At 43.4% G+C, this 144,179-nt stretch overlaps 1 protein-coding gene and 1 long non-coding RNA gene across 6 annotated transcripts; one reads left to right on the top strand and one right to left on the bottom strand.

Moving 5' to 3' along the window:
* Positions 1-18,557: 18,557 nt before the first annotated feature.
* On the top strand, positions 18,558-113,659 carry ANKEF1 (ankyrin repeat and EF-hand domain containing 1). Of its 5 annotated transcripts, none has more exons than XM_030195054.1 (11): positions 18,645-18,669; positions 31,176-31,283; positions 43,915-44,303; positions 52,227-52,426; positions 65,351-65,500; positions 69,217-69,340; positions 70,539-71,361; positions 94,443-94,669; positions 103,100-103,266; positions 107,558-107,686; positions 113,033-113,659. In XM_030195054.1, the coding sequence occupies exons 3-11, from the start codon at positions 43,952-43,954 to the stop codon at positions 113,186-113,188; spliced, it is 2,328 nt and encodes a 775-aa protein (XP_030050914.1). In that variant the 5' UTR covers positions 18,645-18,669; positions 31,176-31,283; positions 43,915-43,951; the 3' UTR covers positions 113,189-113,659. The 5 variants fall into 5 exon arrangements, with proteins under 5 accessions (XP_030050915.1, XP_030050918.1, XP_030050914.1 ...); XM_030195056.1 differs by having other exon boundaries at positions 107,561-107,686; XM_030195055.1 differs by lacking the exon at positions 31,176-31,283 and having other exon boundaries at positions 18,558-18,669.
* Positions 29,829-44,857, bottom strand: LOC115464697. Its single transcript, XR_003941270.1, has 3 exons — positions 44,846-44,857; positions 34,170-34,174; positions 29,829-29,927 (listed from the first exon to the last, which is right to left on the bottom strand). It is a non-coding gene; the product is annotated as an uncharacterized LOC115464697 (long non-coding RNA).
* Positions 113,660-144,179: the final 30,520 nt, after the last annotated feature.

The raw sequence follows: 144,179 nt of genomic DNA on the forward strand, positions 1-144,179 counted from the left end.
ACTAGGCTGGCGGTATGTCCCAAAGATGGGGTTGAGAACCCCTGGGTTAAAGGGAGAGGAAACAAAAGGAATTGTGGAAAACAGGAAAGTGGGGAAAGAAGGAAAAGATACAGGAGAATTAGGGGAGAAAGAGGGGATCCTGGATTGAGAACTAGGATCACGAGAGGAAGGAATGATCCCCCTTAAATCTCAGAGTTCCTCTGATCTCCTGTCTGCCACCTCTGACCCTCTCTCCCACTTCTCATCTCAGATCCCATTACTCACTCTCTCCCCTCCTCCCAAACCTCTGGATCTTTTCACTTTCTCCCCACATTTCACCTCTTAAGTTTCTCTCACTTGCACCCTGTAGCCCCTTACTCACTCTCCTTCCTCCTCCACAGAGAGCTCCCTCCAAGTTCCTTACTTATCCCCCACATACCCTCAATCCATCCTTCCCATCCCTGTCCCCTTCCTTCTCCTTTCGAACCCCCTTACATAATCCCTCTAAGAACATTTAATTGGTGACACATTTAAAATCCCTTCCCCTACATAGTTCAAAGCAATCAGGCCAGAGGTGGCAGAGAGGAAAGACATCTACTATAATAAAACTCACCCTCAACATTCTGAAGACAACGTTCTGAAGTCACTCAGTCACTCCCTGAAGGGTTCATGGATTCATAGTGGTGAAGCCACAACACTGACCATGTCTCTCTGCCCCGCCCTCGCATGACGGACCAATCAGAAAAAACACCCTCAACATTCTGAAACACAAAGGACCATCACAACACCGTTCCCAGGCAACACTAGGAAACGTAAGACGGACCAATCAGAGGAAACTACGTGACAATAAGGGAGGAGCATTCCCCAGCAGAATGGCTCATTATCTGTGCAGCACGGAGAGCACAGAACCACCGCTGGAACGAGAGAAGAATATTCCTGCTGTGGGTATGTGCAAAAATAGACCGGGGGGGGGGGGGGGGGGAGGAAATTTTTAAATGCATAATGCCAGCACTTAAGAATGCCAGAGGGCCTATAGCAAAGACTATATTTGGGATCGCTTGACATGGAGTCAGAGGAGCCAGAAAACAACGTGCCCGTCACCATCTGGGACATGGGCAAACAGGACAAGCTGCGGCCCAGCTGGAAGGATTACCCACGACCCAGCCAGCAGCAAACAGCGACCAAGGACAGCACAGCACATCCTCCAACCCCCAAGCAAAAAACAAAACAAAAAAAAACACACATCAACAACCTGCACACACACCGCACCCTCACACACACACTCACACACACACACATACACAAAATAACTCTGTGACACATACACACACAAAAAAAAAGCCACATGCTAGCGCCCGTTTCATTGGTTTCAGAAACGGGCCTTTTTTACTAGTTGTTCAATAAAGCACAGTTCTCCTTTCCCTCCTGTCACTGATTAGCATGAGGGATTTCAAAGATGCTGGGAGCCCCTGCCTGCTTTGCTCATCAGATACCACTGGGCAATTCCCGGGGCAGGTATAGAATTAGAGGGGACCAGGGGGGAGGGGTGATAACGATCCCATCCTTTTTTCTGCAGTCAATCTGTATGTGCTTTTTGAAATCATCTAGAGAAAGAAAGAATAATGAAATTTGTTAATGCATGAATTAGTACTTCTAGTCACATATGTAAGGTGTGTGAATAAAAATATCAAGGGGATTATATTTCATGAATTATAAATATATGTATTGTAGGCAACATTTATAAATCACAAATAATTGATTTAGATATAAAGAAGGAGTCAAAAATACCATAAAATACTGAATGATAATGATTATTGTATGTACAAAGGTTATAAACAGCATTGCAGATGAGACTTAATGATAAAAAAACATGCACATAATTTCCCTGATGAGACTGCTTTTTAAGGGATGCCTAATTAGTTTCCTACTTTCAGGAGGCAATCATCAAGATGGTTTGTTCACCAATATTTGGTGATTTCTCTTTCTTTTATTTGATGAATTATGCTGTGAACATAAAATCAGTTCACATGTGCTTAAATACAGTTTCATATTAGAGGTGTGTGCAGGGATGGGGACAATGAGAAACCTACAGAAATCTGCAAGAATCCACTGGGATGGGGACAAGAGTCATTACTACTGAGGGAATGGATTGGAAATGCATGGGAATGGAGACCAGATTACATCCTTGTGGAGTGGAGGAGTAGCCTAGTGGTTAGTACAGCAGACCTTGCTCCTGGGTAACTGGGATCAATTCCCACTGCAGCTCCCTCTGACTCTGGGTAGGTCACTTTAATTGGTGACACTGGGTTCAAACCACTTTGACAGTAGTTGTAAAAACCACAGAAAGGCAGCATATCAAGTCATTTTCCCTTGTGCACACCTTGACTCAGAAACTTGATACCAACACCTCAGCTGAAAAAAAATATCAAAAGAGGAGCTCACCTTGATGAAAACTGGTGCATGTATTCAGCAATGTTGGCAATGAAGAAGACTACCGATAAACAAACAGGTGAGAATATTTGTCAATTTGTTCAGAGCATTTTGGCAGAGTATAATCTCTATCAAAAAATATGAAGGAAGTGAGGTACTTAATAATTATGCAAACAAACACACTATTATCCTGACTTATTTATAGCAAGTATCTACCAACATCTATCCAAAACATTACATAGAGGAAAAAGCCTCAGCAAACCCAGACCATATTTTTATTAGGTCTATCAAGGATTTAGTTGCAATCACAGGTATAAAAAATCTCCAGTGAATTTACTTTATTTCATTTTTAATCCATGTTTATCTTTTGAAATTATAAATAAAAAAGGCACTTAGCTTTTACAAACAATGCCCATCTTCACAGCAGTGGCATAGCTACATGGGGCCACGGGGGCCTGAGCTCCCCCAAATTTCCTCTGGGCCCCTGCTTTTGCTGGTGGGGGTCCCCAACTCCTACCAGCTGAAACCTTGTCCAGCACCGGTCTCCGGCGCTGCCTAGTTGCCTGCCCTGCTCTCCCCCCCACCCCCATGTCCTGCATGCTCAGTTTCACTAAAAGGGTGGGAGGGGGAAGAGAGAGCAGGGCAGGCAACACTGCAGTGCCAGAGACCGGCAGTGCAGAAGGCTTCAGCTGGCGGGGGTTGAGGACCCCCACCAGCCAAGGTATTTGCTGCAGCTTGCAGTTAGCAATTGGGGGAGCGGCAGGGTGGTGGTGGTGGGGTGGCAGACCAAAATGTGCCCCCCCCACCTTGAGCTCTGGCCCCCTCCCACTGCAAAGTCTGGCTATGCCCCTGCTTCATAGCAGCATAATACATGCAGAATCCGCCACCAACAATGACCAAAGTTTTGCTAAACTGTCGGAATTAGCGAGATCAGCTGCAGAGCACTTTTTAAAACTTGCTCAGGCTAGGCTCACCTAGGGGGAGGAGTAGCCTAATGGTTAGTACAGTGGGCTAAGAATCTGGGGAACTGGTTCAATTCCCATTGCAGCTCATTTGGGCATCCAAATGGCAACTACAATGAAATGCAAGGTTCCACATTAGGAGTCACTGCCCAGGAAAGAATCTAGGTATCATCATTGATGATATGTTGAAACCTTTTGCTCATTGTGCCGCGGCAGCTAGGAAAGCAAATAAAATGTTAGGAATTGTTAGGAAAGGAATAGAAAACAAAAATGAGAATGTTATAATGCCTTCGTATCACTCCATAGTGTGATTGCACCTTGAATACTGTGTGTAATTCTGGTCACCGTATCTCAAAAAAACATATAATGGAATTAGAAAAGGTACAAAGAAGGGCAACAAAAATGATAAAGGGGATGGGACGAATTCTCTATGTGGAAAGGCTAAAATGGCTGGGGCTCTTCAGCTTGTTGAAGAGATGGCTGATGGGAGATATGACAGAGGTTTATAAAATACTGAGTGGAGTGTTACAAGTGGAGGTGAATTCCTTGTTTACTCTTTCCAAAAATACTAGGACTGGGGGGCATACAATGAAGCTACTAAGTAGTAAATTTAAAACAAATTAGAGAAAATATTTCTTCACTCCACGTGTAATTAAACTCTGGAATGCCAGAGAATGTAGTAAAAGCAGTTAGCTTAGCAGGGTTTAAAAAAAGGTTTGGCTAGTTTCCTAAAAGAAAAATCTATAAGCCATTATTAAGATGGACTTGGGAAAATCCACTGCTTATTTCTAGGATAGGCAGCATAAAATCTGTTTTATTATTCTGGGATCTTGCCAGGTACTTGTGACCTGGATTGGCTACTGGTGGAAACAGGATACTGGGCTTGATGTTCTTATGTGACTGAAAATGCAGCTAATATGAAAGCAGGATTTCAAGATGCAGCCTGGATAGGTTGCATAGGTTATAATCTCAATCTCGTGTTCTTTCATGGACTTCAGTCATCAAAACTGAAGTTGATCTGAATGACCTCCCCAGTGATGTAAGTGAGCATATAACAGTGTGCATGGTTGTGGTTACACTCACTAAAAAACAAAAGTCAACTGTTCACAGAAGAAAATGTTCAAGCACTGCTTGTCAACTAGTGGAACAATGTTCTACTGACATTGACATCTGTGACAAAGAATATGGAGTAGCTGTGTGCAGTGGCGTAGGAAAGGGGGGCGGTCCGCCCTGGGTGCACGCGCTCGGGGGGTGCCGGCCCTGCAGGTTCCCTGCTCTCTCTGTCCCGGAACAGGTTACTTCCTGTTCTGGGACAGAGAGAGCAGGGAACCAGTGGGGCCGACGCAGCTCCGAGTGACGTGCACTCGGGGCAGATCGGCCCTCCCGCAGGTAAGAATGCCGTCCGGGGGGGGGGGGGGGGGTTGCGCTCTGGGGGGGTCACGCCGTGCTGCACCCGGGGGGGGGGGGTGCGCAGCGGCGACCCGCCCTGGGTGCCATTAGCCCTTGCTACGGCACTGGCTGTGTGCAATTGCTACTGAACCAGATGCAAACAAGAAGTTCCTGACCAAATTGTGCGCATTTGATGACTCCTTGCTGGCAGACATTGTTATGGTTATTGGAACCATTTGACGGGCTACAAAAGAACTGTGAAAAGATACTAAATTGTCGCTACATCTGGTGGTCCCAACAAAATATCAGTTGAAACTGCATTTGATAATTGCAAGCTCAGACTGCCATTAAAGAATCGTCCTGGATCACTTGGCAGCAACGATTTAGATCTGATGACAGTCAAAACATAGAAAGATGAAGGCAGATAAAGACCATATGACCTATCCAGTCTGCCTGTCCTTGTAATCTACAATTCCTTCCTCTCCCTTAGAGATCATATGTACTCTTCCCAAGCTTTCTTGAATTCAGATACAATTTTTGTCTCCACCACCTCTACTGGGAGGTCATTCCATGAATTTACCATCCTTTCCATGAAGAAGTATTTCCTCAGGTTACTTCTGAGTCTATCCCCTTTCACTTTCATCCTATGCCCCCTCATTCCAGAGTTTCCTTTCAATTGATAGACTTGCTTCCTGTGAATCTATGCCACATAAGTGTTTGAATGTCTATATCATATTTCCCCTCACCCACCTTTCTTCCAAAGTATATATTGAGATCTTTAAATCTGTCCCCATACACTTTATGATGATGACTACTGACCATTTTAGTAGCTGCCCTCTGGACCAACTCTGTTCTGTTTATATCTTTTTGAAGGCGCAGTCTCCAGAATCCTATATAATAATTTGCACCTCCGTCTGGATGCATGAGTTTGTAACACACTTCCCATTGGTCCACCCTTGTGATGACATCAGAGGGTGGACCAATGGGGAGAGGGCTGAAGAGCTAAAAAAAAAAAAGGCAGTGTCAAGGCCTCTCCCCTCCCCCGCCTTCGCGAACAAACATCAGCCAAGCGCTGTCCCCACCGATCCCTTCATTCCCATTTCCTCCCCCACAGCCAACTCCGTCCACCACAAAATGCCAAACTTTCCCTTAAGAAGCGCCATGTCGGCAGATTTCAGGGGACAGAAAAAAAAGTTCCCAGCTACCCCCTCCCTCCCTCCCTCCTGGAACTACTTCACCGGGCTAAGAAGTTTGCTGAAAGAGCTGGGGGAAAGGTGAAAAGAAGCTCGACACGCCATGACTCTTCGGGAACACTGAAAGCAAGAGATGAGACACACTTTACCTTTCCGGAGGATGCTCAGGTTATCATGTAATGGTGATGATGTTTTTAAGGGAACCGTTAGGAGAAATGTTCTGTCATGATAAGTAATAATTAGGAAGGGTGTATAATGAGTAATATGCTCCAGGGGTATGAGATACGGATTGTTTTATCTATATTGTTTTTTGTTTTAATCTTTCTTTTTTGGTGATTTTTATTTATAGTATTTTTTAAAGATAAAGAGTACGCAGACTCCATCCATGTCCAGCATTTCTCATCTCTTCCCTCCCCTCAATCCATGTCCAGCATTTCTCCTCTCTTCCCTCCCCTCCATCCATGTGCATCTCCTTCCTGACTTCCCTCCCCTCCATCCATCCATGTCCAGCAACTCTCCATTCTCCCCTGCCCTCTCCTCCATCCACCCATATCCAGCAAATTTCCTCTCTCCCCTGCCATCCCCTCCCCTCCATCCATGTCCAAGAACTCTCCATTCTCCCCTGCCCTCCCCTCCATCCATCCATGTCCAGCAACTATCCATTCTCCCCTGCCCTCTCCTCCATCCATCCATATCCAGCAAATTTGCTCTCTCCCCTGCCCCCTCCATCCATCCATGTCCAGCAATTCTCCTCTCTCCCCTGCCCTCCCCTCCTGTCCTGTCCAGCGATCTCTTCTCTCCCTGCCCTCCTCTCCAATTCCAGCCATCTCTTCTCTCCCCCTGCCCTCCCATCCATGTCCAGTGATTCTCCCTGCCCTCCCTCAGCTCCCTGACAGCCCTCCTCTCCATTCTTCCCCCCCTTGCGCGTTTAACCCTTTTACTTTCAGGCGCAGTGACGGCACTGAAGAGGGCAACACAGCTTCTCCCTTCCCTCACACAGTGTCCCGCCCTCACGGAAACAGGAAATGCATCATCGCAGAAGGCGGGACACTGTGTGAGGGAAGGGAGAAGCTGGAGGCGAGCCCGCTGTGTTGTCCTCTTCACTGCCATTGCTGTGCCTGAAAATAAAAGTGTTAAACATGCGCAAGGGGGGAGGAACAGAGAGGAGGGCTGTTGATCGGGGAGCTGAGGGCAGGAAGGAGCAGAGGGACCGTCCGAGAGTGGCCTGGCTGCAGTGCTGCTGCACCAGGCAGCCCTGCATTTGGGGGGGGGGGGGCAGCAGCCAGGGGAAGGTCATGGTTGGCCTGGGCGCCTATGACTGTCCTCCCATCCCATCCATGTCCATCAATTCTCCTCTGCCCTGCCCTCCCCTCAATGTCCCACGATTCTCTTCTCCTGACATCATCTCGCCTCCAGCGTTCCCTTCCCCCTCATTCTTCCGCCCTCTGACGTCATTATGTTTTGACACGAGGGCGGGGCAATGAATGGGAATGGATGTTACGAACCCAGGCATCCAGACGTAGAATGTTGGAGGTGCAAATTATTATATAGGATAATATCTTACCAGAGTCTTACACAGGGGAATTATCACCTCTTTTTTCCTACTGACCATTCCTCTCTCTATGCACTCAAGCTTCCTTTTAGCTTTCACCATTGCCTTTTCTACTTGTTTGGCCACCTTAAGATCATCACATACGATCACATCCAAGTCCCACTCCTCTTTTGCACACAAATGTTCTTCACCCCCTAAAAAGTGTACTATGCCCTCAGGTTTTTGCAGCCCAAATGCTGCATTTTTTAGCATTAAATCTTAGCTACCAAATTGTGGACATTTTTCAAGTTTCACTAGGTCCTTCCTCACGTTCTTCACACCATCAGGGGTGTCTACCCTATTGCAGATTTTGCTGGGAAGAGGGAAACCTTAAGACACCAAATGACACAGACAGCAACTGCTGGCAATACTTAGTGGGTTCTTTTCAGTTTTCTTATGATGTATGAATAAACCACAAAAACATACACAGAGAACGACACCCAAAATTAGAAGCAATATACCAGATCAGTGCACCAAAAATCATCTCAGTGTACCGACCTACAGGAAAATAATTCATGCGCATACTAGTTACTCCATATTCTCGGTAAAGGGTCCTGAACTTTGGAATGCCCTACCACGACACTTGTGACAGCATTCATCTGTAGCTCAATTTAAGGCAGTCATTTAAACTTTCTTGTTTCAAGATGCTTACTCCTAAACTTTACTCTTTACTCCATGCTTTGGGGACTGGGCAGAGTTGGTTGCAGAGCTCTGGAATACACAAATATTGTTTTTATGCTCCCTCCTCCCTGCCGTCCTATCAAAGATTGTAATTCCACTCTCTTTCCCTATCAGGTGCAGGTACTCTGCAGATCTCAGAAACGGTACAACGGCAAGTTACAGCTCACACAGGAACATTTGCGGAAGCTAGGGCAGCAAGACTCCAGGTGAGATGGACGCTGGAGGGACACACATAGGGAGTTGTAGAACCCTCTCTATCCCGTTGGTAGATGTGTTAGGTATGGGTGTTTTTGTTAGAGACAATTATACCTTTTGCGTATGTACAGGGCATTGGCCAGAGTAGCCAATCCAGAGTTGGTACACATACAAAGAAACATTATCTATTACTAGGCTGAGAAAAAGGTAAAGTCCTTGAAGGGGAAGAAAAAAAAAACCAAGTATTCCTAATATCTGAGGTTGATTGAAGCCTATGATAGAGAGATTCAGTACCAAAGCAGTGTAAACATGGGCATGTAAATAGTTTTAAATAAGAGAAAAACAGACAAACTCTGTCAGGCCAAAGGTAGAAAAAGACTGAATGAAGGCCTTGGATACCTAGAGAGCCTCCTAGACCTCTGGAAAGCCTGATCTCCAGCACAGCCTTGTGAGCCAATTTCTGTTAACAGAAGCAGGTTGATTTCCTTCTGCATTACCTTAGCAGACAGCCCTTCAGCAATGTTGTTTGCAAAAATGTTAAAAAGAAGGATGGAACAGTGCCATAAACAGATTGCGAACACTGACAGCAGATCAAGCTGTAGTCGAGCTGCAGCCAATTGCCGAACCGCCAACAAAATGTCCAAAACAAGAAGAATCAGAGGCACATATATTTTTGGAGATGTATTCAAGAGCCAGGAAACAGCTTCAGTGATTGACAAAGTGGATACACACATCGAGCTTGGAGAAGAAATTCTGCTCGTCTCTGATTACCTACTGACAACAGAGGTCCCACATGTGGCCGACACTGACATGTGTTGCCTGCTCCCTGCTTGGACCTCCTGCCACCAGCACATGATCAGAATATTCTTTTCAGTTGAAGAACAAACAGTTAAGGAACATAGAACAGAACTGAGGTCTGGCTTTGTAGATGGTTTATTATTTTTACATAGTTTGAAATTATTGTTTTCTCACAGTCCATGTTAATACATTTTTTTTCTTGCATATTTAACAAAGTTATGCCTATTGTTTTGTGTTAAATTTTAACAGGTTATAGGATGCATTTTATGTTTTGTTTGAATTTATAAGATCTTTTAAACGTGGGTTGGGTATGGGAAAGAAAACTGTAGGATGATGAGGGGACAGTACCAATATAGTGGGGATCAGGGGCGTAACTACCATTGAACGAGTCTGGCTAAATGCCCAGGGCTATCCAATAAATCTAAACACTTCCCAATAAATACTCTGGACTGAATCAACTGCACATCTAAAATACCAGAGAATACTAATAAGGAGACCATAAAGTGAGAGAATTAACCTAATACAGTTCTGGGTGATAAAGTAAAGATAATAACTTTCGTATTAGATTAGAGAAGTTCTCAGAGTCTCCAATTCACCCAAAACGAGGCTCACGTTAAAACGTGACACCTCTGAGGGTGGACAAATTTCTCAATCATAGAACTTCTCATAGGTGTCAGTATCTATATCTTAGAAAATCTTTGTTTATATAAATACACCCATATACCAATCAAAATAATCAGATATGCTGCTTGCTAATCACAAATCTCAGAACTGTATACATTGATCCTATCACTTGCTCCTCTAAACCTCATGTACATCCTAAAATCAAGATGTACCCTAATTTTTCTATACTACACTCAATGAGCCAATTTCTCTCAAAAATCTATACTATCTTAAATATAATTTATCAAAAAATAAGACAAAAAGGCACTGCCAATCCACCGTCAACCCGCCATCGCCGTCTGCTACCTTTGCTGGTGGGGGACCCCAACCCCCACCAGCTGAAGTCTTCTTCCTTCGTTTTGTTTCTGAGTCTGACGTCCTGCACGTACAACGTGCAGGACGTCAGACTCACAGAAACAGAACGAAGCCCTGCAGATCGCAAGGGTTCGTTCTGTTTCTGTGAGTCTGATGTCCTGCACATTGTACGTGCAGGATGTCAGACTCAGAAACAGAACGAAGAAGAGGACCTCGGCTGGCGGGGGTTGGGGTCCCCCGCCAGCAAAGGTAGGTGACGGGCACGGCGGGCGGGTGGGTGGATCGAGAGGGTCAAATTGTTGGTGGTGGTGTTGGCGGCGGCGGGGTGTGTGTGTTGGCAATGGTGGTGGTGGGGGGGGGGGGGCTAAAATGTGCCCCCTTACCTTGGGCTCTGGACCCCCCTCCCGCTGAAGTCTGGCTATGCCCCTGCTGTGCAAAATACTTTTGTGCGACTGATTTCCCATGTCTTTCATACGATCATGTATCCCCATTGCTGGCACACCACCACTGGTTCTCCAATATCTACTGTATTTAACACAAGATCCTTATGCATTGTTGGTCCAAAAGTTCTTAACTCAGGGGTCCTGTTGTATCTATCCTTGCTAATTACCTCATATAGGCCTCCACATGCACTACACTTTTTCTTGAGGCGTTGCCTAACTACCCCCTATGTATGTTCTAAGCTGTAATCAACATGTCATTCTGCCCTTTTCTGCATTGCACCTTCCTTCTGGAACTTGTTACCTTTGGACATCTGTTCAGAACAATCCTATCCTTGATTTAGAGTTGGCATAAAAACTCATTTTTTTGCCCTGGTGTTTCAATGATGGCTCCTAGATTTTTTGGTCGATGGTCAGAGATGGTCAATATTGTGCTCCCTCCTCTCTACACTAAACCTATCCTTTTCTTTGCTTTTCTCCTGCTGTCCTGCTGTAGTTCCTTTCTCCTTCCTTGTTTTTAGTCTGTACACTGCTTTGATTTTTGATTGAAAGGTGGTGTATCAAGTATGCAATAAACAAAAACAAAACACATACAAACAAATACATGAGAGCAATTTCCAAAAGCTGTTTAAAAAATGCCTAAACTCCTGTGGGTAAAGTGCACCCTAATGTTTCTTTGACTTTGTGTGGCTGTCAGGGTCTTTGTTTTGTTTTGACCTTAGCTGCTCTTCACATTTACCCCTCTCCTCCTTTTCCCAAAGCTGCCACTCTAGGCGATTGCCTAGTCTGCAATGTAGATAAGTTGGCCCAGTACGGCTTAGCAACAACAGTTCTGGCCCGTTGGGATCAAAAGAAACAAAATAAAGTTGAATTTATAAAAGTTTTAGTCTGTTCCAAGTGAATGAAATGTAGCTTGTCCCTTAAGACTGAGGGAAGAATACGGAAAAGATGATAGGGAGGGTAGTTTTCAAAGCCACTGGTTATCAGTAGAAATTGAGTTTTTAAAATTACCCACCCTGTGTGTAGATATAGTTAGTCATGTACAGTCGGCATGTACACATCTTTTCCTGCTGTTTGAGGAGGTATTTATAGGGGTGGAGAAAGATTGTGTCTGAGGGTTTTACTACTACTACTACTACTATTAGGGGGGAGGGGGTCATCACTCATGCATACTTAAACATTTTCAATGCAGCGGCATAGCCAGACCTTGATATTAGAGGGGGCCTTAGCCCAAAATGTGGGGAGGGGTACATTTTACTCTGCTGCTTTCCACATCCCCACATACCTGGGCTGGTAGGGGTCCCCAAACCCCACCAGCAGAAGCCTTCCTGTGATGATAATCGGTGTCGTGCTGCCTGCCCTACTTTCCCACCCCAGCATGCATGCTCAGTTTTAGTAAAATTGAGCATGTGCAAAACTCACACATGCTTGATTTCATTAACACCAAGCATGCAGGTGAGAGAGAGGGAAGCAGGGCAGGCAGTGCAGTGGCAAATATAGCCACAGGGAAGCTTCTGCTTCAGGGGCTTGGGGACCCCGCCACCCAAACCAGCAGTCTTTGGGGGCCTGAACCCAAATTGGGGGGGGGGGGGGGTCCAGGCCCTCCGTGGCTATGCCACTGTTTCAATGTATGCACACATTTTGCATTAGAAAATTTATGTGCATCAAATGGCATAGTTTGTTCTGCAGTAAATTTCAAAGCAAAAATATACTTATGATAGTATTCTGCCTCTGTTAGTTCCACTACATTCTCTGCCAGTTCAGGTGCACATTTGCATTTAAAATGTCTTGTATGTTTTTTAAAATTCTGTCAGGTGTTGCCCTTGAATATACTTCTTATTTGATTTCTCTTCTGGTATCTAGGAGATCATCTTGTCTCATGGCTGTCCAGTCATTGTGCTTTCCCTCTGTAAAGGTAGTTGTTATAAGAGAGTTTTAAAAAGTTCATTTAGCATTCAAGCAACTAGAATTTGTAATAGTATTTCACCTTTTATTAGATTACAGACTTCTTATTCCTGTTTCTGTCAACATTTAAAAACATGTTTATTTCATAATGATTTGAAATATTAAGATATGAATTATATTTTAATTTCTTTTGGGATAGTTTGTTTACAATATTTTATAATTATGCTATTTGCATCATTCCCAGCACTTGATCTGACGTCTTTATTGTGAGATGCCTTGGACCTCAATTTGGAGAAGGTGGAATGCACGCACATAGATTAGATTAGACTTGAAAATTTGACAGAGTCTGCATAGCAAAAAGCATGTGTGCACTTTTCTCTAATGAGGGAAGTTATAAAATTACCCCCTAACTGATTATGATGGAAGTCCAACATCATCCAAGGTAGGGACTTGGGATGTGTGCAAACCATCACACTTCATTGTGATATAAATGAATGTAAAATAAATATGTCAGTCTGGCCTTGAGCTCACTGATTCTGTGTGCTGAAGTGAGTCACGAAACTTGACAAGGTTCATTGTGCTGGCAGGAACAAACCGTCCTTGGCAGCTGGCACGGTTGTCGGTGGGTGCCATACTTACACTGTGAAATCCATGTCCAAGCGTTATTTTTATTTTCTCCTCTCTTAAATGTACAAGATTTTTTTTTTTAACTCAGACTTTGGATTCAGGTTATGTGTACATTTCGTAGCAATCCTGAAAACTGGATAACTGAACCATCTAAGTTTCTGCTGCTATGGTCCAAAATTCTGTACTCTTAAAAGCAGATTCTGTATTTTGTATTGTAACATACCAAATGGCACTGTTTTTATTGCTTTGTATTCTAAAATATGTTTTATCCATAATAATAATATTTTAATATTTGGTTACTGAATATCACAACCGGTGTGCATTTAAATCAGTTCATTACTAGCAGAGATGCATTAAAAACATATGATACATAATATACATCAGATCTGAACTCTGGCATAACGCAAAAAATACTTTATGCTTGTTAGGAATTGCATGGTTAGGAATTGCCTATTACCCTTGATCTATAGTGCAATGAACTCTAACAATAACCAGTAAATACTGACCTATGAAGTGAACATTTACTGATGTGCTACTGGGCACTTGTACACCGAGTATTCAATGACATTTTTTTTGTGTGCCATTGCTCTTCCAGTTACTGTATTGTGTAATTTGCTGGAAACATTGCTCCACTTGCTGCCTGCAATATGATAAGGCTAATATTTCATTGACTTGTTAATTGATGAATGATAGATGAGCAATTCTTACAGTATCAATGTTTACCATTACACTAAGCATGTTAAATTTCCAGTAACTAGAATTCACTGTTCCATGCTCTGTATCAAGAAAGGTGGTGTCTCTGGTGCTCAAAAACCATAAGCCTGTAAGATCAATTTGCAGCCTAGAATATGACAGCTGATAAGGCCCCTCTAGTCTGTACAATTTAATTGATGTTGCATTGTCTTAGGCTCCAGTGTTTCCCAATCACTTCTTAACTAATCATCTTCTGTGTTTATCTCAAGACTTTTTGAATTTTATTAATGTTTCTGATTTCATTATGCCCACTTGGAGGCTATTCTGTGGATCCATGACCTTTCTATGATGAAAAACTTCCTGTGTTGTTCTTGAGTCTATTCCCTTTGGACCTATTGGGGCCGATAGCTGGCCTGCCTCCTGCAAGTTGAATAAGTCCTGTGATCGGTGCTGAGCCAGGATATTCAATGCCAGGCCGTTTCCGGTGACTGACATTGAATATCTGTGAGGGTTTTTTTGGCTGCTATATACTTAACTGGCTAAGTTAATATTCAGCATTGGCTGGTTAAGTTTATAGCAGCCAAAGACAGGCTGCTTAACTGGGCTGGTGAACCACTGAATATTTGTAGATAGCCGGTTATATTGTGTGATATAACTGGTTAGCCACTAACCCCCAGATTCTGTATAGCGCGCCTAAAGATCCATGCCAAAATCCAAGTGGATTCTATAATGCTAAAAAATCATCCCGTACATTCCTTAATCTTCACTTCCCAAATTGTAAAGGTCTTAAATACAAACTAATGCATGCATTAACCTTTTCCTACCTGAGCACACAATTCTGGAATGCGTTGCCGCGAAACCTAAAAATGACCTATGAACAAGTTAACTTCTGAAGTCTACTGAAGACCCACCTCTTCAACAAGGCATACAACAATGATCAACAAACATGAACTCTATACATATATCCAGAAATGCCCCAATCATATTTGCTTGTCAAACTACTATCATTTTTTTTCTCAGTATCATGTCACCCCCCCAAAAAAATCTTTTGTTATTACTAAATGTACATTCTCCTTAATTCTTATACTTCTCCTATTTATCTCTTATTATGGTTGTTTGTTAAGATACTACCATGTTATATCATTATCATGTACCAAAACACTTCTGCCATTACTAAATGTACACTTCCTCATGTATTCCTACTATTCATGATGTATTGTAAGCCACATTGAGCCTGCAAAGAGGTGGGATAATGTGGGATACAAATGCAACAAATAAATAAATTAATTAATTCTGTGCGTAAATTAATTGGCTTAACAAACTAATCAGCACGTAACAAGCAATAATTGACACTAATCAGAATTTACACACACAACTTGATTAGCATATTCTGTAACGCAGTGTGTCTAATTTCTAATGCATGCTGGCATAAGGGGCGTGGTTTTGGGCGGGGAAATAGGCATTTTGTGGGCGTTCCCAAATTTACATGCATAGTTATAGAATATGGACCAGTGGGTGTAAATCTACATGCCAGAATTTATGCCAAATTTCAGTTAGTGTAAATGGATGCGTTTAGAGTTAGATACTGAAATATCAACTAAGCGTAGTCTATATACCATGCTTGAACCTAGGTGCCGTATATAGACTACGCTTAGTTGGCACTGATTTCAGTAATCAAGTAGGACATTTATACACATGTGGTGGACTTGTCCCTATAGTCAACATTTTCGGAAACAAGTACTCTTTCACAGATTACTAATAAACTTATAACTAATTCTGCATTAGGAATGCTCTTGGGAGAAGATCCTGAGTGGGTAATACTGTAAAAGTATAAAAGACTGATTTCTGGTATGTTATTGGCAGTAAGAAATGTAATTGTGAGATACTGGAAAAGGCCAACTCCTCTTTCTGTAACAGAATGGCTTCGTAAAGTATGGGCAGTTGTATATATAAAGCAAATTACATATGAACTTCAGGATTGTAGGCATGTTTTTGATGCAGACTAAGTCTTTCTTCCACTATATGGAAAATTCTACATTTTAATAAGTTTTGAGTTGATAGTAGTATTTCTGTTGTAACAATTTTACACTTCTTATAATTTTGTGGAGAGTCTGTGAACATTTAGAGGTATTAAAAATTAAGAGAGGGTTGGTGGGGGTAAGGGGAAGGAGTTGTTATTTCAGTTTAAATGGATGTGAACAAGTTTATACTCCATTATGGCAACTGCAATATTTATAGAGGAAAAGACTTCAGACTCCCGGTCACAGCTGTTCGCACTTAAGACTAAACTAGCTGACCGCTCTGCTCTGCGTGTCTGACATTCAGTCCACGCTGGCGAGAATCCTCATCAGTCATAAAAACCTCTTACACATCGATCTATCAATTCCGTATATTTACTCGATGTGTGACTGAAACTACTCAGATAATACTTAGCTGTGGTTTGTGCTAGGGCAAATCCAACTAGTCCGTACCCGACGGCGAGCTCCCGCTTCGCTCGTTGCTTCTTAAGGAGCCGGACAAACTAGCCCTTTTCAGCACCTTCACGAACCACCAGCTTTCATGAAAGCTGATGGTCCGTGAAGGTGCTGAAAAGGGCTAGTTTGTCCGGCTCCTTAAGAAGCAACGAGCGAAGCGGGAGCTCGCCGTCGGGTACGGACTAGTTGGATTTGCCCTAGCACAAACCACAGCTAAGTATTATCTGAGTAGTTTCAGTCACACATCGAGTAAATATATGGAATTGATAGATCGATGTGTAAGAGGTTTTTATGACTGATGAGGATTCTCGCCAGTGTGGACTGAATGTCAGACACGCAGAGCAGAGCGGTCAGCTAGTTTAGTCTTAAGTGCGAACAGCTGTGACCGGGAGTCTGAAGTCTTTTCCTCTATAAATATTGCAGTTGCCATAATGGAGTATAAACTTGTTCTCATTTAAATTTATGTAGTAGTGCATTGTATGAACAAGTACCAAAGAGTTTAAATGGATGACAATGCTGCTGTTAGGAATTTTTTTTTATTGTAGGGAATTGGGGGTTTGTTTGTCTTATGGATCTTTCCATATTATTATTATATATGTTTATAGTCGCATCTATAATGTTCTGTTTTAAGATTATGTTACTGTTCTCAGTACTATTATGTTCCTATTTATTTATTTATTCATTCATTCATTCTTGTATCACACGATTATCCAAAAACAAGTTTCGGTTCAATGTGGCTTACAATTAACAGTTATGAGAGATTACAATGATGTATTACAGAAATATAGATTAGTGTAGACTAACATTGTCTCATTTTTACAGCAATTATTCTGGGGTCCTTTTACTAAGGTGTACTGAGAAATGGCCTGCGCTAGTGTAGACGCGTGTTTTGGGCGCACACAGAATTTTCAGCGCACCTGCAAAAAATGCCTTTTTTCCCCCAAAATGGACATGTGGCAAAATCAAAATTGCTGTGCGTCCATTTTGGGTCTGAGACCTTACCACCAGCCATTGACCTAGTGGTAAAGAATCCAGGCGTTAATGACCTATGCGTGCCAAATGCCACTTGGTGAGCGCCCAAAAATAAAAAATATTTTTCAGACACGTGTATCGGATGTGCGCCGAAAATGAAATTACTACAAGAGCCATGCGGTAGTCGGGCAGTAACTCCATTTTGGCATGTGTTGGGTGTGCGTAAATGCTTACACGGCTTATTAAAAGCGCCCCTCTGCTAACATTGTCTTTTTGAATCCGTATTTGCCAATTTTAAAATAATAGTGTTTAAATTGAAAAAAATTAGTTAACTGACGTCCCAGCAAGTAGCTACAGCCGCATAACAAGGACGGTGCTTTAAATTTAAACTCTGGTGTTCATAAACAGAGCAGTAATGATTTCTTTACATCATCAGTCACTGTGAAAGCAGCTGACCACAGATCATGGGCTGCATCACTGTGGTCAAATTGAGAGTAGTATTTTGATATTTATGCATTTTGATCCCAAAGTGTTGTACAACAAATGCCATACAAGTACAATAAGCCCCTTATCATAAGTAAAAATAAATGATTTATAGTAGTAGTAGTAAATACCTGGCTGAGGCAATAATTACTTGTCTAGGACCAAAGCCTAAACAGGAAAGTCAGGCGTTGAATGTGGTTATCTGGTTCTTAATGTATTAGTTTAAGGCATTTAACCCCTTCCCCCTTTCTTTTTTTTAAATCTTTGAGTAATAAAACACATTTCTATCTACATGTGGTTAAATTAAGCCAACGAAATAAAATGTAGTGCAGCTTGGATCAAAATACAGTCAAACCACTGTGATACTGCGATTGCATCAAGGCACTAACGCATAAACTATGGCAAGATGTCTGTTTGGCTCAGCTGCTGGATTTGATACTGATCGTCTGCTCAGGCAAAATGCGTGAGAAGAAGAAGCAAGAGGTTGGACAACACGAGATTCTTCAAGGGCATTAAAGGTAGGAGGTTTGCGCAACAATTCCATCAGCACCTCCTCTACGAGACCATCCCAGTCCCACATCCCTGGAACAAAGCTAGCGCATGCGCTATCGGTACCTATACACTTTCCTTCCCCTGCCTGAACACAAGGGGTGAGACAGAAGGGATAACAGTCTTGTGACACGCCCACTTTTTGGGATTCCATCCTCGGCGGTGGTAAGCGGGGTTGCACCGGTTCTGTTGAGATGTGTGGCGGTGGTTAATGATTGGCCGCCCACCTTATAGAAAAATGCCCTCTGTCCTCGCTGCCCGTAGGTGCTCTGTACTGTACGCAACACCGCCTAGTGGCAGCAAAGCCCGTGGGCATCAGGCGTTCCATTGGTAAGAGAGCGGCAGCGTCGGACTTTGGGTTGGGACTGGAGTGGGAGTCCCGTTTATGTTTGGGAAGGGATCGGATTTGGAGCTGGACAGGGGCCATTTTGCTTGGAATGAGAGAGGAAGTGGGTGAGGTGGAGACATCGGTAGTAGTAGTAGTAGTAGTAGCAAGAACTACATAGCGATGAGTGGCCAGGGTGGTGGACTTTGGTCTTGGGGAATTGAGGAACTGAGTTCGATTCCCTGCACAGGCAGCTAGCTCCTTGTGACTCTGGGCAAGTCCTCCATTGCTTGCCGCATTGAGCCTGCCATGAGTGGGAAAGGTACAAATGTAATAAAACATTTGAGGCTACAGAGGACATGGGATCCGATTTGGTATTTTATACCCAGGGTGGAGGAGGGAATGGAAAGGGTTGGAGAGGCTCTAGGCCATTGGTTCCCAAACCCAGGCCTGGAGTAACCTGGACCAGTCAAGTTTTCAATATATCCACAATGAATATTCATGAGATAGATTTGCATGCAGTGGAGGTGCTGCATACAAATCTGTCTTGTGAATATTGTGGGTATTCTGAAAACTTGGACTGGCTGGGATTCCTGTAGGACCAGGTTTGAGAACCACAGCTCTAAACCCTCCCTTTCATTGTAGTTACTTGCTGACATGCCAGCCTTGCATTTTTAGCAAGTTGGGCCCCATTCCTTCCATTAAATTATGCATAGTGGGGGAAGTTCAGTACAGGTCACCTAAAGTTAAGCATTGGGATGCTGTGTGCTAAGTTTGAATTTTATGTTGGCAATTACTCATGTAATTCCCATTATAAAATGAATGCTAGCATAAGTCAGTATTATGTGCCAACATTTAGGCCCGGCTGCATCATATCAGTGGTTGGTGTAACTTCCTGTGTCTATTTGTTACAGTTGTGCTCATAATTGTCAGTATTCCATAACTTTAGCACATTAAGTATTGGGCATGCAGGGAATTATTAGGAAACGGATGGTGAATAAGACCAAAAGTACTATGCTTTGTGTCGCTCCATGGTGTGCCCGCACCTTGAGTGTTGCGTTCAGTTCTGGTTGCCTTATCTCAAGAAAGATGTAGTAGAATTGAAAAAGGTTCAAAGAAAAGCAACTAAAATGATAAAGGGGATGGAACTCCTCTCGTATGAGGAAAGGCTAAACGGTTTGGGGCTGTTCAGCTTGGAAGGGAGACAAATGAAAGGGAAATGGGACTTGATATACCACCTTTCTTTGGTTTTTGCAACTACATTCAAAGCAGTTTACATATGTTCAGGTACTTATTTTGAACCAGGGGCAATGGAGGGTTAAGTGACTTGCCCAGAGTCACAAGGGGCTACAGTGGGAATTGAACTCAGTTCCCCAGGATCAAAGTCCACTGCACTAACCAATAGGCTACTCCTCCACTGAAGGGAGAGATGATTGGGGTCTGCAGGGTCCTGAGTGGTGTAGAGCGAGTGGAGGTGAATCGATTTTTTACTCGTTCCAAGAGTACAAAGACTGGGGGACACTCAAGGAAGTTACGTGGAAATGTTTTTAAAACAAATAGGAGGAAATATTTTTTCACTCAATGAATAGTTATGCTCTGGAACTCTTTGCTGGAGGAGGTGGTAACAGCGGTTAGTGTATCTGGGTTTAAAGGGGGGTTGGACAAATTCCTGGAGGAAAAGTTCATGGTCTGCTATTGAGACAGACATGGGAGGTGGCTGCTTGCCCTAAGATTTGTGTGGTGTGACCACAATTTTGGTTTCTGCCAGGTACTTGTGTCCTGGCTTGGCCACTGTTTGGAGGACAGGATGCTGGGCTAGATGAACAAAAGAGTAGAACATGAACATAAGAAAACTTATGTTCTCCTGACCCACCCATGTCCCTTCCACATTCATACCCGCCTTTTGTTGCACACTGAAGTTATAGAATGCCAACTGCAGTTATGTGTGTAGCTGCAAATTAGTGCCAGTTGGTACCAGTTAGCACTGCCAATTGTGTTTTTATTCATTTAGGTTTTTTTTAAACAATTAGTAGCTAATTTGTCAATTAACTTATGCATGTACGGGAAGATGGAATGGAATGGGACTTGATTTACCACTTTTCTGTGGTTACAATCAAAGTGGTTTACGTATGATATACAGGTACTTATGTTGTAGTTGGGGCTATGGAGGGTTAAGTGACTTGCCCAGAGTCACAAGGAACTGCAGTGGGAATTGAACCCCCATTCTCCAGGATCAAAGTCTGCTGCACTAACCACTAGGCTGCTCCTCCTCTCAAGCATGATTATAGAGTGGGGGCATTGGAGCCGACTCTGTGGGTGCTTGAGCACCCCCAATATTGAGAAAATTCCTTGTATGTGTCCAGGGAGGGGTTATTTCCATTGGGCGTAGCACCCCCAATCATTTTGAAAAGTTGGCTCCTATGAGTGGGGGGATGGGAGTATGCTTGGACTTTAATTTATGATAGCATGGACCTTCCTTATAACACAATAATGGATCATAAATTGGCAATGTGCTATTTAACTATTTACTGTGAGTGCACCAAACTTTAAAACATTTGCTTATTAAATGGCGCTAGTTTAGATCTATGTTAAGTCTTTGATACTGCAGCTTAACAGGCCCCAATGTAATCCTTTTTATTAGCACTTGTTCTTATCTGATAATGTGCATTTCTGCCAGTAATGTTGAATGGAGGAGTAGTTTAGTGGCTAAAGCTGTAGTCTGAGAACTGGGGAAGCCAGAGCTCATGTCCCATTAAAGTTCTGTGTCCTAGTGGGAAAATCATGTTATCCTCTGCTGCCTTAGGTACAGATTTAGATTGTAAACTCCCTGAGGCAGGGAAATGACCTGTAGCAGCTGAATGTAACTTGCTTTGAGCTACTCAAGCTTTTAATCCTTAATGTACTTTTCTAAGTTAACCATGAAATGGTGTGAGCTAAATCCAAATAATTAACATGGCACTAAACCAAGCACAAGGTACACAAAATGTGATCTGTACTGCATGTAATGCAAGTCCTTAATATGCAAATTGTTTAACTGAAATCATGATAAACCTCACAATCACTGTTCAACTATGGTAGTTAACTACATCTCAAGAAGGTGTAAGTAATCATTCCCTCTCCTCCTTTCCTGACACCTGTTCCAAAAATACAAAAAAAAACCCCTGAGGGTTCTTGAGTGCACAAAGTGAAGCCCCCTCCCATTCCTATTGACCCTCCCCCCCCAAAGTGCCAAAAAAGACCTACCTGTTAAGCCCAGGTCCCCCATTCATCGTTCTCCCCTCATTGGACTATCCCTAGTCACTCCTGCCCAATGGTGCAATCCCAAGCTGTGGAGTCGGTTCACCAAACCTTCGACTCCAACTCCAACCCCTCTGTTTTTCTACTGTTTAACGTCATCTCCAGCTCCTACACTGATATGTGTGGTTTTTTTTTTAAGCTGGATTCGGAATCAGTACATTATTTTCTGACTCTGACTCCATCTCCATGACTGTGACTCCACAGCCTTGGTGCCATCGTCCCAAATAGTGCCAGCAGACCTGAAATGCATCTTTGCCCACACTGTTAGGTAGTTTCTCTTTGAAAGAGTAACACAAAGTACAATGTATGTTTAAAACCAGCATGCTGACATCTACATTGGCTGTTTGAAAGTTGTTCTTGAAAAGGACTAGTTTCACAGGAGTCTAGATAAATTATTGAGGACTTACTTGGGTAGATCCTCTGGGATAGAACCTGCAGCTCAGAGTGACCAAATCTGGTTGCACAGTTTCGCTAGGTGGGTAGATTTAGCAATCTCAAGAGTAAACCATCCTGGAGATGTAGATAGTTTGAGAGAGGTAAAACAGTGTTTCCCAAATCCGGTCCCGGAGTACCCCTTGCCAGCAATGAATATGCATGAATTTGATTTGCATACACTGTCTCCATTATATGCAAATCTCTTTCATGCGTATTCATTGTGGATATCCTGAAAATCTGACTGGCAAGGTGGTACTCCAGGACTGGACTTGGGAAATACTGAGGTAAAATATATGGAATCGGTATTCAAAACAATTTAACCGGCCAGAAGCAGCTCCTGGCCAGTTAAATCAGCTGTTTGGGGCCAACCGCTAATTTTCAGCAGCACTTAACTGGTTAATGCTACTGAAAATAACCGGTTAGCACCAAACTGTCTATTACATTGTAAGCTCTTTGAGCAGGGACAGTCTTTCTTCTATGTTTGTGCAGCGCTGCGTACGCCTTGTACCGCTATAGAAATGCTAAATAGTAGTAGTAGTAATAGTAAAAAATGGGGGTTTTGGGGGCAGAGTCAGCACTTGGCTGGTTAAGTGCCGATATTCAGCACTTAGGATTCCTTTTACTAAGCGGTGGTAAGCTCAATAGCTTTATATGTAACTCAGTTCTAAGTTGCTGATTTATATGTTGACAGATTATATATTATTTTATGCCATTGTTCTTTTTGTTATGTTTTATGTTTATTCATTTTTAAATAATTGCAATTATGATTTCTGGCCTTACGGTTTTACTAATACTCCCTCAGTGTTCCAGTGTGGTAGCAATTTAATGAATTATCTTCTACTAGTAAATGAGGCCCGTTTCAGAGCAAATGAAACGGGCGCTAGCAAGGTTTTCGTCGCCACCCCCTCCCTCCCTGGCCAACCCCTTCATTGTTCTGCCATTGCTCCGCCCCCAAAATCATGACGTTTGACGCGAGGGCGGGGCCCGGAGCGATTTCCACCCCGCCTCCCTGCCTCCCTCCCTGCCAACCCCTTTCGTCTTTCTGCCATTGCTCCGCCCTCAAGGGCGGGGCCCGGAGCGATTTTGGTGGCTTCACCACCACGAACCTTCAAACCTTTTTGAAGAAAAATGAGGGCTTGGCTTCACTGACGTCAGTGTCCTCAGAACGTTGAGGGTGAGTTTTATTATAGTAGATTTTTGACCACTTTCTAGCTGGCCGTCTCTTTTTTTTTTTTTTTTTTTTAAATATCACCTTACAGACTTGCGTGCCATTAGCTCGATCTGTTAATATGAGGAAATGCACGGTAACGCCTCATGCTCATTTATTTTTACTGTCTCAACCTTATTCTTGACTTAGAAACAAATTGCCCAAAGTGGTTTGGAATAGTAAATGTAGGACTTGCTGTTTGGTACATTGTCCTGTCAGGAGCACTTCAAGATGGTAATTTTATAAAGCTTTTTCCATGGATTAAATTTTATAAAATTGTGCAGCCACCTATGCACATAAAAAGTAGGCACAGGGGAAGAGTGTGCCTCCTTTATGGGATCTGCATATGGGCATTCTTTGGGGCAAAGTTTGGGCAGAGGAAAGGTGGAACTGCGATGTACGCACATATTTTAGAAAATATACACACAGGACCAAATTCTATAAGTGGCCCCTAAAAAATCTGCGCTTGGCATTACTTTATAAACATTGCCTAAAATTAGGCACAGTTTATAGAATACGTGTAGCGCCGGCCCTCATGATTAAAATTTACGCATGATCATTTATTCCAACTAAAACTTGGTATAAATGCCCGGGCCTAACTTAGGCGCGGATTGGGCATTTTTAGGAATGCCTACGACCCACCCATGCCCCTCCTGTGGCCATATCCCTTTTTGCAATCCACGCATTAGAATTTACATGCACCAGTTTACAGAATATGCTTAGAAAGTTGCACGTGTAAATTTTAGCTAGTTTCAATTAGTGCAGATAATTGCTTGTTATTGGCCATTTATCGGTGTCGATTAGCTTGTTAAGCGATTAAGTTGTGTGCGCAAATCAGCTACTGTGCTGATTTGCACGCGTAACTTTAGTCATTTATAGAATTGGGGGGGGGGGGGGGGGGTAGAGTACCTGCACATGTTGACATCTTTTTCAGAGGCAGGTGTAAATTTGTGTGAGAGTATTTGCATTCTGTTGGTTCTGCGTACCTATTTTATGGGCCCTTTTACTAAGGTGCACCGAAAAATGGACTGCGCTAGTGTAGGTGCGTGTTTTGGGAACATGCAGATCCATTTTTCAGTGTGCCTGTAAAAAAAGGCCTTTTTAAAATTTTTGCCGAAAATGGGCGTGCAGCAAAATAAAAATTGCCATATGTCCATTTTGGGTCTGAGACCTTACCGCTAGCCATTGACTTAGCGGTGAAGTCTCACACAGTAACCGTGCAGTAATCGTCTACGCGCGTAGAATGACACTTACTGCGGGGTTTTTGCTGCACGTCAGAAAATAAAACCTTTCTGGCGCACGTGGTGGATATGTGTCAAAAATGAAATTACTGCAAGGGCCACATGGTAGCAGGGCGGTAACTCAAAACTGACGCACGTTGGGCACGCATAGGCACCTACGTGGCCAGAAACGCCAAAAGATCAGCCCGCAAATTCCTCAATCTGAATTTCCCCAGCTGCAAAGGAGTGAAATACAAACAGGCTTATGCTACGACCTTCACATACAAAAAGCACACAGTCTTGGAATGCGCTACCCAAGGCCCTGAAAACCATGAACAATCTAACCAGCTTCCGCAAAGCTCTGAAAACACACCTCTTTAACAAAGCTTACAAAAGTCACCCTCAATGATACAAATCATCCCCCAAACCACCCAAGCACACCTAAAACACTTCACATAACCTACCCAACATCTGTCCATCTAACTCCTTGTTTACCTCAGCCCTTGATCAACTGTATTTTAATCATGTACTGACTTTAGCATAACCCTACTCTGTAAGCCACATTGAGCCTGCAAAAAGGTGGGATAGTGTGGGGTACAAATGCAATAAATAATAATAGTGAAAGGGCCCCTTAAAAAGGAACATGCGTTGCCATCATCAAATAGATAACTTCCTGGATATGCAACCTAGGTGTCCTGGTATAAAATTACCTCCTAACCGGCCATAACTGTTTTTTTTAAATAATTGTAGAAAATTCCAGCTAAGATGGACTGAATTTCCTGTGGCAAAATTGGAAAAAAATGATATATTACACAATTCTCTTCATTATTTTCCTTATAGTCCAAAACATCCTTGGCCTGGCTTTCAGCCTGGGCAGCCAGTGTTTAAAGTTAACTGTTTTCCCAGCTGCTTAACTTTATATGTATATTCAGTGGCGCTGTTTGTTTAAAATTAGGGCCGTACTGAATATTCGTATTTGATTCGATTAAACCCTGAATACATTATTCGTATTCGGCCGAATAGTGATTTTAATTCAAATATGAATAATCCGGGCCTTTACTGTGCTAAATCCTACCAAAATAAACACTCGATCTCTGATTTCATGTTGCTTCTTTTATTATTTGTTATGTTAAAGCTTTGGTATTCATATTCGGCCGAAGAGTAAAATATATGATTTGGTACAGCTCTAATTTATATACCCACTGAATATATGTACCAATGACTATGCCGGTGACTCTTCTTTTACTTTAGGCCTGCTATGGGGTGCCCGGTTCAAATACCACTGCTGCTCCCTGTGATCTTGGGCAAGTCATTTAACTTCCATTGCTTCAGGTACAAAATTAGATTGGGAGCCCTCCAGGGACAGAGAAATACCTTGTTTACCTGAGTGTAACTCATCTTGAGCTACCACTGAAAAAGATGTCAGCAAAATCCAAATAAATAGTATCTCTGCTGTACAAACAGTTTGCTGGCTAGTGCCTACACCTTCATTCCTCCCCTGTATGGCCAACTTTTATCCATATAACAGCTAAAAATATATGCATTTGCCTCCTGACAGAGAATGTGAAGCTCACCATCCTTATTGATTTAGGAAAACCTGCCACGGAAAGGCAAGTGTGAGAGCTCAGGCTGTGACAGCTGCCTCCAGGGTGAAATTTCAGGGTGTGCCCGGTAGCCACTCCTTCCCCTGCTCTAATAATGCACTGAGAAGAGGCCGGCAGGGTGAGCTGAGGATTGTGCTGTCCGCACATGCGTGCCACAGCTTGCCAAGATGTGGTTGCCATGGAGCTAGAACTTCAGCGTTCCCTTTGCTAATAATGCCTTCAATAGCCCACCATCCTGCTGGCTTCCTTCTTCAAGCATGCTTCACTGAGCAAGCAGCATATTCTGGACTCATTATCCATAAATCAGATTTGCCAAAACTTTATCTTCTATTGTTAGGGCTTGGACTGCAGCTGGCTGCCTGTTTTTAATGTGCCGATTTAAAAAGCTTCTGCAGCTTCCTTCTAGTGAGTTAATTCTAGTTCACTGCTAATAAGGTAAGCACTGCAGACTCGATCTCTCGCTACGCTTTCCTTTACCACCACTGAAATAGTTATTGAAAAGAAGACCTATTAGTGTTTTTGTAAAAGCAGCTCAGAGGGCTATGCATGAAAGGTGACTTTTGCTTAGCATGTGTGTGAACCAGGTTAAGCGCACCCATTGAACAACCTTCCAGGAGCCTGATGATAAAACGTAGGGGCCCTTAAGCAAAGGTTGCTGTGCAGTTAGCACACGAATTAAGCTTCGGTAACCGTTACCACATAGCTGTGGTAACTGTTGCCATGCTGGCATGAGAGCATGCACTAATTCATGTGTTTGCTGCATATGGTTGAGGAAATGGGCGTGAACTGCACATTGCAACTCGCATGCAGTTGCTTACTGTGTTCTGTCACTGGTGCACATAGCATGGGTGCATTTACCGCCTTATAAATAGGAGCAGGGCTCAGAAATTTGGAAGGGGGCCGCAAAGCCTGCCATTAGGTTATATCTTCTTCAGCTTTGAGCAGGCTTGGGGCTAATTGCCCTGTTCACATCCCCTGAATGCTGGCTCTGAATAGGAGGCGTCTACACTATTGATATAGTTACCATGCAGTAAGCTACTTTTCTGTGGGGTAACTGCATGGGAACACGTAGTTACCCTACAGTAACTTACTGTGCATTAATTTTTGCATCTAACACATGGTAAGTAGAAAACTGCCACACTTTAGTTTAAGGGCCCCGTAGTGCAATTGTGTATGCTAAACAGTTCTTCATTCTATAAACTTGTGCGCACAACTTTTATGCTTATGCTTAGTAACTTGATAGCTTAACGAGCTGCTAATAACAACCAGCTCTTGGCTGTAATTAGCTAGTAGTTACGCACGCACATAACTGCCCAAATTCTGTGTTCTATAAACTGTGCACTCAAAATCTAAAGTGCATAAGTGCAAGGGGGCGTTGACTTGGGAGGAGCATAGGCAGGTCAGGGATGTGCCCAGCACTTGTGTGCACAGGTTATAGAAATACTAGCAGTTATGCATGTAACTGCGGACTTAAGCGAGTATTCTATAACGGCAGTTGTGTGTGCAATTGCCGATATAGAATTTGCACTTAGTGCTCATCATCGTACCATCTAACTGTGGGTGATCTATAGAAATTACCCCATAGATGCTTTACATTTGCAATTTTTTATGCTGTAAACCACCATGGACATCTACTGTATAATGGAGAAAAAGTGTCAAAATATTTAAAATAAATAGATGACCGCACCAGATAATTTACGTGCCTTCTTTGCATGTGAAATTTTACTACAGGCACGGTCTGTAAAGTCTTCTGCTAGCATGCCAACTGAGGAAGGTCAGTAGTGCCCAATTCCTCCCACTGTTGTCACCCCAGTCCCAGGGTACAGCTTCCCTAGCATCCTGCTGCAGTTCCGTCTTCCTCTCTCACCTCCCAGCATATTGTCTCAAGTCTTGATGATTCCCTACCTAATTTCAAATCTAGCCTCCTAAGCCCTCTCTCATGTCCATTTCCCCCATTCCATTCTCTAATCTGATTTTACTTATTCCTGATCCCCAATATGTCATCTGACCCCCCTCCATCTGAACTATGCCCCCTTAGATCATACTCCCAGGTTCTCCAGTCCCTTTCTTGTTCCTGGATTTCCTCCACCAGCCTTGCATTCTTTCCTCCTGTTGGCTTTTGTGTTGGTAAGGCAGTGATATGCATTACATGGGTCATATTGTATAGCGCTGCTGACTATTACAGTTTGAGGACACAGGAAACTGCAAGAGGTAAGAATAGACATAGTGGTAAAGGGGCAGATGGTGGTTTGGGCTGAGAATGGTAATGGGGAGACTGAGAGCCAGATGCAAAAAGGTCTCGTTAAGAATCCGTCTGTGTTTCCCAATCGGTAAAACTTTACCGATCTAGAAACACAGAGGGATTCACAAAGAGAATCGCATGCAAATGAGCTGCTCATTGTTTTTGTGACCCAGCTCATTTGCATGCGATATCAGGGAAGTCAGTCGGCGAGTTGAGCATGCGCAGAACAGTCAATCGCTATACGTGACTGCTCTTTGCATGTTACAGACAGCTCTCATACATGCAGACAAGCTGCGTGTATGATAGCAGTAGATGTAGCCCTTTTTTTTGTGCAAGCACAAAAGCGTGTTTTTTTGGGGGGGATGGACAGACCTGTGTTGGGGCTCCCTGCCTCCCCGCTGCTGGGAATATTATGCTTGCTGTTGCTCTGGACTCTCTGGAATCAGCATCAGGGCTTGGTTCCACCCCCAGCTGTTCCTGCTGCTTCCTTCTATTGGCCATTTGACATCCTGGAACGCCCATCTCCCTGAAGATGGACTCTCATTGGCTGGCTGCTGTCCCAACTCCTCCCTGTAGGGCTTCCCTGATGACATCACTCAAGCTGTGAGCTGATTGGATCTGAACTTCCTGGTGTCCCCCTCCAGTAGTGAGTGGGCAGGACGTCCCAGGCTGACACTGTCCAATTGGTTTAGCCCCTCTCTGTTGTGCTTCTAGCACGGGGGATGCTGTTTCCCAGCAGAGGTTGTTTGACCCTTGTGTACCTTGCATTTTTGGTAAGACATCCATTACTTTTATGCTGCTGCTCCCCCCTCCCATTTCTTGCCAGTAAAAAGTCATTTGAGAAAAGAATCATGGCACGGCTTTCATAAACTGCTTTCATACACGCAAAGAAACTGCGTGTAAGCTGGTGTACTTTTTTTTGTGCTCCATCTTCCCTGCCTTGTTTCTCCCCTTCTCCTACTTGCGATAATGAAGAACCGTCAGGTCCAGACCTCCTGTTAAAATTTCCACTGTAAAGGTACGGACTGCTTTTGTGCCTGGGGTCAGAATCGGTAGTGCATTGCATTGAATGCACATTATAATAGTAATTAGCTCATTATAATAGCTTTGCATTCCATTTTCGTTAGCTGCTACAGTGACTGGAAAATTGCTTGGAGAACCCTTTTGTTCATGTCCCAGTTTACTACTTGTGCGTTAAACCGGCTAGAGCTAGTTTAAAAACCACGTTGCTGGCTTGTTAAGTTTAGTGCATCTGGCCCTGAGTGGGCAGAATAATTTGAATCTGGATTGGACGATGTGGGGCGAAGGCTTGAGTATCATCTTTGGCCCCCATTTGTCATGAGCCTCACTTTCGGGTGGGACAGGTTTTTGGAGGCTTTTCTTCTTGGGCCTGAAAGAGGTTGGTGCGCTTTCATCAGTTGATGGATGTGGGGGAATTCCTTTTGCGGATTTACAAACCCAGTTCAACGTTTCTAGTGGGGACATATTCTCTTATTTACAAGGTAAACACTTCCTGACTGCCCAAGGGTGGTTGCAGATTGACCTGGAAGACACTGAGCATTTGGGAAACTTGCGGGTATTCCTGGTGAAATGGAGGGGTTCTGTTTCTTTGCTTTTATCAATTTTTTCGAGGGAAGGAATTTAAGCGTTATACATTTATGCATAAGTGGGAAATGAATCTTGGGAGGGAATTAAATCCAGGGGAATGGAAACGTATTCTTGGTGAAGTTAAGAAGGCATCTCTTTGTACACTGATTAAGGACAATGCATATAAGGTTGTAATGGAATTATACCTCAGAACGTCTGCAAGCTATGTTTCCTAGGAGTGCTACTGATGCTTGTTGGCAGTTCTCTGAAGAAAAGGGGACTTTTTTTTTCATATTTGTTGGACATACTGGAAGATTTAATCTTTTTGGACTGCAGTAGTCTTTTCTTTGGGCCGCTGTTTGGGGAGACAATTTCCTGTTGACTCTGTGGCTTGTTTGGTAGGCCTGCACAATGAGCAGGGCCACAAATGGCGGCGAAATGTGTGCTGGCTCTTAAATCTAAACATATGGGTGGCCCTACAGTCCAGGACTGGTTATTGCGTGAGAATGTGCTGCAAGATCTGGAGCAAATGACTGATAAAAGCCATGGGCGATTTGATCCGGCAGAGGATGAATGGACACGTTTAGCGGTGTTATTTGTGGGGGAGAGAGGTATTGGGCAGGATGCTTGCTGAGGAACTCACAGCAGGCGCCTAGATGATTAGTGATGACTTGAGCAAAGGAGGAGGGGGTTTGTTAAGGGGGGCATTAATTTCTTGTTCCATCTTGACAGGGGTGATACATTTTTGTTGTTCTGTGATGTTTGTATGTTTCAAAACTTGTTGAATAAAAATTGATTGATATTAACTAACGCGTATTGTAACCACGTTGATCTACCCCCCTTCTTTTTGTTTTTGTCTTTGTGAGTTGCTGTTAGGGGGACACTTCTGCTTTTTTTTTCTCTCTCTCTTGTTTGATAGTACAGTTGGAGAAATCTGACTCCCTTCTTTCAAGATAAACCTTCAAGACAGATGATCTCTAGTATAATCAGAGAGAGGACAGAACATGCAATGGGAACAAAATCACATGTACTATTTGAAAGAATTCTACTTTCTAAAGGGAACTTCCACTGTAAAGCAATCAGGGTAATGACTTGAAACTCCCCATAGTCCCTAATATCCAAAACTGTCAATCACCAAATGTCCAAGAGCAGTCTGAAACTGAAAGCTGAATGGCATGAGTACATAAATATTGTGAACTGGGAGTGCTTCTCTCTAGCATTGCAGCCAGAAATATATAGCTGGTGTGCCAGTAGCGAAACAATGAACCTGGAATGTAATGCACTGAGCTTATACGGATTTAGATTATTATCTGTATAGCAGTGCCAAATCTGCACAGTACGTTGCAGACGTTTTATGGTCATTCTCTGCTTTGTTGAAGTTTACAATCTAGTAAGTCAGACAGAATACCTGGGGCCTTTAAATGAAACACAGCAGGGCTGTCTGCAAGAGGTGAGGCCTACTGAGAGTCCATATGAGGATACAGCCTGTGGATGCAGTAAGTAGGCAGGAATGAATATGTTGAGGTTTTAAAAGCGGCCTCAGAGAGGTACGTTTTTAGGATAAATGTGCATATTGCAGGAGAGGGAGCATGTTGCATGTGTTCAGAAAGCCTATTTGAGGTGTTTGGCACAGCAAGTCAGAAGGCAAGGAGTTAAGATTCAGAAATGGAACAGAAAGGCATGAGTAAGAGCAACTTGTCTGCTGAGTCAAGTTTGGGAAGAGGGATGCATGAACAAGGAATTGTAATTAGACCCTACACCGTGAATGCCTTTCTAGATGATAGCAAGTAGTTTGAACTTTATGTGGAACTGGGCAGGGAGCCAGTGTATCATTCAAGAAGGAGTAGCATGATTGAATCAATATCAGAGGAGGATAAATCGTGCAGCTGACTTATGAACAGATTGTATCAGATCATTCTGTAGCTGAATCATGAGGGGCAGGTGCAGTAATCAAGGGCAGGAAGTCATGGGAAAATAAGGAAGGGTTCTAGTAGCAAGTACAGACAGGAGCAGATATTAGTGAAAGAATTGCCAAAGTCTAACTGCCAAACAGCAATAATATGAGCATTTCTGTCTACACTGATACATGTTACAGCCAATGATGTAATTGTTACAAACACTGCTGCTGCCGTCTCATCTGGCTTCCATGTGATGTTGGAAATGCACATGGATTCTCAGTTGGGAAGACTGCATTCGGTAGGAGCTTTGCTCCCTCTTTCTGCTAGCAATCTTCGAGTTTTCCAGTTCTGCAACACATCTGAGGTCCTTTGGCAGCCCACTAGTTAAGAATGTCGATGGTAGACCAATATGTGAAAACAGAAAGTATGGAAATCCTGTGTTTCAAAGTCTTGCATTCCCTTCCTAGGTTTTTTAGTTTGTATTTTGGGAAGAATGGGGAACAAAGGAAGACTAATTTTTCACCTCTAAGTATTGACTCTGGTTCTGGCCCCTGGAGTAGCCTAGTGGTTAGAGCACCAGTCTTGACATCCAGATGTGGCCAGTTAAAATCCCACTGCTGCTCCTTGTGATCTTGAGCAAATCACTTAGGGGCCCTTTTACAAAGGCAACTATGCGCATTCAGCATGCTTCAAATTAGCACTACCGCCCAGCTACTGCATGCCCCGGGTGGTAGTTCCTTTTTTGGCTTGCGCCCGAAACACGTGATAGAAAATATTTTTCTGTTTTCTACCACGGTGCCCTTATCCGGCAGTAATCAGCAGTTGGCGTGCGCTGCATGCTTACTGCCCGATTAGCGCATGAGACCTTACCGATAAGTCAATGGGCGACTTTAAGGTCTCAGGCCAAAAATGGACACGCGCTGGTTTTCATTTTGCCGCATGTCCATTTTCTGGCTCATTTAAAAAAATCCCTTTTTTTTCCAGGCGCGCTCAGGAAATGGACCAACAGGCGTCCAAAACATGTGCCTACACCAGCACAGGGCACTTTTGGGTGCGCCTTAGTAAAAGGGCCCCTTAACCCTCTATTGCCTTAGGTACAAAATTAGATTGTGAGCCCTCAAGGGACAGAGAAATACCCAGTGTACCTGAATGCAATTCATCTTGAGCTACTACTGAAAAAGATGTGAGCAAAATCTAAATAAAAAAGACTCTTACCTTTTTGACAAAATGGTAATCTCAGTGCATGATGCCCAATATCAGTGAGGAAAGGTGCAAAAGTAAGTTTATGAACAAGAAAGAAAAGAAGTAATTATTTTTAACTTACTGAGAGGGATTGCAGGGGAATGGTTGGGTCTCCACTGGACTCTGTGTGTGTGTGTGTGTAGTTTAATTGATGTGTGGTTATGCTTCAGTTTTCTTGCTTTTTATTGTTTATTTTGTTATCTTTTCTTTCCTACTTTGTAGTTCTTTTCTGTGTAAACTTATTTTGTAAACCGCCCTCAAGGTGCCCAATGATGCAGTATGTTAAACTGAAACAAACTTGTAAGTTTTTAAACATTCATATATGAAGTATAATACCAACAGACCCTGTGGGAGAAGAGGCTTAGTCCAATACATGATATTTTTATTTATTTATTTTAGATTTTGCTCATATCCTTTCAGTAGTAGCTCAAGGTGAGATACATTCCAGTACTCTGGGTATTTTTTTTGTCCCTGGAGGGCTCATAATCTAAGAGCCCTATTTACTAAGCCGCGCTGTAGGCACGCTAACGTTTAGAATGCACTAAAGATAGAGACACCTATTATATTCTATTATCTCTAGCGTTAGTGCACGCTAAAAAGTTTGTGCGGCTTAGTAAACAGGGCCCTAAGTTTTTACCTGAGGCAATGGAGGGTTAAGTGAACTGGCCACCTCTGGATGTCAAGACCAGTGCTATAGCTACTAGGCCACTCCTCCACTCCTAGTGGCCATATTTAGGACCAATGGATCAAGGGTTTCAGCCAGGGGCCAGAACCAGAGCTTCTTCTGAAGACAGCTGCTGCCTGACTGGGTTATATGAGTGGCTATAAAAATTAAAGGGAAACATCCCTGAGTAGTACTGAAAGAAGGCTGTTGCCAACAGGATCCCAGTCTTGGTTCCAATGGTGCTGGAAGCCCAAATGAGCAGGAGGAAACTGCCAGGTCAAAAAACATTTAAAAAAATGTATGACAAATAATGCAAGTGTCTAAGGAGGCTTTGGCTGAGAGAAAAAGAGTTTTATTAAGCATTGATTGAAAAGTGTTATTGATAAAGCCGCTATGTTTAATATTAGGAGTTTACAGTCTAGTCAAGAAAAAATACGTATGAACACAGGGGTGAAAACAAAGGCAATGCCAGGTGGAGGAACATGATCAACAGGATGGCTACACAAAGTTTATAAAACCTGGCAATATATGTGTTTCGCCAATAGCCTTCATCAGGCGTATAAGCGAAACAATCATTCTTATGGGGTACACTACAATAATGGACAGGTTGAATGAAAGTACTTTTCTCACTGGAGGAGGGTAAACAGTGGAGTGCTGCAGGGATTGGTACTGAGACTGGTGCTATTTAACATATTTATAAATGATACGGAAATCGGAACAATGAGTGAGGTGATTAAATTTGCAGAGGTGGCGGACCTCACGCTTCACCTATATAGGATTTTAGATAGCGCTGGGGAGGAGCTGGCTGTCTTGGTACATGTAGGTACCAGTGATACAGGAAAATGTGGGAGGGAGGTTCTGGAAGCCAAATTTAGGCTCCTAGGTATAAAGCTGAAATCCAGATTCTCCAGGGTAGCATTTTCAGAAATGCTCCCCATTCCACTTGAAGGGCCCAAGAGAAAGGCGGAGCTCCAGAGTCTCAATGCGTGGATGAGGCGATGCTGCAGGGAGGGTTTTTTTTTAGATTTGTTAGGAACTGGGCAACATTCTGGGGAAGGGGGAGTCTATTCCGAAAGGATGGGGCTCCACCTTAACCAGGGTGGGACCAGGCTGCTGGCATCAGCATTTAAAAAGGAGATAGAGCAGCTTTTAAACTAGAAACTGGAGGAAGGCCGACAGTCACTGAAAAGCACATGGATCGGAATAAGGTATCTTTCAAAGACATCACCAAAACAGGGAAGATAGGGTATCCCAATAGCGAGGTACAATAGAGAGCATAGTAGACCAGGAGTTTTTACATAAATAAAAAGCAGACAGATTTTCAAGATGGCACATTATCATTGTTAACTACTGAGGAAGAAGTAAACAGGAACAGCAAGCATAGTTTGAAATGTCTATAAGAAATAAAATGGGAGAGTTAGAAGCATTGAACCTGCTTTGAGTGGGAAAGCGCTGGGTACAAATGTAATAAATAAAAATAAATAAATATATTGTACTAAATGAAAAAATAGATATAATAGGCATTTCTGAGACCTGGTGGAAGGAGGATAACCAGTGGGGCACTGTCATACCAGGATATAAATTATATTGCAGTGATAGGGTTGATCAGTTGGAGGAATGGTAGCATTGTATGTTAATAGGGCCTTGAATCGAATAGACTAAAAATTCTACAGGACATGAAACACATCTTGGAATTAGTTGCATGGGGACAGAAATCTTACCTATCCTTGCCCATCCCTTCTGGAATCCGTCTCCACTAGAATCTTACTCATCCCCATCCGTCCCCACAAGAATTTAACCTGCCCCACCCATCCCTGCAAAAATTTAATGGTACATAAAAGAAAATTCCGGTCAGCTCTCTCTCTCTCTGGATTTGAGCCACAGCACTGCAGGCAAGGAAGGAATGGAAGTTGGAACTTGGAGCACTCTGGTGCACACATGTAAGATTCTCTGATTCACTGGTACTGTGTGCTGAGAGGTTGCCACATGAACATGCCAGGAGGTCAGGTGACATCTGATGCTTGTGCCTATGTCAGTGCTGATCTCTGTGCATCAGCCTGGGAGCAAAGATGATTAATAGTAACATAGTAAGGGACGACAAATAAAGACCTGAACGGTCCATCCAGTCTGCCCAATAGTTACACTCATTATCAATTCATGATTAAATCAACGAGTGTGATATTATATACTTGATTATGGTCTTTCTTTGGTGTTTCTGGGACATAGACCATAGAAGTCTATCTAGCCCTATCGTGTTCCAGCTGTTGAAGCCCACTCCAGTCTACTTGTCTTCTGATTTGTGGGACACAGACCGTAAAAATCTCTGTCCTCATGTTCCAGCCACTGAAGTTGCTGTCTAAGACCTTTCTAGCTCAGCCCATCCTAAACCAGATTGCCATATATAAGACACAGACCATACAAGTCTGCCCAGTATTGGCCCTAGTTCATCACAGCCAGAGTCGCCATCTAAGCACAACTCAACACATCCACACATATGCAGCCATTTAAAGTTAGGTCTTTTATAACTTCCATTTTCTAATTAGAGTTCCTTTGTGTTCATCCCATGCCTTTTTGAATTCCATCATCATTTGTGTCTCTACCACCTCCTTAATGGAAGACTTTCAGCATTTGTGCTGTTAAAGCAAGGAGGAGGAGACAGCACTCAAAGAACTTGGTACTTGGTAGATGAAAGGCTGGCGCAGATGCAGCGTACACTTCCACAAGAATTGTTTCAAGACCCATGGGAATCCTGCAGGAACTGCTTTCGTCCCAGCGGGAACCCCGTAGAACTGCTTCTATCCCTGCTGGAACCCCACAGAACTTCTTCCATCCCCACGGGATGCTACAAAGTAGTAAATGTAAAACAAATTTGAGAAAATATTTCTTCACTCAACATGTAAAACTCTGGAATTCGTTGCCAGAGAATGTGATAAAAGCAGTTAGCTTAGCGGGCTTTACAAAAGTTTTGGGTAGCTTCCTGAAAGAAAAGCAAGCCATTATTAAAATGGACTTGGGAAAATCCACTGCTTATTTCTGGGATAAGCAGCATAAAATGTATTGTACTGTTATGGGATCTTGCCAGGTATTTGTGACCTGGATTGGCCACTGTTGGGCTTGATGGACCTTTGGTCTGGCCCATTATGGCAACAGTTATGTACTTATGTACTTATATTGGTGCTGAAACGGTGGTGGTGACCGGGCCGCTCAGTGACTTGTGTACCAGCACGTTTTCTAAGGAGGGGGAGTGCTCCTCCCAGTGCCAGCTCTTTTCGGGCATCAGGGAATCTGATATCTCATTGCTCCTGGCACAGTGTGTTGAGAAGGACTGTTGCTTATGCTTCTTGGGCTTCCTCTGATTCATAGACTCTTGATCCCCCTGGTGCCATTGAGGATGCCCCTGAACCTGTTCACGCCCTTGATGTCGGGTCCAGGGGCCTGCTATCAGTGCCCATTGTCAAGACAGGTGGAAACCTACTTGATGCCGGTGCACTGCCACTGGATGATGAAGTCCGAGCAGCCATGGAGGTCGATGTCGATGGTCTGGCCTTCGAAGAGCCAAAACGTTGCTCCCTTTGAGCCAGTCACAGCTGCTGAGTTTTCACCTGCATTTTTAAACAGAGATAACAGTCAGAAGGGACATAATCTGGCCCTAGGCACCCGTTGCACCAATTTTGCGGGTTCATGGCAGAAATCAAGCTTCTACACTTGGCACACCTCTTAAAGCCACTGGGGGTCTTCCGAGACATTGAAAAAGGAATCTCAGTCAAGTTAAACTCCTCAATCTTGAACTCTCAATAAAGTGCAAGTTCAAATTGAGGTTGGGGCTGCAGCCTAAACTGGGCAGCCAATGCGAAAATATAGAAAACTGAGAAAGGGCCAAAAAATTATTTTAAAAAAACCCCCAAAAAACAAAACTCAGGTTGGAGAAAAAAAAAGTACTACTAAACAAAAAAGAAACCTACACAGGAAGGCAAGCTTTCTCGAGAAAAGCACAGCATGAGCACACACGAATGCGACCTCTCAGCTCCATGAAAAAACAAGACTGGAGGACCCTTGTAGGGCTTGGGCGGGAAGGCACGAGAGCATGTGCGGTGGGATGCTGCTAGAATTTTCTATTGTACTCACTAGTCAGTATCCGCAGCGGGCTTCATTGGATGACGTCACCCAGATGTGAGAATAAGATTGCCTGCTTGTCCTCAGAGAACAATGATATTCAGCCACTGTCCAGATTGCTTTATTCATTTAAGTGAACCACATAAATAGTAGATCTGATCATCAGCAGGTTGAAGACCAGGGAGGCCAGGGTTCAAATCATGTTGACATTCCTTGGCAAGTCATCTCGTCCTTCATTGCCTAAAAGGCCACTATTGTCTTATTTCACACTTACCACAGGTTCCATTTTTATATAATGATACTAATTTGCAGTGCTTTTGGGGGGTAGAAATAAAAGAACTGGTACTCATACAGGGCCAATATTAAGGGCGGGGGTCACTATGGCTCTGCCAGGTCCTCAAAGTAGCCACACCCATTTTACCAGCCATGGAGTATATCAAAAAGGCATCATTTAAAATAGTACACCAGTCCCTAAGTCCAACAAAAGAACCCCTAAGAGCTAAGAGTGACCATAAACTAATAAAATATAAAATATGTAGACAAAAATTCAGCTGAAACCCCCAAAACCAGACTCTGGCATGTAGGACAACACTAGTGAAACAAATGTTTTCCCCTTGTACTGCTATAAAGTGGACATAAATTTCAAAAACTGACATATTTCATTCACTATATTACAAATTAATAACTACAAATAAAATATTAACACAGCTACCACAATACTTTATCTTAAACTAAATATAAAATTATTTTTTCTAGTTTTGTTGTCTTGCCACATACCTTTTTTCAATTGTGTTGGTCCGAGTCTCTAGGTTCTACGTTCCTTATCTTCTCTTAATTGTGTTGGCAGGATTTCCTATGTTTGTCATTTTTCTCTCCTTCTTTTCCTTTCAGCTTTCTTCAATTTTATTTTATTACGACCACAGCTGGTGCGGGAAGATACTATTCTTCCAGGGTGCACTGCAGATGTAGTGTTAGCCAATGGATCCAGACAGACCATACCCATTGCTTGAGTATACCTGGATTGGGGTACCAAACCTGGATACAGAGAAGTAGGAATAATGAAGAACATGCTGGCATCAATGCTGTGTGGGACTGATATGGGTCCAATGAACATTACCCTTTATAGTGGAGTCATCATTTCCGTCATGGTGACATGTAGTCAGACACAGGTGGCCCAACAAACAGACCCCGCAGAGATTACTCTTCCAGATCCTGAGCCAGTCCAGGTGGAACCAGCTGACCAAGCAACCAGAGGAAGTGCTCCAGTACTTCCAGTAGAACCATTTCCAGAGGTGGCTGGGATTGCGAGTATGGAACAGCCTGATCTTACACACCTGTTGACCCTGATGTGACAGTCACTAGCAGAGACCCAGCTATGGATACTTTCCAGGAAGCACAACACTCTGACCTTGACTTGGAAGCCCTGTGGCAGAGGGCTGGTCAGCCAACCAATGAGACTCATAAAGATCATATCCTATGGAAAGGTGGCTTGTACAGAGACACTGATCCCATTGATCCTAACAGCAGGCAAACTGCTTATAGTGCGCAAAGCATACAGAGAACAGCTCCTGCAGAGCGCACACAACATTCCATTAGCAGGACATCAGGGGATGACACGCCCACACACTAGATTGACACAGAGTATGTCGAGCCGTAGCTGACTATTGTCAAACCTGTGATGCCTGCCAGAGAGTGACTAAGACTAAGCCCCAAGATTACCTCTGAAACCTTTACCCATAATCAGTGAGCTATTTGAGAGGATAGCTGTGGATATAGTGAGGCCTCTAGCTGTCCCTACCCGGCTGGGAAAAGATATATACTAATACTAGTGGACTTTGCTACCACATACCCTGAGAGTTGGGAGACTGGGACTGGGAAAAGTACATGCCCTAACTACTGTTTGTGTATAGAGAAGTACTCCAGGAGCCTACCGGGTTCTCCCCATTTGAGCTGCTTTGTGCCCAAAGGGTCCCTTGACCTAATAAGAGAACATTGGGAAGAGAAAGTTGACACCTCTGACATCCCTGTAATTGAATATGTAGTCAATATGTGGCTAAAATTGGAAGACCTCATGGGCTTTGTCAGAGATAACTTGCAGGTAGCTCAGACTAAGTAAAAGGCCAGGTATGATCACAAAGCCCAAAACAGAGAGTTTCATGAGGGCCTGCAGGTACTTGTTTTAGTCCCAGTATGTTAGAATAAACTTCAGGCTAACTGGGCGGGGCCTTACAAGGTCATACGGCACCTAAATGATATAAACTGTGTTATATCTATGGACTCTCAAGACAGAAGGCAGAGTACCTTTCATGTAAATATGTTAAAGGCCAATGCAGATCACACAGCCATAGTGCTAGCTGTATGCAGCCCACCAGAAGAGTGTCAGGATAGTGAACCCATACCTGAGCTGCTAGCAGAGACATTACCAGAGAGATCTATACAACAAGTTGTAGTGGGAGAGCAATTAACCCCGACTCAGAAACAGCAGCTAGAAGCAGTACTGCAAACGTATGCTGATGTGCTTTCTACTAAACCAGGAATTACTCTTTTGGCTAATCACAATGTAGACACTGGTGATAAACTGCTGAAGCAGAGTACTTATCAAATATCTGCTGAGGTGGGGAAACAAATGAAGCAGGAGACTGATGAAATGTGCTTCTCCTGTAGTTCTTGTTCCTAAGAAAGATGGCACAACCTGCTTCTGTGTGGATTACAGGAGGCTTAATGAATATACTGTATCTGATGCCTGTCCGATGCCCCGGATGGATGAGTTGCTCGACCACTTAGCTGGGGCCCAGTACCTGACTGCAATGGACCTTAGTTGAGGATACTGGCAGATCCCCCTAACAGTTGCTGCTCAGGAGCGATCAGCATTTATTACCCTATTTGGCCTTTATGAATTTACTGTGATGCCTTTTTGAATGAAAAATGCCCCGGCACGTTCCAGTGCTTGGTCAATCGTCTGTTAGATGGACTCCAGGAGCATGCTAGGGGTTATTTTGATGACATTGCTGTGTACAGTCAGACTTGGGATGACCATCTGATCCATTTAAGTGGAGTATTAGACCAGATCCAAGAGGCCCGCCTGACCATCAAGTCCAGCAAATGTCCGATGTGAATAGCAGAAGTCCACTATTTATTTATTTATATATAGCATTTATACCCCGCTCTTTCCCGCTGATAGCAGGTTCAGTGCGGCTTACAATGTATGGGTACAAAGTGTCATAAAGATAACATATTGTATAGATACAAGTATCATAGAGGTAATACAATGTATGGGTAAAAAGTATCACAAAGATAATACAATTGTATAGAGAAGGACAAGATGAAGAGAGGTGGGGGGAGGGTTGAGGCATGTTTAATGTTAGAGGTGTGGATTTTGATCGTGAATTAGGTTGGGTCGTTTGGATAGGCTTGTTTAAAGAGGTATGTTTTCAGCAGCTTTCTGAAGCGTAGATGTTCATTTGTTGTTCGGATGAATCTTGGTATGGCATTCCAAAGTTGACTGCCTATAACGGAGAAGTTGGATGCATAGTAGGTTTTGTATTTGAGACCTTTGCAATTAGGCAGGTGAAGATTGAGATATGTTCGAGAGGATTTGGACCTGTTCCTGGCTAGAAGGTCGATTAGATTGGTCATGCAACTTGGAGATTCTCCATGGAGGATCTTGTGGATCAGTGTGTGGGCTTTGAAGTTTATTCGTTCCTTGATGGGGATTTAGGACACACAGTGGGAGGTGAACAGCTAAAGCCTGAGCCAGCTAAGGTAGAAGCTATACAAAATTGGCTCACTTCCCAAACCAACAAGCAAGTATTGACTTTTCTTGGGATAGCAGGGTATTACAGAAAATGTGTGCCTCACTGTAGCACCATAGCCAAGCCCCTGACTGACCTGACTAAAAAGAGACTGCCCTGAATCATCACCTGATCGCCAGAGTGTGAAGCGGCCTTCCAGATATTAAAGACTGCATTAGCTACGCTGGATTACTATCAAAGATTTGTGGTACAGACTGATGCCTCGATATATGGCATTGGAGCTGTACTCAGTCAAGATGTTCAAATATTTGAAAGGTATTAATCTGCAAGCAAACCTTTTCTGGAGACAGGAAGGCGGTAGAACTAGAGGACATGAACTGAGGTTGAAGGGGGGCAAACTCAGGAAAAATGTCGTGAAGTATTTTTCCACGGAGAGAGTGGTGGATACTTGGAATGCCCTCCCATGGGAGGTGGTGGAGATGAAAACGGTAACGGAATTCAAAAATGCTTGGGATAAACACCACATCTAAATAAGTAAGTAAATAAAGCCATAGTGAAAAGTAATTCATACATAGGACAGATGTGAATTCATTTAAAATCTGGTTGAATTGCTGTTGGTTTTCTGGATCGGTTGTTGTAATTGTGCAGTATGGAGGTGGGTGCTCTGGAGGGAGGAGGCTGTAAGAAAAAGTGGATATTCTAGAGGGAGGGGGCTGTAAATAAAAGGTGTGGATGCTCTGAAGGGAGGGGGCTGTAAAAAAAGACTGCTATGGAGTAGTGGGTGGGGGAGGGGTTGCAAAACAAATGTGGATGCTGTGGAGGGAGGGAGGGATCTGTAAAGAAAAGGTGGATGCTCTGAAGGGGAGGGGTAGGTGGAGAGGTGCCTACGAGGGAGGGGCCAGTAAAAAAAGGTAGATGGTATGTGTGGGTGCAAGGATGGGGGCTAGAAAAATATAGATGTGTGTGTGTGCAGGGAGGAGGCTGTAAAAAAGATGGATGCTATGGGGGCTGGGAAAATATGGATGGTATCTGTGTACAGTGAAGGGGGCTGGGGCTGTAGTATTATGACAAACTTGCAGAATTTGCAAATTTTGTGCAGAATTTAGAATTTTTTTGCACAGAATTTAGATTTTTTGTTTTTAGTGCAGAATTCCAGCAGGAGTAACATATGCATGTATATACACTCAGTTACACTAGCATTCTATAAAGTAATATAGGCGCCTGTTTTCCTTCATAGGATATGCTACAAATAGGTGCCCTCTATGGACTAGATTCTATATATGGTGCTTAAAAAAATCAGCACCACAAAATGTGTGCTTAATGCAATTCTATAAACCTCACCTAACATTAGGTGTGGTTTATAGAATACGTGTAGCGGCCGTTCCGTGACTAAAATTTAGGCACTGGTATTTACGCCAACTAAAACCTGGTGTAAATGCACACGTCTTATTTAGGTGTGGATCTGGCATATTCTGTAACTTGCACATAAATTTTCAGAATACCCATGTCCCTCCCATGCCTACACCCTCTTTTGAGATCTGCACGGTCTGATACATGCACATCAGTTTATAGAATACGCTTAGCAAGCTAAGCGCGTAAATCATAATTAGTGCCAGTTTCTACTGATAACTGCTTGTTAACATCCAATTATCGGCACCGATTGGTTTGTTAACCAATTAAGTTCCACGTTCAAATCAGCTACACATGCTGATTTGCGTGCAGAACTTTAGTCGCCATTTGTAGAATCTGGGGTATGTGCCTAAATATAGCCAATCTCTAGAATTTTTTGCAGTAGGTTTGTAGATTTAACAATAGTCCTGTGTCATATTGATGCATGGTTCTATGAGTTTATCAGGTGCATATATAAAAATACAGGTGTAACATCTAAGAATTACATAGGTCCCACATATTCATATTTTAATGAACATTTCATAGGAAAATCATGTTTCATATGCAAAAAATAATTGTGTTTTTTATTGTTTTCTCTAGAAAACAGCTTAATGGGATTAACAGTCGATAATGAAAAATGCATCGGAGGGTTGCAGAAGATAGACTTGAAATTTTGCAGATCTATAAACTTCTTCAATGCGTCAGGCAGGGTGATAAAGAACAGATAGAAAAGCTAATTAGACTTGGTGTACCCGATCTTATTAATCTGACTGAGCCACAAAATGGAGAAGGTGTCCTTCATTTGACGGCAGTGGCAAATAGCGTGGAGCTTTCCAACTTTCTTATTGAGTTGGGAGCCCACCCTGATGTACAGGACAAGAAGGGGTGCACCCCGGGGATGAAGGCAGCTGAACTTGGGCATGAGCTTGTCCTGGAAGTGCTGATTCATGCCGATGCAGATATGACCGTAGTGGATGACGAGGGAAAAGGTGAATTTGCTACTTTTTTGTTATATTGTTTGTTTGTAGATATTTTGGCCCTTTGGTCTTACAAAATTGCAGATTAATGAAATGTGAGAAAACTCGTAGTTATTTCACTTTTGGGGCCCTGCTTACTAAGCCATTCTAGAGGTGCGCTAGTGTTTTTAGCATGTTAACACTAGAGATGCCCATAGGAATATATAGGGTTCTCGAGCATTTATTACACACTAAAAACCTTAGTAAACAGGGCCCTTGGATTGCAAACATTGGGGCTCTTTTGCTAAAAGACGTTAAGCCCTTAATGCGTGGTTAACGCATCCTAACGGCGTACGAGACAACATTAAGGCATTCTGTGGTAATTTCCCTGTTAGCATACGGTAAACTGCTTGTTAAGGAGTCCTTTTACTAAGGTACGCTGAAAGGGCACCCCTAAGTGAATTTTTCTGGAAGGACGCTTGGCATGAGCGGGGAATTGGCATAGAAATGTTATCTAGCAGTGCATTATACTTAATGCATGCTAACTGGATTATGTAGAGTTAATGTGGAAGCACTTAGCACCTCCTAGCAGGTAACTTGCTAATAACAGCATTATTAAATAAATAAAAAAATATGAAAAATGCCCCAAAAAGTGCCGCATTTAGATTTTTATTACGGGGCTGGGGTCCTAACATGGACCTACTGTGCAATAAAAGGGCACTACCACGGGACGCGCTGAGGTGGCCTACGGTAGTTTGGCCATCAGCGCGCACTACTCCTGCGGTGAAAAAAATTGTTATTTTTTTGCCATGGGAGGTGTGTCTGCGCTAATCAGGAACCATGGGCACATTACCGTGTGCTACCCGATTAGCACGGGAGTAGCGTGGGAGCCCTTACCACCTCCTAAATAGGTGGTGGTAAGGGTTCCTGGCGTTAATGGCCACGCGCTAACAGGGAAGTTAGCATGTGGCCATTAAAAAAAAAAATCTGAACATAGCCAATTAGCTGCCATGCTAAAATTGGCCGCAGTGTGTGGGAAACCCACGTGCTGACAGCAGCGCCAGCCACTTGGTAGCATGGCGTAGTAAAAGGACCCCTTAATGCTTGGGAAAATCCCATGTTCAGCTGCGTTAACTCTGAATCTTTGTGCATTTTAATAAAAGGGTCCCATTTTGAAGTTGGTATTCAGTGGTGCAGCTGCCGTTGTAACTTTAAGGGATCCTTTTACAAAGGTGTGGTAGTGTTTGCTAAATGCTAGAGACGCCCATGGGAATATATGGGAGTCTCTAGCGTTGAGCACACGCTCATTTTTAGTGCGCGCTAAAAATGCTAGCGTGCCTTTGTAAAAGGATCCCTATGTGATTTATGTAAATGTTAAAGTTAGAGGTATTTTCGGCAGTACTATCTGAATAAGTGTTGTCTTTGAAAATATACATATAAATTTAAACCTATAGGCTAGAAGTATGGAGGGTAATTTATTTAATGTAATTCAAAATAAAGGGGACAGACAGGAAGTAGTAATCAAATAAAATACCCAATCTAATAAGGCAGATTAGGCTGCAGGCTTGTTTAGGGGTCTTTTACTAAGGTGCGCTAGCATTTTTAGCTCATACTAAATGCTAAGCCACCCATCTAACTATATAAATGAGAGGTGACCGACTCATCCGCAAATGGCAGTAGAGAGCAGCTGTTCTGTGCATACGCGGCACGTCACAGGTCTCTCCCGACGTCAGCTGATCATAACCACAACAACTACTACTATCATTTCTAAAGCGCTATACTAAACGTACGCAGCTCTGTACAGCGACCCTCCTCTCTCCCCTGTCCCCCCTCCAGCAACCCATGTCCAGCGACCCTCCTCTCCCCCTGCCCTCCCCTTCAGCCACCCATGTCCAGCGACCCTCCTCTCTCCCCTGGCGCCCCTCCAGCCACCCATGTCCAGCGACCCTCCTCTCTCCCCTGCCCTCCCTCCAGCCACCCATGTCCAGCGACCCTCCTCTCCCCCTGCCCCCCCCTCCAGCCACCCATGTCCAGCGACTCTCCTCTCTCCCCTGTCCCCCTTCCAGCCACCCAGGTTGTCCAGCGAATTCTTCAGGGCAGGCAGGAAAGATCCCCAGTCTGGCCTGCCTGCCTGCCCGCTGCCGGCGCTGACTCTTCCTTGCTGCCGGTTCGCTCTTCAAAATGGCCATGAGACATCAGCAGAAGTCTCGTGAGGCCGCCACGGGAAGTCTCGGCAGCCATTTTGAAGAGTGATCCAGCAGTGGGGGAGAGTCAGTGCGGGCAGAAAGGCAGGCAAGACTGGGGATCTTTCCTGCCTGCCCCAAAGAATTTGCTGGACAACCTGGGTGGCTGGAGGGGGGGGGGCAGGGGAGAGAGGAGAGTCGCTGGACATGGGTGGCTGGAGGGGGGCAGGGGTAGAGGAGGGTCGCTGGACATGGGTGGCTGGAGGGGGGGCAGGGGAGAGAGAAGAGTCGCTGGAGATGGGTGGCTGGAGGGGGGGCAGGGGAGAGAGGAGGGTCGTAGTATATAAAAGTGTACTGTAGACATCCACTCTCATTTCTTGCTTTGGCTATTTCATTACATTGTTCCCAACAAAAATGTCGCCCATTTTAACGGGCTTTACGGCTTGTAAGAATATAATGGGTGTTTTAACATTTAGCTCACACTTATTCTTAGTGTGAGCTACAAATGCTAGCATACTTGAGTAAAAGACCTCCTTAAAGAAATAGGCCAATCCGATTAGGAGGGGCCGGACACAACTGGGCTGCAGGCCAATGAGGGGTAGGATTGGGGGGGGGGGGAGGGAGGGAAGTGTTGCAAGGAAGGAGGAAAGGTGGGAGATAGGAGGTAAGGAAAGGGTTAAGGGGAGGGAGGGGGAAGAGGGAGAGGGTGATAACGTAGAGCTGCTGACGTAAGGAGGGGTCATTGCGAGGGAGCAGCAGCAGGGTCCCCTGATACAGCGCATGCAAAACAGGGGATTTTGCCTGTTGTATTGCAAGAAGCCTTGAAATTTTCCTAACCTTTGAAAGATGCCTTCAAAGTGCTGGTGTTGGAAGCTCCAGTACCAACTTGAAAACTGAGCTACCGTTTATAAATGTATTGTTTTTGTGCACTGAAAAAAAATATTTAAAAAATTCATTGGTTTTGATATAAGAATTAAATAACAATAAGGGCCCTGTTTACTAAGGTGCGTTAGTGTTTTTAGCACGCCTATATTTAGCACGCGTGCTAACCATGTAGGTGCCTATAGGGATATTGTAGGCACATACATGGTTAACGCGCCTTTAAAATGTTAACACGCCTATAACGCTGCTTAGTAAACAGGGCCCTAATTTTTTTAAAGAGTTTTGTATGGTTTACTATATGTAGTTTTTTTTTCTGACCCATGACGCTGGTTTTGATTAAGGACCCTGTTTACAAAGGTTCGCTAGTGTTTTTAGCGCTTGGTAACTGTGTAGACGCCCATAGGAATATTATGGGCATCTACACGGTTAGAGCGCACTAATTGTTTGCATGCGCTAAACACGCTAGTGTGCCTTTGTAAACAGGGCCCTAAGAGGTTTATTCCTTATAATTTCCACTGAGGTCTTTTTCTCTGTATTGTGGAGAGCTTTCAATTGTGAAAAATGTATACACTCTTGTCAGATTGGATATCTTATATAAGGGTAATTTTTATTAAAACATTTTGGTGCGTAAATGGCCTCTGATAAAATTAAGCCATTCAGAAAAATATTTTGTGATGCAAACTGGCGCATACTTAATACAGTAGGTGTGCTTAGGGTACAGTTTGAGTGGAGCAAAAGAAGAGTCATGACTTATGGGTGTATTTTTATAAAATATGCATGATTTATACCAGCTGTTGAGCAGATGCAGTGTTTGCACCTTTACGCAGGTGCGATTTCTGCAGGAAATGTGCTCCTAGTTTATAAAGACACATATCCACCTGTATGTCTTTATAAAATAGGCACCTTTCTGCCCCGTTAACCAAGGCCACCTGTTATTAAATCACTTCCGTAAAGTTTAACCTGATATTTTACATGTTGCCACTTCTATAGAAAAGTTATATGTTAAGTGGCTGAATTTTGCTGCCTGCACTCCAGTCAACGCCCCATTCCTAGAGGGATAAATTTGGCTATTTTATATATAAGAATCAATTTTAAAAAATGAGGCACTCCCTGTACAACCACCAGGGTGCAAACAAAGGAAACAGCGGGAAAAAACAATAGTGTCACAGAGGCCAATTAATAAATAGTACATTAGGCGCAATTAAATAAAAGTAAAATTGGATGTAATTTTTTTTTACTGTTTATTAATTGGCCTTGTTGGTGCTGCTGCTTTTACTCCTTGTTTCATTCTGTCTATAAGATAGCCAGACGTAAGAGGTCTGTTATTAAGGTGTGCTAGTGTTTTAACCTCGCACTAAAAATCATTTGGTGCTAAATGCTGAGACACCCATTATGGGGGAGATTCTATATATGGTGCAGAAATCGGTGCTGATTAAGCGAATTCTATAAACGGATGATTGATTTAGGTGTGCTATATATAAATACGCGTAGTTGATATCTGAGCGCCCAAAACTATGTGAACGAAAATGTGGCATAAATCTCAGCATGTAGGTTTACATGCACTGGGCCATATTCTATAACTTCGCGCGTAAATTTGAGAATGCCCAGAAAACGCCCACTCCCCACCCACAACCGCACCCTTTTTTGTCTGTACATGTTATAAATTTGGCGCACTTCATTACAGAATACGCTTAGGGGTCTTTTTAGTAAGCCGTGGTAGCGTTTTTAGCTCATGGTAGAAATCATCTGGCAGTAAACACCATGACGCCCATTATATTCCTATGGGCGATTCGGCATTTACCGCCAGCTGGTTTGTACCGCGAGCTAAAGATGCTACCACAACTTAGTAAAAGACCCCCTTAGTGAGTTGTGAATGTAAATTCTAATCAGTGTCAATCAGTGCTCATTATTGCTTATTAAGTGCTGTTATCAGCGCTCATTAGCTTGTTAAGATTGTTATGTTGCACGCGTTGTTATAGAATCCACTTGGATTGCGGCGCAGATCTCTAGGCGTGCTATATAGAATCCAGATGTATGTTCCTATGGGTATCTCAGCGTTTAGTGCCAACTGAATTTTAGCATGAGCTAAAAATGCTAGTGTACCTTAGCCATATAACTGCTGGAGATATTAAAAAAACAAAACAAAACAAAACAAGTGATATTCAGCCAGTGGTGGTCAGTGTTTTTTTTGTTTTGCTGCTGGCGGCTTTATTCCTGGATATTCAATATCAGGCCATATCTGGGCACTGGCATTGAATATCTAGGTATACGTGGCCGGCTAACACTTATTCAGTTAAGGGGTCCTTTTACTAAGGTGTGCTGAAAAATGTCCCGTGCTAGTGTAGGCATGTGTTTTGGACGTGCACAGAATCATTTTTCAGAGCACCTGTAAAAAATGCCTTTGGGGGGGGGGGGGGGGGGGGGGGCAAAAATGGACATGCAGCAAAATGAAAATCGGCACGCGCCCATTTTGGGTCTGAGATCTTACCACCAGCCATTGACTTAGCGGTTAGATCTCGCACGTTAACCAGGTGGTAATGGTCAACGCGCATCCAAATGCCAATTACCGCCTACGCACCAGAAAATAAAAATATTTTTGGATGCGCATTACAAATGACATTACTGCCCGGGCCACGCGGTAACTCAGAATTGGCGTGCGTTGTGCGCACGTAGATTCTTTCGCGGTTTAGTAAAAGGGCCCCTAAGTGCGGTGCTAATTGTGAATATTCAGCAGCACTATCCGCTGAAGATTTGCAGTTAGCCCCAGACAAGCGATTTAAATAGTTCAGATTGCTTTGAATATTGGTCAGAAAGCATTTATATGCTAATACATACTTAAGCTTTTACATAAATACAGATTGTCTAGGAAGACTACTGTCCTTGACTATATATAAACCCCAGTTGGCAGCAGCTTTGTTCACTGCTAATTCATTAAAATAATGGAGAAAAGGCATTTTGATACAGAAATTCAAATTCCTCTGTGTTGAACATATTAATTTGAAACACCCAATCCAGACATTTTCAAAGTACACCTATATTCAGTGGTTCTATCTTTTTAGGTGACACCAATGAATATTCTTGTATGACTTTGACCAAGTTGGACGGTTCAGTTTGTTCTTGTTATTTGACTCATTTGACTGCTTAACTTCTACTATCACCCGCCCAATCACTTCCTCTTTCTTCCCTACTTAATCTCTTCACACTACTAACTGTATCTGATATTCTGGAATGACAATGTCATAACAAAACTATGTAAGCCACATTGAGCCTGCAAATGGGTGGGATAATGTGGGATACAAATGCAATAAATAAATAAATTATGTTTAGAGGTTGAATATCGATGGTAGATGTATAAGTTAGACGTCTTAATGGTGCCACTTCTGGAGTGCACAAATTCCACCTTCTTTTCAGATGGATAATTGTGGCCTTATACCAATTTATACATTCAAACCTGTCCAAGTGACCTGTATTTTGACCCTGGTGCCGACTAAAAAAGTACTTTCACATATCAACTCAACAGTCAGCAATCTCACACCACAATATAATGTTTGAATTGTTAACAAAGAGAGGTGGGAAAGGAGAGAAGGGGAGGCAGAGGAAAAGAGTGGAGCAACTGAGTAGGGATGAAAGAGAATAAGGAAGTCCATCAATGGAGGGGAAAGGGGAGAGTGGGCCTGGGTTGGGATAGGAGAGGTCTGGAGGAGAGGGGGCTGTATTGGGGTTGAGGTAGATGGTGGTTGTACTTGCCAGGGAAGTAAAGCACTTATCATGTATTCCTGCCATCCATACCACTCAAAAAGAGTTATTGTGGAGGCAGCAGGTAAAAAAAACGTAGATGGTGAATGCATTTCATCCATGGTTAAGTCCTGTGTGGGCCAGGGCCCACCCACTTTGGACTCAGGCCCATCCAAAATTGTGACACTCTTGCTGTGGCTGGTGGGAATCTCCAAGCCTTGCCAGCTGAAGATTCTTTCCTTGGGCAGCCAGCACTCTTCCAAATGTCAGCTAGCAGCTCTTTTCTTGAGCTGATGCTGAGACCAGCCCTTCTGCACATGCTCAGTTTTTGCACATGCAAAAGCACTGAGCATGCATGGCCTGCCGGCAGCAGCATCAGTTTGAGGCAAGTGCTGCTGGCTGCCATTTGGACGAGTGCTGGCTGCTCGAGGAGGAAGAGGAAATCTTCAGCTGGCAGGGTTTGGGAATCCCCGCCATTTCAAGAATTTAATATTTGAGGTTTGTGGGCAGGGAGGGGTGGAGAGAGGACCAAACCAGATGGGGGCTGAATTCAATGCCTGCCCACCTTGGGCTCAGGCCCACCCAAAATTGGCCATCTGGCTACGCCCCTGGGTTAAGTGCAGGAGGTAAAGAATGCATTTAGACATGTTGTGCATTTCATTCAGCAAACTTTTCCAATCTTGTTTTTTTTTAAGCCTTGCACTAGCTCTGGTCTACATTGTTTCACACAGTGACTAAAAGACATTTCTGAGGTTTGACCTTCTCATTTGAGCTCCAGGTGATAACTTGGGTAGGGTATATTCTCCACAGTTATTGTTCTTATTAGTTACACCATTTTTCAATAGAAGCTACTTCAGATTTTGATGCTTTACAAAAAAAAGAGATGGCTCCTTCTTTCACAATAGTTTTGCTACTGGCATAGATTGTGAGGTAAAGGGGGGGGGGGGGGGAAGCTTTTTGGAAGTAGTCCTAATTGGTATTTTCCTGTGGAGTCTCGTCTTCCGGCATGTGCAGTCCTACTGAGCTCAGAATTTCCATTGGTAGTTGGTGCAACATGGTTATAATGTTCTCCAACAGCCTGTTGTCAGCAATACTTTTGATCACACAGCTTTTACCCCTATAAATTCTTGAAACACTGACTCTCATATTTTTCCAGGCATTTTGTTTTACTGCATTACACCTACCAAGAGGCATGCGCGCTGTGCTCATATGGTCCTAGAATTTGGTGCAGATGTTAACAACAGCACTACCGATGGAAAGCCAATCCTTGTGGCGGCATGTGAACAAGCAAAAGAGTGTAAAGACCTCTGCATGAAATTATTGGAGAAAGGAGCTGATCCCGGTGCCACAAGCCTAGTAGGAATTTTCCTGTGTAAAATATTTCTTTTAAATTAATTGAAATCCCTCAATGACAAACATGTAAATGTGTCTATCTGTAGAATAGTAACATAGTAAATGACGGCAGAAAAAGACCTGCATGGTCCATCCAGTCTGCCCAACAAGACAAACTCATATGTGCTACTTTTTGTGTATACCTTACTTTGATTTGTACCTGTCCTCTTCAGGGCACAGATCGTATAAGTCTGTCCAGCACTATCCCCGCCTCCCAACCACCAGCCCCGCCTCTCACCACTGGCTCTGGCACAGACCGTATAAGTCTGCCCAGCACTATCCTCGCCTCCCACCACCGGCTGGCTCTGCCACCCAATCTCGGCTAAGCTCCTTAGGACAATGCACCATAGCTGCTCATTAAATGTAGAATTTTATTCTAACCAGAATAAACAAATGAACAGCTTGATGTAGACATCTCGTACACAGCCATTAAGCATTATTTTGTTTGGGCTGTATCAAATAATTAAGCGTTAGTATTGTGCTTTATTTATTTTGTAATATTAATATTGACTGCTTCCCTTTGAAATTTGTCACTGTGAAGCTTTCTTTCCGCTACAGAATGAATGTTGCGATACAAATCGCAGATCATCAGTCCGATGTGGGGCCATCACATCCTCCCAGGTTCAGAGCAAAACATTGAGTTCTAAAGCCAAAAAGAAAATATTTTTCACAGATAAGGGTGAGGGTCAAGTAGGAGACAATAGAGATATTTTACATCTTTCTTCTTCAGTTTCTCTGTCCTCCTCTTGCCTCCTGACTGGAATTCTGGAATTCATCTTTTCTCCTACTGCCCCTCTTTCTTTACCTTGTAAGTGCATGTGTGTGTGTTTTTCTTTTTTTTTTTTTTTTGTGGCTAGTGCCACGGGTGGCAGAAGTCACAGAGAAAGGATACAGCACATGTGCCTTGTCCTTGCAACTGCTCCTTCCCCTTTCCCATGTGCATCCTTTCCAATCCAGTGTTCATTATGGGGCCGATGCTCAAAGCCGGGCATATAACAGCATAATGTAAAGCCCATAACTCAAAAAGGAATGCAAAGAAATAGCGAAGCGATTAAAAAAAAATGCACAGGTAATTGGTGCTAAGAAACTGAACACAAGGGAAGGACCTTGCCTGGCACATATGCACAAAGGTTTGCAGTAAGCCCAGAGAAACCCAGAAGTGCAAGCACACATTGGCGCTGTTCTTCGTCAGTCACTTTTAAATATGAGCCTTCCAAAAATTGTTTGCACTTTAATTTTTTGAAATACTTATGTAGGCGCAGATGTTTGCTTGCACTTTTGGTCTTCCTTAGACTTGTGCACATACTTGGCTCTCATTAGCAGCGCTCAAACTTGCATGGGCTTCTTCCACTTGCAATAGAAGAGAATAACTACAGTGCAATGTGACGAACTAACAAAAAGTCTGACAACCACCTACGCTGCCCCTATGCTGGCAGTAAATTTTCTCGCTTTTTAACTAGCTTTAATTCTTAATAGAGTAAATTTGTATTGTTATGCACTTATCTTTGTTGTTGGCTCAGGGGTATGTTGTCCGACATGACAAAGACCACTGACCATTTTAGTAGCCACCTTCTGGACTGACTCCGTCCTTTTTATATCTTTTTGAAGGTGCGTACTCCAGAATTCTACATGGTATTCTAAATGAGGTCTCACCAGAGTCTTAGACAGGGGCATCATCACCTCTTTTTTCCTACTGGCCATTCCTGTCCCTATGCACCCAGGCATCATTCTGGCTTTCACCATCACCTTTTCTACTTGTTTGAATACTTTAAGATCATAAGTACAGTTTAGGGGGTGAAGAAACCTATGTGCAGAAAAGAGGAGCAGGACTTGGGTGTGATCGTATGTGATGATCTTAGGTGGCCAAACAGGCAGAAAAGGCGACAGCGAAAGCTAGAATGATGTATAGGTGCATAGGGAGAGAAATGGCCAGTAGGAAAAAGGAGGTGATGATACCCCTGAATAAGACTGTAGTGAGACCTCATTTATAATACTGTGTACAATTCTGGAGACCACACCTTCAGAAAGATATAAACAGGATGGAGTTGGTCCAGAAAGTGGCTGTTAAAATGGTCAGTGGTCTTTGTCATTATGCTTATAGGGACAGACATAAAGATCTCAATATGTATACTTTGGGAGAAAGGTGGGAGAGGAGATATATGATAGAGACATTTAAATTTTTATGTGGCATAAATGCATAGGAGGTGAATCTCTTTCAATTGAAAGGAAGCTCTGAAATGAGGGGGCATAGGATGAATGTGAAAGGGGGTAGACAGAAGTAACCTGGGGAAATACTTTGTCACCGAAAGGGTAGCAAATTCATGGAATGGCCTCCCGGTGAAAGTGGTAGAGAAAAAAAACAGTATCTGAATTCAAGAGTATTTGGGAAAATATATAGGATCTCTAAGGGAGTGATAGGGAGAGTAGATGGCATGGATGAGTAGACAGGATAGGCCATATGGCCTTTATCTGCCTATATTTTTCTCTGTTTCTGTGTCTTCCTCTTTCTTCGTTCTCTTGTAGTTTATGAAGGCTAACCTCTTTTTCCTTACCTTTTCAGGTACTACTTTTGAGAACCAAAATGGATGCCTTTTCCTCTTTTATTTACCAGGGCCGTGCCAAGGGTCTCTGGTGTCCCCCTGCAGACTATCAGTTGGTGCCCCCCCCCATCTCGCTTCTTCATTAGATGTTTCTCCATTGCTACCTGTCTTTCCTTTAGACTGAAAACTACAGGCCCAGCCAGACCTGACAAAAGGGTCTACCACACCCTTCAATGTCAAGCATATACTAGAAAACTGTAAATTAGCTTACACAGGAAAGCAGTTTAAAAAAATAAACACAATTCCTGCTGTTTCTTAACACTGCTCTCCAGAGAAAGCACTGCCTTTATAAAGAGGCTTTTCAGTGGGACTTAGCCTATTAAAAACTATTAGCATAATTAGGAATGGCCAGCCCTTGTAACTGCAGAGACCTAAGCTTTGATTATGCATGTTCCTGTCTTTGTTACAGTGGGGGGGGGGGGGGGGGGGGGGGCTCTTCATCTCATTTACACAGTCTGACCTCCCTAGCTCACTGGGAGTCCAGTCTCTTGGACACTGCTATACATTGCAAAATAAGATAGCAGATGTAAATTCTCAAAGTGGACATATTCCAAACACTAAAATGAAAATAAAATGATTTTTTTCTACCTTTATTGGCTGGTGACTTTCTTTTTCTGATCATGCTGGCCCAGTATCTGATTCTGTTGCTGGTATCTGTCCTCTTAACTCTGTTTCCAGTGCTTCCTTTCCACTGTATGTATCCCTCATTGATAAGTCTCTGACTCTAAAGTTTAGCAATTTCATTAAAGCAAAATGTATTTTAAAATATCACAAACTCTCCCTATCCAAGCAGAATTTTTTATATAAAAACAAACACACAAAAAAAGCAATCAGATTTTTACTTACCAGCTATTCTACACTATACGTCAGCTAAACTTCCTCTTTGAACCTCAGCCAATTATGATAATTACGTACACATCATTGCAGTCATGCCCTCCTCTCAGTGTACATGCTCAAAAAACAAAAACTTTGAACCACTTACAGATAACAATTACACTATTTATTTTTTATTTCTCCCCAGTCTCACTTGCACACCTGCCTACAAACCTGTTCTCTTTAATTTGAATGTTGTTCCAGCTCACCCTGAATGAAAGTTGTTCACACACCAAAGCCATAAATAGCTGCTGGTTGTACTCTTTGAAGCAGCTTTAGCAGAGCAGCATGTCTGTCTCAGCACTACTGGGCTACCTTCACTTCCTGATGTGGGAAGGGCAGGGGAGAGAGGAAAATCACAACTTCAGGTAGAAGATTTTGCAAGTGAGTGGCGCCCTCTAGAGGTCGGCGCCCCCTGCGTTGCTTACCTCACTTTTTAAGATAATCCCCCATCTGAACAAAGTTAGTTTTTTTTAAGTCTAGAACTTTCACTTTTGAATGAATCCTCTGCTCACCTATCTTAATATTAAACTAATCATCTGGTGATCACTGGATGCTAGATGATCACCTGTGTAACAGTGGAAACACTCTCTCCATTCGTAAGCACTGAGTCCAGTATGGCCTCATCCCGCATGGGTTCCATTACCAACTGCTAGAATAGTTTCCCCTGTAGAGAATCCAGGATCTTAGTTCAAGAAAACCCCACAATAGGGATACCCCAATCAACATCTGGCATTTTAAAGCAAGGAGGATTTGATGAACAGGAGATGGCAGGAGCGTGCTTGGTCCATTATTTGTACTGAAGCTAGGAGGCAGAGTTGTCATCTTATCAATTACATTGTTTTAGGTGTATCAAGATGGTGGCAGCTGCATTAGGGAAAATGAAAATTTCCTTGGGTGGACCGGCTACAGCTTTTTGATGTCACGCCATTTCCTGTTCATCAAACTTCCTTGTATTAAAATCACCTGTTAGTAGTACTTTCCCTTTCACAACTATATTTTGAATGTCTGCAGTTACCACTCTGTTCATTTCCTGTCTGTGAAGGAGGCCTATATATCATACCAATGTAAGTATATTTTCCATTGTCTCTTCCTGACCCTGAAGGTCCTGCAATTGTGTGGCTTTAATATTATCTTCAACATATAATGCCAATCTCTCTCCCTTTCTTCCTACCCTGTCTTTCCTAATCAGATCATAACCTGGTATAACTATATCCCAGTCATGGTTTTCTGTGAACCTTGTCTCTATGACCTCTACTAAATCCAAATCAGCCTCTTCCATCATAGCCTCTAGATCCAAAACTTTATTTCCCATACTATGGGAATAAGTATATACTGCTTTCCAGACGTTGCTTCTTTTTCACATTTGTGTAGAGATATTTAATGCTTTACTTATCTGAGGGCTTATATTTACCTGGGGGCTTTGATCACCCAGCCCCAATGATTCTAGTTTAAAGCCTTATTCAGTAGGTTACCCAGTCTGGAAGATACTTCTTGCCTTCTCTGCTGAGCAGCCCTTAGAAAAGCATCCCATGGTCCAGGAAGCCAAAACTTCCTCAATGATACCATCTGCGCAGCCATATATTCATCTCCAGGATGCAAGCTTCTCTGCCTTAGCCTTTACCCTTGAAAGGGGGGATTGACAAGAACACTACTTGCACACCTGTTTGCTTCACCTTCTGTCCCAGAGCCATAAAGTGACTTTTGATATGTTCTTAGGGGTACCTAGCAATATCATTTGTACCAATGTGGATGAGCAGCATGGGATAATAGTCGGATTGATGAATCTCGGCAAGCTCTCTGTAACATTTTGAATTTTGGCATCTGGCAGACAGCACACCTCCCAGAATAACTGCAGATGGATGCCTGTGTATCCCTCAGAACAGAATCACCAACCACCACTACCTTTCACCTCCTAGTGGTCACTGATGAATCAACTTTGGGGATTTTGAACTTTGGTTCCTCCTTTCCCTGAGATGCTCTCATCTTCTCCACTTTCAGGGCTGCATACTGGTTCTTCAGTTTGAGGGCAGGTGGAGTGTGATCTGAGTGCAGTTTTCCTGTACGGTCTTGTGATCTGAGTGCAGTTTTCCTCTTTCAGCCCAGCTTCTTCTTCCCCACTGCTGGAAATCTTTGATGCTTCATGAAGCATTCATTGACGTATTTCTCATTTTTGGTGATGCTTCTGAACCTTGCCACTTCCTCCCTCCGTTCTTTCACTTATTTAATGAGGGATTCAAGCTGAAGACATCTTGGACATGAAACCAGACCTTCTTCTTGGATCACATTTTCTGTCTGCACAGAGGCAGAAGCTGTAACTGGGGCACCAGATTTGATGATACAATGTTTGCCAGCCATACTGCAGTTGTAGAAATATTTGTACCTTTTCCCAAGTGTGAATGCAATTTCCAGCAAGTAAGACGCTCCAGTGACGTTTTCTTCCAGTCAAAAGTAAATTCTGCAAAATAAATCCAATCTTCAAGTGGTCAAAACTGGCCATTTATTTTAGAATTGCATAAGATATCTTGTTAACAAGGTGGGGGACTAGCAGAGACATTTCTCTGCTAGTAAAACTCCCCAAAACAGTAGTGCTAAGGTTACATTTTATAGTCTGAAACTTACAGATGAGGTAATGAATCAATTCTATTCATGGATGCAAAATAAAAAGAATACAAAGAGCAGGGGTCTTTGAGTGACAGGCAGGATACAGATGGTTTTCAGAACAGAAAAACATGTCTAACACAATATTTTCCCAGTTATTCATACAATACTAACATCTTCTTACGTAAACTACTCATTCTATATAAAGTTTTGAAACTGAGAAGGAGAGAAAAAGTTATCAATGGCAGGGCTTCTTTAAAGATCATCACTTTGTATTTGGAACCTTATTCTCCTTCCTGGGGCCTCTCAACTTCCCAAAATGGTCAGGTCACATTGATTAGGCCTTTTCATGAGGTCAGTGAGAAAGCTGAGAAGTACAATTTTCTCCACAATTCACTTACTTAGAGACAATTTCTTACTTTTTTTTAAGATATAAATGTTAACCCTAAGTTTTCTAAATTCACATTCCTCTCAATAGGTCCTTCTCAGCACTTCTTCAGGACTCGGTTTCACTCTTGATTTGCATGTGTCCGCTCTTTGTATACATTAGTAATTTATTTATTGATCGTGTTTTGATTTTTTTTATATGTGTGTTTCTAATTGATTTTATTGTTTATAGGTGTGTCATTTGTTCCTATTACAAAGATTGAATGTGCCCCAGATGCAGGCAGTCCAGCTGCTGAAACACTTTTGCGGTAGGACAATATATAAAACACACCTCATCATTAAAGAGTGACTCTCAAATAAATGGAGACAATTCAGGCTAATTTAACTCTCAAAATGCAATTTTATTATTGTCAAAGCTTTTATTTTTTTCTGTTTTAAAATTTCTCTTTATTGGTTTGACACAATTCATACAAAGTATGAATATGGCAATATGTGAAATGGTGAACCATTGCGAAACTCAAGTTCTGAACAGGGATTTGTTTATTTGTGCAACACGAATGGCATGATATTCAAAAACACTTGTCTGTATATGACAGCTGCTGTATAGATAAGTGCTCTGTCTGTGAATTTTCAGTAGCACTATCCAGATAGTGTCGCTGAAAAACCTTCAAGATTGCTTTGGCACTATCCAGATAGTGTGGTGGAGGAGCATGAGCATTTTTCCTACCTTTGTAGATAGTCGACAATATTTGGCCACTCTTTATATAGCTTAGCAGATTAATTTAGGGCAGCAAAAAGACTGTCCTTACTTAAACCAAATAGCTATATGGGTAGCAATGGATTATTGGCGTTATCTGTAAAGCCAAACCACTAAATGAGAGACATATACAATTTAATCTCTGGGAAAAGTTGAGTGAACCAACATAACGAATATCCCACAGAGAAATTGTCTTCATTAATGACATCTTATAACTATGTGTCTAATAATATACTTACATAACTTTTTAGAAGTGTGCTTATAGGTTTTCTCAGGACTCACATAGACCATACGGTCTAAACGTTAGTCCAATCTTCTAATCATCGCACACTTTTAATGAAAACTTTTCAAGCTTGTCACTGAAGGTGACAAGTTTGAAAACTTTTCATTAAAAGTGTATGATGATTAGACGTTTAGACTAATGTTTAGACCGTATGGTCTGTGTAAGTCCTAAGAAGACATATGAGCACACATCTAAAAAATTAAATAAGTATATTCTTGGACACATGGTTATGAGGTGTCGTTAATCAAGATAATTTCTCTGTAGGATATTCGTTAATGTTAGTTATCTGTAGAGCCAGCAGCTGTCAACATTATGCAAGTACATTCAATGCCTCTTGTGTTGAATGTATAGAATGGATTAACATGCTGTAGCCAGCTTTTAAAAAATGCTGACCAGGGTATTTGAGTATTAACCTGGAAGTGTATTACTTGTAGCTGGAATCAGCATATATTATCTATTGTAGTGAAAAGAGATAAGACACTTTCCTCCTCCTGCTCTGTTTTGGGGACACTTTTGCGGTTCAAAGGTTTGATGCCACATTCTTTATTTTATTATATAGGGATTAGGAGTGGACTTCGGAGTTTGGATGCCACTTTTCTTTGGTGCTTAAGAGGGGAGGGGGGTCCAATGCTGCTTGCCCATTACGGTTTTATCATAGGGAATGGGAAGGGTAGCCTGGTGCCGTTTGCTTGGAACATTTTTGTATTATGTGCAAGACGGAATGGGGATTTGGTGTAGCTCTCCTGCTGCATTATTTTTATGTTGGGAAGAAACGGGTGGATTAGGCACTGCTAGCCACTACTTCTTTGTGTTTACAGGAATTTTATTTTCTGTTCTAATTTTTTGTTTGTGTTGTCCCTGGTTTGTGATTATTCATACTGATTGTGTCCTGCTTAGAATACTATTTAGATAGACAAGTTGTCAATACTTGGCAATGAAGAAGTGGGTCAGGTGAAAATCAGGAAAGGAATATTTCATAGAGACTCGCTCTCACCTTTTTTTGACCACGATTGGGGAGGGGTCTGATTCCAAAGTGTGTATGTGGGGGGGGGGGGGGGGGGGGAGAGACATTTTCCCCTGGCTCCCCGCTATTCTGCACTTCTCTGAAGCCACACATACCTGGGCTGGCGGGGTCCCCAAGCCCTGCCAGCAGAAGACTTCCTGTGGCAATACTCAGCACCTCACTGCCAGCTCTGCTTTCCCACCCCGACGCACATGCTTGGTTTTAGTGAAATTGAGCACATGCCAGCAGACATTAGTGCGTGCTAAATGCTGCATGTCCTATTTGATAACTATGGTTCATGTGGCACTTATTGCACACTATTTTATTTATTTATTAAGATTTCTTTACCACCTTTTGGAGGGAATTCACTCACGGTGGCGTACAGCAAGAATAAGTAATAAGTACATAAGTATTGCCATACTGGGACAGACTGAAGGTCCATCAAGCCCAGCATCCTGTTTCCAATAGTGGCCAATCTGGGTTACAAGTACTACTACTACTACTACTTAACATTTCTAAAGCGCTACTAGGGTTGCGCAGCGCTGTACAATTTAACATAGAGGGACAGTCCCTGCTCAAAGAGCTTACAATCTAAAAGACAAGTGAACGATCAGTCCGATAGGGGCAGTCAAATTGGGGCCATCTGGATTTGCTGAACGGTAGGAGTTAGGTGCCGAACGCAGCATTGAAGAGGTGGGTTTTAAGCAAAGACTTGAAGATGGGCAGGGAGGGGGCTTGGCGTATGGGCTTAGGAAGGTTGTTCCACGCATAGGGTGAGGCGAGGCAGAATGAGTGGAGCCTGGAGTTGGCGGTGGTGGAGAAGGGTACTGAGAGGAGGGATTTGTCCTGTGAACGGAAGTTATGGGCGGGAACGTAAGGGGAAATGAGGGTAGAAAGGTAGTGAGGGGCAGCAGACTGAGTGCATTTGTAGGTAAGAAGGAGAAGCTTGAATTGAATGCGGTATCTGATTGGAAGCCAGTGAAGTGACCTGAGGAGAGGGGTGATATGAGTATATCGGTTCTGGCGGAATATAAGACGTGTAGCAGAGTTCTGAACAGATTGAAGGGGGGATAGATGGCTAAGTGGGAGGCCGGTGAGGAGTAAGTTGCAGTAGTCAAGGTGAGAGGTAATGAGAGCATGGACGAGAGTTCGGGTGGTGTGTTCAGAGAGGAAAGGGCGAATTTTGCTGATGTTAAAGAGGAAGAAGCGACAAGTCTTGGCTATCTGCTGGATATGCGCAGAGAAGGAGAGGGAGGAGTCAAAGATGACTCCGAGGTTGTGGGCAGATGAGACGGGGTGGATGAGGGTGTTATCGACTGAGATAGAAAGTGGAGGAAGAGGAGAAGTGGGTTTTGGTGGAAAGACGATGAGCTCGGTCTTGGACATGTTCAGTTTCAGGTGGCGGTTGGACATCCAGGCAGCAATGCCATGTAAGCAGGCTGATACAAGTACCTGGCAAGATCCCAGAATAGTACAATACATTTTATGCTGCTTATCCTAGAAATAAGCAGTGGATTTTCCTCAAGTCCATTTTAATAATGACTTATGGATTTTTCATTTTGGAAGCTAGGCAAACCTTAAACCCTGCTAAGCTAACTGCTTTTACAACATTTTCTGGCAACAAATTTATTTTCTCTGATTCGTTTTAAATTTACTACTTTCTAGCTTCATTGAGGTGCCTTCTAATCCTAGTATTTTTGAAAAGAGTAAACATGTGATTCACGTTTACCTTTTCTACCCCACTCATTATTTTATAGACCTCTTTCATATCTCCCCTCAGCTGTCTTTTCTCCAAGCTGAAGAGCCCTAGCAGCTTTAGCCTTTCCTCTTAGGGAAGTCGTCCCATCCCCTTTATCATTTTTGTCACCCTTCTCTGTACCTTTTCTAATTCCACTATATCTTTTTTGAGACGCGGTGACGAGAATTACACATAATATTTGAGGTGCAGTCGCACCATGGAGCTATACAAAGGCATTATAACATCTTCATTTTTGTTTTCCATTCTTTTCCTAATTATACCTAACATTCTATTTGCTTTCTTAGCCGCTGCCATCGCACACTGAACAGAGGGTTTCAATGTGTCATCAATGATGACTCCTAGATCCCCTTCTTGGTCAGTGACTCATAATGTGGAACCTTGCATCACATAACTATAGTTCAGGTTTCTCTTTCCCACATGCATCACTTTGCACTTGCTCACATTAAACATCATCTGCCATTTGGATGCCCAGTCTTGTAAGGTCCTCTTGTAATTTTTTACAATCCTTTTGCGATTTAACAACTTCGAATAACTTTGTGTCTTCAGCAAATTTAATTACCTCACTAGTTACTCCCATCTCTAGATCATTTATAAATATGTTAACAATCAGTGGTCCCAGCACAGACCCCTGGGGAACCCCACTATCTACCCTTTTCCATTGAGATTACTGACCATTTAACCCTACTCTCTGTTTTCTATCCTTTAACCAGTTTTTAATCCACAATCAGGCTTATTTTCGAAAGAGAAGGGCACCCATCTTCCAACACAAATCGGGAGATGGGCGTCCTTCTCTCAGGGTCGACCAAATCGGCATAATCGAAAGCCGATTTTGGGCGCCCTCAACTGCTTTCCGTTGTGGGGACGACTAAAGTTCACAGGGGTGTGTCGGCAGCTTAGCGAAGGCGGGACTGGGGAGTGCTTAACACACAATAGTGGAAAAAAGAAGGGCGTCCCTGATGAGCTCTTGGCTGACTTTACTTGGTCCGTTTTTTCTTGCAAGCAAGCCTCAAAAAGGTGCCCGAACTGATGATGTCATATTTTGAGTAAAATGGCATCTATATGAATCAGTCCTTCAGCTTCACACTGAGGCCTATTTTATAAAAGGTCTGCTCCTCCTGACATTAAAACCTGGCTCGGTCTTTGCCCTGATAGAGGCTGAGTAGATTTGGATGGGCCGGAGTGGAGCTTTTCGGGTGCTTTGACAACAACTTCAGAAATTTTAGAAGAAGGCCAGAGCCAGGCAGACTTCTACGGTCTATGCCCTAAAAATGGCAAGAATAAATCAAGTATACATATGATGTAACACTTCATACCATATGTAATGAGTTTATATTGTTGGGCAGACTGCCATCTACTATGTTACTATATTAGGCTCCCCCTCTGGCCTACCTTCTTGGTCCCTGGTGATCTAGTGGCAGAAAAGGCAAGAGCAATGCCACTCGCTCCTGCCCATTGTGGATTCCCCTTCAAAATGGCTGCCACAACCTCTAGCAGGGAGGATGGAAAAAGTTGTTGGTGTGGTAAATTTAATTTTGTAGAGCCTGAGGGAGGGAGGGGGAGAAGATATCTGGTTGCAGGGGATGGTCTTTTTAAAATTTTTATTCAGAATATGAAGGGTCGGGAAGGCAAATAGAAAAATGAGGCCAATTGTTATCTGGTTTTCAGTAACAGCTGGCTAAGTTTAGCTAGGGAACTTCAGCCATGTTAAGTGTAGCTGGTCAGATAAATAAATACATACATACATACAAACACATGTATGTATATGTGCCTGGGGATATTATTAGAAACACTGGGTTTTTAGAAGTCTAGGTTGGGCTATTATTGGAACCACTTCAATTTAGCTGTTCTAGCCGGATGGAGGAAGGTGTGCAGTGCAGAACCAATTCACCCAGTCCATCCCGCATGAACAATGAGTTTTTCTTACATAGGTGCGCAGGTCGAAAACTGTTGCTGCTCTGACTACATGCAGGACAACCATTTCTCTCCTCCACCCTCCACCTTCCCACCAGCTCAGCCATTACCTTCTCAAGTTAATGGCTGAGCTGGTGCAGGGCCTTGAGCATCTGTGCACGTTCAAGGGTTTGAGCATCTATGTATACTCAAGGCCCTGTACCAGCCCAGTGCCGTGACCTTGAGAGGTAAGAAGAGATAACAGGGAAGGGGGGATGGAGAATGGAGGACAGCAGTGTTGGGTTACCGCAAATTCTGGTGGGGTGGGTGATTATTGAGGGAATAAAAATTTGGGGGCGTTCCTATGGGTGTCTCTAGCATTAGCGCATGCTAAAAAGTTTGTGCACCTACAGCGTGGCTTAGTAAACAGGGCCCTTGGATTTAAGAATTCAATTAAAGGTTTTCCAGCTCTGAAGCTAGGAAAGGGGGGGGGGGGGGGGCGATTATTGAAAACAATACTACGTATATATATTGAAAATACAGTTTTCTGTATCACAAAACTATTGCTTGCCTTTCCAGCTATAATGTTGTCCAGAGAGTTTATCTGACAGCTTTGTGGTGGTAAAATATTTTCAGTTTTGTTCAGCAATATCTTTTTACAGTGTTCACTGACATTTTAGAAAAGGGAAACAATTACATTCTCTCTCATATCTCAATTCTTTGTTTAAATTTCAGGCTACAGGTCGCACTGCTTTGATGGAGGCAGCAAGAGAAGGTGCACTAGAAGTCGTTCGAAAAATACTCGAAAACGGCGCAGACGTCAATATTTTTGATCACGAGAGATATCATGCTGTGCACTTTGCAGCCAAAGGTGGCTTTTTTGAGGTATCCTTTGCTAAAAATCATTTCTTTTAAATGGTTTATCTTGTATTAAAATAAAAACAAAACACTTATATCAAGTAAAAACAATCTTTTCCAGGGTTCTCAATCCAGTCCTTAGGACACACATAGAGGGGCATAATCGAACGAAAACGTCTATCTTCATGGGCGTTTATCTCCGAGAACGGGTCCGTGAAGGGGCGGACCGAACCGTATTTTCGAAAAAAAATAGACGTCCATGTTTTATTCGACAATTTGTGAGCTGGGCGTTTTTGTTTTTCAGCGATAATGGAAAATGAAAACGCCCAGCTCAAAAACAAATAAATCCAAGGCATTTGTTCGTGGGAGGGGCCAGGATTCGTAGTGCACTGTCCCCCCTCACATGCCAGGACACCAACCGGGCACCCTAGGGGGCACTTTTACAAAAACAAAAAAAAAAGGTAAAGAGCTCCCAGGTGCATAGCACCCTTCCCTTGTGTGTTGAGCCCCCCAAATCCCCCTCAAAACCCACTGCCCACAAGTCTACACCATTACTATAGCCCTAAGGGGTGAAGGGGGGCACCTACATGTGGGTACAGTGGGTTTGGGGGGTTGGACGACTAATAAGCATTAAGCAGCACAATTGTAACAGGTAGGGGAGGGATGGGCCTAGGTCCACCTGCCTGAAGTCCACTGCACCCCCTAACAACTGCTCCAGGGACCTGCATACTGCTGCCAGGGAGGTGGGTATGACATTTGATTGTGAAAATAAAAAGTTGTGAAACATCATTTTTTTGTGGTGGGAGGGGGTTAGTGACTACTGGGGGAGTCAGGGGAGGTCATCCCCGATTCCCTCTGGGGGTAATCTGGTCATTTAGGGCACTTTTTGGGGCCTTATTCGTGAAAAAACAGGGTCCAGGAAAAGTGCCCTAAATTCTAGCTAAAAACGCATACTTTTTTTCCATTATCGGCGAAAGGCGCCCATCTCTGTTCGGGTGATAACCATGCCCCAGTCCCGCCTTCACCACGCCTCCGACACGCCCCCATCAACTTTGTACGCTTCTGCGATGGAGTGCAGTTGAAAACGTCCAAGTTCGGCTTTCGATTATACCGCGTTATTCGTTTTTGTGAGATAAACGTCCATCTCCTGATTTAGGTCGGAACTTGGGCGTTTTTCTCGTTCGATTATAAGCAGGATAGCCAGCCAAGTTTTCAGGATATCCACAATGAATATGCGCAAGATAAATTTGCATGTACTGTCTCCATTGTATGCAAATATATTTCATGCATATTCGCTGTAGATACCCTGAAAACCTGACTGGCTAGGTGTGTCCCAAGGACTGGGTTGTGAACCCCTGCCCTAGGCTGACCTGAGACAGCCCCAGGCTCAATTCCTGGCTAGGTGAGGTTGGGGGATGCTGCAAAGGTGGAACTGTCAGCCACTGGAAGGGTAGAGAGCTCTGGCTATCAATGTATAGGAATAGAACACTCAGCAGTCCCAAAAGATCATACTTGAACCAGACTTCTGAGGTAGCCATGGTCTGTGTCAGTTGGCCTAGGCCCAGTGGTGTGCTGGAGCCGGCTTGCGGTTGTTAAATTTTGTTCCGACTTGCGAGCTGGTTATTACTAAGTGCAAGCCGGCTCTCCTTCCTCCCTCTCTCCCTCCGGATCCGGTCCCTCTCACCTGAGTCACCCTTCCTTGTCCATCGAATTCTTCGGGGCAGGCAGTCTTGCCTGCCCGCTGCCAGCGGTGACCCTCCCCCGCTGCCGGTTCGCTCTTTAAAAATGGCTGCCGAGACTTCCAGAGGCAGCCTCGCGAGACTTCTGCTGAAGTCTTGGAGGCCGCCCTTGTAAGTCTCGGTGGCCATTTTGAAGAGCGATCCAGCAGCGGGGGAGAGTCAGTGCCGGCAGCGGGCAGGCAAGACTGCCTGCCCCAAAGAATTCGCTGAACAACTCAGGAGGGGGTGGCAGGGGAGAGAAGGGAGTCGCTGGACATGGGTGGCTAGAGGGGGGCAGGGGAGAGAAGGGAGTCGCTGGATATGGGTGGCTGGAGGAGGAAGGGGGGCAGGGAAGAGAAGGGAGTCGCTGGACATGGGTGGCTGGAGGAGGAGGAGGGGGGCAGGGGAGATAAGGGAGTCACTGGACATGGGTGGCTGGAGGAGAAGAAGGGGGGCAAGGGAGAGAAGGGAGTCGGGCATGGGTGGCTGGAGGGGGGCAGGGGAGAGAGGGCAATCGCTGGGTATGGGTGGCTGGAGGGGGGCAGGGGAGAGAAGAGAGACACTAGGCATGGGTGGCTGGAGGGGACAGGGGAGAGAGGAGAGTCGCGCTGGGCATGGGTGGCTGGTTGGGAGGGCAGGGGAGAGAAGGGAGTCGCTGGGCATGGGTGGATGGAGGGGAGGGCAGGGGAGAAGAGCGTCACTGGACATGGGTGCATGGAGGGCAGGGGAGAGGAGGGTCGCTGGACATGGGTGCATGGAGGGGAGGGCAGGGGAGAGGAAGGTCGCTGGGTATGGGTGCATGGAGGGGAGGGCAGGGGAGAGGAGGGTCGCTGGACATGGGTAGATGGAGGGCAGAGGAGAGGAGAGTCGCTGCGTATGGGTGCATGGAGGGCAGGGCAGGGGAGAGGAGGGTCGCTGGATGTGGGTGCATGCAGAGCAGGGGAGAGGAGGGTCGCTGGACATGGGTGGCTAGAGGGGGGGGCAGGGGAGAGAGGAGAGTCGCTGGACATGGGTGGCTGGAGGGGGGCAGGGGGAGAGGAGGGTCACTGGACATGGGTGGATGGAGGGCGGGGGGAGAGAAGGGTCGCTGGACATGGGTGGATGGAGGGCAGGGGAGAGGAGGGAAGAGAGAAGAAATGCTGGACATGGATGGAGAGGAGGGAAGAGTGAGGAAGGAGATGAGATGAGGGAAAAGGAAGAGAGGAGAAAAACTGCACATGGATGAAGAAAATAGGCAGAAGCTGGATCCACTGGACAGTCAAGTCTGCGGAGGACCAGAAATGAAGAAGAAAGGAGGAAAGGAAAGAAATAAATGGAAAGGAAGCCCTGGAAACGGAGTTAAGAGGACAGATAGCAGCAGAATCGGATACTGGGCCAGTATGATCAGAAAAACAGTCACCAGACAACAAAGGTAGAAGAAAAATCATTTTATTGTCATTATAGTGTTTGGAATATGTTCACTTTGAGAATCAGATGCTCAACATTAAAAGTTTATATATATATATTTACTTATTTATTTATGGCATTTTATCGCACATTAAACATGAATTAGATTGGAACCTGGGATCATTTAATTTTTTTTCCTGGAGTAATGCATTGCCACCCCCCCCCAGGCTCTCTCCCTGGCTATAGCCAGCTCTGCAGTTTGGGGGGGGGGCCCAAAGGGGGACCAGGGGGGCACAGAGGGGGACCGGGGAGAGAGCCTGTTGTTAAACATTTATCAGCACACCACTGCCTAGGCCTGTCGCTGTTCTTGACAGGCCTGGTAGAAGTTGTACAGCTGACATAAATCCTGGCTACTATAAATGAAATCTCTAGTCATCAAGTTGGACTGTTTTTGCTGGATGCCCACCACTGAGCAGCAGGAATCTGTAGGGCACCTACAGAATTAAAAAAAAAAAAATAGCGCCCTCTCATTCCTTCCCACAAGAATTTAGACCTTGTAAAATTAAACAAGGGCGAAATTAAATCTTGCTATCATACTTGGAGAATAATTTTTTTTTAATTTTGTGTTCTTGTATATAGATACTGAAGGTTATTTCTGCTTATGGTGGCAATATGGGTATAATTGCAATGGATGGTACCACAGCACTTCATCACGCTGCAAAGGGAGGATTTAATGAGTGTTGCAGGTTTATAGGTCAAAGAGGTAATGATCTTTATTTTTCAAATATGTGTTGTACTGTGATTCAAAATATATTTAATGATGCTCTGTATGTTGTAATTTGATGTGATGCACTTTGAGGGGTGTGAGTATAGGTGGCCCTTGACTCACTTGATAGGGAGGCTGAGAGAGCTGGTTGAGCAAGGGTGGCCGGCTGTTGAATGGCACACAATTCTTTCATTCCCTCCTCCTCCCTCCCCACCACCACCAGCTCCCAGGGACTCTCAGGCTCACACAGTCTCCTGCTTTCTGTGCCCAAGGGTGTTGGCTGACTGCCTAAGCTAGTACTGTACTAGAAAATTCACTACTGATATGTGATTCAGGAACAAATATTCTCCCTCCATGACACACCCCCTCCAAAAAGATATTAATACCTAATGTGCGAGTTAACAAACACAGGCAAAATATTGCAAAATGCTTTACAGTAGGCTTGTCCAACCTTTTTCTATTGGGGGCCATATTTTGTAACATTCGGAGGGCTAAAACACTCACTGTTGTATGAGTCATCAAATAGCAGCAAAATACGGCGGTGCATTGTTCCCTTCCCAGCTTTCACCCAGTCTCGCTGTCACTCATGTAACCCCCCCCCCCAAGTCTTCACCCAGTCTCTCTCGCTCATGTAATCCGCCCCCCTCCCCGTACAGCCTTCACCCAGTTTCTTTTCCCTCACCTGTCTTCAGCTGCAGAAGAAGCAGTGGAATTCCTGCTTCCCCACATGACTTGGCTCTCTGCAAGCTTGAGCCATGTAGTGCTGGAAGTCTGGGTTGGTTTCATGGTTTCATGTTGAACTTCCAACATTGCGTGGCTTATGCTTAACCACGTTAAGGTGGGGAAGCAGGAATCCTGCTGTAAGCACCACAAGAATTGCCAAGCTTCTGAGGGCCAGAAAAAAGCATTTGGTGGGCCAGGATGTGACCCGTAGGCTTGTAGGTTGGACAAGCCTGCTTTACAGCATTTTGTGGTAACCTGTTTTTCATGTGTTAAGCACCCATTAGGGCTTAACATCCTTTAGAAAAAGGGCTCCATAATGATGCTTTTTGGATTATTCCACATGAGGGTTTATGGTGTGTCATGATTAAATATTTGAATATGCAGCTGTTTAATACTTTTAAATCAAGTTGTTTGTTAAATTTGTGCCTCATTTTTAATGCTAATCCTAGTAACTTGAAGTTGTATTTCATAGGTTGTGATCCCATGTGGAAGAATTTATTAAAGCAGACCCCAAGAGCTGTTGCAAAGGAAGGTGGTTTCAAAGCAGCAGGAAAGGAACTCCGCAAAGTGGAACGCCTCTTTGCTAAATTCTCTAAAGCCGAAGCAAAGAATCCCAATCCACCATGGGCTATTAAGTTGCATGACTGGTCATTTGAAAACCAAGCCATTCTTCGTACGGCATTTGAAGAAGTGGATAAAGGGGGTGGAAATATAACTCAGGAGGACTTTGCCATCATTCTGCAGGAACAGAATGCTCCTGTAACCTATGAACAGATACAGACTATTACACAGCTTCATGAGAAAGGCCGCGCAGGATCCATCAACTACGAAGAATTTCTGAAAGGTTCAAAATATTTGCAAAAGGCCTTCTTGGTTTCCTCTTATGGGCCCAAAAAGAAAAAAGGCAAGAAAGGCAAGAAGGGGAAAAAAGGCAAATTTGCTATACTGATGCCAATTTGCACTATTGCGGAGTCTTCACTTGCTCGCAGGAAAGATGGTGGTCCTCCATACTTTATGATTGAATCATTGCGCAGTATTACAGATCCCATTCGCTTTGATCGTGATCATCCAGCTGAAAATCCCTTAGAGGATGACTCAGCCTGGTATATGGAAGAACTAGAAATATCATATTCTAATATTGGTTATATTATCAAGGCAGGAGATATAAATTCTCTGAAGAATGCATTCGAAGAAGGAGTGTCTGTCGATGTAAAGGATTTGTTTTATAAAACCCCTCTTATACTTGCGTGTGCTTATGGAAACATGGAAATTGTAAAATTTCTTCTACAAAAAGGGTATGGTTGATTTTTTTCCCCCCATATGTATTGTGTATAAAAGAAAACAGCATTTTATTGGTAAAAAAATAGTTGTAGAATGCAGAATTGTTGATTTCTGCAGAAAGATAGAATATTAGCACATGAAAACTTTTTAATATGTGAAAGTCATTTGTATATGTGTTTAATTTATAGGTTAACATAGAAACACAGAAAGATAGAAAAAGGAAGGCAGATAAAGGCCATGTGGCTTATCCAGTTTGTGAATCAAAAAACTGGCACACTGGTACACTAATTAAATAAATAAACCATTTAAATTGAAAATGGGAAGAAAAAAACTCATACTACTGTGGCAACCATAGTCCGTCAAACCAGACTGCAAAATAAGTAAGTTAGGGGTACACAGTTAAAAAGTAATCATTGGTTGAAAAACCTCCCCAAAGTGCCCAATTAAAAATACAATTTTCATTTGCAATTCAAAAGGCAGTGTTAATATGAAATAGTCAAGAGCAGTTAACTTAAATCATGCTGAAAGTCTGTTCTCAAACACTCGGTACTGGTGGGGTCAGAAATCAAGCAGTGAGGTCCCGAGGAGGTCATTTAGAGTACTATGTATCAGTGGTGTAGCTACGTGGGACCACGGGGGCCTGGGCCCCCATAGATTTGGCCCTGGACCCCCCCCCTGCCGATGACCCTCTCGAACTCCCCCCCTTGCTGACGACCCTCTCGACCTCCCCCCCCCGCCGCCGTCGCTGTGGGCTACCTTTGCTGGCGGGGGACCCCATCCCCTGCCAGACGAAGTCCTCTTCTTCCGGCACAAGGCTTCGTTCTGTTTCTGACGTCCTGCACGTTGTACGTGCAGGACGTCAGACTCACAGAAACAGAACAAAGCCTTGCAGATCAGCTAGCCTTGCAGATCAGCCAGCGGCCGCATTGCTGGCTGATCTACAAGGCTTTGTTCTGTTTCTGTGAGTCTGACATCCTGCATGTACAACGTGCAGGACGTCAGACTCAGAAACAGAACGAAGCCTTGCGCCGGAAGAAGAGGACCTGGGCTGGCGGAGGATTGGGGTCCCCCACCAGCAAAGGTAGGCGGCGGCGGGGGAGGGTTGGCGGTGGGAGGGGGGTCGAGAGGGTCGTTGGCGGGGGGGGGGGGGGGGGGGGGGTCGGCAGCGCCGGGGGGGGGGCTAAAATGTGTCCCCTCACCTCGGGCTCTGGACCCCCCCTCCCGCCGAAGTCTGGCTACGCCCCTGCTAGTACTCTAAATGATGTCTCAAGCTGTACACAGTACTCTAAATGAGGTCTCACCAGAGACTTATACAGAGGCATTATCATCTCCTTTCTCCTGCTGGCCATTCGTCTCCCAGTGCACCCAAACATCTTTCTGGCTTTTGCTGTCGCCTTTTCTACATGTTTTACCCCTGTACTTCACCCTTTAAACTCTAATGCTCCCTTGGACTTTTGTAGCCCAAATGCATGACCCTGCATTTTGTAGTACTAAATTTAAGCTGTCAAATTCTGAACCATTCTTTGCTAGGTCACTCCTTGTGTTATCTGAACCAACAGGGGTGTCTACCCTATTGCATAAGTGCATAAGCATTGCCATGCTGGGACAGACCAAGGGTCCATCGAGCCCAGCACCCTGTCACCGACAGCGTCCAAAAGAACAAGCAATTTGTCCCGCCCATCCTTGAAATACTGTATTATTCCCTCGTCCATTCAATAACATTCTACGGCTTTTTCCTCCAGGAAGCCATCCAACCCTTTTTTGAAGTCCGCTAAGTTAACCGCCTTAACCACCTTTTCCAGCAGCAAATTCCAGAGTTTAACTACACGTTGAGTGAAGAAAAATTTCCTCAGATTCGTTTTAAATTTACCACACTGCAGCTTCATCGCCTGCCCCCTTGTCCTAGTATTTTTGGAAAGCTTAAACAGATGATCCACAGCGACCCGTTTCATTCCACTCATTATCTTATAGATCTCTATCATATCTCCCCTCAGCCGCCTTTTCTCCAGGCTGAAGAGCCCCAGCCTCTTCAGCCTATCCTGATAGGGAAATTGCCCCATCCCCTGTATCATCTTTGTCGCCCTTCTCTGCACCTTTTCCAATTCCACTATGCCTTTTTTGAGGTGCGGCGACCAGAATTGAACACAATACTCGAGGTGCGGTCGCACTATGTAACGATACAACGGCAGAATAATATCCTTATTTTTGTTTTCAATCCCTTTCCCAATGATACTCAACATTCTATTTGCTTTTCTAGCCGCAGCAGCACATTGAGCAGAAGTTTTCAACGTATCATCTACAACAACACCTAGATCCCTTTGTAGGTCCGTGACTCCCAATGCTGAACCTTGCATGACGTAGGTATAGTTTGGGTTCCTCTTTCCCACGTGCATCACTTTGCACTTGTTCACATTAAACGTCATCTGCCATTTAGATGCCCAGATTTCGGTATCATCCACAAAGAAGCAAACCTTACCCAGGGCTGCTGAGAGACAAAGCCAGGCCCAGGGCAAACACCCCCCGGGCCCATGTGCCTCCCCCCCCCTGGGTCTGCGCACTGCCCCCCCTCCAGGCCCCCCCTGGGCCTGCTTAATTGCTTGTCTTCTCTACTGTTCAATTTCTTTGGTCTCAAATAATCCAGAAACACTTGATTCTATTTTCTTTACTATTCTACTGTTTAATATAATAACAAACTTTAATTTACTGTTTGAACTGTTTTAATATGCCATTAGTACTGTATTCCTGATTTAGCCTATGTAAGCCACATTGAGCCTACAACCAGTGGGAAAATGTGGGATATAAATGCTTTAATATAAATAAATACTGCTAGCTCCACTCTGCTGCACAGATCCTTCTTCCTGCCATGTCCAAACAAGAAGTACTTTACACAGGAGACAGGATGTGACAGGAAGAAGGACCTGTGGCCAGCAGAGCACAGTTAACATTATAACTCTGCTCTGTGGCACACAGGAGCAGGAGAACCATTCCTGGGGAATTTTGCCCCCCCCCCCCCGCCCTCCCTCTCAGCTGCCCTGACCTTACCAGACAGCCCTTCAGCAATATCCATTACAAAAATGGTAAAAAGAATTGGGCCAAGAACCGATCCTTGTGGCACACCACTCATAGTGCCCCTTTGCTCAGAGTGAGCTCCATTTACCACTACCCTTTGTTACCTTCCACTCAACCAGTTCCTACCCAGTCAGTCACGGTGCCAATACCGAGTTTATTCAGTTTGTTATATAAGCCATCTATATATAGAACTGTGTCAAAGGCTTTGCTAGAATCTAAGTACTACTTCTAGCACTCTCCCGTGATCCATCTCTCTGGTTACCCAAAGAACGTATAGATTTGTCTGACAAGATTTGCCTCTAGTAAAACCATGTTGCCTCATATTCTGCAATCCACTGGATTCCAGAAACCTTATTATTCTCTGTTTTAGAAGGATTGCTATTAACTTACCACAGAAGTGAGACTAACTAGCCTGTAGTTCATAACCTCCTTCTTATTTCCACTTTTGTGGAGAAGGACCACATCTGCCCTTCTCCAGTCCTCAGGGACTGCTCCCGACTGTAGAGAAGCATTCAAAAAGTCAGACAGTGGAGCTGCTAGAACTTCGCTAAGTTCCATCAGTACTCTCATATAAATATGCTTTTTAGCTCCATTGTTTTTCCACCTTTAGTTGAACTAACTCCTCATGAACATAGTCCTCTGGCAGTTGTTCAGGGCATACAGCACAGCATAGAGAGGGTCCAAAGTACAGAACAACATCCAAATAGCAAAAGAAAGCACCAAGAGCCTTCAAAATCAGGGCACAGTGTCTTTAATCACATAACTTGGATAACAATCTTCCAAAAATGACCCGACACGAGCCGTGTTTCGGTGCACAGCGCCTGTGTCAGAGGTCGTAAAGGTTGTAGTAACTAAATGTGCAGTATCGAAACTTGCTCCTTTGAACATATATTAAAATAAGTTGAGTTAGTAAGCCAAACCCAGTTGTTTAGGGTCTACCATACTTTCATTCCTGTTTGTGTGTGTCTTCTGCATCTTTGTTTTCCTGACTACTTTACCAGCGGTCTTAGCTTTTTCAGGTATTATTGCTTGTTTCCCTCTTTCTGCAATCTCTTCAAGTTTATGAAGGCTAACCTTTTCTCCCTTTTCAGCTACTACTTTTGAGAACCAACGTGGCCTTCTTGTTTTCCTAGTTTCATTTACTTTCCTTACAAAAAGATTTGTTGCTCTTAAACTAGCATCTTATAGTGTTGCCCACTGCTTTCCTACTTCTTCCATATGTTTCCATGCAACTAACAACTTCATGAGGTATTCTCCCATCTCAACAGGGTTAATGTTTTTGAAGTCTAGAACCTTAATTTTTGAATTAACCATTCTTCAAGCCTGTTTTAATATTGAACCACATCATCCGATGATCATTGGATGCCAGGTGATCACCTTCTATAACATCAGAAACGCTTGCTCCATTCATAAGTCTAAGTCCATTATGACTGCATCCTGTGCGGGCTCCATTACCAATTTTCTGGAACAGATCTCCCTGTAGAGAATCCAAGATCTCTCTACTTCTAGATGACCCAATCTACATCTGGCATATTAAAATCGGCTGTTAGTAGTACTTCCCCTTTCATAGCAATATTTTGAATGTCTTCATTTAAATCTCTGTCTACTTCTTCTGCCTGTGAAGGAGGCCTATATACTACAACAGTGTAAATGGAATTTCTGTTCCCTCTTTCCACATTAACCAACCCTGTAAATCCTGCAAGTCTGTCACTTTAATATTATCTTTAACATGCAATGCCATTCCTTCTCCCTTTCTTTGTACCCTGTCCTTCCTGAACAGATTATAGCCTGGTTTAACTATATCCCAGGTATGGTTCTCCATGAGCCACATCTCCATGATCACCTCTAAATCCAAGTCAGCCTCTTTCCAGCCTTATTTTCCATTCTAGAAGCATTGGTATACACAGCTTTTCAGATGTTTCCCCTTTTCCCCATTTTTATAGAGGTATTTAACGTTTCACTTACTTGATGGTTTATACTTGGTGGAGGGGGGCTTTGATTACCCAGCTCCAATGATTCTAATTTAAAGCCCTCTTCAGTAGGTTAGCCACGGGGCCGGCAGAACGCGGTAAGCAGGGTATGCATGGCGGGGGGCACCAACATTTGGGGGTACCAGAAATGGCGTGCACTGTGCTGGCATATCATTCCCCTTCTCTGTACCCCCATCCAGCATCTCCCTCACCTGCCCAGTCTAACTTAAAAATGTTTTTTTTTTTTAAACAGAAGGTTTCTGGTGCAGGAGCGATTCAAACATGCTGCCTTCAGCCTCCTCGGCACTCTCCCTCTGCTGCCGTGGTCCGCCCAGGCGGAAACAGGAAGTTGCTTCAGAGGTGGGACAGACCTAGGGTTACCATATGTCCGGATTTCCCCGGACATGTCCTCTTTTTGAGGACATGTCTGGGGCATCCGGGGGGTTTTGGCCGCCCGCCCGTTTGTCCGTATTTCTGTGCGGGCGGCGCCGTAGGCCTCCCCTTCCCTCCCCTTCCCTTCCTTACTATCTGCCCCACGCCGCCCTTGGGGGTTTAAATCTTTAATTTACCTCCGTCCCAGCGGTGGCCACGTCATTTCAAATCCTTGCCCGTCTCTATTCTTCCCTTCCTTCATGACATGAGTTCGTTCCCTCAGAGTACCGCCCTCGAGGAAATGATGTCAGAAAGTGGGACTCTGCGGAACGAACTCACGTCACAAAGGGAGGGAAGAATAGAGACAGGTAGGCTTTGAAATGACGCGGCTGCCACTGGGACGCAGGTAAATTAAAGATTTAAACCCCCTAGGGCAGCGCGGGGCAGATAGTAGGGAAGGGGAGACCCATGGCGCCACTTGCCCAGATGGGTGGAGGCAGGGGAGAGGAGAATCGCGCTGGGTATGGATGGAGGGGGGCAGGGGACAGAAGTGAATTGCTGGATATGCATGGTGGGCAGGGGAGAGGAGGGTTGCTGGACATGGGTGGATAGAGGGGATGGCAGGGGAGAGAGGAGGGTTGCTGGACATGGGTGGATAGAGGGCAGGGCAGGGGAGATAGGAGGGTTGCTGGACATGGATGGAGGGGAATTCAGGGGTGAGGAGATTTGCTGGACATAGGTGGATGGAGGGGAGAGTAGAGTTGCTGGACATTGGTGGGTGGCTAGAGGGGAGAGGAGGGTTGCTGGACATGGGTGGATGGAGGGGAGGGCAGGGGAGAGAGGAGGGTTGCTGGACATGGGTGGCTAGAGGGGAGAGGAGGGTTGCTGGACATGGATGGAGGGGAGATCAGGGGAGAGGAGATTTGCTGGACATAGGTGGATGGAGGGGAGAGTAGAGTTGCTGGACATGAGTGGCTAGAGGGGAGAGAAGGGTTGCTGGACATGGGTGGATGGAGGGCAGGGGAGAGAAGAGAGTTGCTGGACATGGGTGGGTGGAGGGCAGGGGAGAGAAGAGGGTTGCTGGACATGGATGGAGGGCAGGGGAGGGCAGGGAGAGAGGAGAATTGTTGGACATGGATGGAGGGGAGGGAAGGAAAGACAGGAAGGAGATGCACATGGATGAAGGGGAGAAATTCTGGACATGCATGAAGGGGAGGGAAGACAGAGGAAGGAGATGCACATGGATGGAGGGGAAGGGAGAGAGAAGAAATGCTGGACATGGATGGAGGGGAGGGAAGAGAGAGGAAGGAGATGAGATGAGGGAAAAGGGAGAAAACCTGCACATCGATGGAGAAAATAGGCAGAAGCTGGATCCACTGGACAGTCAAGTCTGCAGAGGACCCAGCTTTTACTTACGGATGTAAGGCAAGAAATGAAGAAGAAAGGAGGAAAGTAAAGAAATAAATGGAAAGGAAGCCCTGGAAACGGAGTTAAGAGGATAGATAGCAGCAGAATCAGGTACTGGGCCAGCAGGAACAGAAAAACAAAGTCACCAGACAACAAAGGTAGAAAACATCATTTTATTTTCAATTTAGTGTTTGGAATATGTCCACTTTGGGAATCAGGTGCTCAACGTTAAAAGTTTATGTTTATTTACTTATTTATGGCATTTTATCCCACATTAAACATGAATTAGATTGGAACCTGTGAGCATGGTGGGAGAAGAGAAAAAGGAGATGCTGGGGGGGGGGGGGGGGGGGGGGGACGCCAACTGATAGTCTGCAGGGGGGCACCAGAGACCCTGGGACCGGCCCTGTATCTGCCCTGGTGGTCTAGTGACCTCTTTTGGGCAGAAAAGAGCCCCCTGTCCTTGCCCTGCGGCCTCGCGAGACTCCAACTCTCGGCTGCCATTTTGAATCCCGAGCCGAGACCGAGAAGGATGCAGGGCAAGGCAGTGCTGCGGGCAGGAAAGAGGGGGTTCTTTCCTGCCCCGAAGAGGTCACTAGACCACGAGGGCAGTGGACAGTAAGGGGAGGGGAATATGTGACAGGGGGTGGGGCGAGGATGTGAAAGGGGCGGGGTGTGGGCGGGACAGGGGCATGGTGAGGATGTGAAAGGGCGGGTCATGGGCGGGGCATGTGTCCTCTTTTTAAGAGGACAAAATACGTTAACCTTAGACACACCGCAGCAGAGGGAAAGAACCGAGGAGGCTGACAGCAGCATGTTTGAATCACTCCCGTGACAAAAACCCTCTGCTTAGAAAAAAACATTTTAAAGTTAGATTGTGCAGGTGAGGAAGACACCGGACGGGGTGGGTGGAGTGGGTAAGGATTCAAGGAGAGGAAATGCTGGAATGAGGGTGGGGGGAGGTGAAGTGGAAGAAATAATTGGCTTGGAAAAAGGGGGCAGGTGGGAGAATGGGGGAGGGAGAAGAGAGAAAGGAAATTATGGGACAGGGTGGGGTGAGGGGTGGTGCCAACTGATAGTTTGCAGGGGGTGGGGTGGCACCGACTGCAGGGAGGCGCCAGAGTCCCTAGTACAGGCCCTGGTTAGCCAGTCTGCTGCTGCCGAAACATTCAACAGCAGTCTCACGAGACTGCTGTTGAAGATCACAGTAGCCATTTTGGGAGCGGAGATGGTCGTGCAAGATGACTGTGAATTGCTCTTGCCCCGGTTGAGCAACTAGACCACCAGGGTGCCTGAAGTAGGCCTGGGGAGGGGAGAGAGCTGACTGGGTGGGTTCATGGGGGGGGGGGGGAGGGAGGCTGTGTGTGGAGGGAGGGGGAGGAAGGCTGGTTGTGTGGGGTGACAGTGGAGGCAGGAGGGCAGGGCCCGGCTTGTTTCGTTTTCAGCTTTGGTGTCTGCCAGTTTTGTTCATGGATTCGGTTTTGGCAGAAACTGAAGATCCTGGGTTCAGTTGGGCTCTTGTCCTACCTAAATATGTCATAAATATGAGCAGATACATCATCCGCTTATCTTTGTGCAGCGACTGTTTCTGAACATTTTCCCCATAATGTGTTCAAACATTTTATAAAACTTGGCCCTAAGTAATTTACCAAAACATGTTCCATGTTTTAATAGTAATGAGAACGTGCATGCATATTAACCCTCTTTCTCCAGATAATGATTAAAGTATTATCATTAGACATTAATACAGGATATATCATCCAACATAAATATCAATGAAGACTAATGTAGCCAACTTCACATTGCAAAGTTAACTACCTCAGAAGTTAATTTAGCAGCCTTACATGTGCTGTTTTAACAAGAGCCTCTGGCTCCAAGCCCCCAACCTCCCACCTTCCTCAAATAGCAGAGATAGGCCTCTCTGTCTTTCTCTTTAAAATGAGTTTCATTGCTTGCTTTAGGATTTCTTGTTTACCTCTGTTTCAAAAGGAGAGGTGACCTAATTACATTCTTTTTAAGTCCCCGCAGTTCTGAGGGTTAGATCTCACACAAAAGAGGATAGCTGCTTTTATTAACCTACAGGACAGCTGAGGAAAAGGTAAAGGCTTTGGTAGGGCTTTTTCTGTTTTCTCCTTTCCTTCAACGGGTGCAAACACTTCTACAACTGAAGTATGACTGGAAAACATTGTGTCACCAAAGCTGTTTCCCCAGTTACAGCTTCTGCCTCTGCAGACAGAAAATGTGATCCAAGGAGAGGGGCTGATTCCATGTGCATGATGACTGCACGAATCTCTCAAGAAAGAACTGAGAGAGGAGGTGGCAAGGTAGAGAAGCATGTGTGAGAATGAGAAATACATCAATGATATGTTTCATGAGGCATCAAAGGTATCCAGGAGTGGGAAAGAAGAAGCTATGTTAAAAGAGAACAGTTGGATACAGATCATGAGACACTACAGAATCGATATCATGCCTTGATCTGCCCTTATACTGGAAAACTGTATGCAGCCCTGGAAGTAGAGGAGGTGAGAGCATCCCGTGGACAGGAGAAGCTAAAGCTCAAAATCCCCAACATTGCTGGATCAGTAACTACTAGGAGGTAAAAGGTAGAGGTGGTTGGCTATTCCCTTCTGATACTGCTAGGTACCCCTATGAATATATTAAAAGTGAGTTCTGTTTATTTTCTCCGAATCTGCCTTTGCTAATCCAGCAGCGGAAGCAGTGGCCCGTCTCATCTCTCTGGGCAAAGTTACATATGCCCTCCAAATATCTAGCTTTCCCAACTTTGAATCTGCTCATGACAGGCTTACACCGTCAGGCAGTATGGACTCTTGTAATTAGAAAGGAACCCAGTATGTAGTAGATATAATAAGATAGTTTATTACAATCTTACCAATGGTAATACAGGTAGGTTAAGCATTCACATAATGGAACCGCATATCATGGCACGTCCTCTCTCTCTAGCCTTCTGGAGTCTCCCTTCTTCTTCTCATCTCGTCTCGTCTCGTCTCGTCTCGACTGAACTAATACTCCTCAAACTGCTGCTTATATACAATTTTGGCCCTATTCATTTCAATAGACCCCAGCTGTCTCAACTGGGCTCCTAGTCCTTATCAGTTGATCAGAATGACTTCACATATTCCCAAACCTTCCTGTAGCCCCCCCTTTGGATGTTCTCACCCGGGGTGCAGCTGACCCAGCACTATCTCTATGTAACCATAGCAACTCTTGCTTATGACGTCTTGCAGGTGCCAATCTCAGGATTGTTTATAGAGTAGATCGCCCCCACCCTTGCCAGTTCAGCACTTGTAACTGTGTCAAAGGTGATCTCTGATTTTTACAGGCTAGCTCTCTTTTGTATCAGATGATTCTGATTTTAAGAAGCCTAGCTCTTATTATGAGCCATTTGCTTGCAGAGGCCTAGCTCTTTAGCCTGAGCCATTGACCTGTATTTTACTGAGAGCAAGGGTGGCCATATATATACAGTTCATGGCTCTGAGAGAGAAGGTGAAGCAGGCAAGTGCACAGGTGATGTTTTTGTCAATCCTTCCGGCTGAAGGTAAAGGCAAAGGTAGGGAAGCTTGCATCATGGAAATGAATGCATGCCTACGTGGATGGTGTCATTGAGAGCATTTCTGCTTCCTGGACAATGGAATGATTTTCCAAGGGCTGCTGAGTAGAGATAAGTACATAAGTATTGCCATACTGGGAAAGACCAAAGGTCCATCAAGCCCAGCATCCTGTTTCCAACAGTGGCCAATCCAGATCATAAATACCTGGTAAGATCCCCAAAAAGTACAAAACATTTTATACTGCTTATCCCAGAAATAGTGGATTTTCCACAAGTCCATTTAATAATGGTCTCTGGACTTTTCCTTTAGGAAGCCGTCCAAACCTTTTTTAAACTCTGCTAAGCTAACTGCCTTTACCACATTCTCTGGCAGTGAATTCCAGAGTTTAATTACACGTTGAGTGAAGAAAAATTTTCTCTGATTCGTTTTAAATTTACGGCATTGTAGCTTCATCGCATGCCCCCTAGTCCTAGTATTTTTGGAAAGCGTGAACAGACGCTTCACATCTACCCGTTCAACTCCACTCATTATTTTATAGACCTCTATCATATCTTCTCATAGCCGCCTTTTCTCCAAGCTGAAGAGCCCTATCCGCTTTAGCCTTTCCTCATAGGGAAGTTGTCCCATCCCCTTTATCATTTTCGTCGCCCTTCATCGCCCTTCTCTGCACCTTTTCTAATTCCACTATATCTTTTTTGAGATATGGCAACCAGAATTGAACACAGTATTTGAGGTGCGGTCGCACCATGGAGCGACACAAAGGCATTATAGATGGTGTCCATCAATCACAGAAAGGAAGACTGGCTAACCTACTAGAGAGAGCTTTAAACTAGAATCGTTGGGGCTGGATGATCAAAGCCCCCAGGTAAGTATAAGCCCTCAGGTAAGTGAAACATTAAATACTTCTACACAAATGAGAAGAAGGGACAGCCAGTAGTATGGGAAATAAAATTCTGTTTCTAGAGGCTGTGATGGAAGAGGTTGATTTGGATTTAGTGGCTGTCATGTACACGGAGAACCATAGTCATACAGGGCTATAATATGTACAGGAAAGATAGGTTAGGAAGAAAGGGAAGGGGAGTGGCATTATATGTTAGCAATAATATTAAATTTAAAGAAGGCATGGGGTTCTGGCCATAGGATTCTTAATTTTTTGGATTTAGCTCATGCCTTTTTTAGTTGTAGTTTAAGGTGAGTTACATTCCTGAGACAATGGAGGAAGTGGCTTGTTCAAGATCACAAGGAGCCAAAGTAAGATTTGAACTGGGCTTCCCTGGTTCTTAGCCCACAGCAATAACCATTAGGCTAATCCTCCACTTAATGCATTAAAAAAAAACCCAAAGAGGTAGCGGAATTTAAGTGTGGTCTATTTAACAGGTTTTCAGGGTATCCACAATGAATATCATGAGACATTTGCATATACTGGTTTCTTGCATGCAGATTTATCTTCTCCATATTTATTGTAGATATCCTGAAAAACTGCCTGCCTAGTGTTCTCCTGGACAGGTTTGAAAACCACTGAAGTAAAACTAGAAATCTAGCTGAAATGTGGGATATCAAGGTAGCTGGATCTGTCTTGCATGTTGGCTACTTTGGATGTGGTAGGTTAGTGGTATTGGGGCATCATTTGGAAAGATTGCACGAAGCTCGGAGCTGGATCTCACAGTGGAGTTGGTGGCAGTTTGGATTATTGTGCAATCTTGTCATTGGGTTTGAGAGGAAGGGTGCAAGCTGAATGTTAACTGGAAAAAAATATGCATGATCAGCTATTGTGTGGAGTACAGTGGAGGAAGATAAGAATGATATATCCTGTATATCTTTAGCATTGTGGGCAGGAATAACTGAACAAATGGACGATCTAGTTGGTTTTTCTGCTCTCATCCACTAATACGGTGTTAGTCTGTGAAATTTGCATTTGATTTTGTTTGTGGAATGTCAAGTTGGTTATCAGCTCAGGTGGTGGCCATCCCACAGTTAGAACCACAGCTAATATGGATCACCACGTGAGGCACTTTGCAGGAGAGAGGCAGCAGCATGGATTCCTCTCTGAAGATACAGCAGCACATCAGTGCCTGGCCACAGCCTCCCTGGATTATTTGATTGCATATTAGCAGTCATCAACCCAAATAGAGGAGTTTGACTCTTGTATATACTGATAGTATGGAGGTGTCCTTTTAAATTGGTGAAAAACAAATAGATTCACCCTTAAGACTATTGAATCTTAACAAAACGAACCTCAAATCTCCCAGCAAAGAACTCTGCAAAAATATTGTCAATCCCTTGCATAAGTGGGAGTAGAATACTATCATAGGTTCTGTTAAAGAGAGAATGGAGAAAAAACCCCAACGTAAAAACTCATCAACTGGATGAGAAAACCGTATGGGATGAAAAACAATAGGAAACAATATCTGGAAAAGCTAAGGGAAGCTGATAAAGTAGTCAGGAAAGCAAATAGGCAAATGGAGGAAAAAATAGCCACTATGGTAAAAAAAAATTGGGGGGGGGGGGGGGGGGGGGAGGGGAACCAGACATTTTTTAGATATGCTAGTGATAGAAGGATGTGCAGAAGTGGCATTGTGAAACTCAAGGTGGAGGAATACGTAGAAGCCGAGAAGGATAAGTCAGAATTGCTTAAATATTTCTGTTCTGTGTTTAGATTTAATTTATAATAATGTAGTCAGCTTCACATTGCAAAGTTAACTACCTCAGAAGTTAATTTAGCAGCCTTACATGAGCTGCGTTAATGAGAGTCTCTGGCCCCAATGTCACGGTTGTTCCCAAGTCCCTGGCTCGCAGTCACCTCAGTCCCCGGGGTTTAGACCTGGGGAATGCTGCGAAGTGATGGTTTACCGTTTCCCGTGTGCCAAAAGATATGCTGGTCCGGTCCGGTCCGGTCCGGATCTTCCAGCTCTCCAGATTGTTTTGGGAGTTTTTTGGAACCAAGCAGCACCCATACCTGGTGAACTCCCTTGTGACCTGCCTTTATTAACCACCTGGTAAGGTTCTTAGTTGCCTTGCAACAGGGTTCTTCAGAGGCGTTCCTTTGGTGTGAAGTGTTGCAGTGCCTTTGTGTTTTTCATGTTGGTGACTTTTATTCTGCTTGTTTTTTGGACTATTCTTCTGACCGCCGCCTGCCCAGACCCGGATTGTTTATTGGACTATTCTTCTGCCTGCTGCCTGCCCAGACCCGGATTGTTTATTGGACTATTCTTCTGTCTACAGCCTGCCCTGACCCGGCTTGTTTCTGGATTGTTCGTTTGCCTGCTGTTTTTCCTGGAACCCAGCGTGTTTCTAGTGTTCCTGTTATTTGTCAGCCTGCTGCTGTGTCCTGCCTTGTCCTGCAAGTCCTACCGGCCGCCTGAAGCCCAGAGCTCAACTCTTGGTGAAAGGTGGCCAAGTGTAGGTGAAGCCTTACTCCAGTCCACTGTACTCCAGTTCCGGTCTGCCTTATCTGGTGTTGGGGTGATTCTCCTGCCGCTGCTGCTCCTCGGCAGTGGCCCAAGGGCTCACAAACCCAGGTTCCTGCTGTGTATACGTGACAGTTTGCAAGGCCATGAGCTCGGAGGTATCATCCCTTACGCAGGCACTGCAGGAGTGGAGGAGTGGCCTAGTGGTTAGGGTGGTGGACTTTGGTCCTGGGGAACTGAGGAACTGAGTTCAATTCCCGGCACAGGCAGCTCCTTGTGACTCTGGGCAAGTCACTTAACCCTCCATTGCCTACCGCATTGAGCCTGCCATGAGTGGGAAAGCGCGGGGTACAAATGTAACAAAAAAAAATGCCAGAATACTTCATACATTGGGAGCACGTATGGAGCAGCTAGAGCGACTGATGGCGGCCTCTATGGGGGCCACAGCAGACACCTCTGGTTTAGCACCAGTGAGAGCTCCGGCCACATCAGGAATCCGTCTAAAGTCACGTCCTAGATATGATGGTAATCCCAAGGGCTGTAGAGGGTTTCTTAACCAGTGTAAAATAATTTTTGAGCTCCAGGCCCAAGATTTTCCTACGGAGAGAACCCGGATAGCTTATATAATGTCCCTGATGTCCGGCCAAGCCTTAGATTGGGCGTCCCCGCTTTGGGAAAAGAACGATCCGGTACTTCAGGATTTCCGGGGCTTCATGGAGCACTTCAAACGAGTGTTTGAAGAACCAGGGAAGGTTACTTCAGCTACTTCTGCACTCCTGAGACTCAAACAGGGAACCCAGACCTTAGGGGACTACGTGATTAGGTTCCGCACCTTGGCCTCTGAATTGGACTGGAATAATGAAAGTCTGCTCGCAACCTTCTGGCAGGGGCTGGCACCGCAGATTAAGGATGAGCTGGCCGGATGCGAACTTCCCACCAGGCTGGATGACCTGATTAAACTGTGTACTAGGATTGATATTCGATTTCAGGAGCGGGGCAAAGAACGGCGTTCCTTTGAAAGGATAGGTATGAAGACGCCGAGTCAACAAGGGCTACCACCAGCTCCTCGTACACGGGAGATTCCCCCGCAACCACCGGCAGAACCCATGCAATTAGGTCATACCCCTCTCACAAGTCAAGAAAGACAGCGACGTCGGACCCTCAACCTCTGCTTGTACTGTGGTGAGACGGGACACTACGCGGTCAACTGCCCACAGAAACCCGGCTCTTTAGGGCCAGGATTAACTGCAGGAACAGTAGTAAGCCAATCCTCTAACCTTCTGCGCACTCAGTTTCTCATGCCAGCGGTTCTTGACCTAGGTCATAAACAGGAGCATACTGAGGTCTTTTTGGATTCTGGGGCAAGTGGAAGCTTTATAACCGCATCTCTAGTCCAGCAACTGAACATTCCTACACAAGAACTACCTAAGACCATCCCGCTTTTTTCGGTGTATGGTAGTATCCAAGGCTATGTAAATACTCAAACGGTGCCTGTGGGCCTACAGATTGGCGATCACCGGGAGGATATCTCTCTATATGTCCTTCCTTCAGCAGTACAACCCATCATTTTAGGTCTTCCCTGGTTACAGAGACACAACCCGGTCCTAGACTGGGGTAAAGGTGTGATCGTGGACTGGGGCAAGTCGTGCCGAAAACTTTGTTTCATCCCTGACACCGATAGTGTGGTCGGCGAACAGTTGGACCAGGATTCAGATGCATGGACGGACATTAGTGACTCTCAGGACTCTAAGACTTTTACAAGGGGGATGACCTGTGCATGTGCCTTACCCCCGATCAGCCAGTGCCAAGTGGAATCCGGTAACGGGCCCAGGTCTCCAGATCTGACCAACAGGACTGCTGAGACGCCTCCTTGGGGCCAGGGATCCTGCACTTTACGTAAGAGGTCGACCCCAGGACCTAAGCTTCAGGACAATCCGGAGCGCCGGATATCTAAGAATCAAAAGACTAGTTCGCAGCAAACCATGGCCTGTAGCTCCACTCCAGTGCCAGGCACTCAACACCGCTTGGTAAACAAAGCCCAGTCTCGCCCTCAACTGGCCAGCTCCCGGCCGGCGCCTAAGGATATGGACATTGGAAGACTACCTTATCATGCCAGCTGATTTCACCCAGAAGATCGAGGGAAACCCAGACCTCCCGAGAAGCCCGGGGAGGCCTTAAGGGAGGGATTACTGTCACGGTTGTGCCCAGGTCCCTGGCTCGCAGTCACCTCAGTCCCCGGGGTTTAGACCTGGGGAATGCTGCGAAGTGATGGTTTACCGTTTCCCGTGTGCCAGAAGATATGCTGGTCCGGTCCGGATCTTCCAGCTCTCCAGATTGTTTTGGGAGTTTTTTGGAACCAAGCAGCACCCATACCTGGTGAACTCCCTTGTGACCTGCCTTTATTAACCACCTGGTTAGGTTCTTAGTTGCCTTGCAACAGGGTTCTTCAGAGGCGTTCCTTTGGTGTGAAGTGTTGCAGTGCCTTTGTGCTTTTCGTCTACAGCCTGCCCTGACTCGGCTTGTTTCTGGATTGTTCGTTTGCCTGCTGTTTTTCCTGGAACCCAGCGTGTTTCTAGTGTTCCTGTTATTTGTCAGCCTGCTGCTGTGTCCTGCCTTGTCCTGCAAGTCCTACTGGCCTCCTGAAGCCCAGAGCTCAACTCTTGGTGAAAGGTGGCCAAGTGTAGGTGAAGCCTTACTCCAGTCCACTGTGTTCCAGTTCCGGTCTGCTTTATCTGGTGTTGGGGTGATTCTCCTGCCGCTGCTGCTCCTCGGCCCAAGGGCTCACAAACCCAGGTTCCTGCTGTGTATACGTGACACCCAAACCCCCAACCTTCCACCTTCCTTAAATAACAGAGGCTAAAGGGCCAGGAGTAGGACTGCTGAAAACCAACATGAACAGGAATGGAGGTGTGGTAGACCCTGAACAATTTTCAGAGGAATGTTTGTGAGGAGCTAGTTAAACTAAAGGTGGACAAAGCAATGGGGCTGGATGACATACATCAGAGAGTATTGAAGGAATTTAGGAAAGTTCTGGCGGCTCCACTGGCTAATCTTTTCAATGCTTCTCTAGATTTGGGAGTGGTCCTAGAGGACTGGAGAAGGGTGGATGAGATCTCTCTCCACAAAGGCAGAAGTAAGGAGGAGGTTGAGAACTACAGGCCAGTAAGTCTAACTTCTGTGGTAAGTAAATTAATGGAAACACTTTTAAAACAGAGAACAATAAGGTTTCTGTAATCCAATGGATTACAGAACCAGAGGCAGCAAAGTTTCACTAGAGGCAAGTTTTGTCAGACAAATCTGTTTAGTTTCTTTTACTGAATGACCAGAGAATTCGATCAAGGGAGAGCGGTGTATTCAGATTTTAGTATAGCCTTTCACATAGTTCCAAAGAGAGGATGAAGAGACTGAGAGTGGCCTTTGTATGGGACCGAAACTGGTGAGTGGAAGGCGACAGAGGTTAGTGGTAAATGAACTCACTCTGAGGAAAGGGATGTTACCATTGGTGTGCCACAAAGTTTGATTCTTAGGTTGGGTCTCTTTAGCATTTTTATAAGCAATATTGCTGGAGGGCTTAATATTTGCCTATCTGTGGATGATACCGAAATCTGCAATAGGGTAGATACTCCTAATGGTGTGGATAAGAAGAGAAGAGGCCTAAAAAAAGAATGGTCCAGTGTTTGGCAGTTAAGATTTAATGCAAAAAAAAAATGCAAGGTCATTCATTTTGCCTGCAGAAACCCTACAGTTTAGGGAATAGAGAACTTTTGTGCATAGGGAGAGGAATGGCTAGTAGGAAAAGGAGGCGATGATACCCCTGTATAAGACTCTGATGAGATCTCATTTAGATTATGGTATACAATTCTGGAGACCACTTCTTCTAAAAGCTATAAACAGGATGGAGTCTGTTGAGAGGGCGGCTACTAAAATGGTCAGTGCTCTTTGTCATAAATTGTATGAAGACAGACTAAAAGATCTCAATATGTGTACTTTGGAGGAAAGGTGGGAGATATGATAGAGACAATTAAATACCTCTGTGACATAAATGCACATTGAGTGAGTCTTAATTGAAAGGAAGGTCTGGATTGAGGGGGCATAGGGTGAAGGTGAAAAGGGACAGAATAAGGAACCTGAGGAAATACTTCTTCCTGGAAATGGTGGTGAATTCATGGAATGAAGACAAAAATTGTATCTGAATTCAAGAAAGCTTGAGACAAGTACATGGGATCTCTATGAACTCTCTCTTACCACAACATCACCTTGTTTTTGTTAACACCGGAGTCTGCTAACGCCTCTCCGGATAATGTAAGCAACATTGAGCCTACAAATAAGTGGGAAAATGTGGGATACAAATGTAACAAATAAATATTAGATGGCAAGGATGGGCAGACTGGAAAGGCCATATGGTCTTTATCTGCCTTCATTTTTCTATGTTTCTACGACTCTGAACTCTGTATAAAAATGCTACAAATAACAAAGAAGGCCATTTTTGAACTTGGGAGGTAGTGGAGAAGGGGGGAGGTTATGGGAATTTCAGGACCAAGAGGTCCATCTTTGTTCTTTGCTGGGAGTGATGAGCTGTTTTCCTTGCTAATTGGTCCTTTCACTTTGTTCCAGTTAACATGGAGAAAATTAAAATGCTCAGTGCAGCAGTGTTAATGTAGTTGTACTGTCTTTATTGTGCTGATGCACCTAGAGATGTCAAATTAGACACAATGACAAAAAAAAAAACTCTAGCACAGTTTAGCTTACAAGGAGGAAAAGACCTCCTCAGTCAGTGGTATAACATTATTGTCACTATATTGGACGTGACTGTTTCTTGCCATTAAAACTCCAATGTTGTTCATTGGGCTTAAAAACCTCCTTTGTTTTATGTTTTTGTTATTTCCACCCTTTGCGTGCAAAATTACAAGTGAGAATAAGAAAGTAGCAAGAGCACTACTGAACAACCATAGTAATAATTTATTGTCATTCAGTATATTTGATTCCCAGGTTTTACACATACATGCCTGACATGGCTGCTTCGGGGGCAAATGGATACTAGTAGGTGTAAAAGTCCAAACTTCACCAAACTGGTAAAACCTGTAACTCTGACCTGGGTCTCACTATATGAAAACCCAGGTCAGAGATACGGTTTTTACCAGTTTGGACTTTTACACCTACTGGTTAATGTTATATTCCCCTCAACACCTAGAATTAGGTTAGGAGTAGATTACAATTCAAAATATAACCAGTCTACAAAACTGGGAGCTCACAATAAGTAAAATAAATTTACATATAATAAAAAACATGACCTCGATATCCAACTAAAAAGCATATATTTTCTAAATAAATTTGTTTTTAAAAGCTTATGAAAAACTAAATAACTTGATTGAGATTTCACCAAAGTTGGCAAAAGGTTCCAGATTTGAGAGGCCTGGTAAAAGAGCAATGCTGTAAAATATTTCTTTGAACATAAGCCTCTATAAGAGGGGACAGGTAAGTTTAAATTATTACGAGTACCTTACCTAAAGTCAGTACATTTATCATTGAATACATATAACAAGGAGCCATTCCCTTCAAAATCTTATAGACAAAGCAGCAAAGCTTAAAAAGAATCCCAGCGTCTACTGGCAACGAATGGAGTACTTCATAACATGAGGAAACTCTATCGAATCTACCTAAGCCACATATAAGGTGAATTGCTGTATTTTGGACGGTTCTAAGTCATCTCAATAGATATGTCGAGCAACCAAGATATATAATATTGCAATAATCAAGCTTAAGATCCAAAGCTTGTACTAGCAACTGGAATGACTCTTTGGTGAAACATGGCCATGTCAGGCGTGTATGTATAAAACCTAGGAGCCAAAATAGTAAATAAAGCCTTCAACTTTACTTGGCTTGCTTTTTTTCTTGCTAACCGTATTGAGGAATATGTCAGTGATGCCATTAGGTGTAAACACGTCCATAACATTTTAATGTTAAATCAGAATGATTGGTTTGTTTAACACTGGCATCCATGATGAATATGGGTGCTGTTTTAAGTAGGGCATTTTGCTGAGATGAGCCACTTCAAGAGAAGATTGTGAGTTGAATAGTTTAGCCAGTTCTTTGGGTGAATTGATTGTATTCATTATTAATAAATGATTATTATTTTTAGATAAATGAACATAACTTTGATAAGCATAAATGGATTTTGTCCCCTGAAGAAGCTGGAGGGTGAAATGGTGCCTCTGTTGGGTCTTTGGTTGTTCAGTAAAGATAAATACTCTTGCTATTTTTTAATTCTCACTTGTAATATTGCATGCTAAAAGGTATAAATCACAAAAAAATTAAAATAAAGGAGGTTTTTAAGACTAATAAATGATATTGGAGTCTTAATGGCAATAAACATAGCCACATCCAAAATATAGTGTCAATAATGTTAGGTACCACTGACTTCTGAGGTCTTTCTTCCTTGTAAGTTAAACTGTGCTAGACGGTTTTGGGGGGGGGGGGGGGGGGGGGGGTTGTTTCCCTGTGGCCAAGCAAATGCTACCTGTCATGTACATTTTGTTATCTTATTACATCGGACATGAAAGCTTGATGTACTGTTCTTGTTACATCCATTTAGCTAATGTATGTTAACATGCCAGTTTGTGTACAGATTAGTGCCTGATTTATGAAGGTTTTTGAGACCTTGGATAAATCAAGCCTTAGATATTTATGTTTATCCTTTTGTAGTAGGATCAGGTGGACATTGCAGTGTTACTACTTTAATTCCCTTTTACAGACAATCCATTTGGTAGAAGGGTGCACTGTTTACAGCTGACAACTCATTAGAGTCCTGAGTAGATTCTTCATTGGGGAAGCATCTGCTTCTGTGCCCCAGAAGATCTGTAGTACAGTCTTTCAAAAAGAAAAGCTTCCTTTTTGTCTAATCAGACAGTCCAGATTCTTGGGTTTGTGCAGTCCTGCCGGCAGGTGAAGATTGAGAGCTACTGAGCTGTGATGTCATCGCTTAAGAACTCCTTGTAACCCCCTGGCCAGTTAGTATTTCAAAGTCTCAGAGCTGCCGAAAGACAAAGCCAGGCCCAGGGCAAACAATCTTAATGGCCCCACTGCCGTTGCTCCCCCCCACGTACCATCAATCAAAAGTAAAGTCATTGACTAGCAGGTAGCATGATCGCGAGAGACTGCTCTGCCAGTCATGGGTCCTTCTTCCTGCCGCGTCCTGCCTCTTGTGAAGTAACTTCCTGTTCCCATAGGTGGGATATGGCAGGAAGAAGGGCCTGTGGCCAGCAGAGCAGACTCTCTTAATTTCTACTGCCTGCCAGCCAATGACTCGGGGGCAAGTAAAGGACCTGGAAGGGGGGGCAAAGGGAGGGAAAGATGCTGGATCTGATTGAGAGAGGCTGTCAAGCTGGCTGCAGTATCACTGAAAAAAGTGGGTTTTCCATGGTCGGTGCCAGGCCCTCCTTTAGCCTGCAGGTAGAAAGCAATCTAGGGGTTTTTTCTAGTTTAATTAAAAAAAATATTTAGTGGTTCTTTGGTCATTATTTTCCCGCTATGCTGGTTAAAAAGGCTACTTCAGAAAGTCTTTGTTTTTGTTGACTTTAGTTTCTCTGTCAGACTAGCCTCCATGCAGGGCCATTTGTGTGTTTTGTTTTATGGCAACACTGTATGATAAAAAGAAATGCTCTTCCATTTTTGGGGCACAAAAGTTAGGCACCATGGCTGAAGGAAAATGATAGACAAAAAACAGAAGAACAAGGAGCTTCATAGGGCACAAAAGTCACAAACACAGCGAAGGTGACATAAAAAAGATTAATTAGATGATGTTAAAAAATATATACAGCTTTAATAAAATCATCCAAAGACTCGACACGAATCATGTTTCAGGCACATGGCCTACCTCAGGAGTCTTAAGAAAGGATGGGTTCAAATGCTCTATTCCTTAGATTTCATGTAGTAATTAAATGTACCTTTAAAACAATCAACAAAACACACTGGTGGGTGCCTGTCATAATTGTTTGAACTGGTCTGATGGGATGATAAAGGAGGGTAAATTAGTTCTTATCTTCTAATTTTCTTTCCTTGAGTTCCTCCCAAGCAGACCAGAATTTACCTATGTTCATAGCTTAAGTTTATTTTCTATCTCATGAAGTATAAAGATTTGAATTTAGTTTGTTCATTATTCCAGTTTGATGTACTGTCCAGCAATGGCAGACGAGAGTATGTTCATTCTGGCTGATTTATGGGAAAATGGAAAAACATGTTTTGCTTGTTTTTTCTGCAGTTAGCCTACTGCCTTTTGCCTCTGAAATAGTGGGGATCCTGAAGGGACTATGCAGAAGTCCAATATACTTCTATACTTCCTAGATTACTGATAAGCACTTAACTTATTTTTGAGCATAAGTAAACTTCCATCTGACTTTGCAGGGCAGTATATTTGTCGTTAGTTGTTCTCTGGTGAGTACTTCATTAGTTTCTAGAGGAGTTTTTTTTTTCTTTTTAATTACCTTTGCTCTACTGCTTTATTATAATATAAATGCTTACTAGCCAGGGAGTTGCACAGGGTTCTTAAGTGATAACATTACAGCTTATTTGTTCTCAGTCTCCACCTGTTGGCAGGACAGCACAAACCCCAAGCACTGATCTGGAAGGACTCAAGGAAAGAAAATTAGCTGGTAAAAACTAATTTACCCTTCACATATTAGCATATCCAAATTGAAAAAGTGTTTATTGTAAAATGGTAGTAGGTGACAAATAATATGTTCAGGATCAATGCAAAATCAGGATATACAGTCTCTCAAGTCGCATACAAAAATATGAAATATTTAGATCTCCTAAAATCCCTCTGGCCTCCCTAGCCTCATAGCAAAGGTGAAAGAGACGTTAGGAGCTGACTAAGAGAAACTCTCTCTGTATTACCTGCAAACCCTGTAACTCCTTGCAGATTTTCAGCAAGCAAACATAACCAGCTATTCAAGTAGGCCCCACTCTGGTTCTTTCAACCCGGGTATGAAAGCAAATGAATTCAGCCCCAATATTCCTTAGAGAATCAATCAAAAGCCAGCTATCTCTGCTTATCACAAAATTCCCGTGGATGCTCTCCCCCCACTCCTTAGTGACTTTATTGTTTATAGACAATTTACTATTCCACCTAATTTGGAAGTCAAGGCAGAGTACATAACTAGATGGGTCTTATAAAATAGAAAAATTCTCCCGGTAGGGATGGATTATATAAATAACAATCAACCTTCATTTCTAGTATATTGACTTCTAAAGACCTGATAAGCTTATGAATAATCATTTTATGTCCCAATATTTTTCTTCTTAGTGCTAATGTAAACGCAACTGATAATTTTGAATGGACTCCTTTACACCATGCCTGCCATGCAGGTCATCAAGACATTGCTGAACTTCTGATCATGCATGGAGCAAAAGTAGATGCACCTGCAATGAATGGAGCAACACCGCTGATGAGAGCAATCGAAAGTTGTAGGCTTGACTGTGTTCATTTTTTGCTCAAAAAAGGTGCTAATGTTCAACTGGTCAACAAAAAAGGTAAACAATTGAATGGTAATATGTTCTAGAACTTATGCTAATTATATGGTTTTGAATTAGCTAATACCTTGGTCAGATCAAGGGCTTTATTACACAAGGAGGCTTATGGATCATGAAATTATGTTAACAGATCAAAGTCTGAAAGTGAAAAAGTTGGACAATATATTGTCTCTGTATGTTTGTCAATTGATTGGTATTTGGCTGCCCTGACAAATTAAAGGAGGCCAGTGGTGGGCAGAACCTTTGAACCAAAAATATAAATGCTGGAAATTCATCAATTTGCCTCCTTTGCAGCAGGCTTCCACCCTCTTCACTCTCATCAGATCCTTATCTCTACATATGCCGTCATCTTCAAAGCTGGGAAATACATGGGGCAGTTCTTGGTCCACGTGCCAGAACACAGTGGCAGTAGCTGTGAGTCATTGTGGTATCACTGTGGTCCTTCCTTCCTCACAGGTTTCCTTTCCAATCAGGATGTTTACATGTGAGGTGTAAGGGACAGCACTGCAATGGAACCTGTTCACATATGTTAGCCAATGGTCTTCTGCAGCTAATGTCTTTAGTGTGAGTAACTTAGGAAGTGGGTGAGTAGGAAAGGAAAGGGAAGTGGAGGAACTATAGGTTTACAGGAGAGGTGTTGTGAGAAGTAAAGTAGAGATTAACAGGTATGGGTAGCAGGGACTATGGTAGAGATCTGTAGGAATGTAGGTTTGCTGCTGGTATCTGGTAAAGGGCCATGATAATTAAGGTGTATGGCATCTGTGCCAGGACATCACTCAACGTTTGGGTTTAAAAGGTCAAGCTTTTTGTTTTCCTTGCTAGTGAACAAAAGTTCAACTCATCAAATCTGACATTGAAAACTCAAAATGAGGTCCTCAGAACCATACTGCTAGTGGTCAAGCTATGCCAAACAGATGCTTCTCTTCCTTTGCTCCTCTGTCAAGGAAGAATTTTAAAGAGAGTTGCATTGAAATTCTGAATCATCAGTGCAGCGTTTTGACGTATGGTTTAACAGCAAGGAGGTACAGAAGGTTCTGCATCATCCAAAATGACATCATTTAGGAGCTCTCCATTCCATGCTCAGACACCTGTCTCTAGAGTTCCAGGCCAGAGCCATTGGCATTAACTTTCAGAGAGCCATGGAGGATATCTAGTCCCATGCAAGGCTAAATCTGGTGTTATCAGCATTCTTCTAGGCAGAGTCAGCTAGGAGATTATAACAAAGAATGCCTTCACTCCTCTTGGCGCATCAAGTGATCTTTCTTTCAGCACTTCCCTTTGTCTCTGAGTATCTGGAGATCTGGCACTCCAAGACTGTCTGTACTATCCATGATAGAGTTGTAGTTGGAATTGACCGTATTCAGGGCAGGAAGCCTCCCCTGCCACCCATCAATACTTGGCCCCTATGCCTAAGGAATTGATTTTTTTAGGCCACAAATGCTTTTCTATATTCTCAAACATCCATTCAGCTATTTTTTGAGCCGGAGTCATCATGGGGCCCTCGATACTAGTCAGAGGAGTACTGTTGCATAAGTTGTATGCAAATGTTTTTCCACCAGTACCATCTCCACTGAAGACTTGTCCTTTCCTGACGTTGCTCGTAGGCTGGCTAGGACTTTCCCCTTTGATGTTCTCTTAGGCTTCTGTGGCTGGCATCATGATTGTTGCAGTTGTTGCCTTGCTGCGTTTCAATAAGTGGAACCGGCATTTCAGCTATCATGCTGTGTGGCTTTCTTCAGAGTATGCTGTGAGGTCTGTAGTTTGTCTAGTGGGTTTTGAAACCTGATTGGCTGGGGTTTGAGGTGGATAGTTTCTTCAGGAAGGAAGGGGATTGAGGCAGGAAAGTTCGTTGGTCACAAATCTGAATTTTGGTGGGAAAGTTCATTGGTCACAATTTTAAATTCTGGCAGAACTGAGGCTGGAAATTCATTGGGATGAGCTACCTTTGGGGGGGGGGGGGAATAATTCTATAGGTCATATTCTAAAACTGAGAACTGGGGAGGGGGGAAGATGTTTATCCTTGATACCAGTCTTTTTATGGTAAATTTCTTTTGAATTGAGCAGTTGCCATGCTTTGTTTAGGATGAAACCTTTGTCTCCGTTGGTTATTAGTGCGTCTTGCTATCTCTATTGCCTCTTTGATTCTTCTCAGTCATCAATAATCTTCTTTCTCCAAGATTTTTGTGTCCTCAAATCTAATTGTATAACTAGTTGCCTTTAGCATGAAGGGCTACCGCTGATTTTTCTGCATTGCAGAGCTTGTGTTGCCTCTTATGCTCTTGTAGCCCTGTTTTGCCAATGTATGATTGTCCGAAACTGCATGGGATTTCGTACATTTCAGGGGTTTGGAGCAGAGGTAGTCAGTCTTTCACATGTGTGAGTGTGAATGCCAGCTTCTGAAGTGCAATGTAGGCTGTTTTGATTTTATTCCTTTTTAGCAGTTTTCCTATTCAATCCGTCACTCCTTGGACATAGGGAAGCACTGCGAGTTTTCGTTCTGACATGGGGGTCATCATGTAATGGTTGTTGGTTGTTGCTGATTTCACAGGTTAGGTTGTCCAGAAGTTTTAGGGCTTGAGAAGTGGTCCTTCTGCTATAACGACAGGAAAACAACTAAAGAAGAATAACATCAAAACTGCCTACAGTGCACCACAGAAGCTGGCATTCACACTCACATATGTGAAAGACCAGATACCTCTGCTGCAAACCCCTGGAGTTTATAAAGTCACATGCAGTTGCAGCCAATTGTACATTGGTGAAACCACAAGGGGATTGTGATTAGACACTCTCACAAGAAGAGGGACTGGTACTGGCCGATAATGTGAAAAATCTGTAGAGTGAAAAACACCATGGATTGCTAAGGGACTGAGAGGACAAGCAGTAGTAGCACTGCCTCAGCATGGAGAGGTTACAATTCTTTCAACAGCCTGGGACTCTCTCTCTCAAGCGCAACTCTCTCAGTAAGCTGCCTTTTAGCTTTTTTTGTCATAGAGACATTCTGTGGCAGGGAGGCATCTCCTCCTCTCAGCATACAAAGAGCCAGCCAAGCTAACAAACAGGATCCCATAAGACACTAGGAATAGAGCTCATGCACTCAGAAAGGGCCAGTCACCTAAGGACTACTAAATTACAGGGACTTATAGTTCATTATAGATATTATATATAGACAATGTAATTTGTCACACACAGATTACATGGGGGTAGAAAGAGACAAAGGGCTCATCCTAAACAAAGCATGGCAACCACTCACTCAAAAGAAATTTAGCACAAAAAGAACTAGTACCAAGGACAAATGTCTCCCCCCCCCCCAAATATTTTTACAATATGTCCTACAGAAACTCTTTTCCCCACCACCACCACTTCAGAGACAAACCATTCCAATGAATTTCCAGCCTCATTCCTGCCAGAATTTAAAATGACGAACAAACTTTCCCTCCAAAATTCAAATTTGTGAAAAGTGGACCTTTCCATCAAATTTTAAATATGTGACCAATGAACTTTCCTGTCTCATTCTCCTTACTTCCTGAGGAAACTACTCACTTCAAACCTCAGCCAATCAGGTTTGAAAATCTACTATATATAAAGGGTTCTAGGTCAGTTCCCAACTGGACAGTTCCCACTCACCAATTCCCATCTGGATAATTCCCACCTAGGACAATTCCCACTGAACCAATTTGCACCACACCAGGGGGGACAATTCCCACCCATAACCCAAAAAATACAAAATTCACAAGGCAAGTAATCTCCATCCCTTTTCTCTTTCAGATTGTTTTTTTTTGGGGGGGGGCAGTACCCCCTCACCCTCCCACAACATTATCTTTTACACATCCCTTTCCCCTTCCAGAGGGGCTCAAAATGACACACTGATTACGATTTATAACAAATTTACTATTCTACCTATGAAAAGTTATTCTGTTATTATACGTTCTCTGTGTACATCTGTATGCTGCTGTAACCTCCTTGTTCCAGATGCCGTAAAAAAAAAAAAAGCACCACCAGGACTTATGGGGCCCAGTACAAGAAAGAAGCTATGGTCGGTAAAAAAAAAAAAGGCAAGGGAGGATGGGAAATGAGCCGGGGGGGGGGGGGGGGGGGGGGTCCTTGGTGGGAATTGTCCCGGGGGGAATTGGTGAGTGGGAACTGTCCGGGTAGGAACTCACCTGATACCATATAAAGACAAACTGCAGACTGCTCATAGCATACTCTGAAGAAAGCCACAGCATGATGGCTGAAACGGTGGTTCCGCTTACTCAGTCGCGGCAAGACCTGAACAACTGAAACAATCATTTACTCTTGGAGTTGCAGATTGAGAATGAGCCCAGAACACCTCCTCTTATACTCTTGCAATACCGGGATGCTTCTAAAGAGTCAGTAGTAGTGCTTATCCGCCCTCTTTTTCAGCATGTGTGAAAGAAGATGTGGGAAATTTAACAGTTGGTATAGAGTTGGACATGAAGTATCATATCCAGGCAGCTGAGGGATTTCACAAATTCCATTTATTTCACCATTGTGTGGTATTCTGTCTTAAAAAGGGACATTAAATTGAAAATTCATGCCTTGATGTGATAGTGCTTCTTTCCCAAAAGGATCAGAATATGACAATCAGAACACTACACTCTAACCCCACATAGCTTCCTACTAGTCTACATGGTGCAATACTTGCATACACTCCTAAAAAGTCTACGCTTTAGATCCTGTCCTCTGCCACTTCTGACTACTCTTCCTGTATAGGTGTTACTCAGTCTCAGAGCATTGGTCCATTGTAAACTCAAATGGCTGAGCCATCCAGATCATTTAAAAAAAAGTTACAAATGATTCCGGGAATCCTTAGAAGCCATGCATCAAAAGAGTACTGAGGCCTATTCTATACCAAGACCTCATTCCGGAAATCACCTTCTTCTTGCAGGCCAGTGGGTTTTAGCTCTGATTCCATTTATTAATCAAACAGACTTTGCAACTCACTTCATAAAGAGTTGCAAAGTCTGACTGTGCTGGTGCGGTAAAACAACCAGATGCTTGCATATCATTTTGATGATCCATTTTCTAGTAACATAAGATACATAAGTAGTGCTGTAGCTGTTACTGTAATTATGCAATTATAATTAGCAAGACAAGACTGCATATCTGAAGTAATTCTTGTGACTGCTGATTCTGATTGTAGAATATAGCTGGATTACTGCAACGCCATTTATTCAGGGTGTAAGGAGCAGGTCCTAAAAAGACTCCAAACTGTACAAAACACTGCTGCTCATTTTATCTTCAAACTTCCTTGTTTTGAGTGAGCCACTCCTATATTAATGAAATTACATTGGCTCTCCATTAAAGCCAGAATCTCATTCAAACAGTGTACGTTTATATATCAAATTCCTCATGATCGGACTCTAGATTATATGAACCATTTAATAGAGATATCTTCTCACAAAGCCTCCCATGAAGCCAGAGACTCCCTTTTACTTCGTCCACCAAACTTTACAAAAATAGTATACAAAAAAGTTCTGTCTGCTGATTTCACTTATATTGGCAACAAATGTTATATAAGTACATAAGTGTTGCCATACTGGGACAGACCGAAGGTCCATCAAGCCCAGCATCCTGTTTCCAACAGTGGCCAATCCAGGTTACAAGTACCTGGCAAATTCCAAAACAGTACAATACATTTTATTCTACTTATCCTAGAAATAAGCAGTGGATTTTCCCCAAGTCCATTTTAATAATGCTTAATGGACTTTTCTTTTAGGAAGCTATCCAAACCTTTTTGTAAATCCTCCTAAGCTAACTGCTTTTACCACATTCTCTGGCAACGAATTCCAGAGTTTAATTACACGTTGAGTGAAGAAATATTTTCTCTGATTTGTTTTAAATTTACTACTTTGTAGCTTCATTGCATGCCCCCTAGTCCTAGTATTTTTGGAAAAGAGTAAACAAGTGATTCACATCTACCTGTTTCACTCCACTCATTATTTTTTAGACCTCTATCATATCTCCCCTTAGCCTTCTTTTCTTCAAGCTAAAGAGCTCTAGCCGTTTCAGCCTTTCCTCATAGGGAAGTCGTCCCATCCCCTTTATGATTTTCGTCACCCTTCTCTGTACCTTTTCTAATTCCACTATATCTTTTTTAAGATGCAGTGACCAGAATTCCACACAGTATTCGAGATGCGGTCGCACCATGGAGCAATACAAAGGCATTATAATGTCCTCATTTTTGTTTTCCATTCCTTTCCTAATCATATCTAACATTCTATTTGTTTTCTTAGCTGCTGCCGCACACTGAGCAGAGGGTGTCAACATATCATCAACGATGACACCTAGATCCCTTTCCTGGTTGGTGACTCCTAATGTGGAACCTTGCATCACGTAACTATAGTTCGGGTTCCTCTTTCCCACATGCATCACTTTGCACTTGCTCATATTAAACGTCATCTGCCATTTGGATGCCCAGTCTCTCAGTTTCATAAGGTCCTCTAGTAATTTTTCACAATCCTCTTGCAATTTACTAACTTTGAATACCTTTATATCATCAGCAAATTTAATTACCTCACTAGTTATTCCCATCTCTAGATCATTTATAAATATGTTAAAAAGCAACGGTCCTTGCACAAACCCCTGGGAATCCCACTATCTATCCTTCTCCTTTGAGAATACTGACCATTTAACCCTACTCTCTTTTGTCTATCTTTTAACCAGTTTTTAATCCACAATAAGACACTACCTCCTATCCCATGACTTTACAATTTCCTCTGGAGTCTTTCATGAGGTACTTTGTCAAATGCCTTTTGAAAATCCAGATACACAATATCAACTGTCTCACCTGTATCCACCTGTTTGTTCACCCCTTCAAAGAAATGTAGTAGATTGCTGAGGCACGATTTCTGTTCACTAAATCCATGTTGGCTTTGTCTCATTAATCCATTCTTTTGAATATGCTTTGTAGTTTTGTTCTTTATAATAGTCTCTACCATTTGGCCCAGCACCATCAGGCTCACTGGTCTATAATTTCCCGGATCACCTCTGGAACCTTTTTAACAAATCAGCGTTACATTGGCCAATCTCCAGTCTTCCGGTACCATGCTTGATTTTAAAGATAAACTACATATTACTAACAATAGTTCTGCAAGTTCATTTTTCAATTCTATCAGTACTCTGTGATGAATACCATCTGGTCCTAGCAATTTGCTACTGTTCAGTTTCTCAAATTGCACCATTACATCCTCCAGGTTTATAGAGATTTCATTCCGTTCCTCAGTCTCATCAGCTTTAAATACCATTTCTGGCACCGGTATCTCACCCTAATCTTCCTCGGTGAAGATCAAAGCAAAAAATTCATTTAATCTCTCCGCTGTGGCTTTGTCTTCCCTGAGTGCCTCTTTTACTCCTTGGTCATCTATTGATCCAGCTGATTTTTTTGCCATATTCTTGCTTTTAACATACCTAAAAAAAGGTTTTTACTATGTGTTTTTGCCTCCAACACAATCTTTATTTCAAAGTCCCTCTTCGCCTTCCTTATCAGCGGTTTACATTTCCATTCCTTATGCTGTTTCTTATTATTTTCAGTCGGATCCTTCTTCCATGTTCTGAAGGATTTTCTTTTAGATCTAATAATTTCCTTCACCTCATTTTTTAACCATGCCAGCTGTCATTTGGCCTTCCTTCCTCCTTTTTAATATATGGAATATAAGTGGCCTGGGCTTCCTGGATGGCATTTTTGAACAGCATCCATGCCTGTTAAAATTTTTGACCTTTGCAGATGCTCTTCTAAGTTTTTTATTTACCGTTCTCATTTTATCATAGTCTCCTTTTTGAAAGTTAAATTCTAATGTATTGGATTTCCTGTGTGTACTTACTCCAGAGCTGATATCAAATCTGATATATTATGATCACTGTTATCAAGGGGCCCCAGCACCATTACCTTGTGCACCAGATCATACGCTCCACTAAGGACTAGGTCTAGAATTTTTCCTCCTCTTGTTGGCTCCTGTACCAGCTGCTCCATAAAGCTGTCCTTGATTTTGTCAAGGAATTTTACCTCCTTAGCATGTCCTGATGTTACACGGATTCCCTGATGTTGGGACTGTCTTCCTAAATCTGTTAGATCTCATCCAGACTACTTAGAATTTCGTAAACTGATGAAATCCATTTCTTTTCAGATTCATTTCAAAATTAATTTCATTAGTCTACACTGCAACAAACAGCTGACAATTCCGGTTTTCTATTCTTATTGCAACTCTATCAGTATGCACAATAGTAGATCATAAATGAATCCATCAATATGTACAGATACTCTAATTCTTAGCCAATATAGTATACTATTTCAATATTGTTGTACTCTGTATCTTTAATCTAATCTGTTAGCCACATTAAACTCTATCCTATTTATGGAATAATGTGGGATGTAAATGTCATAATAATAATAATAATCTGCATTTTGAATAGGGCAAAATGCTTTGGATATTGCAATGGCTTACGCTGACTACAGACTGATTGATCTGATTGAAGCAAAGCTTGAGAGCCTACCAAAGCTGAAAGATGATAAGAAAAAGAAAGAAAAAAAAGATGAGAAGAAGAAATCGGGAGCCAAGCCTCAGACTCCTGCAGTTGAGGTACAGGATATAATAATTGATGACATTCCTATGAACATATTAGGAAGTTGAAAATATAAAAATCCATCTAGCTTTATATTGTGATTTTTCTCATTGAAAATACTAGAGTTGCCAGGTTACTCAGTTCCAGGCTTGAGATATTGGCACAGTCCTGGTTTTGAACTTATATCTCAAAGCAGTTTGGGATTTGCAGCAGTGATGTGAATGGACAAGTTCAGGCACAAGTTCCATAATGTACCAGGATGGGGCGGTCAGAATTCAGGACTGTCCCAAAATCTCCAGCCTGGGAGTGGGTAACTTGGCATCTCTGAAACACTGAAATGATTTCATTAATGAGTCTGATGTAGTGCCTGCATTGGAGGAAAGCTTTGAAAAATGTCTATCAGGTTTGTTTGCTAAACTGCCATATATACTTGCCTATAGGTTGAAAACTTTATGACCATTTTTAAGAGCAAAAGTGTGTGTGTGTACGTGTGAGTGAGGGGGTGGGGTAGGGGGCGCAGGTGACCCATGTGTAAGTATATCAACATTTCCCTTCCTTTTCCTGTTCATGCCCAGGGTAGGTGTTAGACATTTTGAGGCCCGGGGCAGAAATTAAGGAATGGATCCCTTGTCCTCCCTGCTCCTCCCCCGATCTCTCCATACACCATTATACAATATATAAAACAACTTTAAATTACTTTTTCACGGACAAGCACAGTCAGACCTATACCAAATACACATCAAGGGATCACAAATTAGAAATGGAAATATGAAGACCAAAATTGAACTGGGAACCCCAAAAAATTAAACTCTGCAATTATTGCAACACTGGAGAAATACACTTCCTTTGTACTGCCTTCACTTCAGCTTTAAACATAAACCAAGCAAAGGAGTCTACTTATGACTTCAGCAGTGACTCTTTTCACACTGGTCACAGCCCAGTGATTCACTGATATTGTCATAGGTCAATTAGCTTTATTGATATAAGCTAAATAGCTGTTATTTAATATATACTAGCCGTTAAGCCCATAAGAATGGGCTAGTTTTTTGTTTTCCTATGGCCTCCCCCCCAACCCTGCTCTCTCCCCCGCCCTCCCCCCAGCGTTTGTTTCCCTCAGTTCTGCCCCCTCCTTCCCTCCCTGCTCCCTCCTCCTCCGATTTCCATGCCCATGTCCAAGCCCTCCTCCCTGTTGGGCTGCACTGCTGGTGGAGGCGGGGCTTGGACTTCTACTGCGCATTTGCAGGTGAGTCGGTCACTTGCCATTTATGTTTGATATTAGCATATATATATATAATATAACAGCTATTTAGCTTATATCAATAAAGCTAATTGACCTATGACAATATCAGTGAATCACTGGCCTGTGACCCAGTGTGAAAAGAGTCACTGCTGAGTTCATAAGTAGACTCTTTTGCTTTGTTTATGTTTAAAGTTGAAGTGCTGGGCTTTTCTTGAAGTCATTGAAAATACCCCTACATTAAATTTGAGACTGGTGAAAGTAATTCTTCCTTTTTACTGAACATAATACAAAGACATCTGCAGTGCACATATCCCAAAGCTAACATGTTCCAGTTAATAAATTCAAAATAAAACACTTATTTCTACTTTTGTTGTCTAGATATTTTATTTTCCCATTACATTTGTTCCAATTTCTTTTTTCTGTTTATCTTCTGCTAATTCTCCTTGTAGTGGCTGCTGTCCATTTGTCTTTTCTCCTCTTGTTACATTCCCTTACTACACTTGTCTCTGACATATCGATCTTATCCTGTCAGCTTTTTCTTCCTGTGTCTTTTCTTTTCTGCTTCTCTGTCCACTCACCCTCTTTCTCACTTTTCTGCCACAACATGCTCTCTGCCCAACAGGAAACATATAAGTGGAACTCCCGGGATAACATTTACTGTCAGGCAGAGGGTGGGTCATGGCAGCGCTTCTGAGCATGGGCCTATACAGGAAGGCCCAGTCCCAGTGCAGAAACAGCTTTGGAGTGCAGTGAAGAGGTATGAAGGAAAGTAGCAGCCTGGAGAAGGGAGAATATGTTAGTGGCTGCTAACCATGAAAGAGCCCAGGAAAATGGGATGGAGGGGAAGGGGAGATGCTAGAACAGGTGTGGGTAGACAGATTTGGTGAAGGCTGGGGGTGGGGGATTGGCTCTTCTGCCATGCTGCTGCCCACTTGTGGCAGGACCAACTCTGCTTATAGTTTTTCTGCAGCTTGTGGTTCTTCTGCATGTTTTTTCCTATATGGACCTACATGTGAGTCATCACATTTTTTCACTGCTTAAGTTTCAAAGTTAGGGTGCGACCTATACGTGAGGGTGAACTATGTGTGAGTATCAACAGTTCTTTAAAATTAGAAGTTAGTTCCTGCAGTATTCATTAAATTGTAGTAACTGAGTACTGCAGTTTAGCAAACACTTGTGACAGATTGTTCCCATTACTGGTGGTGGTAACACCTGTGCATTCCATCCTGGTTACTAGCTAAAGGAGCATGACACTCCAATTTCCAAAGCCTCCTTCCCCAAATCTCCCTTCAGAAACAAGCTCAGGTAGGCCCCCATCCTTGGCATTCCCCTTCAAGAACTGTAAATTTGTAATATCCCTTACCCAGTTCACAACCACTCTGCAACCAACTTTCTGCACATCTCCTTCCTGCTTACAGTAGCCCCAGGTGGAGATGGAGCAAGGGCAAACTCTAGATCAGGGGTGTTAAACCTGTGGCCTGCCATTGAATTTTATACCTCCCGCAAGACCATGGGAAGTAAACATGGAAAACTGCCCACTCAAACACCATTAACCAGAGTTTTATTGTCAGCGGAACTGTTGAAGGATATAATAATGGAACAAGACTTGTTTGACGGTGTTAATAATTGTTTAGAAAGACAGAGGTATATGAGGGAACAGACCATTCTGGTAATAATTTATATTCATTCAGGAGGAGTGGGCCTAGTAGTTAGGGTGGTGGACTTTGGTCCTGGGGAACTGAGGAACTGAGTTTATTTCCCACTTCAGGCACAGGCAGCTCCTTGGGACTCTGGGCAAGTCACTTAACCCTCCATTGCCCCATGTAAGCCACATTGAGCCTGCCATGAGTGGGAAAGTGCAGGGTACAAATGTAATACAAAAATAAAATATCAAGTTTTGTTGGCAGCGAATGATATGGCATGTTTGTTAATTTTCTGCGTGTAGCCCTCGCTCTAGATATTTCTACCTCACCAGCATTGGGATCCAAAATGTTACTGACTGACATGTGAATCAAAGGCTGCTATTTTGGATAATGGTGCTAGCAGTGTAGTGGCAGTATGGAATGGGAAGGGGAAATTAGTATATTGGATGAGGAACAGGATTGTTAACTGGGGTGGGGCAGTACTTACAAGCTGGAGAAGTGGGGCCTCCTTGGGGTTTTTTTTAGGTGGAGGATTTGTTGCAGGAGGTGGTGTATTTCTCTACTGAATTGTTAGAAGCTGGGGCTTCGTGTACTTTAAGCATTAATAGGGAGAAGAGTAGCCTAGTGGTTAGTGCAGCAGACTTTGATCCTGGGGAACTGGGTTTAATTCCCACTGCAGCTCCTTGTGACTGTGGGCAAGTCACTTAACCCTCCATTGCCCCAGGTACAAAATAAGTACCTGTATATATGTAAACCACTTTGAATGTAGTTGCAAAGTACCACAGAAAGGCAGTATATGAAGTCCCATTTCCCTTTCCCCCTGTTAATTCTTAAAGTGGGTGAATTAAGCCATCAATGCTCTTTGGACTAGTAAACAACACTTCTTGAGGTATTGTTAATTATCATGGTGTAATGCACATTTCAGTGTTTATCATGATCTGCATATTAATGAGCAGTGCCCTAATAATGCCCTTTTGCAGTGTAATGCCCTCCAACCTACTTGGATCTCCGAACTGTTGCAACTATGCTAATATCTAGACTGGATGAGCAAGTCCTAGCAATTGACTTGAGCATCACCTTATCTTTTGAGTCTGTTTTATCAAGGCTTTTCTTGAGGTTTGTGCCTAGAGAAAAAAAAACTCTTGATAATTTTTTATTTATTTTATTGCATTTGTATCCCACATTCCCCCACCTATTTGCAGGCTCAATAAAACAAGCTCTATATATCTTTTTCCCTGATGAATTAAAAACAGCCTTGTAACTGTGTCTCTGTGAAATAACTAGCTATTCAGAATGAAAGCACATTGCTAAACATTTGTAACTTTTTCTATTTGTGTGATCTGTAGAAAATGATATCGCAAGATAGGAAGCAAACTGAAAAAAAAATGTTTATGCAGCTAAACGTGTGTTGCTTTATATTGGCAGCAGCTACCTGTGGCCATCTTTAGCCCGGAACTCGTGCCTCAGAAAAAGAAAGGGAGCGTGATTCACCAAAACGCTTTGATAAACCGAGGAGCCACTAACAAAGTCAACATCACGTTTGTTCCAAAAGCGGTAAATATATTTCAAGATGCACAACATTTTAATTTAATGCATGTACTCTATACAGCAAATACAATGTAGATACCACATTAGGATTTTACTTGGCCACCGTAAAGGTGTACAAATCTCTGCAGAGAATCCTTTGACATGGGCAACTGGAATAGGATTTTGAAAGAATTCAAAAATACAAATGATCTGTTTTACTGAGCACAGCAAAAGCACAACCACAATAATACATTTGCAACATAGGATGTTGAATAATGTGGTCATACAGTTTTGCACTTTAGGTAGGTTTTCTTTTATCATGAAGTAGTATCAGCATTGCCAGTGAATATTGATAAAAAAATAGAGTTGAAAGTAAAAGTAAACAACAGTGCAGAACTGAGGGGAGATGCACAGAACTCCAGTGCAGCTCCCGATACGCTTGAGTCATGGGCTCAGCCTCCTGTTAAACAATGCCCCTCCCCCTTTCGAAACAGTAGGAATAGGACTTTTTGCTCTCCAGAAGCAGGGAATCAGCGGTCTCCTCTACCAGACCAATTGCAATGTTAAGTTGGTGCGTGATCTTTAGGAAGATGCAAAAAAGAAGCAGCCAGAATTCTCGCCTTCTGTTCAGCAGTCACTGGAGGCGCCTCGGACAGGTGCAGCAGAGCAGCCTTCTGCTATTCTGTGTCCTCGCTTTCATGCTCCAGCAGAAATCCTGGGCAGAGAGGGCTGTAAAATTCACCCTGCCCTAACAATGGATCTGTGGGTAGATTATAGTCATTAGGACAGGGATTTTCCATGCGCTATTTCTCTATGCACTGCAAGGAATTGCTAATGAGCTTATTTTAATACTAGCAAGCTCATTAGCATGGGCCTTTCGGTCACTGCTTCTGTGCACAGTAAAGCAGCAGCTGAAAGCCTCTGTGAATTAGCTGCACAATAACATTTCACTTAGACTGGCTAAAACCAGTCTAAATGAAACTTTGCATGCACGGTAACCTTTGAGCATCTCCGTCTGAATGAGTACATTGCATTAGGAGAGCAGGCAAAGATGATTCAAGAAATTCAATCTTGAACTAAGCAATTTGAACAGAAGCTTTCGGGTCAGTATTTAAATTCTGCTGTCAGCTGTGTTTAAATACAGTATGGATATTGAAAGGGTTGTTATCTGGATGGTGAGTAGCACTGAATATCCAGATAGAGTAGGCAGCATTGACAACATTCAAATTGCCATCCAGATAACTATCTCAATAACGTTAGGAGAGTACGATGCTTTTGTTTCTGCCTTTGCTCTGCCCACACAGGACCTCAGCACTATCAGGGCAATTATATAAGGTGCCTGCTAATTATGCACATTATATGAATTAGAATAGAGCCTGATAGAAAACAAGATCTTCAACTGAAATTGACGGCTTGGTTTTGGCAGAAACTACTACTACTACTACTACTTATCTGAAGTTGAACATGAAACTTAGCTTTTGTTTCTTTCCCCATCAGCTTTCCACATTGGTTCCTGGTGCGCAGCTATGCAACTTCTGTTCTAAACCCCAGCAGCTTACTCACTACCTCTCACAGAATTCCCTTCTCCACTATGTGCTCAATTCCTTTCAGAGCTCTCATGTGTTCATGAGCTCCCTCTGGTGGTGAACTGCTATATATCTAGTGACAAGCTGCCCAGCTTGTCACAGGGGCCGATGCAGAAAGCTACTGCAGTTAACAAGCGGTCTGTGCACTCATTACTGACCGCAGGATGCAGGAAGGGTCTCAACGCTGATGTTGACTTGTATGGTAGACATCAGCATAAGTAAGTAGGCATTTTATTAGTCTGCAGCAATGTAAAGATGTATGCTCATGTCTACCACATCAGCAAAGTGCTAAAGAAGGTCTGAGGCATCTTAGGGCAGTGTTTCTCATGTCCAGTCATGGAGTACCCCTTGCCAGTCAGGTTTTCAGGATAGCCACAATGAATATGCATGACAGAGATTTGCATATAATGGAGGCAGTATATGCATATCAAGGTCATGCATTGTCACGGTTGTGCCCCTGTTTCATGCTCTCATTTATCTCGCCACCTGGTGGTCAGACCTGGTGGCTGCGATGGACTGTCTGTTTCCTGTTTCCCATGTTCCAGAAGTCATGCCGGTCCGGTACGGATCTTCCAGCCTTCCAGACTGGCTTGGGATTTTTGGAACTTAGCAGCACCCTTACCTGGTGAACTCCCTTGTATGTGGCCTTTATTAAGCACCTGGGAACTTTCAGACTTTGCCTTGGCAACAGAGGTCTTCAGTCCTTGTCCTTGTTGGTCTGTTGCGATTCCTGCCCTGAATGCTTGCTTTGCCTGTTTTTGACCCGGCTTGTGTTACCGGTTTATTCTACTGTCTGCTGCCTGCCCAAGACTCTGCATGTGTCCTGGTTTATTCTACTGTCTGCTGCCTGCCCAAGACTCTGCATTTTTCCCGGTTTGTTCTACTGCTTGCTGCCTGCCAAAGTCCCTGCTTGATCCCTGGTTTACTTTTGATAGCCGCCAGCCTACCGACTGTGCGGTTCCTGGTTTCCCTGCTGCTTTGCTGCCTGCCGATAAGACTCTGCTTGATTCATGGACTATTCTCCTGCTGCTGCTTAGTGCTTCTGTTCCAGTCCAGCTGCTCCAGTCCAGCCTGCGCCTGTCTGTCTATGGTCTGCCTTGCCTCCTGTTTGGGTGATTTGCCTGCCGCTCCTGGGCAGTGGCCCAAGGGCTTGCTAACCCAGAGGTTCCACGAGAAACCTGATATGCATATTCATTGTGGATATCCTGAAAACCTGACAGGCAAGGGGTACTCCAGGACTGGACTTGGGAAACACTGTCTTAGGGGACTGATCAGCCTGACGATCTAGCAGCTTTCTATATCAACTTGACCTGATCCAACCACTGGCTGACATCTCCCCTAATGACACAACCGCTGACCTCCTTTGACAAGACTGGACCCAAATGCCTCCCTCCCTCCCACCACAGAACCCAACTGCCAACATCCTCCCCCATATCCCTACCTGAAGATAGCTGACCTGACCCCCCCCCCCCCCAATGACACTGACAGTCCATGCTAGTATAGTGGTTCCCTCCCTGACCCCGACATTAAAAAGAAATGCATCCCTGGTGGTCTAGTATATCCCCTTCCCTTCCTGAACCCTCCCAGAACCGCCCTTGCACCTCAAAATCTGGTCACGCAGGAGTGATGCCCACTTGTTCTTGCTTCTGGCACTGCCAGGATCCAAAGTAGTGTCAGCTGACTCCTAGTGTTTTGTTGTGATGTACAGCAAGGAGTTAGTCTATCAAAGCACTGAATTGATTGCAATGCCTATGTGGTAGACTGACCCTTTGCTGTGCGTTGCAACACACCGCTAGGGCTCAGGTGCTGCCATTTTAGATTCTGATATGGCCTGAGGCAGGATTGAATGGCCATCGCTCCAGCCTGACCAGATTTGAATTGTGAGGGTTTAGGTAGGGGCTGGGGTACATTAGATACCCAGGGATGCTTATTTTTAAATACTGGGATTACGGACTATTGGGGTTTATTGAAGGAGGGAAGGGGTTGTGTCAGCTACTGTCCAGAGAGGGGGTCAGGTTAGCTACCTTCAGATAGGGAAGTGGAGGGCGGAGGTTCAGCTACCTTTGGGTTTGGGGGGGGGGGGGGGTGGGTTGGTGCCAATACAAACCTGTAACTTTTTTTAATGCCATCCTTCCTGTCAGTGCATGAGCCAATCACTGCCAATGCACTGACAGAAAGGGTGACATTTTGCATTGAGCTGCAGATTACTGCTGCAGTTTTAATGCAGCAGTAATTTGCATGCTGATTGATTACTGCATCCTGCAGTAATTAATTTTAGAAAACCTCATGTTAGAAGCTTATACGGTCAGCGGTTCTAATGCTTATTTTCTGCATGAGCCCTGTAGTGTGCAATGTACATGTCTTTGAGAATAATGTTGTAACAAACAGCAAATCTGGGCGCGCACATGTGCGTACACACACACAGAGTAGATGACGGTAGATAAAGAGCTGTACGGTCCATTCAGTCTGCCCAACACAATATTCATCACATATATGACTCCAAAACAGGTGTAAACGTTCGCATGTAAAGTACACATGAACATATGTATTTTATAAAAGTACACATGTAAATTGCGATTCTGCCTTCCTCCTGCATGGGATACCCCTGCTCAGTTTAGGGAAACATGTGTAGGTACCTATATGTGTATATGTCTGCCCATAGAGAAGAGAATTTTATAAACATTTTTCTGCATAAGATGCCGCTTACAAAATTACCCCATGTGTAAAAGTATACTCTGACTAGAACATGCATATCTTTGTGTGACTGGGGGGTAGGTGTGATATAGGGTGCAAGCATACTTTCAAAATACAGGCTCTCCTCCATACTTGCACCGTCTACTAGTCCTTTACTTACCATCGAGAGCTCTTCACTCTTCTCAGGCAAATACTTTAATTGTCCCCTCTTTCCGTCACATCAGTTACGACTTCTCCAGAATAAAACTTTTCACTGTAATTGGTCCATTCTTATGGAATTCCCTTCCACTACATCTTCGCCTAGAACAATCTCATGTGAAATTTAAATAAAGACTAATGACATTTCTGTTTAGAGATGCCTTTCCTAACTGACTTCTTTTTCATAAGCACAAACCTGGGGAAAGTCCCTGGACATGCATCAGGGTTGTCCTCGCTACACTGTTCCTAATCTTTTGTTCTTTTCCTATCAATGATTGCAGCTCTTTCTGGGGTCCTTTTTCGAAGCTGAGGCAAAAGGGGGCCTGCGCTGGCATCAGCACGTGCTTCTGATGCACGCCAAGATGTCCTTTTACTGCAGCGGGTAAAAGGCAGGGTTTTCTTTTAAAAAGAAATGGACAGGTGGTAAGTGAAGCACTGGCCACATGCCCATTTTGGGGGGAGCCCTTACCACCACCCATTGAGGTGGTGGTAAGGGCTCCCATGCTAACCCAGTGGTAACTGGCAGCGTGCGGCACTGCCCGATTACCGTTGGGTACACACCGGCGCTATAAAAATATTTTTATAGCGCCGGAAATGGCGTGCGCTGGGGTGGGAACTAACGCCAGGCTGCTGCGATAGCCCAGCGGTACTTCCCTTTCAGCGAGCAGTAAACCCGAGTTGGGCTTACTGCTGCTTTGTAAAAGGGCCCTCTCTATTTCTATTCCTTTCTTTTCTTTCTGCATTCATTTATATTTAATTTGTAATTCTTTCTCTTTCTAAAATTTTTTTCTGAGCAGGCACAAGTGTCTATGGTTTCACTCTAAGAATGATTTCTGTAGGACTTATGCCGGTATTTTATTAACAATCTTGACAAGTCTTTGCTTGTATCTTTAAGATCGCCATCCCGCAACCTACAACGGAAGAGCTAATAAGACAAAGAGAATTACGCCGAGAGCGCTTCAGTTATGAGGTGGACTTTGAAGATTTCCAGATGCCATTTAACAAGAACATAATGGAGAAGGCTCGTCTGTTAAGTGAAAACCCAAAATAGTGAATATGTTTTTTCCTTAATGTGGCGAAACTAAGCAGCTAAAAAAGAAGTTAGGTTCGGAGGACAGGTTATGAAAAAGGCATTCATCGTAATAGAATCAAGTGGCAACTTTTGTAACATATCTTGATTCCGATAAATTAAGCAAAGCATGCAATTTTGAGACGTGAATATAGTTATAAAAAATCATATATCACGCTCATTACAGATTTGTATGCAGTCATACTTGAGCTGTATCCTATAATTTTATTAATATCAAACCATATTATGATGGGTGTTTGATTTAGAGTTGGATTGTTCAGCAGTACAGCCACGTAACTCAAATCTAAAACACTGCCAGAGGAGCATCTAGTGGTCAAAAGCATGGCTCTGATATTAAGTATCATGCCAACATTACTGTTTTTATTTGTTATGAAAATAAATTTTAGCTTGGTGTTGGTAGAGTGCTGGTTCCGCTCTGTCTTGCTGATTCATCATGAGATTGGGCTTCATGACAGGTTTTGGATATCCAAAGACACCATGCAGACAACAAAGAACAGGGGAATACTGGCAGATCATAAACATCAGGGCGCTGATATTCAAAGAGATTTAATGGGCTAGAAATGGTTTCTGGCCGGTTAAATCACTTGTTCGGGTCTAACCTGCCATATTCAGCGGTACTTAACCAGTTAATACCACTGAAAATGTCCAGTTAGCACCCATCTCGAAACCAACTTTTTTGGAGCTGTTCGGTGGGGGGGAGGCACTTAACCTGCCCACGTAACTGCATAAATAGGACAGCATAAAAGTCAGTCTTATCTTTATGCAGTTTGCCATAGCCAGTTAAGTGCTGAATATTGTACTTAGGGGTCCTTTTACCAAACGGTGGTAAAATGGGCCCTGTGTTGGTGCCCGTGCCAATGCCCTCTTTTCTTCTGTCACTGGTAAAAGGCATTTTTTTCCTGGAAGGAGATGGCTGTGCGCTAAGCTATGGCATTGGAATGTGGCCATTTCCTGGGGGAGCCTTTACCATCTCCTATTTTGGAGGCGGTAGGGGCTTCTGTGGTAGCCTGGCAGTAACCGGGCAGCTTGTGGTGCTGCCCAATTATCGCTGGGGGCACCCCGACATAATAGACCATGACAAAAAAAAACGACAAAACCCCCCCCCAACAAAACAGACTAAAACCAAAACAGACCATGACAAAAAAAAAACCCTCCCTAAAAAACCCAAGACAAAATAGACTCTACACAAAACAGGGCAGGGAAACCTCCTTAATCAAGCTGGATTATCTTGTCAAGCAGATTTATGATTCTCACTAGATACCAAGTGGGGATAGTGAAGTCAAGCCGTAGGCAGGTGCCAGGACTTTCAAGTGACAAGCCGTGGACTTTGTCAGTAAATCTATTTCATCAGACCCTTTTGTCAGGGACTTTTATGTCGGGAACTTTTTTTGTTTGGAACTTGTCTGGTTTCCTTTGACCAGTTTCTTTTGACAGGGTGCCATCGCTGGGCATGCCTCCTGCTCTAGAAAATAGAAAAGCAATCGCTGCGCACTGGAAGCTGGAACCTGAATGAGCCCAGTGGTAGGGCCAATTTGGCATGCGGCAATGTGACCGTATGGCTACCGCTGCTTCGTAAAAGGGCCCCTTAAACAACTGTATTTTAGCCAGCTCCATATAACTGGAAATTCAATGCTGGAGCCTGGACATGGTCTGGCATTGAATTTCTGGGGATAACGCTAGCAGTGGTCAGCAAAACTCCGATTGCTGCTGGCAGAATCAGGCCCCAGGTGTAATTAACTACAATAAAAGCACATTCACTTATATACAAACTAATACAGTAGAACCAGAAGTCACAGTACATATAGAATTCACAAGACAATAATTAGGTACCAGCTAAAATAGAGGACCATTTTTTAGATTGTGCTAAGAAATGGGCTGATCAGTTAGTATGACGGTAATGTCAGCACACTAGCTGATTAGCGCATCCATGCCCATTTTCTGCCCCTGACACATCCCCCGTCACAAAAAATACAAAAAAAATAAATACTACGCACTTAGCTCGCACAAATGGCAAAGCTAATGCAGAATGTTTTTGCTGTGTTAGGTACACATGAGTGCCTAACGCAACTTAGTAAATGGTCCCCATAGTAACAATTCAAAATCCAAACCCTCCCCTCCCAAAAAAGCATGTCGTGCAGCTGAAACGTTACTGAAACCTTTTACAGAAGAAAAGAAATAGTAGCAGATACCACACTAGTCTTCCTACATAGATGGAACCATAGAACAAAATTACAGGGGACTAGGTCCCTGGCCCCCTTTAATTTTATTAACTTTTTTATTTATTTATTTTGATTTTGCATAATATTTGATTATTGCTTTTTAAAAATTTGTACAGATTTGTTTGTTTACTTTCTCTTTAGAGAATGACCTATAGGCACATGATAACACTATGTTGCTTATTTTTGAAGCAAATGGTTGTCTTAAAAGGCTGAAATGGACATCCACGTGTTTGAAACATCCAAGTACCGATTTTGCAAAGGCAGAAAAGGGACATCCAAAACTGCAGTACGCCCAAATGTAAGGGAGCTTGTTGTGGGTGTGTTTTGGGTGGAGCTACAGAGGGCTTGAAATCTGAATGTCCAACAGCAATTACCAAAGGGGAAGAAACGTCCATGTCTAAAAAGAAGGACGTCCTTATTTAGACCTGTTTCAGGTACATTCAGAGTTGAAAAAAAGTGCCCTGATTGAGCAGCTGTCCACTAGGTGGATTAAGACATGACATCTTCTTAATCCCCCAGTGGTCACTGTCCCCCTCCCTCTCCCTTGAAAGTGAAACTGAAATAGAATACCAGGCTGTATGACAGCTTCTGGTATTATGAGCCTTCTTAGCAAAGCAGGAAACAAGTCTGAAGAGTAACCTAGTATTTAATACAGTGGACTGTAAATCAAGGGACCCAGGTTCAAATCCCACTTCAACAGTTAATTTTTTATTTTGTAATTGTGAGCCCTCCAGAAGCAAAAAAAATATCTACTCTACCTAATTATTTAAGCCACCTGCATGCCTAAGTACAGTAGGCATGTTTCTGTTCCTGGAGGGCTCACAGTTACAAAACAAAAGAGTTAAAGTGGGATTTGAGCCTGAGTCCCTTAGTCAGGGCCGTGCCGATGCGGTAAGCGAGGTAAGCGCCGCAGGGGGGCGCCCACCTCTGGAGGGCGCTGCCGCGGTGCTTACCCTCGCCCCGCCGAGGCCTTTAAATCTTTTGGTCGCCCCGGGTGTCACCAGAAAGGGGGGTGCCGCCGCTCCTCCCGCTGCTCTTCATCCTGGCACCCCCCGCACCAGCCCTTTAAATTTATTTGACGACGCGATAGTGAGCGCAGCACCTCGTGTGGAAGTAAAGAAAGCGGATCCGATCATCTCATTGGGCCTTCCCTCACTATCCCGCCCTCCTCTGACGCAACTTCCTATTTCCTCTAGGGCGGGACAGTGCAGGAAGGCCCAATGAGATGATCGGATTCGCTTCTTTTACTTCCACACGAGGTGCTGCGCTCGCTATCGCGTCGGCAAACAATTTCTTTTTAAAGACGGGTGGCAGGGAGAAGACGAGGCAGGGTGAGGGTGGGGGACAGATGGGGTGACCGTGAAGGTGGGGGAGGACTCGGATAGCAGAAGGGACTGGGTGGGAGACAGATGGGGTGAGGGGGACTCGGATGGGCAGAAGGGACTGGGTGGGAGACAGATGGGGTGAGAGTGGGGGGCACTTGGATAGCAGAAGGGACTGGGTGGGAGCCAGATGGGGTGAGGGGGACTCGGATGGGCAGAAGGGACTGGGTGGGAGACAGATGGGGTGAGGGTGGGGGGCACTTGGATAGCAGAAGGGACTAGGTGGGAGACAGATGGGGTGAGGGGGACTCGGATGGGCAGAAGGGACTGGGTGGGAGACAGATGATGGGGTGAGGGTGCGGGGCACTTGGATAGCAGAAGGGACTGGGTGGGAGACAGATGGGGTGAGGGGGACTCGGATGGGCAGAAGGGACTGGGTGGGAGCCAGATGGGGTGAGGGGGACTCGGATGGGCAGAAGGGACTGGGTGGGAGACAGATGGGGTGAGGGGGACTCAGATGGGCAGAAGGGACTGGGTGGGAGACAGATGGGGTGAGAGTGGGGGGCACTTGGATAGCAGAAGGGACTGGGTGGGAGCCAGATGGGGTGAGGGGGACTCGGATGGGCAGAAGGGACTGGGTGGGAGACAGATGGGGTGAGGGGGACTCGGATGGGCAGAAGGGACTGGGTGGGAGACAGATGGGGTGAGGGGGACTCGGATGGGCAGAAGGGACTGGGTGGGAGACAGATGGGGTGAGGGTGGGGGGCACTTGGATAGCAGAAGGGACTGGGTGGGAGACAGATGGGGTGAGGGGGACTCGGATGGGCAGAAGGGACTGGGTGGGAGACAGATGGGGTGAGGGTGGGGGGCACTTGGATAGCAGAAGGGACTGGGAGGGAGACAGATGGGGTGAGGGGGACTCAGATGGGCAGAAGGGACTGGGTGGGAGACAGATGGGAGAAGGGGCATGGAGCTGGAACTGGGGTCTGAAAAGTGAGCAGGAGGGAGAATGGGGTCATGCCTGGGGCAGGGGTGGATGGGAGAATCAATGGATCTGGAACTAGGGGCAGCCGCAGGTGGGAACTGGGAGCCGAAAAGAGGGGGCAGTGAGAGAGGGGGGATAGATCCTGGATGGAATGGGGAGTGAGAGGGAGGGCAGACCCTGAATGGATGGGAGGGGGAAAGAGAGAGGGCAAATGGTGAATCGAAGGAGCAGAGAGAAAGGGCAGACAGTGGATAGAAGGGAGTGAAAGAGCAGACAGTGGATGGAAGGGGGCAGAGATAGAGGGCAAATGCTAGAGGGAAAGGAGAGAGAGAGGGCAGATGGTGGATGGAAGGGGGAGAGAGAGATGGCAGACTGGGACAGATGGTGGATGGAAGGAGCAGAAATAGAGGGCAGATGTGGATGGAAGGAACATTAGAGAGGGCAGACACTGGAGAGCAGAGAGAGAGCGAAGACAGATGCTGGATGGAAGGAAGACGGTGAAAAGAAGATAAGGAAAGCAGAAACCAAAGACAACAAACTGTAAATATATATTTTTATTATTTTGCTTTAGGATATAGTATTTTAGCTGTGTTAATAAATGTTTATAAATAGAACATGTAAATAAGGTAATCTTTTTATTGGACTAATTTTAATACATTTTGACTTAACTTTCAGAGAACAAAACCCCCTTCCTCAGATCAGGATAGGATACTGTAACAGCACTATACTGTATTGACCTGAGGAAGGAGATTTGGCCTCTGGAAGCTAAATGTATTAGTCCAATAAAATGGTATTATTTTATTTTCTGTATATGTTTTATTTCTATTTGTTAATTTGTAAAGTGGTGATTGGTATTTGTTAGTTTTTTCAAATTTACATCTGCTGTCTTTATATTTTGCACAGTACTAGGGGACATTTTCTGTTTCTGTGGTGTTGCATTGTATGCAGAGTCTGGCATCGGGGGTTCAGTTTAATTTTTGTCTAAATAGAAAGTTTATGATTACTTATCCTATAGTGGATTAGGGTGTATCTGTGTTTGAAAAAGACATGGCTTTCAGTTGGCATTGACTGTGCAGGATCTACGATCTGTACTATTCTGTCTGGTTTCGTTTTACAATAGGTGAATTGATGTTCTAGTGCTCACTGTAGTGTTTAAGATGCTTTCCTTTTCCTTGTGTGACTCGTAGAAACGACTGCTTATGGTATGGTAAAATTGCTCTATAGGTCGTGAGTGTTTTGTATTCTCGGTATGCCTAGTACTGGATTTGGGGGGGGGGGGGGGGGTGTTAAACAATGACCGGCCCCGGGTGTCAACTACCCTAGCTACGCCACTGCTGCCGACGTCTCCCTTCCCTTGCACTCGTTGGTTCCCTCAGTGTCCCGCCTTCTTCTGACGTCAGAAGAAGGCAGACACTGAGGGAACCAAGAGCGCAAAGGGAAGGGAGACGTCGGCAGCGCTCCGCTTTCACTGACGCTGCTGCGACCAGAAGTAAAAGATTTAAAGGCCCCAGGGTGCGGAGGGAAGGGCAGAGAGGCATGGATGGGAGGGCAGGGCCCAGGGAGAGGACAAATTGCGGGAAGGGGAGGGGAGAGAGGATTGCTGGCTATGGATGGAGGAGGGAAGGGCAGAGAGGGACAAGGATGGACATGGGGGCCCAGGGAGAGGACAAATTGCTGGAAATGGAGGGGAGGGGATAGAGGAGGCAAGGATTGCTGGCTATGGATGGAGGAGGGAAGGGCAGAGAGGGACAAGGATGGACATGGGGGCCCAGGGAGAGGACAAATTGCTGGAAATGGAGGGGAGGGGAGAGAGGAGGCTTGCTGGCTATGGATGGAGGAGGGAAGGGCAGAGAGGGCCAAGGATGGACATTGGGGGCCCAGGGAGAGGACAAATTGCTGGAAATGGAGGGGAGGGGAGAGAGGAGGCTTGCTGGCTATGGATGGAGGAGGGAAGGGCAGAGAGGGACAAGAATGGACATGGATGGGAGGGCAGGACCCAGGGAGAGAGGAGAAATTGCTGGAAATGGATATAGAGCAAGAAATGAAGAAGAAAGGAGAAAAGTAAAGAAATAAATGGAAAGGAAGCCCTGGAAATGGAGTTAAGAGGACAGATAGCAGCAGACTCAGATACTGGGCCAGCATGATCGGAAAAAGAAAGTCACCAGACAACAAAGGTAGAAAAAAATTATTTTATTTTCATTTTAGCATTTGGAATATGTCCACTTTGAGAATTTACATCTGCTATCTTATTTTGCAATGTATAGCAATTTGTTTCTAAGAATATTGCTGACAATTCCTTTCAGTGTGGCAAGTGGTGAGCGATCATTTTCATGGGGGGGGCGTGATCATTTTCACGGGGGGGGGGGGGGGGGGGGGCGCCAACTGATAGTCTGCAGGGGGGCGCCAGAGACCCTAGGCACGGCCCTGCCCTTAGTTCACAGTCCACTGCACTAACCACTAGGCTGACCCTCTACTCTGCATGGATATCTGTGGGGCCGATTTCAAAGAATGCTGCTATACAGACATCCATGTCCCTTGTTTTCCCTGTTCATAGTTTGCACGTTACAGTTTGTAAAATGGATGTTCATGCTGGATGTTTCCAGCGTATGGACATCCATCTGATATATTTTTGAACAGGAAATCTTGTTGTATTTCCTGTTTGAAAATATATGTGAGATGGACTTTCTGACTCATACATCACTATGCTTGCTTGGACGTACTTTCAAAAATGCCCATCCACGTGGTGTAATTTTTTTTTTGATAGGAAGAGCTCCTTTCATTTTTTTAATTTTGTTTTTTGTGTCTCATCTTTATGGGAAGGTTCAGTGAGAGCTCTGTTCCTTATTTTTTTTTTTGTTTTGTTTTCTACAAGGTTCAGTTGCCTTCCTGTTGCAGGACATTATTTTTTTGAGTTTGAATTGTGACAGCTAATTGTTTTGTGAACTGTATGTGCTTTATTATACATGATTTACTTTATAGACCTGCACTACTGTATTAGTTTGTATATAAGTGGATATGTTTTTTTTTAAATTTATAGTTAAATACATTTTTTAATTACCCTAGTGCAGGCAAATAGCTCAAATATAGCCATTTTGGGTGATTTTTTAGTCATTTCTAACATTTTGCCCGTAGTTTATCAATTAATAAATATGTATTTATATATGTTTATTATATTTATTTATGACTTCCTAGTATTTCCCTTCTCTTTATCTGTATTGGTTTTGGAACTGATTTTCTTGTAGTTGGTTAAGGCTTTGAATTTCATTGCCAGCACAAATTCTCATTTGACAATGAGCCACTTTGCAGCTATGCATAAGCCACTTTGAATTTATGCACTTTTATATGCCCTCAGGGGAACATTTGAAATATTTTTTTATGACATGACTCAGATATTTGTAAGATTGCACTCCTTGGGGGAGGGGGTGGGGGTGACGATTTTGTGCCACTATGCAGCATGAACTTAGTAAAGAATTCCTCTCTCCCAGAATTCTAAACTTGCATATATTCTTTGGTTGCCTTCCATGCTGTGGTCTGGCAGAAGAGATAACAGGAGTAGCAGCCTGCATGGGGCTCCGAACACTGAGAGGAGGGATAGTGGCACCCCATGAAAGCTCATGAAAAAGAAGTAGTGGCTGCAGCTTTGTTCCATAGAGAGGGACAGCTTCAGCCCATGCAAGGCAGAGGGAGGCAGTGGTTGATTCTTTGGTCCCAGAGGAGAGAGTTGTAACCTGTAATCTGCTTTGAAGATGGGTGCAGTCTGAGGGAGAGAGAGCAGTGGGAAGTAGCATAAATAGCACACAAGCAATCCCCAATATGCAGCCCTCAAACTGCAGGGGTGACGGTACAACAAACATTGTACTTCCCTCTAATAGTGTTGCCACACTGCTTGCTCCTCTTTTACAAATGAATCACCCAATCAACTCTGATAACTGGAGAAGAACTTAGGGGCCCTTTTACTAAGCTGTGTAAGCGTCTAAGCGTGCCCAACGAGTGCCAAAATGGAGTTACCGCCTGCGGTAATTTCATTTTTGGCACGCGTCCAAAAATGTATTTTCGGACGCGTGTAATGGGCACGTGCCAAGTGGCATTTGACATGCGTAGATCATTACCGCCCGGTTTACTGTGTGAGACTTTAAAGCTAGGTCAATGAATGGCGGTAAGGTCTCAGACCCAAAATGGACACATGGCAATTTTCATTTTGCCGCATGTCCATTTTTGGCAAAAAATTTAAAAAATGCATTTTTTTGTAGATGCGCTGAAAAATGATTCTGCGCACACCCAAAACATGTGTCTACACTACCATAGGCCATTTTTCAGCACACCTTAGTAAAAGGGCCCCTTAAGCACATCATCCCTAGCAGCCGGTGCAATTTTACCTGGAGGCCCAGACTGTACTTATGCCACTAGGGAAGGGATATGAAATGGAGAGGAAAGCCTGTTTTTCGAAGTGGGTTATGTTGGGATTTGAACCTACAATCTTCATCCAGGAGTGTTGGAGAGTTCTGTCTATTTCAGCTAGGGTGCTCACTACATTGCCCCAACAAGCTAGGCTGACTTAGCCAGCTTTGTTGATTTTCAGTAAACTTGAAATAAAACGTGAAACTAAGGGAGAGAAAGTGGTGGAGAAAAGCTGGGTGAGCAAAGGGTTGTGAGATTCAGCAGCGGCGAAGGAAGTGGTGGAGACAAGCTAGGGGAGGTGGGGAAAATGGTCTGCTGCTTTCTGATGTGCTATCACAGTACTCCTGGGGGAATTCTGTGACAAAAAACGAAAACTATATTTTTGATTATTTAGCTTAATCAAGTATTTATAGTCCGCTTAGAGGCATATTTTCAAAGCACTTAGCCTTCCAAAGTTCCATAGGTTTCAATGGAACTTTGGAAGGCTAAGTGCTTTGAAAATATGCCTCTTAATCATCAAAGTAGGTTACAATAAGAACATATCATGTAAAATACAACATTAAACAAATAATACCCCTGTCCTCCCCCCTCCCGATCCAATCATACAGAAATGTATAGGTTAGTTAAATATTATTTTAAAAAATAACAAATAACTAAAATGACAGAGACAGGTGGTACCTTTAGAAAAAACAAATCATTTCAACAGGAATTTCAGGGCTGATTACTTTTACCAAGCTGCGGGAAAAAGAGCCTAAGGTAGTGACAGGTGTGGGGGTGGGGTTCCTGTGCATCAGGGCCCTTTTTACCGTAGCGCATAGGAGCCGACTCTCTGGGTGCTATGGGTGCTTGAGCACCCCCAATATTGAGCAAATTCCTTGTATGTGTCCAGGGAGGGATTATTCCTTTAGGCTTAGCACCCCATCTGGTAAGAAAACTCTTACTGTGTGGCTTTGCAGCGGGGAGCCCTTACCGCCACCCACTGAGGTGGCGGTTAGGGCTTCTACGGTAACCCGGCGGTAACCGGGCATCACATGGCAATGCCCGAATACCTCTGGGCTACTGCTGTGCTAACCATTTCCGGATTTTTTTTCCCCTTGGAAATGGTGCACGCTCAACCTGGAACTGCTGTCAGCAACTGTGTTGGACCAGCGGTAGATAAGGGAATATTAAAGTGAGGATGATAAATTGCTAAATTACTAAATTGCACTGAAATCTGGGCTTAATGTGTCCTAATGTAGGACAATATCGAGTGCTATGCCCAGAATTTAGGTGGAATATTTTGGCCTTTTTTCAAAAATAAATTTTCATGTCATACTCAAGTTTTGGGCCCTGTTTACTAAGGTGCATTAGCATTTTTAACATGTGCTAAAAATTAGCATGCACTAATGTTAGAAATACCCATAGGAACATATGGGTGTTCCTAGTGTTAGTGTGCGCTAAAAATTTGCATGCCTAAAAATGCTAGGAAGCCTATAGCACGACTTAGTAAACAGGGCCCTTTGTCATTACTGTGCACTATTGAGGAAAAATTAATGCAGGAGCACTTACCACCTCCTATTTAGGGGGCCCCCGCATTAACTCAGCATTAGCTAGTTAGTGCATGCTAATGTGAACGTGCTAACTGGTTAACACTTCTGTGCCCCATTCTCTGCCCATGACACGCCCCCTCATAAAAATATTTTTTAAAATTACCTAATAATTCAGTTAGCACACGCTAATAGGCAAAAGATCACAAAATGCATTAACATGTTTTACGGTAGCCCATTTTCCCAAACTAACTGCACATTAAGGGCCTGAACACACCTTAATAAAAGGGCCCCATAGGTTGTAGTATCCCTGAAGTGTTTCATGAAACAACTATTAATATAGGTGGCAAGGAAAATTGTTAAGGTATTTATGTGAAGGTGTTAGAGAAGGTCCTTGATACTCTATTAAAGGCATTTATTTTTGTTTTTATGATTGATATTATTGTAGTATTGACATGTTTTCTGATTTTTACTGATTTTATGTATGTAACTCACCTAGGGCCCTGCTTACAAAGGCACACACTAACCGTGTAGATGTCCATAATATTCCTATGGGCGCCTACATGGTTAGTGTGTGCTAATTTTTAGCGCGCGCTAAAAATGCTAGCGTGCCTTTATAAACAAGATCCTAAGAGAATTAGGCCCGTTTACAAAGCCATGCAGCAATTCCAAAACAGCCCATTCACAATGATTGGGCTGTGTCGGCATTGCTGCACCACCAGCTGCTAGCATGGCTTTGTAAACAGAGGGGTTAATGTCTGGTTTAAGATTCGGGATCTTGGAAAAACAAGCCAATTTAGTATCCTCCTGATTCCTAGGGATGGTAGCCACTTTTCTCACTAAAGAAGCCAAGTCAGCTGATGATTTATCAACCGCTTTGTCCAACTTCTTTAACAAGGCCCAAATACTATCCAAAGTCACCACCGTGGAGGGAGAAGAGTTCACAACATTTTCCCCTCTTGATACGATTGTAGCAACAGTACTTACAGCTGTCAAAAGGTCATCTCAACTAGGATATGCTCTCCCATTGCTCACCTCTGTTGTTCCTTCAGCCCGATTGAGCTTCACAGAGTCTGGCAATTTAGTGGAGATTATCTATCTGCCACTCACCTGAAACTCAATGCTGCTCACAGCTGCTACTTTCAGGGGTAGGCCTGCAACAATATTCAGCTCCTAAGTGGATAAGTTTAGTGGTCAAGTAGTTGTTCTATCTTTTAATCGCTAAATATCGATTAGTGCCGGATATAAGAATAACCAGTTAATTTTTTAGTGGTTAAACCCCCCCCAGATATTCAATGCTGGTTGCTGGAACCGGTATGCATTGAATATCTGGATTTAACGCCAGCGGTGGACAGCAAAAGCGCTGCCAGCTGAATATCAGGGGGTAGGTTTTTAAAGCCATTTTAAAAGACGATAAAGAGGGAGACAGTCAGTTATGAAGGGTTAAAGCATTTGAGAAAAGCAGAGCTAAGCAATAAAATGCTGAATGGTGAGTACACTGCCATCATGCAGGAGGAGGTCCCATTAAAAGAATGGCAGACCTTCTACACCTGTGGGTGTTCCCATGTAAATGAAAATTGCAACAGAACAAACAGCAGACCTACAGAAGTAGAAAGTGATATCAACCAGATAAATATTTATGCCTGATGTGGCTATTTTTCGCCAGCTACTCCTCCACTCTGATTAATTAGAGTTAAGTCAAATCCTTTAAAGACTTAATTTAAATTGCTAGTCTGAAATTTTCTGCGCTGACAAAAGTGAAACCTTAAAATGAATATTGGACAGTTTTAATTGTTTATAAAAATAATAGTATGTTCAAACTGGGAAATTTAAGCAATAAGTTTAGAAGCCCACCCAAAAGCTATAGCCAGGAAAGGTAGGTAATCCTTAAGAAAATAAACAGTATGATATAAAAATATTTAGGGGGTAGTTACTAATGTGCATTAAGGGAATAATGCATGATATTTCCCACTTAATGCAGCAAATAGCAAAATCATATGTAAGGCACATTACATAACAATAAGATGCAAAGCACCTCATTATTATGTGAATTGAATGATGCAGCTTGCATTGAACTTTGCAAACTGTGTTCTTTGTGGAAAAATAATGCCAGGTATGAGTTGGCATTATTTTTCTACCTTGGGCGCATTGGGCTACTAACATGTGACCCGATGCTCCTGGGGACATCTTAAAGGTGCTGTTGCTTATGTATCTGGTGTGCATGTAAGGCCCCTCTGGAAGAGACCTGCACTCCCCTCACAAACCCCTCCCCACAGAAGACACCCCCTAGCTCACTAGTACAGACTCTCATCCCTTCCAAAGGCAGCCCCTGAACCCCTCCCAACCACCACCACCACCAGGATTCACTGGAGCATTCCGTGGTATCCAGCAGCGGGGGTAGGAGTGATTCCCAGTCGTTCCTGCCCTGTTGGATTCTTGGTTCAAAATGGCATCAGTTCACACCTAGTGGTCATTTTATAATATGGCAGGGGTCAAGCTACCAAATAAACAGGGTAAGGAGGGTGGAAGTCGATTCTGGAGGAGGTGGGGGGGGGGGGGGGGGGTTGGAACTTTACTGTGGGAGTGGGGAGTATGGAGGGTGGGTTCATGTATACACCATTTATATGCACAACTTTAAAGTGTCCCTGCAAGGCTGATCGCAAGTTGAGTCATTCATTTGCCACAGCACGATTGTGACTTCTGCGGTAAATTAAACTGCAATATTTTACCACAGCTTAGTATCTTCCCAACCAGGGGGCCTACGTAGACCTCAGGGGTGGTTGGGGAGAGGGGAGGGGCTTTGATTCTCACGGGCTTAGAGGAGTGGGTAGGAGGGAGGGGGCTATTTTGGAGTCTGGGAGGGGGATTGGGGGCTGTAAGGCTGGTTAAGTGAATAGCTGATGAGCTATTTAGCAAATAATTACTCTAGTTAAGGTTTGTGGCTTGTCTCGTCTGTTTCGAGCATGATTTTGCCTTAAAGTGGTCCCAAAACAAAGAAAAGAGTTCTCACAAAAGTTTTGCTGGCAATATCAGAGAAGAATACTAAACTGTGAAAATATGTTACAATTTATTGGTAAAATAAATATATATATGTTAAGTATATTATTATTATTATGGCATAGCAATTACAAACTTAGCAGCAAAACCTATCAGTATTTGTCAGAACAGTGAAGTAGCAATAGCAGTGCAACTAGTACTTAGTCCTGATACAAAACTAACAGAGAAACAATAATAACCTAACACCGGTGCCAGGCAAAATAGTGGAAACTATTATAAAGAATAAAATTACAGAACACGTAGACAAACATGATTTAATGGGACAGAGTCAGCATGGGTTCAGCTGAGGGAAGTCTTGCTTCACCAATTTGTTTCATTTCTTTGAAGGCATGAATAAACATGTGGATAAAGGTGAGCCGGTTGATGTACTGTATCTAGATTTTCATAAAGCTTTTGATAAAGTTCCTCATAAGAGACTCCTGAGAAAATTAAAGAGTCATGGGATAGGAGGCAAGGTTCTGGTGTGGATTAGAAATTGGTTATTGGACAGAAAACAGAGGGTAGGGTTAAATGGTCATTTCTCTCAGTGGAAGAGGGTGAACAGTGGAGTGCTGCAGGGATTTGTACTGGGACCGGTACTATTTAACATATTTATAAATGATATGGAAATCAGAACGACGAGTGAGGTGATCAAATTTGCAGATGATACAAAACTATTCAAGGTTGTTAAAGCACGTGCAGACTATGAAATATTGCAGGAAGACCTTAGGAAACTGGAAGACTGGGCGTCCAAATGGCAGATGAAATTTAATGTGGACAAATGCAAGGTGATGCACACTGGAAAGAATAATCCGCATCATAGTTACTAGGGTCCACGTTGGGGGTCAGCACTCAAGAAAAAGATCTGGGTGTCGTTGTAGATAATACACTGAAATCTTCTGCTCAGTGTGCAGCGGTGGCCAAAAAAGCAAACAGGATGCTAGGAATTATTAGGAAAGGGATAGTGAATAAGACCGAAAATACTATAATGCCTTTGTATTGCTCCATGGTGCGTCCACACCTTGAAATATTGCGTTCAGTTCTGGTCACCGTACCTCAAAAAAGATATAGAGGAATTAGAAAAGGTTCAAAGAAGAGCGACCAAATGATAAAAGGGATGGAACTCCTCTCGTATAAGGAAAGGCTAAAGAGGTTAGGGCTCTTCAGCTTGGAAAGAGACAGATGAGTGGAGATATGATTGAGGTCTACAAAATCCTGAGTGGTGTAGAACGAGTAGAAGTAAATTGATTTTTTACTCGTTCCAAAAGTACAAAGACTAGGGGACACTTGAGGAAGTTACATGGAAATAACTTTAAAACAAATAGGAGGAAATATTTTTTCACTCAATGAATAGTTAATCTTTACAACTCTTTGCCAGAGATGTTGTAACAGTGGTTAGAGTATCTGGGTTTAAAAAAGGTTTGGACAAATTCCTTGGGGAAAAGTCCATAATCTGCTATTGAGACAGACATGGGGAAGCAGCTGCTTGCCCTGGGATTTGTAGTATGGAGTGTTGCCACAATTTGGGTTTCTGCCAGGTTCTGGTGACCTAGCTTGGCCACTGTTTGGAAAACAGAATACTGAGCTAGATAGACCACTGGTCTGACCCAGTATGGCTACTCTTATGTTCTAACCTAAGGAACCACATACCAAAGGTCCTGACTCACACTTGAAACTAAGTAATGATCTGTATCTTGAACACTAGACCAAGATCCTCACCCGTTGGATGCACTCGGAAAAGTCTGTTGCTTCCCCAGTATGGCAGGTATCTCTCCTTTCTCTGTCTCGGACTCCAAGCTGATGTTTCACAGCTGGCTCCTGGATAAGGATGTGTAAATAGGATGCCTTTGATCCACTGTGTCTTCAGTCTGTGTGTGTAGTAGAAGGCTGTCTCAGTAATGAAGCTGGAATGCACACAGCCCTTCTCTGGAACTAGTCTTAGCTGCAGCTAAGATGCTACGCAGTACTTGGTTCTTACTCAGTACAGCACACTTATAGTTCAAGGTCATGTATGAGCACTGAATATAAGGCATTTGACTCTTCTGTAGAACTACATGTTGGCTGGTGAAGTAACACCCATCAGAGAAAGGTCTCTCTCTTTCTTTCTCTCTCTCTCTCTCCTTCCTGAGTCTCTCCTCTCATGTCCAGCAAGAGTGCATGATATAGAGGACATCATATCATATATATGTAGAACACTTAACTGATTGAATAAGCTGGGCACACAAAGACTTGCTTGCATCAGATGTGCATGTGGACAGTAGATGAGGCAAGGCCTTGGCTAATTTTATCAGCTTAGACCATGATAGTTGTCCTGCAGATGGTACAATGAGGTCCCTGGACTTGCAGATGGCCCTCCTTGTCACAGCTGGTACTGCGGACGCCCCTAATGAGGGTTACCTCATTCCTATGTCATTAAATTTCACTCTGTAGGTTTCACACCAGAGAGAAAACGTAGATGTTCCTTGAAATGTCTATCAGACCACTGCACAAAGGAAGTCTTGTAGTAGCCATGATAGGATGGTTATGTTGCAGTCAGAGTTTGACTCATAGGCCTCAGTTTAATGGAGGCCTTTGCATACAAACAGGTATGGGCAGTATATATTCCTACAGGGCTTTAAAGTTAAATAATATTTATGCAAGTCCCAGCCAATATTCAATGCCGCATACCTAGGCAGGTAAATTTAGGACAGCATTTGAGCTGTTCTAAATTCACCCACTTAGTTAGGTGGGTCCTGGCACTGAATATTGCTGGCACCTGCATAACCCCTGGCTCCTCTCTAACACTAAACCCCATCCCGCCCCTGACTGGCCCACTTTTTTGTTGGACTGTGTGTGGTAATATTCAGCGGCACTGTCTAGGTAAGTGCCTCTGAATATCACAGGCAGTGGTAAGCAATTTAAACAGGCAGAAGAGACTCCAAACACAATTTGAAGTGTTTCTATACAAATGCTAGAAGCCTAAAAAATAAGATGGGAGAATTAGAGTGTAAAGCACTAAATGAAGTAGTAGATATAATAGGCATCTCAGAGACCTGGTGGAAGGAGGACAATCAATAGGACACTGAATCAAAAAAAAAAATCATGCTACGTGAAACAGATAGCAGCATGGAATCCTTATGGATAGAAATTCCATGTGTGAAGGGAAAGAATATACTGGTAGGGCTGTACGAGACTCCCACCAGATGTCAGGGGAGCCATTTTGAGATTGGAGTCTGCATGGGTAGGAGTGATAGCCTATCCATACTGGCTCCAATCTCAAAATGGCTGCCACAACTTCTGGCAGTCTTGTGAAACTGCTGCTTGAAGTTGCATTATCCATTTTGACAAGAGAGCCAGTAGGAGCAGAAGCAAGTGGAGATTGCTCCTGTCCCAATCAGTGGTATAGCCATTCAAGGTGCGTACGTCCCTCCCTTCTCCCTCCAGCCACTTCTCTCCAAGAGATACAAATTATATCCATTCAGCTGCTCTCACAAAGGTCCCGTCCATATTATGGTTTTGCTTGATTGGAGAAACTAAAACCTACTTGGGTCATAGTTACTTTCCCAATTGATAAACAGTTCTAGGTGGGGAGGGGTGATGGTTCACCAGAGGATAATGAAGCAGTTGTTGATAAATTTTTCGCATTTCCGGGGGTAGATAACATTGTAGAAGGACGAAAATGTTGATCTGTAGGGCCCTTAACATGAATTGATATTACTTTAGCCTTCCTTTTCCCCATCATGCTCCTAGCTCCTCAGGGTTCCAAAGGGATGTGTCATACCCCTGTGACCATGCCCCTTTGGACACACATCCACGGGCACACAGCAAGGGCAGCCTTTTCAGAGGCCTTTAAGGACCTCTCCTTCTGATGTCAGATGCCCAGGTGGAACCACGGTCCTGCCTGTCCAATATTACCAGCCCTCAGGCTAACAGTTGAGTCCAGCATACTGTGACAGGGGTGGTCTTTTCAGAAGCCTGAAAGGACCTTTCCTTCTGACATCAGTTGCCCAAGTGGAACCACAGCTCTGCCTGTCTGATGTCACCAGCCCTCAGGCTGTGAGTCCACAGTAGGGGCATCCTTTTCAGAGGCCTCTAAGGACCTCTCCTTCTGACTTCAGACACCCAGGTGGAATTACGGTGCTGCTGTCCGATGTTACCAGCCCTAAGGCTAACATTGAGTCCCTGATTTGGTCATTTTTCAAACTTTGTGCCATTTTATTGTTTTTTTCCCTCCTCATGCCAAGTATCCCTTTCTGTTAATACTCTGCTACAGAAGCTGGAACTTCTACTCCCATAGAAATACATTGGGTCATATTTTGGTGGAGCTTATATGTCTGGAACCTTCAATCCTGATCTGGCCCATTTTCAGACTATGTGTGTCTGTTTACTTGTTTTCCCCATGATATGTTTCTTCCCATTCTATTTTGGAGAGTTATTTTGTCCTCAGACAGCTGAACAGACAGTCCTTTTCAACTGCTTTTGTATAATTCTTTCCAACTTTTGTTTATATATCATAATATCTATCTATCAATATTACAGTAGTCAAATTGATTAATGTTGAGGTATTCATAATTTACTGTGATGTACTTTCCTGCTTTCAGCCAGTTTACTGAGGTAGGGTTATTTTACTGATATAGTTTAGTTTGATACCTTATGAATGTATCAATTCTTCTTGGACAAACTTACAAGTGGGCTCATGTAGCTTGTGTGATTACTGACCATGCTGTAGTTTCACCACAGCTGAGCTGTTTGAAACTTTGAGCCATCATTTGAATGACCTTTTCCTGAATAACAGTAAATAACCTCCAACCATTCTTCAATTTACTGCAGTTCAGAATGATAAAATCTCCGGTGGCATAGTTTGGGTTGGGCTTAGGGGTTCTAAATGCTGTGAGTGCTAATGCTGAATTGATCCCCTCCACTGTCAATTTGACTTCCTTACCTTTTGCTACCCCCCTCCCCAATGCAGACTACACCTATGATGTTTCCCTAGATCAGTGCTTCTCAAGTCCTCCAGGCACCCCCAAATAGATTGTCAGGATATCCACAATGAATATGCATGAGAGAGATATGCATGAACTGCCTCCTTAGTATGCAAATCTAGCTCATGCATATTTATTGTGGATATCCTGAAAATCCAACTGGCTGGGTGTGCCCCAAGGGGTGGGTTGAGAACCACTGCCCAAGACCCCTAATGCATAAAACTCAAGGTGACATTAAAGATGATGTTCATATACAGTAGAAGGTTGAAACAATTACATTGAGGAAGAATTGTTTTTCCATTTATTTGGGCTAGAACTCTGTCAGGGTAATTCTATAAATTGGTGCCTCGATGCACGCACCACAACATTGAGTGCCAATTCTATCATGGCATCTTGGCACGCCTAAGCCATTATAGAATATTAGCATAAAGCTTCCTTGGCACGCTGACATTTGGTTGCACACACTTACACCAGGTCAATGGCTGGCATATGTTGACGCACCTAAGTACACTATGCAAATCTCATAAAAGATAGTATTCTATCAGTTGTGTGCGTCACTTGATGACATGCCCATAGCGCGCTTATGTATTCGCCTCGTTGCAGTTATGTGCTATAGCATTAAGTGCTACTTTATAGAATAGCACCTAGTGCACATATTCACATAGCTGCCAATTGTTGATGCCTCCAATGTGCAGAAGTGGCATGCAATTCAAGGTAACATCAAACCAACAAAATATAACTGCACCAATTCAGTGTACAAGGCTCTTCTAATGTCACCTTATAATATTCTTGAAAAGGAGGAAAAAGCCTCAGACTTAGGTGTTATTCACAATCACACCTCTATCTTTCAATCACTGGCTTTAAATGTTTGTAATTTTAATAAAAAGCCACAAGTGTAAGTTAAGTGACTTTTTATTAAAATTACAAACATTTTAAAATTAAAAAAATCTGAAGTATTCAAATTAAAATTTTGGAGTTTTTTTTTTTTTAAGCCAGTGATTGAAAGATAGGTGTTATTCATAATCACACCTCTATCTACTTCTCAGGCTTTTTTTCCTTCATTTCAAGAATATTATAAGATGACATTAGAAGAACCTTGTACATTGAACTGGTGGAGTTATATTTTGTTGGTTTGATGTTATCTACTACACCCCTTGTGTTTAAGATTTATTAATTCTAGGTGCAAGTTTATAGATTTATCATTTTTGTGATTAGTAAAATATTACAGATGGATATATTTTCAAATGCATTATCAGTAATTATTGTCAGCAAATACTGCATTCCCAGCAATCTGTTTTATGTGAAGATAGTCCTGAGGTGCTTGATAAAAATGCAGTATCCCACATGTATTTGATTGTAGTTTGCACTGACTCTTATTGTGGTAGATTTTAATAAAGTGATACAAGCTTTGTAACAGGACACTGAGAGACATTTATTAGATATATCTTTAAATGGCATGCTATGCATTTTACCATCATATTCTGTAAAGAGATGTGTCATTTTTGATCAAATTGTGATTTTGATTACTGAGGAGGATTTTTTATTAAAAGAGTAACTGCACGCTTGTGAACTGAATCACCATCTAAGTGTTGGCTCTCACTGCAGTAAGAAGGCCTGTGTTCACTGCTTCACAAGGAGCAATTATGTAAAGTGCAGTGAAAGCTGGCTTTGGCTGCAGAAGAAAATGGCGAGATTCCTAATTCCCCACCTCTACTTGGCTCTCTTGGCTCAAACTTATGGAGAGCCAAGTCATGGTGGGGAAGCAGCAATCCTTCTATTTTCTTCTGCAGCCAAAGCCAGGTGAGAGAAAAGAAAGAGGTTACATGAGTGAAACCAAGGTATTCACACTTGTCAGTTCACTTGCTGGTTTTTCATCCTCTACATCTAGTTATTTCTCATACTAGTCTTTCTTCTTCCCCACTCTATTTAACAGTATGAGATAGGGTTTCCTCACTTTACGAAAATCTTTTACTCAATGCATCTTACAACATGCAGTTTTGATCCAGTTCCTTCTAAGTGGCTAAATTATTCAAGTCATGGTTTACTGCCTTTCAGTTTTCAATTAGTCTTTCCTCTGGTTCAGTACCACTACTCTGGAAACAGGCAGCAGTCACTCCTATTCTTAAAAAAACTACAGCTGATCCTTCCTGTTCTTCAAATTATCATCCAGTGTCCAATCTCCCATTTCTGTCTAAACTTTGTGAAAAAATAGTATTTGACCAACTTCTCTCACATTGCGAACAATCATCCCCATCAGACTGGTTTCCGGTCAACTCATAGTACAGAAACTACAGTTATAGCTTTATTAAGTGAATTACATGCCATTCTTGACCAGGGAAAAGTTGCCTTGCTTATTTCATTAGATCTATCCTCCAAGAAATTAGACTCCCAGATAAGGTTCTGGACTGGTTCACCTCGTATCTCTTCAATCGTATATTTAAGCTTTTAACTCCATTTTCTGAATTCGGAGCCCAATCATTAAATTGTGGAATTCCACAAAGTTCCATTTTATCTCCTTTACTTTTCAACATTTATCTAAGCCTGTTAGCAACATCGATTCAGGATTATAGTATTAGATTCTTCATTTATGCAGACAATATTCTGTTGATTTACTCAACTTTGCATATCTCTCCTGACCTTACAACTCTTCAGTTATGCCTTGATGCTCTTGCTGATTGGCTAGCTAGTCATAAATTGATCCTTAATCCTTCAAAAATGGTAACTTCATGGTTCACAGGTTTTCATCCCACACCCACTATTACTCCTATTCTTTTTCATAGGCCAATGCTGACAATTATTCCTTTCCACTATCTAGGTATACTACTTGATATAAATTTATGCTTTGCCCCTCAGATAGCTCAATTAGTCAAAACTGGTTTCTTTTTTATTAGGAAACTAAGATCTATCCATAGCTACATTGATTCAGATGCTTTTAGTGTTCTGATTCATGCTTTTTGCTGTCATAGCTGGACTACTGCCATTCCAGTTATTGCGGAATCTCTAAATACCTACTGCACCAATCTTCTGATGCTTCAAAATTCAGCTGTTAGACTACTGTGCAAGGCCTGTAAATATGATCATGCAACTCTTTGCTTGGCCAGGCTTCACTAGCTCCCTGTTCAGTATCGTTCACTCTTTAAAATGTTATGCATTACATAATATTTTATAATGGCTCCTCTTCATATCTCTCTACCCTGATTATACCCTAAACTCCCAGCCATAATCTTAGATCTCTAGATGCTAACCGTTGACTACTCCCTCTCCCTGATTTGCCCACTATGAATCAACACGTTCCTCAGCATTCTTTTTCCTAGTCCCAAAGTCATGGAATGACCTCCCTCCAAACATCAGAACTGAGTTTAAACAACACCTAAAGTTTAGTTTTTCTCATATGGCTTTTGGAAATACTGATTAGGGAGCTAGTACCTGTGATTGCTGGAACGAGGCAATTTTGTCCTTTCCCCTTTGACCTTTCCCCTAGCAAATTCCCTTCTTTCCTCTCTGCTTCTTCTTCGTGGAATGATTGGTACTGCACTAGATATTTTAGTGTTCCTTTCTGATATGTTCTTTATACATAATTTTTACCCTGCAAACCTCGTTGGCCGATGTTGTTTTAGTGGTATATCAAATTTTTAATAAGCTGTAAACTGTGACTGGCACCTTAGGGATCTCTGGCTCTCTTTCCAGTCAAAATATGTATCAGCACTGGGCAGAAGGAGAGATAAGAGGAACCTTCTGCTCCAGGATTACCTTGCATCTGACAACAAGAAATAGAAAATTTAGTTTTCTTGACAACCTGGAAGGGTGGAACTATAAGGGAGGGCCTAGCCCCAGTGAGGAGAGAAAGAGAGAGGTCTCCAAATGAGGTTGATGGAGGGGAAATTGCTTATCAGAGGGAGTGACTATCAGAAAATCCCAAGCAAATGATAAAAGATTTTCTGTTTTTGAGAAAAGGTTCCCCTCCCCTCTAAGTGTCTGTTGTAACTACTATTTTATAGTCAGTTTATCTTAAAGAACTGGATATCTGCCAAAGCCCAAAAGAGAATGAGAGGAGACTGTGCCCTTGCAAGAATATTGCCCAAGACTGAGAAGCATGAGAGCAGAATATAAGCTGTTCTTCCTCACAGGAACTTCCCCAGGAGTTGTGTTCTTAGTAGGGCTGTACATCGATTAAAATTTTAAATCACACAATTAATTACATAAAGCATCCCCTCGCATTTCTTCCAGTATAGTGCAATATATAGATAGCAATGTAAATTCTCAGATCTGACATATTTCAGTTACTATACTATAAAATAAAATCATTTATCATACTTTTGTTGTCTGGTGATTTTATCTTATCTCGTTCCCTGTATCTGGTTCTGCTTCCTTGTGCTTCCAGCATAGTTCTGTGGTTTGAACTCTGTTTCCAGGGCCTCCTGTCTCAATATTTCTTTTTTTCTCCTCCACTTCCTGCCTTATATCCATTCTTCACATTCAACTTTTTTCCATTTTTCTTCTCCTTTTCAAATCTTATCTAGTTTCCATCTTTTACCTTCCCTTTCCCTCCATTCATAGGCACCATCTCCTCCCTTCTTTGTTCCCTTTCCCTCCCTCCTACAGGCACCATCTGCTCCTGTTTCTCTTCTCTCCCCTTCCCCTCTTCTCCATGGACACCATCTCCTCACATCTATCATCCCTTTCCCTCCTCTCCATACGCACCATCTCACTTCCCACATACAACCCCACTTGAGACAGTATGCTTTGGTCCAAGGCTCTTCCTCTCCAGCATATTTTTCTCTCTGCTGCACCCCCATCCAGTGCTCCCAGCATCTTTTTCTTTCCTCCCCTCTCCCCCCACACACTTCAGGAGCTTTTTCTCTCCTGCCCTTACGTTCCCTCTTCCTCCCCCTTCGCATTCCCCTGACAATCCTTCAAACTTGCCTGTACAGACCACAGTGCTAAATTCACGCTGCTTCTCTCCGGCCAGAGCCCCACCTGTCTAGCATCCCACTTCCTCTGATGAAACTTCCTATTTCTAGCAGGCAGAACTCTAGAGAGGAAGCTCTGGCTAGAGAGAAGCAGCACATGCTTAGTGCTACTGTCTGTACAGGCAAGTTCAGTGGGCCACCAGGGGGAGGGGAGGGAGAATGTGATTAATGTGTTAAAGTTATTAATGCAAGTTAAGATTTTAACGTGCTAATCACATTCAAAATGCTTTAAATGTACAGCCCTAGTTCTTAGACTTGTTTTCGTATAGGACATTATCCTTTTGCAGCATCTCCTTGAGGGTGTCCCTAGGTCTCGGGCTGATCTGGCAGGAATCCCCCTCAGGTAGGATCCGTTGGTCTCTGAATGCTTGGTGCCTCCCTCTGAGGAAGATGGATATTAGTAGGTGGGATATCCTTCATTTTCCCCAGGAAAACAAAAAATAAGTGTGGTTGTGAACAAGAATGGCAGTATTTATGTTAAATCTTTTTATTGGCTTTGAATGCTCATAAAAGATCATACATCCTGAAGAAGAAGACAACCAAAATGCACTTTCTTTGCTTGCAAACCAGCATCATACAATTCACTTTTCAACTTTTACAATTTTCTCCCCCTATGTCTTGTCTATCGAGGTAACTATGTGAATGTTAGGAAAACCCTTAGAGGAAGCACTGCCCAACGTTTAACTGAGACCAAAATATACAACGTCAGTAGCAAGAAATCCTTATGGCAGGGATGGAGGAAGGGGTAAAGTTGAAAAACTTCCTGCAGTTCAGCCTGTGGGCAGTAGGTGGCAGTGTCCTGTCAGGAGAAAGGGCTGACAGGGCAGTATGTGATGGGACCTCCTAGAAAGGGGAAGGGCTTTAAATCTGACCCTGCCTAGATATTGCCAGAGGAGGAGGAAGAGGAAACTTCTCCCCCAGCCATGGGAGTTAAAGCCAGTGACACCCCTGACTCTGGTGCTGATGAACCTATGGAACTAGAAACTACAGACTGGACTATGAAGACATGAATTTGGGAGAATAAAAGGTAAAGACTAATGCTCTGTAGATACCAAATGTGTTTCTGTATTTTTGTGTATCTTGAGTTTGAGTGAAGAAGCTATATGAGAGCTTAGCTGCCCAGTTAAATCACTGACAATTTTTCTCATCTGACCAGAGAACATTATTCTCCCATGCTTTTTGGCAAGCCTCAGGTGAGCAGCAATGTTCTTTTTAGAAGGCAGTGGTGTGTTTCCTAACTTTCCTCCCTTGACTGCCATTACATTTCAGTTTTTTCATGATGGTTGATGTGTGAACCTTAACATTAGTTTCAGTGAAAAAGGCCCTCAGATCTGTAGATGTTAGGCTGGGGTACTTCTAAGTTGGGCAGTGGTGCTTTGATGGCACCTCCTGCTTTTTGAGATTATAAATTCAAACATAACCTCAAAAAGCAGGAGGTTCCATCAAAGCACCATTGTCCAATTTATAATCTTAACATGAACATATTTAATAACTGGTGCAGTGTTTGACCCAGTCCATTGAAGGCTAAGTACATCACTGTTCAGTCATACAATATTGTTAAGACTGTTAACAATATTGTATGACTTAACAATATTGTATGACAATATTGTTAAGACATCATATAAGCAGGTGACTACAAAGCCCCCACCATTATTGATGCCATTAATTGAAGTATGGAAGAAAACTCTGTGCTGTTTACTCTGGCCTAGGACAAACTTGCCCCTGGCCATGCTAGCAAAACATCATTACCTGTGTAGCAAGATATGAGTTTAATTATCAGAGTTATTGATTTTGCTGGATCAGATACAAATGTGTGTGTGTATTTATATGGGCAGTAATCACAGAGACTCTCAGACAATGACTCAGACTGAAAAGCCCATCTAGCTATCTATCAGACAAAAGAAGCCCCTCAGACAGACTCTTGTAATCCTGTCAGATGCCTTATGGATGTGTATCTACCACCAGATGTCCAGATGATGTCATTAAACATGTGACCAGTTACCATGCTCCATCTCAAAACTAGATGAAACCAGTTTTCAGCTATCCCTGAGTTTTCATTGGATCAAAGACACCCCACCTGACTTCAGCCTAGGGTCCAGCAAGAAAATATAAAAGCCTGGAAAATGCCCAGCTCTCTCTCTTGGGATCTGGTGCTCTTGGGATCTGCCTCCTGCCTCTCTGCTGGAATTCAAACACACTCTGACAAGACTTTCTCCAAGCTCCAGGCAACAACAAAACTCTACAACAAAGACTTCTATTCCAGCAAGGATCTCCATCACTCTAACCAGCTACCAGCAGACTCTATCAAAGTGAGTTACCATATCCAGCATAATTTATAATTCAGACTTGATATCTTGAAAAGCACATTTCCACTTGTGATAAGATTCTTAAAAACTGCATCTTTCTCTTGTAACATTATTACATTACCTGTATTGTAAATAAACCTTTTTTAAGTTAAATATATGGTCTTTTATGTTCTGAGCATATGTCCTTAAACCTTGCAGTGCAGGTTAATATAATTCAACAAATATAATATTTAATTCCCCCTTTTTCTTACATATCCGTAGCTTATTACCTTATAGGTAATTGGTGGAGAATAGAAATATATTATTCTTACATTTATTTAATGGTGGAAGAATGTGACCAAGGGAAATTGTGCACAAGATAACAGGGTCCTCCTAAAAGTTAAATTGTTACTGAAGTTGTATTTTGCTGCTTTATAGAGAATTAGTATTGTGTTTCATTAATAAACATCCTGTTGGTAAAAGTGAAAACACTCCCCACATGTCTTTCCTTGGTAACTAAATCTAGTTTACTGTCCCTATGGCTTTATTTTCATTTTCTGCTAGCGTACCTTGGTGAAGACACTCTAATGTGTTGGAACTGGTGCCTAGCAAATCTTTAATCTCCTAACGGTTACCCTCTTCTCTGTTATATATATCCACTACTAAACTTCCATCCTTTCGAGGTTGGTAACCACTTGGTGTTCAGGCATATTTTCAAGGGTGGTCTTCGTGCCAGTAAACCCTTACTGAACTCCCATGAAATATATGCCATTTCAGCTATCATTCTAAGACTCCCTTCTCCATAAAAGGAAGCATTTCTAATACACAAAGCCTACCCTGGCTTCTCCCCATACCAACTTGTGGAAAGGTAAATATATTCTTCAATTTTACTGCATAACCATGTTTTGGCGTAAAAAGAAAACTGATTTTTCAGCTTATTCTGAGGGTGCCACACATACACACACTATTCTAGGTATAGATAACCCCACTTTGTTTAAGCAATGGGTAGTATCCTCTGGCCCTAACCCTTGGACTCTTAGTGTAGCCGATGATATCATCACCACCTCTGATATTGAAACCAAATTTGAAAAGTACTGTTCCTTATATTCAGTTAAGTCAGAGCGTAAAATAAATGCTGCTGGTCTTTGGTTACTGTGGGCCACATGTAAGAAAATTTTAAAAGACCGTGCAGAATTGAAAGACAAATTACAAGCCAAAAAGAGAGAATGTATGGAGATAGATAAAGAAAATGAGTTTTTAATCACAATGACTACTTGCTTAAATTATCAAGTAGATTCTCTTAAGCAGCAAGTCCAAAAACAGGTAGCCCAAGAAAATCGAATGCAGATCCAAATTTCAGCTTTGGAAATACAAGCAAGCCAAGCTCCAGGCTTGACACACTTAGAGAATTAACACTGCAGACTCCCACTCTAGGTGATGATGCTGATCATGCACATTGTCACAGGGAGATACAAACCTTAAAACAAAAGCTGCAGGAGTCTCGCTTGCAGGTCTCAGCAATTACAGGTACAGGCTTTCAATATACCCCTCCAGAACCAAAGATAGCCACAGCTAAGCCTGTGTCAGCTGTGATAAAGGTATCAGTCTCAACCTATAGAAGGAGGTTTCACTCAAACTATTAGCTCCCAACCCTTATCACAGACAGATATGGGAGTGATAGCTAAGCAGGTAGGCAAGATAGACCCCAATAATTTTCCCCATGCTTGTGTTGTGCTATGGAAATTAGAGCAGAAAGAAAAGCTGGATACAGAGGAATTGATTAAGATTGTTCGCCTCTGTATTAAACCTGAATATGCAGAGCAAATGGAAAAAGCTATTAGTTTGGCTAAGCAGATAGGTTTTTCCTTACTCAATTTGGCAACTGCTGCTTGTGTCTCTTTTGGCATGAGAAGGTTCAAGGCTCAAAGTGCAGTTATCCAACAGGATAAGAATGAGAGCACTGAAGATTATGTTAGAAAAGCTATACTATTACTGGTGATGACTGGACTAGCTGATGGGAGAAATTTGAGAGGGCAGCCACCAAAAGATCTTTTAGATGTGCATATATAGGTACTGAGGATCTCAGGGAAATTTGTCAGGGCATGCATCCTGCTATTGCAAGAGCTTTATGTTCTTGGGCACCAGGTGAGCCTGCTTCTGCTAGAGATTTGTGTGTGAAGGCAATGAATGTCCAAAAGTATCAGCCTTATGCTTCACACCCAGTGGCAGCAGCTGGACCCATTTTATACCCTGATTTAGCACCATACCAGGAATAGGCCCCAACACAGCATCCAAAACCCCAGCACATATATGCACAACCTATTCTGTAGTCTGATTTAAGTACTCATAAAAATGAGCCTTCAATTAAATATTCAGCTCCTCAGTACATAGATCCACAGCCTGTTTTTCATTCTGACCCAAGCTCCCATAAAAGTAGACCTTTAATTAAAAAATCAGTTCCTCAATACGTAGATACTGAAACCTGCAAACAAGCATGTAACATTTTGAAATCTCATGGTGAGGATATTTCATATTGGGAGAACAACTGCACCAGTGTCCTTACAGCAAGAGCCTTACAGATAGCTACCCAGAAATCTTATAAAATGAGAGATCTGCCACCAGATAAGCAGTAACTTATAACTGCATGTCCTACTGTACCAGAAACTGACATTCTCTCAGGCCTTCCTGCAATGTATTTCTATGGAACATGAGGAGACGCGTCCAGCCTGGACTGGACTTCTCCACAGCATGATCCACTCTGCAGATGGCAGTGGGATCCAGGTGGCTGATTTTTGGTATAGGTTGGACAGGAATATAGAGAAAATGTTTTTGCACTGAAGTACAATGTCTCTTTGTAATAAGTAACTCTCACGTGAACTGAAACTGAAAAACTGTTGAACCTTGATTGGGTTAACAAAATGTGCTTATTTTTGTAGAGTGAACGAAGGCTTGTCTGCACCCTGCTTGCATACCATGGTCTAAGATCTTGTGAATGGACTGTGAATGAGGGAGTGTCCTAATAAAAGAGCAAGAACAGTGGAGCCATGTGACCTTGTAAATTAATGTGAAAGTGTATTTTTCTTTCTTTTTCAGAGTTCAAGCTCATAGCGGATCCAGTTTCTCCACCCTCGTGGCTTATTCAGCTTTTTCATGCCATGACATCTCCTGTCATAAAACCTCATTGGTCCAACCACACTCCCCTTTATTGCCAGTGAGCACTTTTCCACATTTGAAACCCCCTCTAGCATACTTCAAAGGGATGACATTAAAGCTTGTACATATCATACCATCCATCTAATTTTACAACTACCTGCTGCCTTGGCTAATATCTTTTTTAAGGAACCTTTCCTCCAGGAACATGTCCATATTGAGTTGGAAGTCAGTGAGATGTGTTTGGAGATAGATTTTCTTAACTCAGTAATTTTGTTAGAAAAAAGAGCAGAGGAACTGTAAAATTTATTGTACAAACTTACCTAGTTTCTTTCTCTAATGAGAACTTTTTGAAACAACAGCCCAATATGTTGTGTATACTTGAAATAAATAAGTAAGCAAGGAGCATTATTTCTCTTCTTCCTCCACTCAAGGGCTCTGGAGATTTTCTTAGAAGACGGGTACAGGGGTTCTTGTCTTTTGAGGAAAGAATAAAGAGAGAGCAGAAGCAAGGCATGTTAATTTCTAAACATGTAGGGCTTGCGTTAATCCTGATAATGACAAGAATTAGGTAGGCAGAGGGTGTGGGTGTGATGGAATGTAAGCAAGAAGGTGGAAGAATGTAGGATGCAGCCATGAAGGGATGGTTTGATCAACTACTGTAATAATTATGACTTTCAAGTGGAAGAGAAGCCCTAGAACAGAGCAGCGGTGACAGTTGTCTTCTGTGACTTTGTTTTTGTGGTCTGACAAACACTAATTAGAGTCTATTTATAAATTGATGATTAAGATGCTGTGCAAAATCTACTGAAGTGTATTTGTGTGTCTAAGAAATGGCAAATTATCTACCAGCCCCTATATTTTACACTGGCTTGCAAAAATCTGTCCACATTTGGGCACCAAAAGACCTTTGCGCTCTACATCTCTCTTTTAAGTATGTTCGAACAAGAGAAATATGGAAATAAAAATTAGCAAAAAATCAGGGAATTGTAAGATTGGAAGAGACCATAGGAGTTCTGATAGTCTGTCTTTAAATATTATACAGACTTGTAGGGACATTAATAGTTACATCTGACATTGGTAACCCTGTATTCAATTTTTCTCATCAAAAATATTTAATTTAGTATTTAGACACACGATACTGTGAATCTCTAATAGGAAATTGTCAAACTTCTCTGAAGTCAAGTGCTTCAGAAACAGAGTTATATGCAATAACAATATTAAAGGAAGACCTTCATAAGAGTTAAAGAATTATGAGAATTACAGTGGGGGAAATAAGTATTTGATCCCTTGCTGATTTTGTAAGTTTGCCCACTGACAAAGACATGAGCAGCCCATAATTGAAGGGTAGGTTATTGGTAACAGTGAGAGATAGCACATCACAAATTAAATCCGGAAAATCACATTGTGGAAAGTATATGAATTTATTTGCATTCTGCAGAGGGAAATAAGTATTTGATCCCTCTGGCAAACAAGACCTAATACTTGGTGGCAAAACCCTTGTTGGCAAGCACAGCGGTCAGACGTCTTCTGTAGTTGATGATGAGGTTTGCACACATGTCAGGAGGAATTTTGGTCCACTCCTCTTTGCAGATCATCTCTAAATCATTAAGAGTTCTGGGCTGTCGCTTGGCAACTCGCAGCTTCAGCTCCCTCCATAAGTTTTCAATGGGATTAAGGTCTGGTGACTGGCTAGGCCACTCCATGACCCTAATGTGCTTCTTCCTGAGCCACTCCTTTGTTGCCTTGGCTGTATGTTTTGGGTCATTGTCGTGCTGGAAGACCCAGCCACGACCCATTTTTAAGGCCCTGGCGGAGGGAAGGAGGTTGTCACTCAGAATTGTACGGTACATGGCCCCATCCATTCTCCCATTGATGCGGTGAAGTAGTCCTGTGCCCTTAGCAGAGAAACACCCCAAAACATAACATTTCCACCTCCATGCTTGACAGTGGGGACGGTGTTCTTTGGGTCATAGGCAGCATTTCTCTTCCTCCAAACACGGCGAGTTGAGTTCATGCCAAAGAGCTCAATTTTTGTCTCATCTGACCACAGCACCTTCTCCCAATCACTCTCGGCATCATCCAGGTGTTCACTGGCAA

This window comes from Microcaecilia unicolor, chromosome 3 (assembly GCF_901765095.1).
Source record: "Microcaecilia unicolor chromosome 3, aMicUni1.1, whole genome shotgun sequence".
NCBI lineage: Eukaryota > Metazoa > Chordata > Amphibia > Gymnophiona > Siphonopidae > Microcaecilia > Microcaecilia unicolor.

What these genes read in the sequence shown, in the direction of transcription:
- ANKEF1 (XM_030195055.1), top strand. Translation starts at nt 43,952, where the DNA reads ATGCATCGGAGGGTTGCAGAAGATAGACTTGAAATTTTGCAGATCTAT. An exon ending in ATCCCGGTGCCACAAGCCTA is followed by an intron (nt 52,427 to 65,350) that starts GTAGGAATTTTC and finishes TTTAAATTTCAG; the next exon opens with GCTACAGGTCGCACTGCTTT. An exon ending in TCAACTGGTCAACAAAAAAG is followed by an intron (nt 94,670 to 103,099) that starts GTAAACAATTGA and finishes CATTTTGAATAG; the next exon opens with GGCAAAATGCTTTGGATATT.